The 144,179-nt window shown below is 46.3% G+C and overlaps 1 protein-coding gene across 1 annotated transcript; it reads right to left on the bottom strand.

Moving 5' to 3' along the window:
* Positions 1-78,407: 78,407 nt before the first annotated feature.
* On the bottom strand, positions 78,408-141,811 carry SUCLG1 (succinate-CoA ligase GDP/ADP-forming subunit alpha). Its single transcript, XM_073586713.1, has 9 exons — positions 141,636-141,811; positions 131,657-131,760; positions 124,028-124,144; positions 110,389-110,601; positions 109,285-109,342; positions 96,946-97,029; positions 90,295-90,446; positions 82,603-82,791; positions 78,408-78,668 (listed from the first exon to the last, which is right to left on the bottom strand). The coding sequence occupies exons 1-9, from the start codon at positions 141,667-141,669 to the stop codon at positions 78,642-78,644; spliced, it is 978 nt and encodes a 325-aa protein (XP_073442814.1). The 5' UTR covers positions 141,670-141,811; the 3' UTR covers positions 78,408-78,641.
* Positions 141,812-144,179: the final 2,368 nt, after the last annotated feature.

The following is a 144,179-nucleotide window of genomic DNA, read 5'->3' as shown; positions in this document are numbered from 1 at the left end:
TCACCGTCCGACGAAAAGGAATAGGACGGAGTAAATTTCCAACAAATAAAGGGTAACATTGTGAAACACAAGTCATAAAGCCAAAGAAGTAATGGAGACTCAAAAGATAATCCTTTAAATGGAGCGGTTGTAAATAATTTAGGTAGACTACAAATACGTTCATGACATGGACACTTGTACTCATTTGTGTACATAGGGTTTGGCGATTAGGTGCAATCATCATTTCTCGAATTAGATATGTCATATGATACTTCACATCTCATCAAAGGATTTTTTTTTTTACCATGGGAGGTATCCACCATCTGTGATTAAAGGCTATTGTGTCCCAAATTTGCCTGGCGCAGAGCCTATAGGTGACGCTCGACACATTGATGACTTTTTTGATTTTCTTTGACCTCTAAGGGTTGCCCATCTTAAATAAATTATTTTTTGACATGTTGCAAAAATGATTATTAAAAACTGTTCTACTGCTCTCATTTTCAAAGATGTCCCGATCTTCCGCAGCTCCACTTCAGGCCTTGTGTCCAGCACAAGAGAATTTTATTAAGAGGCATATCTGGCAATTCTGCCATTGTTTTTTTTTATAGCTTTCACCATGCGGTATTAATTGTACAGTTTTACACTTTATGTATGTATTTTTACTCAGGGGCTACACGATGTTATCATTTGATCATTGTGTTAATTCTCTGCTATATGCTATCAGCAGAAAAATGTCAGGCAATACATTAGCCTATATTTCTTTCATGAACTATAAGGTGTAATGCAAATGGAGACCTGGAGGACTTTGTTGAACCCCCAAATGCAATGACTGACTGATCAGTCCCCATAATCCTTGGCTGCAGGCTTGACTTCTGCGCCAGGCCCATGTGACATTATGATATTAAGACTTGGGCACTAGGCATCACAAGGGATCAAGGAAAATTATCTACACTTGCAGTGACGATTTTGACTCCATGAGTGTTTTCCAGAAACGAGCAGCAGTGGATGTTGCTATGTGAAAATTGCAAACTGCCTTTGTAGTGACCAGTACGTTATAGTGACCAGTACGTTGAAGTCATCAGTACGTTATAGTGCCCAGTACATTATGCCCAGTTCATTCTTCTGGAGACACATACCCATAAATTAGGCAGAAATGCCAAACATGTGGACACTAAAGGTGGTTTAGACATACTGTGGGGATCAGAAGGGAGGGGGGCATTTGGCTTTGGGAACAAAGAATTTGCTGGATTTTGGGGAGGTCAAGGAGCCCTAGTGCTTTGATCCCTTGTGCTACCAGTAATGTGGAAGCACCCTTTATTTTATTTCCTTTGACAGGTGATGGAACTGAGTGGGGACTTGCTTTTTTTGTAGATTGAGTTGAAGCTTTCATTGCGAAAATTTTACATAATTTTTGGGATCACATTTATTAGGCACTCTAGGATGTGCACTTACTATGGAGTTTTCATCTAAATCTCTGAGTGACATGATTCAGGTGAAACCGCCGAAGGATCCATTCACTATAATGAGGCAGCAGAGTTACTCTGAACTCCGTCTAGTCTCTGTTCGGCAATGTCCTTTTTTCAGAACTGTACAAAACTGGTGGACCGTGCTTGTATGAACTTCTAAAAAGATGGACACCGTCAAATCACAGGTCAGACGGAATCCACACTGTCTCCATCTATCTCATTTATAAGGACCCTTCTGCCGGGGGGTTCTGTCTGAATTGTGCTTTTCAGAGATTTACATAAAAACCTTGGTGTGAGCGCTCAGCGCAGAGCGCGTGATAAATGTAAGCAGAGGGTTACTGCGATGTTTGAAAGGTAGAATGAACAAATCAATAGCAGGTGAAGAATTTGTTTTATTTATTTTTTATGCCATTCCTTGTGTGATTAAGTGATTAGGTGACTTTATTCTTTGGGTCGGTGCAGTTACAGCGATATCAGATTTATATTGTGTTTTTCAGTTTGGCTGCTGTCACACACTAAAAACCGCTTTTTTGTGAGTTATAATTTTTCAATATTTCGATCGACAAAGTCCTGTGAGGACTTGACAACGATTTTATTGAATGCCATTTTCAGACATATGACATTTTTTAATAACTTTTGATTCTGATTTTTGGAAGGCAGAAAGACCAAAAACCAGCAATTCACAAATAGGTTTTTTAGGTTTTTTAATGTCATTGCCTTGAAGACATCAACTGGAGTGCTTCAATAAAATATTGCAAACAAAGTGTAGTTGTGGTACTCCTACCACTAATAAAAGCCAGACAAAATTTTAAATTTTTTTGAATGCTTTAATTGAGTGTTATATACAACCGAAATGTAACATAAAGCATGTAATACTCTATGGATAAAAAATGTATTCCCCCCAAAAAATGTGAACTCTTTTTTGGAGTGTTATATACCACGAAAATGTAACACAAAGCTTCTGATATGTTTAAGGATAACAAATTAAATCTAGGAAACATTTTTAACTTTTTTTGTGTGTGTAATATACACCATAATGTAACACAAAGCACGTTATACTCTATGGATGACTATGTAGTCAATTTTTTCAGCCCCACTAAAAGAATGTGGTTACATGCAGCAGCTTTATATTTTGTAACAGATTGCAAAGCCCTAAGCCCTGTCTAGAGGCTGTATTCTGTCACTCTCCCTGCTCCTGTCACAAGGCTACATGCAGAATGTATCTGATACAAACAGCAAAGCAGACTTTTGGTATTTTCAATGTTAGTCCAACAAAAATAAAGTAAAGTATGTTGTTCTGCCCTCTTAATAGGGAAAAGAATGTTTTATTATGTGCTGGGTTAATTGTAACACCATCTAGTGGTGGCTGAATTTATAGCAGTGTCTTCAATAGCATTATAAAGCCTGTGACTTTAACAGAAGCAATGCACTTGGGATTAAAGCAGTGCTTTGTGGGAAGGAAGCAATGTATTCTGGGATGAAGAATGGCCATTTTGCTTCTGTGGATCTCATAGGATGCACATGTTATTTTGTCCACCTTTGTTTTTCCTGCAACTTCTCTACTTGAGTCACTACCTGGCTAAAGCATATCTGGTAAGCTTAATCTTTCTTGCAATGCAGTGATTCAGAGAGGTGTTATTTACTGTCTTGCAGCCAAGAGATGTCATTAACCCTTTAGCTGCCAGTTCTCAGTAAATGTAATCATAAACTAATGTATTCCTATGTAATGTTTGCATCTCAATGTACACTTCTGTGATTGTGTTAGCTGTGATCATCTGCCCAATACTTATGCATGTTATTTGTATTCCTTGTAGTTTTACCGCGCATGTTCTATACTCTTCACAAATAAACAAGTTAGACTACAGAGAACAGTCTGCTTATTTTGGAAGACAGAGCTGTGGTTTATACTGTATTCTGGATTGCACATCGTGTCAGCATGCCTGAAGGCAGAATAGTAAAACAGATACCAGATGCCTGCAATAGTGAATTCAGGCTGTAAGGGACCGCTATCACCCAGACTGCTCCACATACAGGTACTACAGCAGCCGCCATACAGCCGCAGGAGACAAGACCAAGGCCTAGTAAAACAGATCGCCATACGCCTGCGACAGTGAATTCAAGCTGTAAGGGGCCGCTATCACCCAGACTGATCCGCATACGGGTACTACAGCAGCCGCAGGAGACAAGCCCAGGGCTCAGTAAAGGACCGCCGGTCGCACGTGGTGATTGCATAGACTGTACGGGACCGCTAAAACCCATTGCTCTGCATACGGGTATCACAGCAACCACCATACAGCCGCAGAACGCCACTGCAGCCCGCCAAGAAGACCTACATCTTTCCCGCCACGCGGAAGCCCGCCATACATAGACCGTTTCCCTCTAATATACTAAGCAGTACTCAGCTAAACGCAATATGTCTCGGAAAAATACATCCTCACTCAAAACAATATAATGGGCAAGCTCCAGCAGGTTGTCCTTAGCAGAGCTAGCTGCAGTCGCTCGCGCCGAGGCCGAAGCAACCAAAGCGAGATCCTCCTTTGCCGAAAGAGAGATGCATCTAAAGCTGAGACAAGCAGATCAAGATACAGAAACAGCACGCCTGCAAGCCGAAACCGCACGTCTGCAAGCAGAGAGAGAGGTGAAAGCTGCACGCCTGCAAGCCAAAACCGTATGTTTTGCAGGCAGAGAGAGAAGCGGAAACTGCACGTTTGCAAGCAGAGCTAGAAAGACTTGCGGCAGACAAAGAGTCAGCAGTTGCAATAGCTAAAGCAGAGTGCTTGGAAGCTATGAAGAATCCTGATTCTGATAGACACAGCAGCATTCTCAGACCAGATCTAGAGCAGCAAGATCCAGCGCAATGCGTCGCAGAGTACGTCCGTCAACATTCCGGCGTAGATGACTGCCCTGGCGCATCATATCGATCAGCCCATGTCGATTACCAGCGATCCAACCCTGAGCTTCACTACTACCATAGGCAAGGAGATATCCAGCACAGAGATGTTGACCACAGCTACCGTTCCACTGAAAAGAAGGTACAGCTCCCATCCTGCCTTAAAGAGACATCTTCACCAACAAGGTACCGCACAGACTATCTGGAGTCACAAGCGTCTTACAGGTATGGTGATGCACCACACACTACACATGAATATCACACACCGGCTCGTGCCAGTACTGATGGAGCCATCAAGGACCTTGCAAAGTTCCTTGCCTGCCAAGATCTGGTTACAAAGGGACTTGTAAAGTTGACTGACAAACCCGAGAACTATCGATCATGGCAAGCCTCGTTCCGGAACGCCATTCATGGTCTGGACCTTTCTTGTGGTGAGGAGTTAGATCTCCTTGTGAAGTGGCTCGGAAGTGAGTCAGTCGAGCATGCCAAAAGACTGAGAGACATTAATGTAAAGCATCCTCGCACAGCCCTACATAAGGTGGGAAAAGACTCAACGAATGCTATGGGGCAGTAGAAGTCATAGAGAATGCTTTATATAAAAGAATTGAGGATTTTCCTAAGATAGGACCTAAAGGTTATCTAAAGCTTAGAGAACTGAGAGATTTGTTGAATGAGTTGCAGGTTGCTCATCAGGAAGGAGACTTAACCGGATTGGCAGTCTTAGATACCGCTAGGGGTGTCAATATGATAGTATAGAAACTTCCTTACAACCTACAAGAAAAGTGGATTACATGTGGTTCAGAGTATAAACACAATCATAATGTATCATTTCCTCCTTTCACTGTATTTGTTGATTTTGTCACCAAACAATCTAGGATTAGAAATGACCCTAGTTTTGATTTTACTCTGTCGTGTTCCACTGCCACTGGTGTCAAATCTGGTAAGACACCCATGGCAGTCCACAAAACTAACATTGATTCCACAAGCCCTCCTCACAAGGTGAATAAACCCCCTCCAGACGAGAACAAACCTCATGATGTCAGTAAATATTGTCCTCTACACAAGAAACCACATCCTCTACTAAAATGCAGAGCCATCAGGGAGAAGTCTTTAGAGGATCGCAAAGGTTTCCTCAAGGAGAACAACATCTGCTTCAAATGTTGTGCCGCAACCTCTCACTTCACCAGGAACTGTGAAGCTAGCGTGAAATGTGCAGAATGCAGCAGCACGGATCACAATACTGCCTTGCACCCTGGATCACCTCCACGAGTGTTGTCACAAGCAGAGGAGCACGATGGGAAGCAGAAGACACTGACGAAGACACCCCTGAGGTCAGCTCTAAATGTACTGAGATCTGTAGAGAACTCACAGGAGGAAGGTCCTGTTCAAAAATCTGCCTTGTCCGAGTCTATCCTGCAGGCCGCAAGGACAAAGCATTCAAGATTTATGCAATCTTGGATGACCAAAGTAACAGGTCTCTAGCCAGGTCCATCTTCTTTGACAACTTCAGCATCGTAGGCCCTGGTTCTCCCTACACCCTGAGGACGTGTTCAGGTACCGTTGAGATGGCGGGGAGAAAAGCAACCGGATACAAAGTGGAGTCCATAGATGGCCAGACCTGCCTATCATTACCGACCATCCTGGAGTGCAACCAGATTCCTGACAACAGGTCAGAAATATCTTCACTGGAGGTGGCGACATATCACCCCCATCTAAAGCATATAGCCCACCTGATACCTGAACTAGATCCAGGAACCCCAATAGCTCTACTTCTGGGGAGAGATATTCTACAAGTCCACAAGGCTAGAGAATGTATAAACGGCTCCAGGAACGCTCCGTACGCACAGAGGCTCGACCTTGGATGGGTCATCATAGGAGACGTCTGCCTTGGGGAGCACATAAGCCAGCCTTAGTCGATAGCATGCTTACCAATGTGGCGCCCCTGAGGGTTCAGTCGCCACAGAGGTACTGCACCTCCTCCTGAGGTGTGGTACCCCACTATCCAGGTAAGTTGGAGACACCTGACCACACTCCAACACCTGCACCCCACACCACAAAGTAGTGTGGCAAAGCACCTTCGGCGGCTCCCTGCTTGGAGTGTAGCATAGCACCCCTTGGAGGCTCCCTGCTTTGAACACGAAACGTGCTGGGAGGTGGGTGGAGTTTAGTTCACATAAAAGAGCAGGAAGAGTTGAGTCAGTCAGTCAGTCTTACACTCAGTCAGTGAGTGAGGATGTAGAAGGACAGAGAGTGAGAAAGAGAAGATCCCCGGGAGAGGGATGGAAGAAGGAGGTGCTGCAGCAGGCCACAGTGATCTGGGTCTGCTGGCACAGGAAAGAGACAGACAAAGGAAGCTTGATTCTCCATTGGGAATAAGGATTAGCACAGAACATGAGGAGAATAAGAGAACAAGGACCAAGGTTAGAGGAGAACCCTTTTCAAGTTCAAAGCGCAAGACCAGGGCCCGATCCCCGAGGTTGTACGGATACTAATGGTCCTGCAGCAGACACCGGAGGAATAGAAGTAGTGACGACTTTATTCCCACATAAGACTTGGGGGCACAACTGCAACATATTAGTGAGCTGGGACTTAGTAGCAAGGAGTCCCCGAAGCAGGCTACAGCTGTCTGCCGTACAAGTAGAGTTCATAGGAACATCTGACGGGAGGAACTCCAGTGTAACTCAGTACTAGGAGTACTTCATTCAAAGGCGCTATAAGAGGAGACATTCAGAAAAGGCACATATGTTGGCAGAGTGTTGGAAAGGAGTACTTCATCTTGCCTGGAAGTTGGCTGAGCTCCTGGACCTGGAGGACACGGCACGGATGTGAGCACCTGTACCTGCAACCGACTGTGAGAAAAGCTTTGCAACTACATGCCCTGGTGTCCTCCACTTATTCCTGCGCCAACCTGCCCAGCACTGCTACATCCCTTGCGTCTGACACTACACCATCCACGTGTCACTTCACCTACACTGCCCTGGGACTACAGCCCTGCCTGTGCAGGGCTATAACATCATTGCTGCACCACACCATCAGTCCCAGAGTATCTGTCTGCAGCGTCGGCTTAACATCTTCATTGCCGAACACCACAGGTGGCGTCACGACTTATTCATTCACACTGAATATTTACAATAGGTGCCCAGGGCCACGGGCCAGGTCCCAGCTACCGTGACATCTCCCATTGAGGACCATCGGGCCCGGTACTGAGTACCCCACAGCCCTGGGTATGAGGGCATCCCACCAATACTCTTGAAAATTGACGTCCGGCTCTCTTTCAGCCATGTAAGAGTAGCTTCCTGGTAAAAGAGTTGTCACACAATGCTCCTCTACCTTGTCCATTAGCTGTTCCTTCCTGTGAAGACCACACATGTGACGGCGACTAAGATCACATAGGGTGCACAGTTTTCCACAGAACAAGAGAGGACAACAAGGTAGCAATGTTCATAGAAGACAGATTGTTTTTGGACATCATGGATCGAGAGATGGTAAGAGATGAGTCAAGAGTTGGATGGCCCCTCTACCATTTAAACCCCAGAGGCAACGCTTACCACCAGTCAGAAGTCATGTAAAGGTTGGCACCATTGCAAACACGCATTTACCGCTCCGAACCTGGAAAATGCCCAAAACACGATAATTGGCACCATACAACGCGAGTAAGTAAAAAAAGTGTAGCCAGCTTACCCGTCTGCAAAGCAATCCCCAAGCCTGCCAACGCCCAGCACGGACTGTGGTGAGCATCCACATGAATTAGGAGCAAGAGGAAGAAAAAAGATCAGATCATGACTAAGACTATTTTTTAGTTGAAACGCGTTGATCCTCCTCACTGGTGTGCTTGGTGTTTGCTATAAGAAATTTTTTAGAACCAACATATTTTTAAGTTGTCCAATAAAGCTTTGTTAATTGCAGCCGCCTCTGTCTCCGGCTGGATCAATTTTTTTCTTCCTCATACAACGCGAGTGTTACGCCAAAGAAATAGACAACCTCAACAAAGGTCAAGCCATTTCTAGAGACCGCGTCTTGAAAAAGCTTGATCCAATAATTGACTAAAACGAGCTGATACGAATTGGAGGTCGTCTTCAGGAAGCCAAGGTGGAATTCATGGAAAAACACCCTGTAATAATTCCTGGCCATCATCATGTGACTACTCTGCTCGTACAGCACCATCATGTTTTGGTGAAACATCAGGGCCGATTGTTTACCGAAGGGAAACTACGAACTGCTGGACTATGGATAGTCGGAGCAAAGAGATGTGTGAGTAAACTCATCTTCAACTGTGTGACTTGTCGCAAACTCCGCAACGCGACTCAAAGCCCAAAGTTGGCCAATCTCTGTATTCGGGCCGTGGTCTGTGGTTGCACGGCATACTAGAAGAGTCCAAACCAACGCAAAACGCTGGGCAGTTATGTTTACCTGAATGTCCATCAGAGAGGTCCACATCGAAGTGATTGAATCCATGGACACATCAAGTTTCATAAATGCACTCCGACGCTTCATTGCCATCAGGCACTGTGAAACACATTCGCTCTGACAGAGGCACAAATTTCGTAGGAGCAGTGAAAGAACTCCAAATTCCTTCCAACCTAGACATTACCAGTGTGGAAGACACCTGAGTGAACAGGGATGTACCTGGACCTTCAATTTACCACACTCTTCTCACATGGAAGGTGCTCGGGAGAGGATGATAGGAATAGCACGCAGAATCTTAGACTCTATCTTCTTGCAAGAAGGTAGCACAAGACTCACACACGAAGGTTTGACTACATTCTTAGCAGAAGTTTTGGCCATCATAAATGCCAGACCATTGACTGCACTCTCCAGTGATGCTGAAGATCCAACCACATTCACATTCACGCCACTTGGCAAGTGAAAAGGTTTTAAATACTAGAGTAGGGACTGTCCCACAAGGGTTGCTGTGACGTGGCGGGATGGTTTGTACATTATTTTGATCAAAATTATGTTTACTAAATACACTTATTATTATTATTACCTTTATGCATTATTTGCAGTTTATTTTTTACTTTTTAGTTCAGGATATTTTTGTTTTTTGCTTTTTGCTTTCTCTGGTTAATGGTCATGTGTTAATATGCACTTACATTGTGCATACACATTAACTTACTTTTTCAGTTCAGATTTGTTTTTTATTCATTTCATTGTGGTTTCAGTGCATATATGGGTGTGACCGCCCTTTTTCTGAGCTGGGAAAACCATCCTGTCTGGCCTAAGCTTTTACTAGTGGTTTAGCCGCTCGATCCTTCTTCACATTCACGACACTTGGCAAGTGAAAAGGTTTTAAATACTAGAGTAGGGACTGTCCCACAGATGGCTTGTACATTATTTTGATCAAAATTATGTTTACTAAATACCCTTATTATTATTATTATTATTATTATTATTATTAACTTTATGCATGATTTGCAGTTTATTTTTTACTTTTTAGTTCAGGATATTTGTGTTTTTTGCTTTTTGCATTCTTACTCCCGCAGAAAACCGACACTCCTAGCGCTCCACTGGGAGAATTCAGCAACAAGGACCTCTACAGACATCAAAGGAGACAAGTTCAAAGTCTCTTCAATACTTTCTGGGACAGATGGAGAAAGCAATACCTCTCCACCTTACAGACTAGGAAGAATTGGCAGATTGACAAGCCGAACATCAAACCCGGTGATATTGTGCTCATGAAGGACAGTCAGTCACATCGAAATGAGTGGCCTCTGGGCCTCATCTCCAAGGTGTTCCCAAGCAAAGATGAGAAGGTGCGCAAGGTCGAGGTCAAAGTCTGGAAGGCTGGGGAGAGTAAACTATTCCTCAGACCAGTTGCGGAGCTAATTCTATTGCTTTCGCCTAAAGACCCTGTAAGTGGCATTAGTTAATGCCAAGCGGGGAGTGTTCTGCCCTCTTAATAGAGCAAAGAATGTTTTATTATGTGCTGGGTTAATTATAACACCATCTAGTGGTGGTTGAAATTATAGCAGTGTCTTCAATAGCATTATAAAGCCTGTGACTGAAGAAGGGCCATTTTGCTTCTGTAGATCTCATAGGACGCACATGTTATTTTGTCCTCCTGTGTAACCTTTGTTTTTCCTGCAACTTCTCTACTTGAGTCAGTAGCCGGCTAAAGCATATTTGGTAAGTTAAGAGATTTCAAGAGATGTCATTAACCCTTTAGTTGCCAGTTCTCAGTAAATGTAATCATAAACTAATGTTTTCCTATGTAATGTTTGCATCTCAATGTACACTTCTGTGATTGTGTTAGCTGTATTCCGTGTAGTTTTACCGCGCATGTTCTGCTTATTTTGGAAGACAGAGCTGTGGTTTATACTGTATGCTGGATTGCACATCGTGTCAGCGTGCCTGAAGGCAGGATATATGTGCTGGACAGGTCGTGGGAAAGCCCAACTATCTATTTTATGATATTGAATGCAACCTTAGTGGCATAAATTTTGATAGAAATGTACTTCGGTCAGACTAAAATTTGCCAGTGTTGATCCAGCTGTCACGTTCACTTTAGGGCTGTGTGCTCACGTTGCACTTTTTAAGCATTTTTGCCACGATTTTCAGAGCTAAAACGCTTAAAAAACTCATACTGAATGCACCTCATGCATTCCTATGGCATTCCGCACATGCTGCGCTAATGCTGCGTTTTTTTCCGCAGCGGAATCGCATCACGGAAAAAAACGCATGCTCATTCTTTTTGCGGAATCGCCGCGATTCTGCAAAGAATTGCCGCGATTCCGCACCCTTAGGAATGCATGAGATCCGCTTACTTTCCGCATGTGGCTATGCCCACCATGCACAAAGTGAGTGTCTCATGTGCCGATAGTACCCATGGTGTGGAGGAGAGGAGACAGTCCTCCAGGCCCTGGGTACCATATCCCTGTAAAAAAAAGAATAAAAATTAAAAAATCGGGTTATATTCACCTTTCGGCGTCCCGCGCAGCCTTCCCAGGCCTCAGCGATGCTTCCGTTCCCAGTAATGCCTTGCGGTAGCGGCGAGGGTCTGTGATGATGTGTCATGCGATACCACTACAGTATTGCGAGACCTCATCATCAAAAGTCTCGCGATACTGTAGCAGTCTCGCGTGACTTCACGTCATCACAGACCCTTGCCGCTACCGCAAGGCATTACTGGGAACGAAAGCATCGCTGAGGCCCGGGAAGGCTGCGCGGGACGCCGGAAGGTGAATATAACCTGATTTTTAATTTTTTTTTTAATTATTTTTAACATTCTATCTTTTACTATTGATGCCGCATAGGCAGCCTCAATAGTAATAAGTTGGTCACACTTGTCAAATACTATGTTTGACGAGTGTGACCAACCTGTCACTGACTTTCCAAGCGATGCTTCAAATCACTTGGAAAGTACTTGAATTCCACACGCGAAAATAACCACGAAAAAATCGTGCAGAAATAAACGCGCGTTTTCTGGGAAGGAGTCCGGTTTTAGTGTCCGGTTTTAAACGTTACATGGGCACATAGCCTAACAGTAGCAATAATTCAATGTATTTGCAGCAGAGTTGAGCAAAAAATTTCCCAGGACTCTTTTTCAGCATTCCTAATACTAGTTCAAGACTACCAAATCTGAGCCTTGCAATCTTCCTCCTACTTTCAGTCATCCCCGTCATCTCTTCTAGTTAGTGCACCCGGTGCTTCATCATGAACAAATTGCACATACTAATCAGAAGGGGCGCTGGGGATGCCGGGAGGTAGGAGGAGGTTCTCAGAGCTCCAATGATCTGGCAGCCAGAGACTAATGACATGGTGGCTTCATCAGGGTCCTTGGAATATTTTTGCTCAAATCTAATTTACAGTGTTACTCAGTATAACAGTCATGTGTATTTATATATTGTAAATTAATGGTACGCATAAATTAGTAAGGCCATACTAAAAAAATCTAAAGTGTAAGTCCATGAAAATATGAAAAATAAAACTACAGTTTCCCTCAATATTTCCCTTTTTAGGTAAAAATATATTAAAAAATAATGTAATTGTCTTCATGTCTGAATACTATAAATGCCTAATGGTTTAACACTGACTAAGGGAGAACTGACCTGACAATTATAGGACATCTTACGAACCTTGTAATGAAATATACATTGAGTCTCCCTTTCAAGTTGACAGCGCATTTCATGATAGTCAGCTCTCAAATAAATTGGAGTAAAGTGCGGTCTGGCCTCTGCCTAATAAGTTATTAAAGTATTTTAACTTTATCCAAAACTTGATTGGCCAACTATGACGGTGTTGATAGTCAAGAATCTTGATTCAGAGATGACCTTAGACACCATCCAATATATGTTTTAGGAAAAAAAGTCTTCTTGGTTGTTCTATAGTTGAGATATGGGATAATTAAAGTTGAAATTCAGTTTATTAGCAAAGCTTATACATTTTCTGCCCTTTGCATTAAACCAATCAAATAATTAAATAACAATGTAAATTGCTGAACACAATTAATATAACAAGTGGTTTCTCCAAAGACCATTGCAGTCTGTGTGCCTTATAGGCAACGAGGCAGGGAGAAGCCCCTGGGGACCCCCCTGTCCAACTAGTCTACAGCGCAGCTCAGTCTTCATTGACTTTTAAAGTATGTTTTTCTTTGAAAAAACAGTCTGCATTTCAGAGTCAAACATACCTGGCTGAGATAATAAAGTCAGTGCCTGACATATGCTGCCCACAGATTGTATCAGCTAACACATTCACTTTTGGAGTCAGCCACTTTACAGTCAAAACAGAGTACAACCTTCTACAGAGGATTTCTACAAGGTTTTGGCAGTGCCTGTAGGGATTTTTTTCCCTTTCAGCCAGAATAGCATTTATGAGATCAGACACAGATGTTGGACAAGAGAGTGGAGTTCCCAATCTCTCCCTAAAGTGTTGGATAGGGTTAAGGTTAAGGCTCTGTGACTGTTCAAATTCTTCCACAACAAACCCCACAAACCACCTCTATATGGACCTTGTGCTCTGGGCATGGTCATGGCGAAAAGAAAAGGGTCCATCTTGGAACTGACAATCGCGTTCACCTCAAACTTGTCTGAAGCCGTACCAGAAGTCTTGGCAGAAGACTCAGAAAACTGGGACATGTGAACGGGTTTCAAGAGGGAGACGTGAAAGGTGTCAGTAATATTCAGGCGCGGCGGAAGGGACAGGCAATATACTACAGGATTTACCTGCTCAAGAAATTTAAAGGACCTAGATAGCGGGGAGCAAACTTAGTGGACTTTATGCGCAGCTTGATGTTATGAGTTGAGAGCCACACCAAGTCACTGAGTGTTAAGACAGGAGCGAGGCAGTTATGAGCATCAGCAGAGACCCTCATTCTTTCCATAGAGGCCTGAATGGCATCCTGTGTGCAGTCCAACATGTCACGAGCTTCCACAGCCCAGTCTATCACCCTAAAGTCAAAAGACAAAGCGGTCATGGGCACGGGAACACGTGAATGCTAACCATAATTAACGAGGTACGGTGTCTGCCCTGTAGAATCGGCAACGGCATTATTAAGGGCAAACTCAGCCCATGGTAGTAAGAGAGCCCAGTAATCATGCCTGGCAGAGAGAAAGTGCTGTAAATACGTGACCAGAGTCTGATTGGCCCTCTCCACCAATCCGTTCGTCTCGGGATGATATGCTGAAGAGAGATTAAGCTCAATACTGAGAGGCCGACAGAAGAGACAACGGATCGGGACAAGGCATCAGCCCATAAATTCTTCTCCCCTGAAAGAAAGTGCATGGTAAACTTAAATCGGAAGAAGAGTAGAAACCACCTGGCCTGGCGAGAATTTATCCGTTGGGCCGTTTGTAGATAGAGCAGATTTTTATGGTCCGTGAACACCTGGAAGGGATGCCGAGCTCCCTCCAGGAGATATCTCCATTCGGAGAAGGACAATTTCATGGCCAGTAGCTCCCTGTCCCCGATGGAATAATTCTTCTCCACTGGTGGGAAAGACTTAGAGAAGAAGAAGCAGGGCCGTTTCCGACCATTAGCATCCTTCTGGTATTACACAGCTCCCGCACTGATGGAAGAGGCATCCACCTTCAGAATAAAGGGCTTATCCACATCTGGCCGATGTAACATAGGAGTCCTAGCAAAATGGAACTTTAAGGAGACAAAGGCCTCGGAGACCTCCTTAGACCATAGCTTAGGGTTAGCTCCCTTCTTGCTGAGAGCTACCAAGGGAGCCGCCAGAGTAGAGAAGTGGGGAATGAACTGTAGTAGTTAATAAATCCCATAAAGTGCTGCGCCGCTTTAAGGGAATGTGGCTCCTGCCAGTTCAACACCGATTCCACCTTGGCAGGGCCTATAATCAAACCTTTGCCTGAGATGACACACTTCTCAAGTTTCGCATGGAGTTGGCACGCAAGAGTTCAAAGACTCTGGCAACATCTCTACGATGAGCATCCAGTTTGGTTGAGAAAATAAGCATGTCATCCAAATAGATGACTACCAAAGTGGATAACATCTCCCGAAATATGTCATTAGCGAAGTCCTGGAAGATGGCCGGGGCATTACTGAGACCGAATGGCATTACCAAGTATTCATAATGCCCGTCACGGGTGTTAAATGCCATCTTCCATTCGTCACCCTCACGAATGCGTATTAGATTATAGGTGCCTCGCAGATGTAACTTGGTAAATATCCTCACAACACGCAGTCTGTCAAACAGCTCGGAGATGAGTGGCAGAGGATATTTATTCTTGATGGTGATGGCATTCAGACCCCTATAATCTATGCAGTGTTAAAGTTCCCCATTCTTCTTTTGGACAAAGAACTCAGCTCCGGCAGGAGACACTGATTTCCTAATAAAACCCCTCGCCAGATTCTCCCTTAAGTACTCCGACATTGCCTCAGTCTCCGGGAGTGACAAAGAGTAAACACGCCCAAGAGGTGGCTCTGCCCCCGGCATGAGGTCTAGTGGGCAATCATAAAGAAGATGGGGAGGAAGAGTCTCCGTGGCCTTTTTAGAAAATACATATGCATACTGCCAGTATTGCTTGGGTAGCGAGGTAAAATCTGCGGGAACCTCGGATGACCCAACCTGAACTTGGACCTTGAGACATTGTCCCTGGCATGCCCTACTCCATCCCTGTATACTCCCTGTAGCCCAATCAATATGGGGTGAATGGTGGCGCAACCAAGGCATACCCAGCAACACCTCATCAATACCCTCGGGGATAACTAGCAAGGAGATTAACTCCTGATGGTTAGGAGAAAACTTGAGGGAAATGGGAATGGCTTGATGGGTGATCTGATAGGGTAATGCTGAACCATTAACCACTCGGATGGTAACGGGCTCGGAAAGCATAACAAGAGGTATTGTGTGCCGTAGGGCGAAGGGAGAGGACATAAAATTACCCTCTGCCCTGGAATGCACACAAGCTTCTGCAGAGAGAGAGACCAACCCATAGGACAGTGTCACCTTAAACGTAATTTTGGAGGACATGTCCGACGAGTCTAAAGCACCCCCTCCTATTGTCAGTAGAGACGCCTGTTCTCTCTGATGCCTGGCACGTCTGTTGGCGCCATAACCAGCCTGCTCATGGTCAGGACGAGTTGGTGAGGAATGAACAGGATGGGCCTTAGTCTCCGTCCAATGATTCACGAGAGGTTCACTCGATTCTTTAGTCCGAGTAGGAGACTCCATAGGATTGACAAAACTTTGTGACAGCCAAATCCTTTGCCTACACTGGGCTCATTCCAATCTTCGTTTGGCATACCGAAGGTCGATACAAGTGGAAATAGATATTAAATCCTCCAGTGCAGTGGGGATCTCCCTCGTGGCCAGTGCATCCTTAACATGGTCAGCAAGGCCCCTTCAAAACACCGGAACCAAGACCTTATCTGGCCACTCCAGTTCGGAAGCTACTGTCCGACACCGGATATCAAACTGGCTGGTCGGTAAAGAGCCCTGTGTCAGCGTCAGGAGTTGGAGTGCAGCGTCATGTGTAAACTTGGGTCCCAGAAAGACCTGTTTCAGGGCACTCAAATACCAAGAGACGCTCCGAACCACCAGGTACTTAGGTTTCCATAATGGCGTTGCCCACTCCAGCGCCCTGACCGTTAAAAGGGACACCACAAATCCCACTTTTTCCCCCTCAGACGAGATACGTGAACTCAGTAGCTCTACCTGGATTGAGCACTTGTTCACGAATTCCCTGCAAGCCTTGCTATCCCCAGAAAACTTATTGGGGAGTGGGAAGTGTGGCAAAAGTGGTACAGGAGCCACAGCTGAAACCCTGGTAGCGGATTCACTGGTTACCTGTGCCACTACTGTGGATGAATCCACAGCTGAGATTACTCGCTCTAAAGCGGACAAACTGCTCTCCAGCTGCTGGAAACTCCGCAGGAGGCTGCTACTCGTCCGTCATTGCTAGCCAGACCCTAGGATTTGCGGATCACACCAAATGTAAATTATGAGACGGCACGATTGCAACCCCAGTGATGGAAAAACCGCAGCTAGAAACAATAGTGGAGCGTAGCCGCCAGTAAGCACCGTAAACACACCAAGTTAAACGTCACTCGGTGTGAACAGAGCACAAAGCGCCTGACTCTGTTACTCCACAGAGTAGTACGACAACTGAGAGCACTCTAAGCTATGCCCTGTTAGACGTCACAGGAGCATAGTGGAAATAACGCTAGTGGGGTCCCTGTAGCTCACCCCCACTATGCTGGTGATTGAACCTGTTATGCTACATGGTGACTTTCGAGCCCGTGCCTGAGGACTCCCGGTGCAGATGCTAAGTTCAAGCGGGAGTTCCCACCCTACACTGCCAGTCTAGAAACGCACTCCTAGTGCTATTGGCACACATGCATACAGGGTGGTAACTGACCCACCAACACACACACAGCAAATATGAATGCTCTTAGCACACCGACTGGCACGCCAAAGATCCTTTTATAGACTGTGCCAATCAGACTGACCTTGCTTGCGTGTCAGTCCGGTCACCACCTCACAAGCATGCTCAGTAGAGCGAATACTGGATTTAGTCTCAGGAAACTGGAGAAGCAGTAGTAATCATGTGCACAGTCCGAGTCTGAACAAGACGCCGAGACTGACGCCTTTGCTGAGCAGCATTCACTGCGGTCGAGACTGAATGGGAGACTGCAGGAGAAGATAAGGTGAGATCCATCCTGTACAGAGGAAGAATCCTGGCGCCTAAGACTTGCTCTTCATATGACCCGAAGTGTGGTCCATCACTGCACAGAACAGGTTTCTGTTGCATTACATCACTCCATCTGGCTTGGTGAAGTAAGGTTTGCATGCCCCTGCTTAGCTAGGAAGCTCTCGGTGTACATTTTTTGTGCTGATATTAATCTGTCATAGAACCTGTGATGAGGTCACAGGAGGGGAGAAGTCAGGGGTCACATGATCAGGGGCAGCCGTGTCTGCAGGACTCTGCCGTGCTGGTTGTCTTGGTGCTGGATGAGGTAAAGTTTCTGTGTGGGGTAAGGAGGGGTTTACAGGGTGGATGTAGCAGAGCTGTATGTGTACAAGATGTACAGAGCGGAGCTGCGCGTTTTCGAGGTGTACGAAGCAGAGCCGAGTGTGTACGAGGTGTATGGCGCGGAGCTGTGTGTGTACGGGGTGTATGGAGCAGAGCTGTGTGTGTACGAGGTGTACAGAGAGGAGCCGTGTGTGTATGAGGTGTACGGAGCAAAGCCGCATGTGTACGAAGTGTACGGAGCGGAGATGTGTGTGTATTTTGACATGGGGGGGCCCCATTTGAAAGTTCGCATCGGGGCCCATAACTTTGTAGTTACGCCACTCTGTTTAGATAAAGAATTCTATATCGGTATAAGATAAGGGAAAATGAATTTAATTACGTTCTGGGAGGAGAAGTGACCATTAAATAATAAAATATAAGAATTACCATAGCTAGGAGTACATGGTCTCAGTTCTCTTCTGCTTCCTGTGGCCTATCCAACTTTTTTTAATTATGGAGATTTAATTAAGTGCCAAATTTATTGCAATCAATGAGGGAAACGTCAGGTAAAACATTTTTTTTTTTTCATTAAAACACTTTTGTTGATACCTATATGAAGTTTATAGCAATACCATGATATATAATTTATACCAAGAGGATTAAATGGGTTGTTTCATGAATCCAGTTTTTCTAAATATTATCTACAGACTGATCTTAAAAATGCACTGTTCTTAAGGGAATCTGTCACCAGGTTTTTTCTATGTAATCTGAGAGCAGCATGATGTAGGGGCCGAGAGCCAGTTTTCAGGGATGTTTTACTTACTGGGCTGTTTTGTTGTTTCAATACAATCAGTGTTTTAACAGCAGGAGATTATCCTTACAGGACTATGTGTCTCTTAGTCCAACCCCGCCCCCAGCACTGATTAGCAGCTTTGTGTTAATATACAGTGTACACAAAGATGACAATCAGTGTTCACGGCTCAGCAATCCGAGCTCTGCTAGATCTGCAGCAGAGAAAACTGTGATTGCATCACTACCGCTGCACCTAGTAAGGTGACATCTTGCTGGAATCAGGGTCTCTGTCTCTACATCATGCCGCTGTGAGATTACATAGGAAAAATCCAGTGACAGAATATTTTTAATACCTCAAGTAGTCGTTTCTGGGGAAAAACTGTATTACATGGCGGCCATTCAAATGAGCTATTTATTTGGCGTCTCCTTTAAATAGTAGAAATGGTTTTCAGGCATTACCCCCTTCAGCCTGTTATGATGTCTTTATGCCCTTTCATGTCATGGAAAATGACCCATGCTCTATATCATGAGGATATTGGGATCAAAGGGGAGGAATATTTGTACTGTAATATTGAGAGGGATTTGGCAGTTTCTCACTATTATTACTGTTCTCCTATTATTTTTCAGCTGCTGCGTAGACCGAGCTATACCACAAAGCACAGATGATCTTTCCTTCAGGAGCTCATCCAACAAGCTAAGGTGAAGATGACTATTAATACGAGTAAATAATTTCAAAAACTGCTGGCTGAGTGCGAGGAGCTGACTGAGCGCCAGATATTTTTTTATATTTCTTTTACTTTCTTACTTTGTAAAATATTTTTATAGGGCTGGATTTTAAGCTGCTGCCCTTTCCAAGAAGCATGGTCCAGACTCTGACTCGGAGAAGTAAGTGGCACACAGCATTGTCGAGGTGCCTCCCGGAGTGGTCTATATAAATACTTTTGCTTCATTCTTGCTTGCCCTTTCTCTATTAGCCATCCATGAAATTATTTTGCCAGGATAGAACAAGACAGAACAATGAGACTTCTGACATCTTGAACTGAAGCAGAAGGAAAAACAATTGTAGTGTCAGAAATATGAAGTTAGGTAAATGTGAAGGCTACTTTTCCCTTACTTGTAATGAAACATTACCTTTTAAAATACATGCTCAGTGTTTTAGAAAAAATATGTGCCCATTTTTCAGTGACCTTAAAGAGCCCTCTTAAAGGGATTCTGTCAGTAGGATCAACCTTCCTAAGCTGTCTACGTAGACATGTAGGTCATAGGAAACTGAATAAAATGATACCTTCTGAGCTGCAATCTGATATCTTTTTCCAAACAAATACACGTTTTTTTCTTAATAAGTAAAAAAGCTGTTAAGATCTATGGGCAGGACATAGATCTCCCGAGCTTCTGCCTCCAGAGCTTATTTTAAATTAATGGAGGCGTTAGTGTGAGACATGTTATGACTGATAATCTGCTCTCCTGATTTACAAGTCTCACACTGGTAACTGGTAACTTCTCCTTTCATCTGAAATAAGTTCAGGAAGCAGATTCTCATCTAGATCTATGTCCAGCCCAGAGATCTTAACAGCTCATTTAGGTATTCCGAAAAACATAGATTTCTCAAAAATAAGACATCAAATTGTAACTATCACGGTATGATTTTATTCAACTTTCTATGACCTGCATGCCCATATGAACATCTTAGGAATGTTGATCCCACTGACACATTCCCTTTATAAAATTACTTAAAAAGTTGGTATCCAGTGGCCTGGATGAGAAGCACTGTGCTAACAAGCTCTTTCCAATAAAGCTTGTAAGCGCTTTTCTGATGCATTCTTGGCCAGCTTGAGGATCCTTAGGAAAAGCTGCCTCTGCTTGCAGCACCGGAGAGTGTGTGAGCAGGCCGGGATGCAGTGACAAACAGAAGGCAGAGCAAAGGTTAACAATTTTTACCGCTTTAGTTGAACAGGGAGTTAACTCCTCACAGGGAGATGAAGGGTTAAATGAGAGAATAAACAGTCCAATTGCAAAGGCTATGCAGAGTTAAAGAACAAAGTAAGGCTAAGTTGATATTTGCGTACTGGGGCTTTGAGGAGGGCTGCGTGCTTTCTCCTGTTAAGCCCCGCCTACTTGCACATACTTCTGCATGCGTCCTGCGTACCTATCTTTAACATTGGTTATGCAGGACATGCGGATGTACACAGATGCATTCACATGTGTTGTTTTGACGTGTCCGCACAAAAATGCAACATGTTAAAACGACGCATACATCCGCATGTCCTGTGTTCCCAATGTTAAAAGATAGGTAAGCAGGACACATGTGTAGGGTTGAGCAGATTCTCAGGATGCAGTGACGAGACACGAGACAGGGTATGACTTGTGAAATCAACTTTTATAACTTGGAGCCGCTGGGGCTATGCTGAACAAGTAAAAGGGGTAACAACAATCTGTCCTCGCAGGGACTCAACAAAATAAACAATACTTTTCTTATATTCAATGTGACTAACCCGGCTAGTTCGGGCGTCAAAGGCCACGTATGACCCAAACTATGGGTCCTTATTTCCTATAGTTCACTTATCCTTCCAGACGTCGCTCGGGTTTGCAGATCGCTGATGCGGCTGCCTTGACACCTTGTTATTTCGGGATGATTTGGGCTTGACAGGACCTGAAGAAACTGTGCTGTTGGGCACAACATGCCCTGAAGGATCTGTGCTGGTGGGGCACAACAGGCCCTGAAGACACTGTGCTGGTGGGGCACAACAGGCCCTGAAGACACTGTGCTGGTGGGGCACAACAGGCCCTGAAGACACTGTGCTGGTGGGGCACAACAGGCCCTGAAGACACTGTGCTGGTGGGGCACAACAGGCCCTGAAGACACTGTGCTGGTGGGGCACAATAGGCCCTGAAGAATCTGTGCTGGTGGTGCACAACAGACCCTGAAGACTCTGTGCTGGTGGGGCACAACAGGCCCTGAAGAATCTGTGCTGATGGGGCACAACAGGCCCTGAAAAATCTGTGCTGGTGGGGACCAACAGGCCCTGAAGACACTGTGCTGGTGGGGCACAACAGGCCCTGAAGAATCTGTGCTGGTGGGGCACAACAGGCCCTGAAGAATCTGTGCTGGTGGGGCACAACAGGCTCTGAAGACTCTGTGCTGTTGGGGCACAACAGGCCCTGAAAAATCTGTGCTGTTGGGGCTTTCAGGATGTCTTTTACCGGCTCTCATCTCACAGCGCAGTGATGATGCAGTTTCCCAAATGACGATCAGCCGGCCTCTGCTCAGGGTCCCCTTTAAAGTAGTGAGGGACTGTTTGAATGCGATGAAGTGCTCGCTGGAGTGTTATCTTTTCCATCTCCGCTCAGCAACCCTGGAAGTCCACCTGAGTTCTTTGGATCTAGGTGTTTAAGATTTCTGCGAGGATGTGCAAGTTTGAGGAGAGGGGATTGTGGACCTGGAGAGGAGAGGGAAGAGAATGTACAGTTGTGGCCAAAAGTATTGACACCCCTGCAATTCTGTCAGATAATACTCAGTTTCTTCCTGAAAATGGTTGCAAACACAAATTCTTTGGTATTATTATCTTCATTTAATTTGTCTTAAATGAGAAAACACAAAAGAGAATGAAGCAAAAAGCAAAACATTGATCATTTCACACAAAACTCCAAAAATGGGCCAGACAAAAGTATTGGCACCCTCAGCCTAATACTTGGTTGCACAACCTTTAGCCAAAATAACTGCGACCAACCGCTTCCAGTAACCATCAATGAGTTTCTTACAATGCGCTGCTGGAATTTTAGACCATTCTTCTTTGGCAAACTGCTCCAGGTCCCTGATAGTTGAAGGGTGCCTTCTCCAAACTGCCATTTTTAGATCTCTCCACAGGTGTTCTATGGGATTTAGGTCTGGACTCATTGCTGGCCACCATAGAAGTCTCCAGTGCTTTCTCTCAAACCATTTTCTAGTGCTTTTTGAAGTGTGTTTTGGGTCATTGTCCCGCTGGAAGACCCATGACCTCTCAGGGAGACCCAGCTATCTCACACTGGGCCCTACATTATGCTGCAAAATTTGCTGGTAGTCTTCAGACTTCATAATGCCATGCACACAGTCAAGCAGTCCAGTGCCAGAGGCAGCAAAGCAACCCCAAAACATCAGGGAACCTCCGCCATGTTTGACTGTAGGGACCGTGTTTTTTTCTTTGAATATCTCTTTTTTTCTCCCGTAAACTCTATGTTGATGCATTTGCCCAAAAGGTCTACTTTTGTCTCATCTGACCAGAGAGCATTCTTCCAAAACGTTTTAGGCTTTTTCAAGAAAGTTTTGGCAAACTCCAGCCTGGCTTTTTTATGTCTCGGGGTAAGAAGTAGGGTCTTCCTGGGTCTCCTACCATACAGTCCCTTTTCATTCAGACGCCGACGGATAGTACGGGTTGACACTGTTGTATCCTCGGACTGCAGGGCAGCTTGAACTTGTTTTTATGTTAGTCGAGGTTCTTTATCCAACATCCGCACAATCTTGCGTTGAAATCTCTTGTCAATTTTTCTTCTCCGTCCACATCTAGGGAGGTTAGCCACAGTGCCATGGGCTTTAAACTTCTTGATGACACTGCGCACGGTAGACACAGGAACATTCAGGTCTTTGGAGATGGACTTGCAGCCTTGAGATTGCTCATGCTTCCTCACAATTTGGTTTCTCAAGTCCTCAGACAGTTCTAGGGTCTTCTTTCTTTTCTCCATGCTCAATGTGGTACACACAAGGACACAGGACAGAGGTTGAGTCAACTTTAATCCATGTCAACTGGCTGCAAGTGTGATTTAGTTATTGCCAACACCTGTTAGGTGCCACAGGTAAGTTACAGGTGCTGTTAATTACACAAATTAGAGAAGCATCACATGATTTTTCGAACAGTGCCAATACTTTTGTCCACCCTCTTTTTTATGTTTGGTGTGGAATTACATCCAATTTGGCTTTAGGACAATTCTTTTTGTGTTTTTTCATTTAAGACAAATTAAATGAAGATAATAATAACAAAGAATTTGTGTTTGCAATCATTTTCAGGAAGAAACTGAGTATTATCTGACAGAATTGCAGGGGTGTCAATACTTTTGGCCACAACTGTACATTCTCTTCCCTCTCCTCTCCAGGTCCACAATCCCCTCTCCTCAAACTTGCACATCCTCGCAGATGTGCAAGTAGGTTGTGGTCAGAAAGAGATAGAGGTGAGTTAGAGAGGTTAGATAGGGAACAGAGGCAGGTGAAGAGGAGGTCCAATGAAGAGGTAAGCTGTATATGAAGAGGTAAGCTATAGACTGGACCAAGGTGAGTCATTGGACATGGAATATATTGATTTTTTTCAAAGCATTTGATACCGTGCCACACAAGAGGTTGGTACACAAAATGAGAATGCTGGGTCTGGGGGAAAATGTGTGTAAATGGGTAAGTAACTGGCTTAGTGATAGAAAGCAGAGGGTGGTTATAAATGGTATATTCTCTAACTGGGTCGCTGTGACCAGTGGGCTACCGCAGGGGTCGGTGTTGGGACCTATTCTCTTAAACATATTTATTAATGATCTGGTAGAAGGTTTGCACAGCAAAATATGGATATTTGTAGATGACACAAAACTATGTAAAGCAGTCAATGCAAGAAAAGATAGTATTCTACTACAGATGGATCTGGATAAGTTGGAAACTTGGGCCGAAAGGTGGCAGATGCAGTTTAACAATGATAAATGTAAGGTTATACACATGGGAAGAAGGAATCAATATCACCATTACACACTGAACAGTAAACCACTGGGTAAATCTGACATGGACAAGACTTGGGTATCCTAGTTGATCATAAACTTACCTGGAGCAGCCAGTGCCAGGCAGCGACTGCCAAGGCAAACAGGACCATGGGGTGCATTAAAAGAGGTCTGGATACACATGATGAGAACATTATACTGCCTCTGTACAAATCACTGGTTAGACTGCACATAGAGTACTGTGTACAGTTTTGGGCACCGGTGCTCAGGAAGGATATAATGGAACTTGAGTGAGTACAAAGAAGGGCAACAAAAATAATAAAGGCAATGGGGGAACTACAATACCCAGAGAGATAAGTAAAATTAGGATTATTTAGTCTAGAAAAAAGATGACTGAGGGGCGATCTAATAACCATGTATAAGTATATAAGGGGACAATACAAATATCTCTCCGAGGATCTGTTTATATTATGGAAGGGGACATTCTCTGCGTCTGGAGGAGAGAAGGTTTTTCCACCAAAATAGAAGAGGATTCTTTACTGTTAGGGCGGTGAGAATCTGGAATTCCTTGCCTGAGGAGGTGGTGATGGTGAACTCAGTCGAAGGGTTCAAGAGAGGCTTGGATGTCTTCCTGGAGCGTCGCAATATTGTATCTTACAGTTATTAAGTTCTTTAGAAGGACGTAGATCTGGGGATTTATTCTGATGGAATATAGGCTGAACGGGATGGACTAATGTCTTTTTTGGGCCTCTTCAAACTAGGCACTATCCAGTCAAAAGACTGCACACCAGTCTTCATGAAAAAGAAACTCAAAAAACACAGTTTCCTATTAAAAATCTCTGTTTTTGAATGCTTCAAAAACAATTGCATGATCATAACCTCATTTTACTTTTAATGTGGAGGCCATTCATACTGTCAGAGTGTGTTCTTGCTGAGTTTCGGGAGCAAAAACTGAGAAAAAAAAAAACTTAAAAAAAACTTGGAGTTTTTGTTCAATTCCAGCTCCAAAAACTGAACAAAAATACTCAGTGTGAACACAATGAAAAAATGAGCCAACCACAAAAGCACTCTCTATCCCAATCATAGATACCCTATAATTGCTGGTTAATAAAAACCTCTACGTCCGCCAGAAATAGATGCTCTATTAATAGTATAGCTAACCACAGTTGCCCACCTGAATGCCAGCTGCAATGCCCTCATAAAACCCAAGCCGGCTCCCCTATTCTCAGTGATTACAGATTATGGGTCCGGTTTCAGATCTGATTATCTTGGAAAGTATGTACTTTTTTAGCACAATGTGTAGACTTTATGGCTCTATGTTTGTACTATTTGCGCCTATTGAGGCACCTTGTGGCTTTACGTGGATAAAATCAGTATAGTGCTCTGAGCTGTATGTAGTGCAACAACACTTCATGGCACTCTCTGGGCAATGTGTGCACTATTTATACTGCAAATGCTTCAGTTGCTATGAAAAGCCAAGTATAACATAGATCTTCTAGATCTCTATTGGAGCCATTTAAAGCTCTTTACAGCAAATTAAAGCATTACATAATGTCTAAGTAACCTCAACATATACAGTGTGGCTATTGTTAAACCGGTCACGGTGCAAACCAACAGCCTATTTAACAGTATACTACACTTACAAACTTTATAAAATGTAAAAATGGTCAAAAAAATTTACACTTTTTGGGGGCAGATACCCATCTTACTGGTGTTTATATGCAGGTGGTGCAAAAGAAAGAAGCGAAGGGTTTTTTCCAAGTGTAGTGTTTTAAAATTATCCTTATTTATGAAGCAGCAAACGGTTTTTACATCACTACATAAAAGCTACCTAAAAATTATCCCTTATTATAGGCGCAGCAACAGGTTTGCTGTTTTGAAAGCAAGAAAGCATTTAATAAAACATCCAAATATTAACCCCTATTTGGAGGACCTTCAGGTTCATTTATCCTGTTCTGGGTTTCCAGCAGCAATAAAGTACAGCTATGGAACATACTGAAAAGTGCAGAGTTTGACGGGACAGGCAATAAAATCTCTGGCTGTTTAAGGCCTGTACTGGCAATCTCAGAATCAGTAAAGCTAAAGAACACAATGGTCAGGCAGTGACAGTTGCAGTGGCATCGACATCACCTGCACAGTATAGAATATGAAAGGCAAGTGAATGTCTGGCTGTGTAGAGACTGCACCGACAACCCCAGCAGCATTTAGATATATAGTAACATGATGGAAATTCAAGAAAGCCAAGCTGGGTGGAAGGTATTGGCACCGATGGAAGCAGACACCGGTGGAGTAGTTGGCTGTAAATGCACTACTCCCATCAAAGACTTGGGACACAACAGCAACACGGAGAGAGAGCCGGGATCCAGGAGGTCCCTGATCAGGCTACAGCTGTCTGTCATACAAGTAGAGTTGTTAGGAACATCTGACAGGAGGAACTTCAGAGAACCACGGTACTGGAGCTCATCACACTAAAAGGCACAATAGAGGAGTCGTTCAGGAAAGGCACATGTTGGTGGCGTGTTGGAGAGGAGAATCCTGACTTGCCCGGAAGGTTGATTGAGTCTCTACCCCAGAGGACACGGCATGGAGGCAGGCACCAGTGTGTACCACGAACTGTGAGTAAAGCTTTGGAAAACCAGGGGAAGAGTCTTGAGGAGATCATTTGCATATTCCCAGTGCCTTCTGGGATAAGTGAAGAGTCTCCGCGAGCTCAACGATCACTGGGTTTTGGCAGTTGCAGCTGAGAAGAGGAAATCGGAAAAATTTTGGTTCATCTTTCATCGTTTTTAAGAAATCTCAAGATGGAAGAGGCCAGGAGCCATTTGGTGAGCTGCATTTCTTGCTACATGTTCACAGATTTACCAGTGGAAAAGCCAAACTTCACATGCCACAAATGCAAGCTTGTGTCCCTGTTGGAGGAAAAGATCATTAAGGAAGGTGAAGAGTTCTTGGACAGAGCAGAATTATCTCTTCATGTTACAGAAAGAGAAGAAATTCGAAGTGCACCTGAAGAAACAGAGGAATGGAGACATGTGACCCAGAGAAGCAGGAGGATCAGGAGGCAGTCAGCACCCATACTGCTCAGAAACCAGTACCAGGCTCTCACGCAGGAAAACGATGAAGAAATACATCAGGATAAGACTTTGCCAACAAACAGCAACCTTGTACGCCTTCAGAGTCCTCCTGGATGGAGAAAGAAAAATGTTGTGAAGAAGAAACGGAGAGTGGTGGTCATGGGGGATTCCCTGTTGAGAGAAACAGAGGCCGCTATCTGCAGACCGGATATAACTTCAAGAGAAATGTGCTGTCTTCCAGGTGCAAAAATTAAAGATGTGTCTGACAGGATATCAGGACTCTTCAGACCTACAGATGACTACCCATTCCTGCTACTACATGTGGGGACAAATGACACCGCAAGAAACGACCTGGAAACCATCTGCAGAGACTTTGAAGACTTAGGCAAGAAAGTGAAAGAACTGGGAGCACAGGTGGTCTTCTCTTCCATCCTCCCAGTGGATGGCCATGGAACAAGGAGGTGGAATAAGATTCTGCAGGTGAACAACTGGCTACGTCGATGGTGCCGTCAGCAACGATTTGGATTTCTGGATCACGGAGTGAACTACTTATACGATGGACTACTTGCTAGAGATGGGGTGCACCTTACGAAGACTGGAAAACATGTATTTGGAAGTCGCCTTGCTACACTTGTAAGGAGAGCTTTAAACTAGAACAACATGGGAAGGGAAGCAAAAGACCAGAAAAAGCCATACACCTGACAAATGCTATTGAGAACTCTGCTATTAGAAGTGGAAAGGAAGAACAAAGACAAAAGAATCTAAATAATAAAAATATTGGAGAAAGAGAAACCAATCACAAACTAAAGTGTTTCTATACTAATGCACAAAGCATGGGCAACAAACAAGGATAATTGGAACTAGAGTTGAGCGACTTTTGGTTTTTTAGGGTCGCGTTTCGTTTCATGAAACCAGACTTTTCCAAAAGTCGGGTCGAGCAAGATCGTCCGATTATAGGGAAAAGTCGGGGTCATACCGAAACACGAAACCCAATGTAAGTCAATGGGGAATAAAAGTCAGCAGTGAGAGGAGGACAGGAAACACACCAACAGTGCCCATTTGAATGCCAAAAGCATCAATTCTTCTTACTTAAGCTTGTCAACCTTAATTAACTTCATAATACAAGTTACGCACTGAAAAATGGGGGTTATTTGGCTACAGTTGTGGGGGGGGAGGGCTGGCTCCAGGTTTTCATGTGCCCTGGGCGAAAGAGCGCCCCTTTAACACATACCACAACTCATCATGCTCCGATACGGCAGAGAAATAGCAGTATAGTACAATGAAAAATACCTCACTTTTTACAGCTCATGACGAGGCCCATCTATTTCTCCATACAGAATCATTGGTCCCATATAATGTTTGAAACAGTATATGATGAGCTCCACATAATGCTACAGTATATGTTGGTCCCCATGGATGAAGCTCCACTGTCTTATGGGCCCAAATAATGCTCCAAACATAATGGGCCCCATTTCTAATGCTCTAGTGTATAATGGGCCCTGTAAATGCTGCTCCAGTGTCTGATGTCCACCTTTGGAATGTTCCAGTGTATGGTGGGCCCCATCTATCATTTTCCAGAGTATAGTGCTCCCCAAAAATTGCTGTCCCAACATTGAAAACAATCAAATAAGTCTCCTCGCTAGGGAATCCCTGTACTTGTCTGGACTCCTCGTCGTCCCCATCTTCCATCTCACTGCACAGTATTTCAACTTTGCAAGTGCTGTGATCCTGAGCAAGCAGGGGGGGCCCACTCGTTGGCGATGGCACTGGCACAGGGCCCCTGATAGTACGGTGGTGTGTCTGATGGCGGGTGGGCCAAACCTGCACTTTCATCTGCAGCTTCCTCTTTGTCACCGTGTAAGATGGAACTGTATATGGGAAGGGTAACCTGAGTTTCATCAGGGTCAGATTCAGGCCGTGTAGCGTGCGAGGGGAATGTAGTGGTCTGGGTCAATGTACCAGCAGATTCATCGAGCAGTGGCTGGGCATCAGTGCACTTGTGTCGCCCCCAGGAGTACGGTCGCCACAGTGGCATTACCTTCTTCCTAGGGAGTGTGATGTCATGCTTGGGAGCAACGAACGATCTCTCTAGCAGGTTAACTGATTGGGCGGCGTTATTCCCACGAGTCATGACCCTCCAAACAGCGTTCATGAAGGCAAAGTGTTTGCTTTACGTGGGCAGTATGGTTGCAAAGCTGAACCTTAAAGGAATGTCCAGAAGGGCACCACCAGGAGTGGAGCCTACGGTTAAATTCGACTCCACCTGGGAAACCTCAACCATGCCAGCTACAGAACAGATGCACACATTGCAAGCTTAATTCCGTTAACGAACGAGACTCCGTCATGCCCCGCGGTCCGAGTCCGGCTTACTAGAGGGACACGTGAGGCTCTGGCACATGATTGGCCAATAGCTGGTGTGTCATGCCATTACATGTGCGTGGCTGCATGTGCGCTACACTGAAAAGGCCAGCGTTTGTCGCTTACAGGTGCAGATAACCCGCTGAACAACGTTAGTGAAGGGGATCACTGATTACAATTATTACCCGAGAACAATGATTTCCCAGTAAATGCAGGTCAACCGCAGTTCCGGAATTAGGCCTAACCGTCATTCCTGAAAAAATGAAAAACTTACGTATGCAAACCACAGGTGCTGTAGCTTGCTTAACAGCTCGCCAGCCGTTCTCACGCCCAGTATGGATTACACATGATTGCACAAAGGTGAGAAAGGGTACCGTATCCCCAGATAACATGTATGGATAGCATACACATTCAAAATATATGTCTATACATCAGGAGGCAGGCTCAGACGGTGTTAGGCCCAGTATGGATTGCACGTGATTGCACAAAGGTTAGAAAGGGTACCGTATCCCCAGATAACTTGTATGGATAGCGTACACATTCAAAATATATGTCTATACATCAGGAGGCAGGCTCAGACGGTGTTAGGCCCAGTATGGATTGCACAAAGGTGAGAAAGGGTACCGTATCCCCAGATAACATGTATGGATAGTGTACACATTCAAAATATATGTCTATACATCAGGAGGCAGGCTCAGACGGTGTTAGGCCCAGTATGGATTGCACGTGATTGCACAAAGGTGAGAAAGGGTACCGTATCCCCAGATAACATGTATGGATAGCGTACACATTCAAAATATATGTCTATACATCAGGAGGCAGGCTCAAACGGTGTCAGGCACAGTATGGATTTGACGGCCCAGACTACACAGCGGAGGAGCAGGGAGAGGTAAAGATTGCAAATGCTGGGGCCCTGCCCAAGCAAGGGGGGCCCACTCGTGGGCGTCGGTACTGGCACTGGGCCCCTCATAGTACGGCGGTGTGTCTGACGGCGGGTGTGCACCACCACCGTCAGAGACACTTGATTGCACTATGAGGGACCCTGTACCAGTGCCCGCGCCCAAGAGTCAGCCTACCCACCTGTCCAGGGCAACGGCACTCGCACGGTGTCATGCGCTAGGTGGTGACCCCGGCCATGGGGGGGAGGCAGCACAGTTAGGGAGTTTTAGAAAGTGGCATATGTAGATGTTGGACATTCAGCTGATGCAAAAAGTGAAATAGGTCAAGTACCAGGAAGAGGTGGACCCAAGCAAGCCATTTTTCTGTCACCCTATGTGTCATCAGGGGAAGGTGGGACAAAATCCTTGGAAACCCATGCGTGGTTCATTTTAATGAAGGTTAGATCATCCACATTTTGGGTTGACAGACGGGTCCTTTTTTCTGTCAGGATTGATCCAGCTGCACTGAAGACTCTTTCCGATAGCACACTTGCAGCTGGGCAAGCGAGCTCCTGTAAGGCATATTGTGGCAATTCAGGCCAGGTGTCCAGTTTAGCGGCCCAATAGTCAAAGGGGAATGACCTGTGTGGGAGAACATCGATATGGGAGGAAAAGTAGTTTGTAACCATAGTTGACAACTGCTGTCTCCTGTCACTTTCCATCGATGCAGTATTACCAGTTGTGTGAGCAGTACTTGAAAAATCAGTCCACAACATTGTCATGAAACCCCTGTCTCCAACGCCACTTCTGCTTTGTGCACCACGAACACCTCTGCCAAGCTGACCCCGGCCCGTACGGCTCGTGTGAGAACCATCACCGCTGCTGTGTGCTGGGAATGCCTCAAGCAACCGATTTACCAGAGTTGCTTATTAGCCAATATTAGGTCAAGGTTCTCCTGTGGCATGATGTTTTGTAATTTGCCTTTATAGCATGGATCCAGGATGCTGGCCAACCAGTAGTCATCGTTCATCATTTTGGCAAAGCGGGGGTCCCTTTTTAGGATCTGCAAGGCATAATCTGACATGTGGGCCAATGTTCCCGGTGTCAATGATGCACTGCGAGTGCTGGTTGGAGGAGCACTTTCTGGCAAATCCACATCCCTCCAGTCATGCACAAACCCTGTACCAGACCTTGCCACGCCAACATTTTCACTTGCCCCACGAGATGCATCCTCCTCCCCTAAGTAATCATCCCCATCATCCTCCTCCTCCTCCTCCTCTTCTTCCTCCACCTCGTCCAGGAGAGGTCCCTGAGCAGACAATGGCTGAATGTCATCAAGGATTCCCTCCTCCTCTTCCTCCTCATCAACATTGGCTGCAGAAGCCTGCTCCTTAAGGTGCGTCAAAGTTTGCATGAGCAGACGCATAAGTGGGATGCTCATGCTTAGGATGGCGTCGTCTGCGCTTACCAGCCGTGTGCATTCCTCAAAACACTGAAGGACTTTACAGAGGTCTTTCAGCTTCGACCACTGCACACCTGTCAACTCCATGTCTGCTCTCAAAGTGCCTGGCCGTGTATCCTCCCACAAATGCATTATGGCCTGCCTCTGCTCGCACAGCCGCTCCACCATGTGCAGGGTGGAGTTCCACCTTGTTGCAATGTCGATAATGAGGCGGTGGTTGGGAAGGTGGAGCAATCGCTGCAGCTTCTGCATACGAACGGAGTGTACAGGAGACCGGCGGATGTGCGCGCACAGTCTTCGCACCTTCTGGAGCAGGGCTGTTAACTCCAGATAATTTTTGAGGAAGCACTGCACCACCAGGTTCAAGGTGTGAGCCAAGCAAGGTATGTGGCTGAGTTTTGAAAGGGCTATGGCTGCCACAAAATTACGGCCGTTATCACTAACTACCTTGCCTGCCTCAAGATGTACACTGCCCAGCCATGACTCAGTTTGTCGCTTCAAGTACTCGGCCAGCACCTCGGCGGTGTGTCTGTCGCCCAAACACATCATCTGCAACACAGCCTGCTGACGCTTTCCACTAGCTGCTCGATAGGGGGACACCTCGTGTGCAACAGTGGCAGCTGCAGATGGAGTGCTCGTACGACTGCGCTCTGTGGACGAGCTTTCGCTTCTGGAGGAGGAGGAGGAGGGTCGAACGCCTACAGCCAATTGTTTCCTATACCGTGGGCTAGGCAGCACTGTCCCACCACCGCTGTCCCCTGTGGACCCTGCATCCACCACATTAACCCAGTGCGCAGTGATGGACACGTAACGGCCCTGGCCATGCCGACTGGACCATGCATCAGTTGTGAGGTGCACCTTTCCGCTCACTGACTGCTTGAGTGCATGGACAATGCGGTCTTTCACATGATGGTGGAGGGCTGGGATGGCTTTGCGAGAGAAGAAGTGGCGACTGGGTAGGTCATAGCGTGGTACTGCATAGGCCATGAGTTCGCGGAAAGCTGCGCTTTCCACCAACCGAAAGGGCATCATCTCAAACGAGATTAGTTTGGCAATGTGGGCGTTCAAACCCAGTGTACGCGGATGAGAGACAGTACTTTCTTGACCTACTCATAGTGTCTGGGAGGGTGAGCTGGACTTGAGAGCTGCATATGGTGGAAGTAGCAGTGGACAGGGCGGACTGAGAGAGGGTTGATGATGGTGATGGAGTTGGTGTTCTTTCTGATGGCCTAGATTCAGTCTTTCGTTGATATAACAGTGGGATTCCCTGACTGCTGTGGCCTTGCAATGACACCTCAACATTTGCTGCTGTGCTAACCGGTGGGCTTACAGTGGGGGAAACAATGTAGCGTTGCTGACTACCTTCGTTGTGATCAGTTGCACATGTGGCACTTGAGGTTTGGTGTTGTGTCCACGCTTGCAAGTGCATGGTGTTTAAATGTCTAAGCATGCAACTGGTATTCAAATTTTTCAGATTTTTCCCTTGGCTAAAGGTCTTTGGGCACTTCTTACAGATAACCTTGGCCTGATCATGAGGATTTTGTTCAAAAAAGTGCCACACTGCACTCTTCCTACTTTGGCAGACATTTTGCGGCCTAGCACGCTGTGATCTTTTGACCCTCTGGACAAGCTGTCCAGCAACTCTTTTGATTTTTGGAACCTGTCTTTGGAGTGCTCCGGGCCTGCCAGATAACAGCTGTTGCGATGTCGATGTCTGCTGTGGATGCTCCTCATCTGAGCTATTGGAAGCAGCACCCTCTTCCCCCAATGGATGCCAATCTGGGTCAACAACTGGGTCATCCATCACCTCCTTTTCTATGTCATGGGCACCTTCCTCTGTGTCACCGTGTATGGTGGTATAGTGTGCGGGAAGGGGCACCTGAGTCTCATCAGGGTCAGAATCTGGCTCTGTACACTGCGAGGACAATGTAGTGCTCTGAGTGAATGTACCAGCAGAATCATCCATCAGCGGCTGTGCATCAGTGCACTCCATGTCAGATTCATCTTGGCCTGGGTAATTCACCATTTGACTTGATAATCCAGGCATGGTATGTGAAAACAGCTCCATGGAGTAATCAGTAGTATGGCCTGCATCATCCTTCAATCTTGGTTGGGGTGAAGGACACAAGGAAAGGTGTGGTTCATCAACATGAGCCTCCAATGACGACTCAGTGCTTTTACTTTTTACAACTGAAGAAGAGGAGGCGATAGAGCTGGAGGCTGAGTCAGCAATGTAAGACAAAACTTTTTCCTGATGCTCTGGCTTTAAAAGCGGCTTGCCAACTCCTAGAAAACTAAGCCTTCGAAGCCTTATGGAGCCAGACGATGATGCAGGCTCAACACCTCCTGCATTCGGTCCTATTTTGCTCTTGCCACTACCATCAGATCCACCACCAACACCATCATTACCAGCTGCCAACCCCCGCCCAATTCCACGGCCTCTTCCACCAGCCTTCCTCATTTTTGGTAGAAATGTAGACAAAATCCAACAAACTATATAGTAATGTAAAACAAGGTACAAGGTGTCTATAGGACAGGGGAGATTTTGAATTTCTGCTCACACTAGTGGACACTGGACACTTTTGGATTGTGTGAGGCCCACTGAATATCTGAGCGCTATGTCACAGGCTCGATGGCACAGCTGTGACCAAAGTGACTAGAGGATAAGTGAGATTTTGAATTTCTGCAGACACTTGTGGACACTGGACACTTTTGGATTGTGTGAGGCCCACTGAGTATCTGAGCGCTATGTCACAGGCTCGATGGCACAGCTGTGACCAAAGTGACTAGAGGATGAGTGAGATTTTGAATTTCTGCAGACACTTGTGGACACTGGACACTTTTGGATTGTGTGAGGCCCACTGAATATCTGAGCGCTATGTCACAGGCTCGATGGCACAGCTGTGACCAAAGTGACTAGAGGATAAGTGAGATTTTGAATTTCTGCAGACACTTGTGGACACTGGACACTTTTGGATTGTGTGAGGCCCACTGAATATCTGAGCGCTATGTCACAGGCTCGATGGCACAGCTGTGACCAAAGTGACTAGAGGATAAGTGAGATTTTGAATTTCTGCAGACACTTGTGGACACTGGACACTTTTGGATTGTGTGAGGCCCACTGAATATCTGAGCGCTATGTCACAGGCTCGATGGCACAGCTGTGACCAAAGTGACTAGAGGATAAGTGAGATTTTGAATTTCTGCAGACACTGGACACTTTTGGATTGTGTGAGGCCCACTGAATATCTGAGCGCTATGTCACAGGCTCGATGGCACAGCTGTGACCAAAGTGACTAGAGGATAAGTGAGATTTTGAATTTCTGCAGACACTTGTGGACACTGGACACTTTTGGATTGTGTGAGGCCCACTGAATATCTGAGCGCTATGTCACAGGCTCGATGGCACAGCTGTGCCCAAAGTGACTAGAGGATAAGGGAGATTTTGAATTTCTGCAGACACTTGTGGACACTGGACACTTTTGGATTGTGTGAGGCCCACTGAATATCACAGCGCTATGTCACAGGCAGAAATTGGCTAGTGTATCACAAACTACAAGGTGTATGTAGAATTGGGCAGAGTAGGAATCTCCCTAAAGTGCAGGTCTGTAAGAACGGAACATGTCCTCGACTTATTCTCACAGAGTGACACAGATAGCTTCACTGTGGCTGTGATAACAGCCGTTACAAGGTACTGTGTGAGGAGCGTACACCGCTGTATGGTGTGAAAAAACCCACGCTCAGTACCTCAGCAGGACAAAAAAAAAAAATTGGGATTGCTTTTAAATAAGCAGTTTGCAGCTCAGTACCTCAGCAGGACAAAAAAAAAAATTGGGATTGCTTTTAAAAAAGCAGTTTGCAGAGCAGTGGGTAAACAGCAATGCAGCTGTCAGGAAGCCTTAGAAGGCAGCCCAACAACCAACACCACTGATACAACACAATATAGCCTCCCCTTGCACTGCACACACAGTGACTGGTGTGTTGTACAGGCACAATCGCTAGCAGCAGAAGCAGTTTTTTTTTCTTCTTCCCTGCCTAACACTCTCCCTACAGAATCAGCAGCAACCTCTCCCTATGCTAAGATCGGCAGAAGTAAGATGGCGGTCGGCGTGCACGCCCTTTTATACCCCCTGTGACGCCCACCAAAGCAAGCCAATCACTTGCATGCCCTTCTGAAAGATGGTGGTGACCCGTGCCTATGTCATCACGTTGCCCACAGTGTCCGTGGATCCTGATTGGCTGAAAAAGAGCGCAAAACAAACTTTTGAAACGCGACTTTGGCGCGTAAGTCGCCGACCTCGTGGCCGACCTCATCCTAGGGTCGGGTTTCGTTTCATGAAACCCGACTTTGCCAAAAGTCGGCGACTTTTGAAATTTTTTGACCCGTTTCGCTCAACTCTAATTGGAACTACTAACACAGGAAAAGAAATATGATGTCATTGGAATCACTGAAACTTGGTGGGACAATACACATGATTGGAATACAAGACTAGAAGGATACAACTTATTTGCAAGAAACAGACTTGATAAACGAGGAGGGGGTGTCGCATTGTATATTAGAAACGCGTATATCTGCACAGAGATTGAAGCTTCAGAGACTGGGAGTTCTGTGGAAACTGTTTGGGTAAGAATACAAGGACAGAACAATGGAAAGGACACCATTGTAGGCATTTACTACAGGCCGCCTGTGCAAGCTGAAGATATGGATGAACTCTTTATGCATCAAATGGCCAAGTTCTCCAAAAAATATGACATAGTTGTCATGGGAGATTTCAACTATCCAGACATTTGTTGGGAATCTCTCTCAGGCAAAACTAACAGGTCAAGGAAATTCTTATCCTCTCTTGCTGACAACTTTATCTTCCAAAAGGTAAGGGAGAAAACAAGGGGAACTGCTACCTTGGATCTAATCCTTATAAACAGGGAGGAAATGGATGAGGAGGTAAAAGTGGCTGGGACCCTAGGAGGTAGCGACCATGCTATTTTAGAATTTTGGATAACTAGAGGCGGAAGACCTGTGAAGACTCAGACGTCAAGGTTAGATTTCATTAAGGCAGATTTTAAGGGATTCAGAAAGAGAATTGGAGGGATCCAATGGCTGGATATCCTTAAAGACAAAAATGTCCAGGAAGGATGGGAAATCTTGAAAAATGAAATTCTTAAAGCACAGTTGTTAACAATTCCGAAAAGAGGGAAGAATAGGAAGCATTTAAGGAAGCCAGGATGGATGAACACAGAATTTAAGCACATGCTAAAAAGCAAGAAAAAAATGTTTATAAAATGGAAAGAGGGAGGCATATCTAAAGAAGAATATAATGCTGTCTGCAGAACCTGCAGGGCACAAATCAGATTAGCTAAAGCTGAAAATGAATTGAGGCTTGCAAGAGATGTCAAAAGCAATAATAAAGGATTTTGGGGATATGTCAAAAGTAAAAGAAAAGTCAAAGATGCTATAGGATTTTTACAGGATGAAAATGATGAAATGGTAAGACAGGATGTTGAGAAGGCTGAACTTTTAAATTCCTATTTTGCATCTGTTTTCTCTCAGAAAGGAAATGTAACATCAACTGTTCTTCACTGTCCTATTAAGGGAATAGAAGAATCCAGGATATCTATAAACAGAAAGATAGTGAGGAAACACTTAGCTAACCTAAATGAATTCAAGTCTCCAGGTCCAGATGAATTACACCCCAGAGTACTGAAGGAGATAGCAGAAGAAATTTTTGAACCCCTCTCCATAATCTTTGAAAATTCTTGGAGAACAGGAGAAGTGCCAGAAGACTGGAGAAGAGCAAATGTTGTTCCTATCTTCAAAAAGGGGAAGAAGGTGGACCCAGGCAACTATAGGCCGGTGAGTCTGACTTCTATACCAGGAAAGATCTTTGAACAAATTATTAAACAACATGTATGTCAATACCTGGATAAGAATGAAGTGATTAAACAGAGTCAGCATGGGTTTGTAACTAATAAGTCATGTCAGACTAACGTAATTTCCTTCTATGATGGTATCACTGATTGGGTGGATCAAGGAAATGCTGTAGATATAGTATATCTTGACTTCAGCAAAGCATTTGACAAAGTCTCTCATACAATCCTTATTGAAAAAATTACTAAGTATGGAATGGACAAGGCAACTGTTAGGTGGATTCATAACTGGCTTAGTGATCGGACCCAAAGAGTGGTCGTAAATGGCTGCACATCCAGTTGGAAGAATGTCTCAAGTGGGGTACCACAGGGCTCTGTCCTGGGCCCTGTATTGTTCAACATCTTTATCAATGATTTAGATGAAGGAATTGAGGGTAAACTGATTAAATTTGCTGATGACACAAAGCTAGGAGGGATAGCTAATACTAGAGAAGAGAGAGAGGATTCAAAAAGATTTAAATAAACTGGAGAAGTGGGCAGCAACTAACAGAATGGTTTTTAACAGGGAGAAATGCAAAGTACTACATCTGGGCAATAAAAATGAAAAAAGCATATATAGAATGGGAGGAATAGGGCTAAGTGACAGCACATGTGAAAAAGACTTGGGTATACTAATAGATCACAGACTGAATATGAGTCAACAGTGTGATGCAGCAGCAAAAAAGGCAAATGCAATTCTAGGATGTATTAACAGAAGCATACAGTCTAGATCACGTGAAGTCATTATTTCCCTCTACTCCTCTTTGGTCAGACCTCATCTGGAATATTGTGTCCAGTTTTGGGCACCACATTTTAAAAAAGACATCAACAAACTGGAGCAAGTTCAGAAAAGAGCGACCAGAATGGTGACCGGTCTGCAAACCCTGTCTTATGAGGAAAGGTTGCAGGATTTGGGAATGTTTAGTTTGCAAAAGAGAAGACTGAGAGGAGACTTAATAGCTGTCTACAAATATCTAAAGGGCTGTCACATTGTAGAAGGATCAACTTTATTCTCATTTGCACAAGGAAAGACTAGAAGCAATGGGATGAAACTGAATGGGAGGAGACACAGATTAGATATTAGAAAAAACTTTTTGACAGTTAGAGTGATCAATGAGTGGAACAGGCAGCCACAAGAAGTGGTGAGTTCTCCTTCAATGGAAGTCTTCAAACAGAGGCTTGACAGACATCTGACTGGGATGATTTAGCGAATCCTGCTTTGAGCAGGGGGGTGGGACCAGATGGCCCAGGAGGTCCCTTCCAACTCTACGATTCTATGATTCTAACTACAGGCCCTGGTGTCCTCCATTCAATTGTGCGTCAACACCGCCAGCACGGCTACATCTGGGTGCCCACGTTCCTCACACCGCCTGCGCCTATACACTGCCGTGAGGTTACAGCTTCACCTGTGGGGAACAATACCATCTAAGCTGCAACACACCATCAGCCCCAGAGGATGTGCACGCAGCGTTGGCTAACACCTCACTTGCCAAACACCACAGGTGGCGTCACGAACTTTCCATATAAACTACATTACAAACACCATCCGCCATTGACTTGGGCGCCCAGGGCCACAGACCGGGTCACCGCTGCTGTGACACATCCCCCTGACACCGGCCCGGTACAGAGAACAGCCCTGGGAGGGCGACCCAACTTTGGCGCCACGAACAGGATGACGAGACCCGATGCCATCGGGTTCTGTGTGCCTGAAATTTGATGGACTTTGAACTTTTGAAAATGTGCAGAAGACCTGATTTAATAGACTGTAAAATGGACATTAGAAATGGCCGCTGGCGTGAAGAAGGGCGTGAAGAGATGGGAGGTCCTAGGAAAAGACCACGAAGAGTATCGGGCCTCCCCTGCCTGAATTACTATGTGACAGCAACATGGCCCACCCCCCGAGCGGTTCGTATACTGGCTTGGTATGGAGGCGCTGGAAGAAGACGCCGCCCCCGGAAGGAGGGGCAGAAGAAGCCAGTGGCGGGAAAGGGGCCGAGGCAGGAAGAATGCCAGAATGCCATTTTGGAGAGCGAGGGAAGGAGGCCTGCAGAGCGCTGGGAAACTAATCCCCCTGGCGCCAAGGCTGACTGCTCCAACCCGAGCTCCGGAATGAACCGCCAGCAACTAGAAGACGCAATTGCTGAACTGACAACCCATCTGCAGCTGCGGCAGGAGGCCTTGGAGCAGCTGAGACGGCAGCAGGCCCAGAAGGGGCCTATACCTGTGGTACCCACTCCACCGGTACCTGCTGCCACTGCACCGGACTGTCCTCTGGCAGAACTGATTTTCACCTCCACGCTGTCTGTGTGGCTGAGTGCACCGGAGGGCCCGAGAGCTGAGATCATGCTCCCGCCCGGACCTGACGCGGCTGCGCAGGTCTCATTGGAGACCCCCGCGGACCCGGGGCCATCACCCGCTGCCACCGACCCGCTTCCACCGGCATCGGAGCCGAGATTCCATCGCCCGGAGGCCTCATGTATGTCCGATACCCCGACACCTGGGAAGGCTCGGGGGTGTCCCGCGGTCGCAGCGGCTGGCCAGGTCTTGCTAGACCTGGTCTGGGACCAGGATGACTGTCCCCAGGGGGAAACATCAGAACCCTTGATGGTGGCGCCGCAGTGTAAGACAAGCGTAAAGCGGGAGGAAGAAGAGAACTGGACGGGATGTCGGGCCACTATCTGGCAGCTGGCAACTGAATACCGGGAGAGGGAGCAGCGCTGGCTGGCGATACGGGGCCCAGATCTGGACCGCAAGGCGACGACCCGTGCTGGTCATCATGGCCCCCGGGATGCAGCCGGATGGGGGCAAGTGCTGAATGTGAACAAGGAGAGGGGTTTTGGATTTATCGCGGACCCCAAAAGAATCAGTGACTTGTTCTTTAACCGGAGGGATGTCGAGTCACATCTGAGGAAGGGACATCCTGGCAGGGTCCTGCAGGCGGGGGAGTATGCGACATTCACCCGGCATGAGGGGCTCAGGGGGTGGTATGCCCTGAATGTACGCCGTATTCCAGCTGAGCTTATTGAAAGGTACAAGCCGAAGCGACCTGCTGCTACCCCTCCATCCACAGTTGCCACCCAGACTGCTCAGGTACCTGATCCTAGGAACCAGGCTGCTCTTGCATCGACTCCAGTCCGGCAGCCCAAACCAAAGATCCCTGGCTTAACACCTTGGGAAGAAGAATATTTAAAGGTTGTCAATGATTACTTCGAATCTGAAGACAGTTCCGGAACCCCAGGACGGGACCACAATTAGAAACTTTCAAATCTCGTTACCCAGGAGGGTTTGTTCGCACCAGTTGTGCCTTTTTCTATTTTTCTGGGGGTTTTTTTCCATCATGTTTTTGTTTGTCTGGTAGCACTTGGGTTGGAAGAGGAACCCTGCCTATAGGTTCTCAGCGCAAGGCCGGGGCCTGGTCCCCGAGGTTGTATGGACACTTATGGTTCTGCAGCAGACACCGGTGGAGTAGGTGGCTGTAAATGCACTACTCCCATCAAAGACTTGGGACACAACAGCAACACGGATAGAGAGCCGGGATCCAGGAGGTCCCTGATCAGGCTACAGCTGTCTGTCATACAAGTAGAGTTGTTAGGAACATCTGACAGGAGGAACTTCAGAGAACCACTGTACTGGAGCTCTTCACACTAAAAGGCGCAATAGAGGAGTTGTTCAGGAAAGGCACATGTTGACGGAGTGTTGGAGAGGGGAATCCTGACTTGCCCGAGAGGTTAATTGAGTCTCTACCCTGGAGGACACGGCACGGAGGCAGGCACCAGTGTGTACCACAAACTGAGTAAAGCTTTGTAACTACAGGCCCTGGTGTCCTCCATTCAATTGTGCGTCAACACCGCCAGCACGGGTACATCTGGGTGCCCACGTTCCTCACACAGCCTGCGCCTATACACTGCCCTGGGGTTACAGCTTCACCTGTGGGGAGCTACACTATCTAAGCTGCAACACACCATCAGTCCCAGAGGATCTGCACGCAGCGTTGGCTAACACCTCACTTGCCAAACACCATAGGTGGCGTCACGAAGTTTCCATATAAACTACATTACAAACACCATCCGTCATTGACTTGGGCGCCCAGGGCCACGGACCGGGTCACCGCTGCTGTGACACATCCCCCTGACACCGGCCCGGTACAGAGTACCCCACAGCCCTGGGAGGGCGATCCACTAGCACTGGCACAGACAAGGGAACATCTACTCTTCTATTCAGATGTTTTCTTGGCAGGTGTCTGCTCAGTGAAAGCACTCACCAAGCAGGGAACATGGCTTATCCTGGTAACATGCCAACTCTGACTCCCTTTCAAAAACAAGAGGAAATCCCCCCATTTTGTCTTTATGATAGTCTTAAAATGTGGCTATTCTACAGTCATCCCTTTGATTGAAGCCAATAATACAGTTGTCATCTCACAGGCAGCCAAGCATACGGCTTTCATGCTCCTCAGCACACCTAAGAGCTTTGTTTGTTCACCTTCCACACCCCTCTGTGACAGTTGATCATCATAGCCAGTGTTGACACTGACTACCTGCTTCATCCCCTGCATGTGCCTGGGATAACTAAATGTCCCCCATCACATCCACCTGCTGCTAATGCTCCTCTTCCTCCCCCGCATCCACGTACCGCTGTATAAAACATTGACCTTGAGGGACTACAGAAGCCACGCCAATGTAACTCTCTATTTCTTCCATACCTTGTTGTATCCTTTTGAGTGCTTTTTACAGTATAACTATGAGGGGCATGAGGTTTGTTAATGCCAAAGTTGCCCCTAATGCCAAGTTTAGTAGCCTCTTTAAAGGACCTCAGGAGACATGAGTCTCTTAATCAGCTGCAAATAGCAGATTTCAAAGTAGCCAAATCTCCAACTTTGGCCACGACATCTGTCATGGTGACGCTTGTACTGAGGGTATTGCAATAGCCACAGGCAAGTTACAAAAACGTAAAGCAATTGGACTTCTTGCTACTTGCTTTTCATGATCCCAATAACCTCGAAGGAGCATTGCAATCCAGGTGGGTAAAAAAAAAATAAAATGGTTTATGACATCCACACTTTGTGAGGTAAGCAGGCAAAATTAGAAGTCTGGATTTTGCCAAATATTTTTTTATATTAAAAAAGGTTTTCCCCTTTACAAAAGAAAATTAGACAAGAAATTATTACAGTTGCTCGTGGTAAGCACAATGTCTTTGTCACACACCAATTTCATTTTTTTTTTTCGTTTAAAAATATTGTGTTGAATTTCTGCTGATTTCTAGTGCATTTAAAATAAAAAGAGAAATGTGTACTTCAAATGCAGCAGCTCAGATTCCAGCTACACCCTATCACTGATGAACCACACCGAGACCGATACAGCTAATGTCACCTCTTCAATACCTAGCACCCCCTATCCATTCAATCTCTGTATTAGGCTACTTTCACACTTCAGGTTTTCGGCGTCAGGCGCGATCCGGCGTCGTGCCGGAACGCCGGATCCGGCAAATGTTTAGTAAAACCGGATGTGACGGATCCGGTTTTCTGCCGGATCCGTCTTTTTCTTGACAGACAAAACCGGATCCGTCTCATCCGGTTCATCCGTTTTTCTATCCGTTTTTCGACGGATTACGCCGGATCCGGTTTTTAAAATTGACCCTTGTGGCCTTCCGAACGGGATTGGCTACTGGAAAACTATATATAGCATGTTCCTACAGCCCTTCTTTGACAGGTTGTAGAGGAGAAAGTGCAGGTTGGAGAGAAGAGCAAGTTACTGGCGAAGATGGATGTTGTCATTGGAAATATTTTGAAGAATTTGGTGGATTTTATAGCGGAGGCGAATCGTTTGAGGGTGATTGTTCTGGAGAAGGAGAGAGCGAGACAGCAGCGCATCAGGCATCGTAGACGACGTTTGTGGATCCACCCCATCACAGCCAAGAGAATGACGCGTGGGGTCTATTCTACACTCTGCATGGACCTTCGACGAAACCCGGATAAATTTTTTGGATATGTTAGGATGAAAATGGAGAATTTTGATTACTTGGTGGAGCGCATTGCACACCTCATAAGAAAAGCGGACACCTATTGCCGCTTCTGTTTCACCCGCAGAGCGTCTGATGGTGACTTTAAGGTAAGCCACATTTATTGGATGTGATCGCATCAGAGCACACTTTCACTGCAATCTTGTTGGTGGTAGTTTGTATCTCCAAGTGTTATAGCTCAGTTTTGGTATGTAATGCTGTGATTTAAAACTAATTTATTGTTTTTTAATTCCCCACAGATTTCTTGCAACTGGAGAATCCCTTTCGTCACTGCATTTCCAGTACAGACTCGGGATTTCCACCATATCTGGAATAGTGAAGTACACATGCCGTGCACTGTGGGACTCCTTAGCTGAAGAGTTTTTACCAGAGCCCACAACAGAGAGGTGGATTGAAATTGCTGACAAGTTTCAACAGATATGTCAGTTTCCCAACTGCTTGGGCGCTGTGGACGGGAAACATATCCGCATTGTAAAGCCAGCAGGATCGGGATCGGAATATTTCAATTACAAGAAATATTCTTCAATTGTCCTCATGGCCATCGCTGACGCGGAATACAAATTTATTGCGGTTGATATTGGGGCCTATAGCCGCTCCAATGACTCAAGTTTTCAAACTGTCTGTCATGGGGCGTAAACTGTATGGAAACACCTTCCAGTTCCCACCACCTAGACCGCTGCCGCAAACATCTGGTCCACCTATGCCATTTGTCTGTGTAGGGGATGAAGCCTTCCAGCTGTCAGAACACCTTTTGAAACCGTACTCTAGCAGAGGATTGACAAGACCAAAACGCATTTTTAATTACCGCCTCACAAGAGCAAGAAGAATGGTTGAATGTACCTTTGGTATTCTGACAGCCAAATGGTGGGTCCTATTGACTGCGATCAACCTCAAGACAGAAACTGTGGACGAGGTGATCAAAGCGTGCGTGGTACTCCACAATTTTGTTATCTGCAAGGAACCCATTTCCATTGAGGACACCTCTGAAGAAACCACCTTGCAAGATTACCATGACATTACCACTAGAAGTTCTGTGACGGTTTCAGTAATGAGGGACAATTTTGCACTATACTTTATGTCACCTCAAGGCAGAGTACACTGGCAGGATGACAGAGTGTGAAAGATTTGTGCCCAACCAAACTTGTGTACCTTCTGTACCAACAGTATATACCTTTGCCAACCAAAGTTGGCTATCTTGTCATGGTCTCTATTTTTAGCTTTAGGCCACAGGTGTGTACCTGGTTGTGTTTTATGCAAAGTATTTCACCTTTTAACAAAAGTTGTGTACATTGTTATGAAATCACCAACAATAAACACAACTCTTTAGGTGAAATACTTTGCTTCAAACACAACCAGGAACACAACTGTGGCAAAAAGCTAAAATTTACCCACAGTTATATACCTAGTTTTGAATACCATTTCACCTTTTAAATACCCTGTATTTAACCTTTTTCGCCGCAGAAAGAAATGACAGACAACCAGTGTAAAATAATTTAACTTTTATTGAAAAATGTTTTTTTTAGTAAACTTTTTTAAAATTTTAATAAACTTGTTTAATAAAGCTTTGAAACCATAAAACTGGTCATTTTTATTTAAATACACACATTATAAATCTGTGTAGTGTGTGGTGGAAATACTGCTGGAGGGGCTGCGGGACACTTCGACACTGGGAGTGTGGAGAGAGGACTGGGATCGTGGTGGGGAAGGAACAGTTAGAGGTGAAGGTGTGGAAAAAACTACAGAATGGGTGGACATGTGGGAAGCAGAAGAGGTGGTGGGTGGTGGAGTGGAGGGTTGGGCAGGGACTGTAGGAGCAGATGATGTTGATGGCAAGTTGTATGGGGAAGGAGTTTGGTACGGGGCAGGTTGCTGGAAGTGGGGAGAAGTCTGGTACGGGGCAGGTTGCTGGAAGTGGGGAGAAGTCTGGTACGGGGCAGGTTGCTGGAAGTGGGGAGATGTCTGGTACGGGGCAGTTTGCTGGAAGTGGGGAGATGTCTGGTGCTGGGGAGGTTGCTGGTGCTGGGGAGGTTGCTGGTGCTGGGGAGGTTGCTGGTGCTGGGGAGGTTGCTGGTGCTGGGGAGGTTGCTGGTGCTGGGGAGGTTGCTGGTGCTGGGGAGGTGTATGGTATGTAATAGGAGGGGGAGGATGGAAAGTGGCTGGAGGGGGTGTAGATGTAATAGGAGGGGGAGGATGGAAAGTGGCTGGAGGGGGTGTAGATGTAATAGGAGGGGGAGGATGGAAAGTGGCTGGAGGGGGTGCAGGTGGAGGAACTACTGTGGTGGGAGGAGGAGGTTGGGAGGTAACTTGCTGGAGAGCAGCGTGGCATGAATGCATTACATGCATCTGCTGGGCAGGAGAGAGCGTTTCCATGCGCTCTACAACAGACCTGAAAAAGGTGTGGTTTGGCGAAGATCTTGCTTCTGAATGCATGGTTTGCAGAAGTGTCTTCACCTCCAGAATGCTGGAGTTGATCTGCTGATAGCCTGCGGAGATTTGCTCTGACAAGACTTTTAGACAGTTCTGGAAAGATGCATTCAGATGCAAGAACTCTGGCGCATAAGTCTTTTCCTGACCCCTCTGCCGCTGCCGCCCAGTACCCGCAGGTGTACTAGAGGTGGCAGGGGCAGAAGGGTGAGGTAAAGGGAAAGCGATCTCCTCACCAGCAGCTTCATGTAATGTAGGCGGCCACGATGCTCCTGTGCTGGTGGATGGGACAGATGGGTCGAATGTGTGGGAAGGCTGGGAAGGTGCAGATGTACCGGGGCGGTCGAAGTGTCCCTCGGTGCCGGTCTCCTCAGGGATCGCCTCAGAAGGGTCCAATCGTGCAGGCTCCCGAGTGCTGCTCACTGTGCTGTGGAATAAAGAGAAAAAAAAACAATTAAAATAGTGACATGGTATGGCCCTGGCTGAAAAAAAAAAGTTACATCTAAACATTTTTTTGTCACATGTGGTGTGTAATATTTACCTTCTGGTGAGCATTGTCTCCCAGAGGAACGACAGGGCTCGTGCGTACTTGTACTTGCTCCTGCGTCCTCCAGATCCACTCGGGGCCCGCATCTCTTTATTGAACTCCTTCTTGAAACGATCCCTCACAGACCGCCACCGCTTCACAATTCTCTCCCCTGAAACAAGAAAGGACAAAGTGGTTAGTATACAACATCAGTGTTTCCCAAACTCCAGTCCTCATGGTCCCCAGGGGTCATGTTTTCAGGATTTCCAAAGTAAATAGAAATCCTGAACACATGATCCTTGGGGACCACGAGGACTGGAGTTCGGGAAACACTGGTTTAAATCAAGCAACCGGTACTGTATATACTTACGCTCTTTAATCTGGGCCCGAGCTTCGAGGTCCTCCCAGCGGTCCACAAGGAGCGAACAGATTTCCTCCCAGAGTCGTCGGGTAACGATCAGGTCAGCGTGGCGTCGGTCAGCCATATTCCAGAGCGGCTCCCTTTCTCTGACGAGATCGATGAGGTGGTCCACATCAATCCCTCCATCCTCACCGTCAGAGTCGGGAGCACGCTGTGAAGGCTGTTAAAGAAAAAGACAAAAATAACATAATTAGCCTCCACAAAAGAAATGAAATAAAAAGTGCAAAAAAACAAAGCAAAAATATTTATACTTACACGCTGGTGACCGCCGCGTTGCTGTCGCCGACGACCCTGGGAGGCACTGCGAGGACCTCTTGGCCGAGCACCAGATTGGGAAGACTAGAGAAGAAAACAAAAAATGTTATGTCTTTGGATGTAGGCATTTGTTTGCTGTGTGTGGTCTGCAGAACATTGTTTTCTATGTGTTGTGTGTAGTGTGATGTTGTGTTTCTGCGTTTGATGCAAAAAACTTACCAATTGTGAGCCCACTCCAAGTGTCTGTCCACCCCTTCCTTCTTCTTCTGGGAGCTCCTTTTCATCTTGTGATTCCTGTTTTGAAATAAAAGGCAATGAATACACATATATTACAGAGATGATGGATTTTGGAAATAAAAACTTACCGTCAAACACTGACGATGCGAGGGAGGGCTCCCAGAAGATGTGCTGTCTTCCTCATGGCCAGACTCCATGGCTGTGGGTGGTGTTTCTGCTGCTGCCATTGCTGCTGCTGCTGCTGCATCTATTGGGTGGCTGTTGAATAAAGAGAAACAAAGGGCCAATGAATATCTTGATATTCCATAGCCCTAGTTTGGAGGAATGGGGGATTTGATAATTACCGTCTCTCATCTGCTGCTGGACTCCCCTCCCGTTGTTCAGCATGCTGCTCCATTTGGGGTGGTGCTGATGGTGCTGCTGCTGCAGATGTCTTCTGTCTTCTCCTGCTCCTGGTTCTTGGCTTGGGTGGCATGTTGGGTGTGGCTGAGGGTCCCATTGTCTTGCTTTTATATATGTCCTGTGGGCAGAGCTACTGAGCATGCTCAGACCAAAGAAACCGGATCCGGCCGCCGGATCCGGCGCATTGCGGCGCTCATAGGCTTTCATTGTATGAAAAAGCCGGACACGCCGGATCCGGCGTGTCCGGCTCTTTCGACGGATACAAAAAACGTTACAGTCTCCGTTTTTTCCAGATGCCGGATCGTGTCACATTGCCGGATCCGGCGAAAATCGGATGAAACGCATGGCCATCCGGCTCGATCCGGCTCTAATGCAAGTCAATGGGGGGGAAACCGGATCCGGCATTGCATTTCGACGGATCCGGTTTTAGTCAAAAGCGCCGGATCGCGCCTGAAGCCGAAAACCTGATGTGTGAAAGAGGCCTTAGGCCGGGATCACACATGCGAGAAACACGGCCAAGTCTCACATGTTAATACCTGGCACTGGCACCGACACTCGAGAATGGAGCGTGCGGCTTGATGTACTGCTATGCGGCCGCATGCTCCGATCCGAGTGTCGGCGGCAGTGCTAGGTATTAACATGCGAGACTCGGCTGTGTTTCTCGCATGTGCGATCCCGGCCTTAAGCTACGTTCACAAGATCAGCATTTGCTCAGTATTTTACATGAGTATTTGTAAGCCAAAACCAGGAATGTGTGAAAAATGTAGAAGTGGTGACGGGTTTCGATTTTTTTTTCTCTGATTGCTCCACTCCTGGTTTTGGCTTACAGGTACTGATGTAAAATACTGACCAATTACTGATAGTGTGAATGTTGCCTTATTTGCTGACTTCTACATTCATCATCTGCAGCTGTACAACATACTGTCTGGAGTATTTGTTCAATGATTTATGGCCTTCGGTTCCAATCTCCTCTATTTCTAGGCTGTGAACTCTGATATCCTCTCCGCATCTTAAATCAATCTAAAATGGCTGCTGCATTCCCTGCCTTGACTTTTATACATGATGCGATAAACCCTTATGAGTCGCAATGTTATAACATGTGATGGCTATACTGTATTGTGGGAAAGCTCGCTTAGCCACACCTAAGATCACGTGAGCCATCTTTGGCTGAGATAATCTACAACGTGTAAAAAGGTGGCGGACCTTTTTTGGGAATTTGCACTAATCAAACACCAATAGTTTCAATTTGCTATGGCTAGTTTCACACTAGCGTTCTCGGGCGCAGCGCAGGGCCCGCAGCTAAGCTCCGCCCCGGCCGCGCCGCCTCCGGTCAGCTCCTCCAAGGATCGCATGATGCTGCATGCGATCAGCGTACCCTATACTTAGCGCTGGGTACTCTGACCGTGCGCTGGTATGATTTTGCTGGCACACAAAAATGCAACACAGCTAAGTATAGGGTACGCTGATCGCACGCAGCGTCATGCGATCCTAGGAGGAGCTGACTGGAGGGGGCGTGGCCAGGGGTGGAGCTAAACAGCGGTCCTGCGCAGCACCTGAGAACGCTAGTGTGAAACTAGCCTAAGACGTGGGAATTTTCTGAAATTCGACACTAAATTGAATTGCATCAAATTGATTTCTCATTTCTACTACAAAACAATTCTATGCAAAAATTTTGTATAGTCTCTATACAGGGATGAACTTCACTCTCTCGGAAAGTTTGCATGCCAATAGAATTAACATAAGAAAAGCAAAGTAGCTGATGAAAATACAATATTTTTTTTGTTTTATAACTTTTCTACATTTTTTTGTTTTCCGGCAAGTTTTATATGACGAAATAGCATGATTTTTTTTTTTTAGAGAATGGCATTAAATTCTGAGAATAGGTGACTGCTGATATTCCGCAGATCGTTTCCATTCTTTTGAGCATTTTATAAACAAAAACGTGGCACGAATAATATTCCTATATGGAATTTCACCTCTATCAGAGCCCGCTTTTATAAGGATGGATGTTACTAAGCGGACATGACAACGGGATTAGCTGCAGTCACCTGGGTTTGTCTTCTGCATTGCCTCATATTTAAATTGTGTCTTCTGGGGTTTTGCGAATATCCATACGTCTGCCGTTTTATTGTCAAAAAACATTTAGAATCATTAAACCGGCTTAGCGATTAGACGCTTCTTGACATTTTATGTTTTTTTTTTCTTTTTTCCCCCTGTACGTTTTCTCATGTTAAGTAACTAGGTTCTAGCCACTTAATAAGAATATTACATGCAGCTGCAGCTTTGTAAGATCTGCTAATAAGTTCAAGATATTCCAAGTGGCAGACAGTCCCTACAGGCTTGGCAGCTGTAGATTGTGCTGACTGCGATGAGATACGTTGCTGCAAACACATTAGCATATCTACTTAGCTGACAGCGGGATCTGATCTGGTCCTATAACTCACACAGGTGATGTATGCCTCATATTATACATCAGTCTAATCTCTCATGATGGGGTGTTGTAAATCCATCTGCAAAGTGCTGGTTATGAAAAACAAAAAGTCTGGCAATTAAAATCCGTTGGTTTTTTTTGTACTTCTAGATGTCCTGCCGGAGTTCAGTCCCATAGAGACGGAGCAGACTTTATTACATCACGTTGATAGCATTTTTATGAAACTTGTATTAACATTCTTGGATGGTCTGTGCCAGTAAATCAGATTATAGTCTATAGATATACTTTTTCTAGCTCAAGGATGCTAAGAGTTTTGAAAGCATTAACCCCTTTATTATATTCGACGTACATGTATGTCATCGGCCGTGTCCCTGAGTTAGAGGTGGGCTCGCACGCTGAGCCCGCATATTTCCCAGCACATGATGACTGATAATAGTTGGATCAGAGAACTTCCGTCGGCTGTTAACCAGTTATATGCTGCTGTTAATTACTGACAGCAGCATTTAACACGTGTAGAAAGGAAGCGCATCTTTTATTCCGCCCATCATGTGATCGCGAAGCTGAGATGGGCATACCCGAACAGTAAAATTCGGCATCAATATCAAACGACTATTGTTCGGGCATAAACACCGAACATGGACTTCACTTTCTCACAGTGCTAGTGGTGACCTCGCCGCAGTTCAGGGTCCCATCTGGGAACATAGCCTCAGTGACCAGCAGTAACCTCGATGAGGTCACTGCTGTTCACTGATGCTGTACTCGTAGAAGCTCATACATCAGTGGTTCTCAGCCTGGACGGTCACATCTTGGCACCATCCAGGTTGAAAAATAGAATTGGACTTACCGGTAATTCGGTTTCTAGGAACCTTCCACAACAGCCACTTTGGAGGTTGTCTATCCGCCCTAATAGGGGACAGGAACACAAAGAGGTTAAATAACCCTCCCCTTCCTGCTACCTCAGTGTTTTTTCTGAACGTACTAGCATGAATAGTTACCGCCAGTAGAGCAGGAATCATTAGATAAATACATCATATAGGGAGGGAAATTAGTGCTGTCGTGGAAGGTTCCTAGAAACCGAATTACCGGTAAGTCTAATACTATTTTCTCTAGTCACCTTCCACGACAGCCACTTTGGAGTTATGCCAATGTTAATTTCTTAGGGAGGGACTACGGCTTGCATGACGTGTCTGCCGAACGTCAGATCCCTATTGAAATCCAGCCTATAGTGTCTGGTAAAGGTGTGCACAGAGGACCAGGTGGCAGCTCTGCATATCTGCTCCGAAGACATGTTTCCTCTTGCTGCCCAGGATGTAGCGACTGATCGGGTAGAGTGGGCTTTTAACGATTCGGGAGGAGAGCGATGTCTTGAAGAATATGCCAGGGAGCTGGACTGCTTGATCCAACCCGCTATCTTGTTCTTTGCCGCTTTCTTCCCTTTATTCCTTCCTGAATACTGAAGGAACAGGTTCTGATCGATTCTCCAATCCTTGGTTGATTCGAGGTAGGGGAGAACCACTCTGTGGACATCCAAGGTATGAAATTTTTCTTTCTTCAAATTAGTAGGATTTGGGCAAAATGAGGGCAACATGATCTCCTGACTTCTATGAAAGTCTGACACCACTTTGGGCATAAAGGAGGGGTCTAGGCGCAGTACTATACTGTCCGAGTTGAGTAGGAGGTACGGTTCCTGTACTGATAGGGCCCGTAGCTCCCCCACCCGTCTAGCCGATGTGATTGCCACAAGAAACACTGTTTTGAGTGTGAGAATTTTTAAAGGAATTTCTGACAGGGGCTCCAACGGGGCCTGTCTTAGGCTGTTGAGTACTAAATTAAGATCCCAGGGAGAACCCAATTAGGGAGCGAAGGGCGAATTCTGCCTGCCGCGGTCATGAACCACTTGACCCAGCGGTGTTTGGCTAGATCTTGGTCAAAAAAAGAACTAAGGGCAGATACCTGTACCTTTAACGTGCTTGGAGTGAGCCCTAGATCTAACCCTTTTTGTAGGAAATCTAGTACCTGGGCAATATTTGGATGGACAGGGTCAGGGGCCCCCGCAAGGCACCAGGAGCAAAATGTTTTCCATATTTTGCCGTAAATTGCATTTGTTACCAGCTTTCTACTTTGTTGAAGGGTCTGGATTACCTCATCCGATAGCCCTTTGGCTTTCAGAATGTTGGCCTCAATAACCAAGCTGCTAGACATAACTTGGTTGGGTTTGGGTGCAGTAAGGGACCCTGAAAAAGGAGGTCGGTCTTCTGAGGTAGAAGCAAGGGACCTTCCTGGGCCATGTCCAACAGAGCGCTGTACCAGCTTCGTCCTGGCCACATAGGAGCCACCAAGATTGTCATGACCCCGTCTGCTCTGATCTTTTGTAACATTCTTGCCAGCATCAGGATTGGGGGAAAAGGCGTAGGCCAGTCTGAAGACCCATGGATGGGCAAATGCATTCTTCCCCCGGGCTCAGTATGTGGGACTGAGGGAGAAATAGGTTGCCGCTTTTGTATTTTGCACACTCGCGAATAGGTCGACTTCTGGGTCTCCCCATCTCAAGGCTAGAGCCTGGAAGACCTCTTGGTTCAGACACCATTCACCTGGATGGACGTCCTTCCTGCTCAGGAAGTCTGCCTGGATGTTTTCCGACCCTTTTAGGTGTACCGCGGAAATGGATAACAGGTGCTTCTCTGCCCAGAGGAAGATCCTTGTTGCCACCTTCTTTAGACTGGCGTACCTCGTGCCCCCCTGGTGTCTGAGATATGCCACCATGGTCACGTTGTCAGAGTATATCCGAACATGATGATTCTTGATAAGGGCTGATGCGGCTTTCAGTGATTCGTCCACTGCCGTCAATTCCGTTAGGTTCTTATGTTCTGGGGCCACTGCCCCTGGAAGTATGAATCTTCGACTACAGCTCCCCAGCCTCTCAGACTGGCATCAGTACATAATATCTTTAAAGGAGGCTGATCCCAGCTTACTCCTCGTCTTAAGTTTCGGTAACTCAGCCACCACAAGAGGGACGATTTTACGTGTCCTGGACGTGGAACCCTTTTTGATAGGTTGTTTGGATACTTCCTCACGTTTATCAGGACGTATGACTGGAGGACTCGCATGTGAGCTTGTGCCCAGGATACTGCCTGAATGCACGCTGTCAGGGAACCCAGGATAGACATGGCGTACCTCAGCGTCGGTGCCCTTTGGTCTCTGAACCGGATTATTCTCTGCCGAAGGTCTGCTTGACGATCTTCGGTGAGAAAGGACGTCCTCTTCTCTGAATCCAAGAGGATCCCCAGGACTTTTTTCTTCGGGGAAGGATAGAGGGCCGACTTTTGAAGATTCGGTATCCACCCCAGGGTTTCGAGTATCTGTAGGGTTCTTGATACGTCTTGATTCAGCCGGGTTACCGATGGAGCGATGATCAGCAGATCGTCTAGATATGGCACAATGCATATCCCCTGAAGCCAAATGGAGATGATTGCTTCCTTCATGATCTTCGTGAACACCTTTGGTGCCGGGGATACCCCAAACGGCAGGGCATTGAACTGGAGGTGACTGATTCCTCGGTCGTGGGAGACCGCGAACCTCAGGAACCTCCGGTGACCTGGATGAACGGGAACATGGTAATACGCATCCCTTAGATCTATTGTAGCCATCTGCCAGCCCCATCCAACAAGAGGGATCGCTGATTTCACTGACTTCATCTTGAACCTTCGGTATTTGATGAAGTGGTTTAGGGGCTTCAGGTTTATGATGAGCCTGTGCTTTCCTGAGGGTTTCTTTATCAGGGACTGGCGAGCGTAATGTCCTCTGCCAACCTCTTGTGCAGGTACATACGAGACCACGCCTTCTCGTAACAGCTCTTCTATTTGAAGCAACAGGACCTTTTGCAGACTTGGGGACTGTACCGGGGTAATTCTTAGGGCATGTGGGGAGGTGCTCGAACTCCAGTTTCAGCCCAAATTGTATAGTGTGCAGGACCCACTGGTTCGAGGTCGTGGCCTGCCATTGGGTGAGAAACTGCGTGAGTCGACTCCCGACCTGGGAGTCACTTTTCCTCCGGGGGCTGTTGTTGCTGGGGCACAAGGATGTTTCTTCCTTTACCCCCTTTCGGGTAGCTCCATCGACCCATCTTGCCCTTCCCTCTCAATGCCTTCTGAGAGGTCTGTTCCTTTGAGGGACAAAAAAAACGCCTTTTGATGGATTTCTGTTCCGGCAGTGACTCATTCTTGTCGGAAGCCTTCTCAAGGATATCATCCAGGACAGGCCCGAATACATGGTGCCCCCGGAAGGGGATGGCACAGAGTTTTGTCTTGGAGGTGATGTCGCCACCCCATGACTTCAGCCACAAGGCTCTACTGGCCGAGTTTGAAAGGACTAGGGGCCTTGCTGCTACCCTTACCGTTTCTCCTGAAGCATCGGCCAAATAACCTGTTGCCTTTTGGAGGATTGACAGGGAGTCTAAGATTTTCTCTCTGGGGGTACCCCCTGATAGGTGGTCTTCCAACGTACGTAACCAGAAAACAAAGATCTGGCTACGCAGGTGGATGCAATATTTGCTTTGAGCAGGTTCGTAGAAGCTTTCCAGGACTTTTTGAGGTGGCTTTCTATTTTGCGATCCATCGGATCCTTCAATTGGGAGGCATCCTCAAAGGGCAGGGACGTTTTCTTAGTGACATTAGACACTTGGACGTCTATCTTAGGGATCTCCCAAATAGAACTGTCACCTTCTAGGGGAAACCGATTTTTTTAGCTCAGAGGGCACAGTGAGTGCCTTCTCGGGGGAGGACCACTCCTGAGTAGTGTTGAGCATTCCGATACCGCAAGTATCGGGTATCGGCCGATATTCGCTGTATCGGAATTCCGATACTTAGTTCCGATACTTTTTTCATATCGAATACCGGAATCGGAAGTTCCCATAATGCTAGGAGCCCGCTCGATTTGATTCAGCCAATGGGGATCCTCAGAAGTGTGGGCACATCCTGTTAGGCATGTAGGCATGTTAACTACTGGCATGGCTGTGATTGGCTGCTGAAATGATGTCATGATGCACTATAAAAACAGCTGCAGCCGCCATTTCTGGTCACTCTGCTGTGAATTCAGTTATGGACAGGCTGCTGTTGAAGACTGTGAGGGACAGTTAGAAATAGCGATCATCAAACATATCTATTGCTCTAACCAGGATACATAATCCACCACTGTAGCATTTTTGTAGCCCAGCAGCACTGTTTTAATAGCTGTCTGCAAGGTCTGTGTGAGTGCAGACCCACGCTGTGTAGTGTGTCCTGCAGGCACGTCTGCTTGTAGGCCACCCAGCGTGTGTCTCTGCCTCATACACATTTTTCTTTTATTGCTGCTTTTTTTTTCTCCTGTATAGTGTGCTTCCATACGTATCCATATACTTTGGTTGCAAACACTAAAGGAGTGGACAGCGGAGCCATTCAGCAGCCTTTCAGTGCTATAGCCCATTTCTCTGCACTGTTTTTGGCTGTCTGATAGGGCTCTCTGTGTGTGAGTGCAGCTCACGTTGCAGTGTGTTCTACAGCCACCGCTAGCTGTAGTCCGCTCAGCGTGCGTCACTGCCTCATACATAGTCCTTTTTTTGCAGCTAATTTATCCAGATTTTTGTTCCTATATTAGTGTGCTTCCATCCGCATCCATTGTCATTGGTTGGTTGCAAACACTATATAGGATTAGATAGAGGAGCCTTTTTGCTGGCTTGTGCCCTTCAGGGCCAGCCAGACTAGTATCACCCTATTTTTTGGAGCCTCATCAATTGCATTGTAGGTTAGCTTCCTGCATTGTAATCGCTCCAAAAAATTTGTGATACTATAGCTTTCAAACTTTGGTCACATCCTTTTCTTCCCCCCCCCACCAAAAAAAAAGGAAATAAAGTTCACCAAACACTCCACTTTACAGTTGTGTCGGCCACATTAGATCATATTAAAGTGTAGTACACACACTCTTAACCAAATTAGTGTTTCTTAAGAACACTAAGCCACCCCTTTTTTACTTTTCTGCCTATCTTTATCAGTCCACCAAGATGAAGAAGGCAGGGAGTAAGGCACGTGGTCGTGGCCGTGGAGTTTCAGCAGGGAGAGGACGGGGGGATTCAGCAGGAAGAGGACGTGGGGATTCGGTGTCTGCTGCAGCCACCAGTGACCTGGCATCCCCCACTTTTACCAGGCAACAGTCCTTCATGCGCAGCTTTGTAGGACCTCGCCGTACCCCACTGCTGCGTGACGAACAAATTGAAGCCGTTGTCGGATGGATGGCAGCTAACGCATCCACTTCAATGACTTCCACATCCTCCCAAGGCCAGAGCACTGAAGAGCAACCATCTGTCTCTTCACCACCTGCCAAATTGCCCAGGCAGTCTGAGAGCCCTGGACAGGAGCCATCTCAATCTTTACTTCTGTTCTCAGAATCTGTTGGCTTGGAAAGAGGTGGCCAGCCAAGCAGCATTCTAGAGCGTGAAGAAGAGGGAGTATGCAGTGATGCGCAACTGCTTTGTCCCTCTGAATCTGAAGAGGCGGGTGGACCAGTGCCTATTGTCAGCACACCTCAGTGCTCATCTGATGATGATGAGACTCAGTTGCCAATTTCTGGTGCGTACAGTGCTGGCGAAACAATCTAGGACCAGCCAGTGCTTGAAGAGGGGAGTGGAGATGATGAGGTCCTTGACCCATCATGGCGTCAGCCACAGGAAGGTGGTGGGAGCAGCTCTGAGGAAGAGATTCCCCGAACGGCCAAAAGAGGAGGGAGAGGGCGGGGGAAGACTTGGTTGCCTGTAGCCTCCACTTTGGCACCCGTGAGGAGCAATCCTCTTCCAAAACTCAAAACGGGCGCTCCCAGGACTTGCAGTGCGTGGTCTTTTTTTGACACAGTTGCAGATATTTGCTTTGTCAAATGCAAGCTGTCTCATCAGAAAGTTAAACGAGGGAAAAATGTGAGCAACCTCAATACCACAAATATGTGGAAACATGTGCGTACCAAGCACGAGGTGGAGTTACACAGACACACTGAAGATGTAGGCCAACCTTCAGGAGCACCTACCACCTCTTCAGCTCGTGTTGGGGCCTCTTCCTCCAGCTCACACACAGCTGGTTCGGCTTCCTCACTGGGACGCCATGGAAGAACCACTGCCACTGTTGTCCAGAGACCCAGTGAAATTCCACCCACTGAACCACGTTCTCAGTCATCAGCACACTCCCAGGCCACTCACCAGCAATCGGTAGCACAGGCATGGGAGAAAAAGCGGCCATACTCGGCAAACCATCCCCGAGCACTGGCTCTGAATGCCGGCATTGCCAAACTACTGGCCCTTGAGATGCTGTCATTCAGGCTGGTGGAGACTGACACCTTCCGGAACTTGATGTCATTGGCAGTTCCACAATACAATGTGCCCAGCCGCTTTTATTTCAGCAGGCAAGCCGTCCCTGCCCTGCAAAAGCATGTGGAGGGAAAAATTAAAAATGCTCTACTAAACACCGTCAGTAGCCAGGTCCACCTGACCACCGGTGCGTGGACCAGTAGCCATGGACAGAGACGATACCTTTCCCTCACTGCCCATTGGGTCAATGTTGTGGAGCCGGGTACAGATCTGGAGAGTGGCTCTGTACGTATTCTGCCAACTCCAAGGATTGCAGGAATGCAGTCTGTACATATTGAGTCCTCCTCCTACTCTAGTTCCTCGGAATCAGCACTGCATGAGCCTGTTAGGCCAGATATGAGCACAGGTGTGGCCAAACGTCAACAGGCCGTCCTTAAATTAATTTCTTTGGGGAATTGGAGCCACACAGCACAGGAGCTCTGGAATGCCATCAAGCAGGAGAGCGATGTGTGGTTTGTGCCAGCGAATCTCCAGCCAGGTTTGGTAGTGAGTGACAATGGCCGAAATCTAGTGGCAGCTCTGAGCCTAGGCAACCTCACTCACATACCATGGTCGTGCAGAGCTTTCTGAGGGACTATCCGAATCTTGATGCACTGCTGCACAAGGTTCGCCTAGAGTGTACTCACTTGCGGCGTTCCAGCATGGCAAGATAACGCATTGCATCTCCGATTCCGCCTGCCAGAACATCGCATCATATGTGACCTCCCCACCAGGTGGAATTCAACGTTACATATGTTGGAGCGGTTGTGTGAGCAGCAGGCAGCAGTAATGGAGTACCAGCTGCATCAGGCGCAAACAAGTCGCACTGTGCGCCAGTCACACTTCACCACCACTGAGTGGGCCACTATGAAGGACATCTGCCAAGTTTTGCGTGCCTTCGATGACTCCACGCGGATGGCCAGTGCAGATGATGCACTAATCAGCATGACTGTCCCTCTCATCTGTCTGCTTCAAAAAACCTTACAAGCACTAAGTGAGGAGGTTTTTGAAGAGGTCGAGGATGAGGAGTCAGAAATGCCATCTGCTTCTGGCAAGTCTGCGCAACGTGCTTCCACACAAAGGCCCAGGCAGGGGACACTTAGTGAGGAGGATGACGAGGAGTCAATGGAGGAGGAGGAACACATCTCTCCAGAGGAGGGAGGTACACAAGGCTCTAGTAGTCAGTGTGTACAGCGAGGGTGGGGTGATGCTGAGCAGGCTGAGATGCTGCCTCAAGCTGGGGACAGCGTTTCCAGTCCAGTTGGCAGTCTGCAGCACATGATTGAGTTCATGCTGCAGTGCTTGTTAAATGACCGCCGCATCGCCAACATTCTCCACACGGCTGATTATTGGGTGTACACCCTCCTAGATCCTCGCTACCGGGACAACTTACAAAGCCTCATACCACAGTTGAACCGGGAGCGAAAAATGGGGGAGTACCAAGAAACACTTGTGCAGGTCATCATGTTCTCCATTCCCCCCGCAAGTGTTGCTGGTAGTGCTTTTCAAAGCAGCCATGTGGGTAGAGGCAGTGGAGGAAGCTCTGCACAAAGAGGTAGCAGAGGCAGTACCGCAGGACAAGGCAAGGCCAGTATGGCCCAAATGTGGAAAAGTTTTGTGGGACCGCCACAAACAGCTACACCATCACAGACGGCTCCAGTCAGCAGGAGGCAACGTTTCCGTCAGATGGTGACAGACTACTTGTCTTGCCCTGTTAGTGTACTCCCAGACGGCTCTTCCCCGTTCAAGTATTGGGTCTCTAAGCTGGATACATGGCCAGAGCTTAGCCAGTATGCATTGGAGGTGCTGGCTTGCCCTGCTGCCAGTGTATTATCGGAACGTGTCTTTAGTGCTGCAGGTGGTGTGGTAACAGACCGTTGCACGCGACTATCCGCCGATAATGTTGACCGGCTTACTTTTCTGAAAATGAACAAGGCCTGGATCTCACCTGACTTTGCCAGTCCTCTTCCAGAATAAATAATTGGCTGGCAACAGGATCCAGGTCTCCTGTTGTGTTCATGTTTCTATGACCTGAACTTTATTTCCTGGGCTACAGCAACGCCCGTTGTTGCTCAGAAGTGCTGTCCACACAGACAAAACACTCGCTCATGTGTAAGTGGGGTTCGGTAACGTCAGCTGATCCCCTGCTGTGTGTATGGCAAAGTGTCCTGCTCCCTCCACAGTCAAACAACCTCAGATTTACACCTGGCTCCAAGTAGGCCTCGGCCTACTACCTGATTTTCCCTGGGCTCCGACACCGCCAGTTGGTGCTCAGAAGTGCTGTCCGCACAGACAAAACACTTGCTCATGTGTAAGTGGGGTTCGGTAACGTCAGCTGATCCCCTGCTGTGTGTACGGCAAACTCTTCTGCTGCCTACAACTTCTGACTACCTCTGATTTAATATGTTCTCTGATTTGCCCTCTGTCTCCACTCTGTTTTGAGTATTTCCTCCGGCCTACAACACCGCCTGTTTCTGCTCTCAAGTGCCGTCTGCACAATCCACACTTGTTCCTGTGTTACCTGGGTCCTGTAACATCTGCTCATCTCCAGAGGTGAGTCCGGCAATGTCTCCTGCTTTGTCTACATTCCCACTACTTGTAGTGGAAATGTGGACAGAGCAGGAGACATTGCCTGACTCACCTCTAGGGAGAAGCTGCTGTTACAGAACCCCAGTAACACAGGAACAAGTGTGGATTGTGCAGATGGCATTTCAGAGCAGCAACTGGCGTGGTTGGAAGCCAGAGGAAATACTCGAAACAGAGTGAAGACAGAGGCCTAATTGGAGTACGTTGACAGTTAGTAGTAGTCTAGAAACAATCGAAAACTGCCACCAAGTAGGCCTCGGCCTACTACCTGATTTTCCCTGGGCTCCGACACCGCCAGTTGGTGCTCAGAAGTGCTGTCCACACAGACAAAACACTCGCTCATGTGTAAGTGGGGTTCGGTAACGTCAGCTGATCCCCTGCTGTGTGTATGGCAAAGTGTCCTGCTCCCTCCACAGTCAAACAACCTCAGATTTACACCTGGCTCCAAGTAGGCCTCGGCCTACTACCTGATTTTCCCTGGGCTCCGACACCGCTAGTTGGTGCTCAGAAGTGCTGTCCGCACAGACAAAACACTTGCTCATGTCTAAGTGGGGTTCGGTAACGTCAGCTGATCCCCTGCTGTGTGGAGGGCAAACTGCTGCTGCCTCCAAATTGTAACTATTTCAGATTTAAACATTCTCTGATTTGACCTCTGTCTCCACTCTGTCTCTAGTATTTCCCCTGACCTCCAACACCGCCAGTTCCTGCTCACAGTTGCCGTCCACGCATTCCACACGTGTTCCTGTGTTCCTGGTGTTCTGTTACGTGAGCAGATCCCCCAATGTGTGTCCGGCACTGTCTCCTGCGCTGTCCACCTTCCCACTGCAAGCGGTGGGAATGTGGACAGAGCAGGAGACAGTGGCAGACACACATCAGGGGATCTTCTGACATTACAGAACCCCAGTAACACAAGAACATGTGTGGATTGGGCAGACGGCTGCTGTACGCATAAACTGGCGGTGTTGGTGGTCATGTGAAATCCTGGAAACAGAGTGGAGACAGATGCCTAATTAGAGCACGTTGACAGTCTGTTGTAGCCTACAAACAATCTAAAACTGCCACCAAGTAGGCCTCGGCCTGCACCATGATTGTCCCTGGGCTCCAACAATGCCAGTTGGTGCTCGGAAGTGCTGTCCACACAGAAAAACACACTCGTTCATGTGTAAGTGGGTTTCAGTAACGTCAGCTGATCCCCTGCTGTGTGGAGGGCAAAGTGTCCTGCTCCCTCCAAAGTCAAAATATCTCAGCTTTACACCTGGCTCCTAGTAGGCCTCGGCCTGCACCATGATTGTCCCTGGGCTCCAACAACGCCAGTTGGTGCTCGGAAGTGCTGTCCACACAGAAAAAAAACACTCGTTCATGTGAAAGTGGGGGTCGGTAACGACAGCTGATCCCCTGCTGTGTGGAGGGCAAACTGCTGCTGCCTCCAAATTGTAACTACTTCAGATTTAAACATTCTCTGATTTGGCCTCTGTCTCCACTCTGTCTCTAGTATTTCTCCTGACCTCCAACACCGCCAGTTCCTGCTCACAGTTGCCGTCCACGCATTCCACACGTGTTCCTGTGTTCTGTTACGTGAGCTGATCCCCCAATGTGTGTCCGCCACTGTCTCCTGCGCTGTCCACCTTCCCACTGCAAGTGGTGGGAATGTGGACAGAGCAGGAGACATTGGCAGACACATCAGGGGATCTGCTGACATTACAGAACCCCAGTAACACAGGAACACGTGTGGATTGGGCAGACGGCTACTGTACGCATAAACTGGCGGTGTTGGTGGTCACGTGAAATCCTGGAAACAGAGTGGAGACAGATGCCTAACTGGAGCACGTTGACAGTCTGCTGTAGCCTACAAACAATCTAAAACTGCCACCAAGTAGGCCTCGGCCTTCACAGAGCCTTTGGCCTAGGTGCCTCCATCTCGGTATCCGAGGTCCAGCACCGTCAGCTGGTCCTTGGTAGTGCTTTTTAGCACAGGTACCTTCTGCTTAGTAACCGTGGTTCAGCACCGTCAGTTGGTCCTCGGTAGTGCCATTGGCTCTTGTTCCTTCTGCTACCCATCTGGGTTCCAGCACTGTCTGCTGGTTCTCGCGAGAGCCTTTGGCCTAGGTGCCGCCATCTCGGTATCTGAGGTCCAGCAACGTCAGCTGGTCCTTGGTAGTGGTTTCTAGCACAGGTACCTCCTGCATAGTAACCAGGGTCCAGCATCGTCAGCTGTTCCTCAGTAGTGCCATTGGCTATTGTTCCTTTTGCTGCCACTACGGGTTCCAGTACTGTCAGCTGGTTCTCGCCAGTTTCTCAGCCTTCTTGTACCTTCTGCTACATTTCCAAGATCAAAAAAAGAAAAGAGAAGCCAGCGTTGCCAAGGTCAGAACGCATAGCATAAAGTGAATTTGCACATAACATCTAACTGTATTCAAAATGAGATATTTAGCAAAAAAATTGATCAATTCAATTGAGCCACCCCGTCGCGCCAAGGCAATCTTATGTGGGGGGTCCTACTCTACGTTTTTAATAAACACTGTGCCATTACAGCCTCCTAGATACATTAAAAGCAAGACCACTTTAAATGCAATCTGTACCTGAGCATTTCTGGATCGCTCCCATGATGCCAGAAAAGGCAAGTGCGGATGAAGGCCAACCAGGTCTGATTGCAGACGTGTCAGGTTTTAGCCTCCACACATTGCCTGACCAGCAAGCATAGATGAAGGGCAATGCAGGTTCAGATACAGGTGCACAATTAAATAAAGCTTGGGGCAGAGTGGGGCTGCTGTGTATGTGCACAGCAGCCTAGATCCATCACAGTGAACACAGAAAAAATGGCGAACACAACCCAGCGCGCACGGCAACAGTGGTGGTCAGCCACATACCAATGTACAAAAAAAGAAAAGAGAAGCCAGCGTTGCCAAGGTCAGAACGCATAACATAAAGTGCATTTGCACATAACATCTAACTGTATTCAAAATGAGATATTTAGCAAAAAAATTGATCAATTCAATTGAGCCACCCCGCCGCGCCAAGGCTCAATTGAATTGATCAATTTTTTTGCTAAATATCTCATTTTGAATACAGTTAGATGTTATGTGCAAATGCACTTTATGTTATGCATTCAGACCTTGGCAACGCTGGCTTCTCTTTTCTTTATTTCCAAGATCAAGCTTTTTGAAATTGTCTTTGGTAATCCTTATTGATCTCCATGACGACGACCCTGATGACGACGACCCTGAAGACCACACCAAAGAAGACCAGAAATATGACCCTAAATAATAAGACCAAGAGGACAAAGAACATGAAGACAACCACCAAGATACAGAACAAAAGACCGAAGAACAAGAAGCAGAAGAAGCAAAAGCAGAAGAACAGAAAGCAGAAGAACATTAAGCATAAGACTAAAAATCAGCATAGAAGAAATCAAAATTATAAGCAGAAGAAGACTAAGCAGTAAATGGGGGTGAGTCCGTTCCTCCTCGTTGTGCCCCTGGAAAATGCCTGCTGCTGCAGGCCCAACTGAACGCGGACAAATCCGGTTGTAAATCTTTAGTGACAGGCAGAACGTAAGGTGTAATCTTATAACTTTTATAGATAAGTACTACAGGAATGCCTGTCACCATAAGAAAATGAAGAAAAAGAAGAAGAATAGGAAGAAGATGAAGAAATAGCATATGAAAATTAATAATAGCTGAATAAGAAGAATATGAAGAATGGAAAAAAAAAAATGGGAAGAAGGTGAAAAAGAAGAAGATGAATAAGGTGAAGAAAAAGTTGATGAAAAAAATGCTACTGCTGCGGATCATGAAGGAGAAAGTGTGGGAGAAGTACAAAAGAAGGTGAAGAGCATGGAAGTTGTGAAAATATGACAAAATATAAAAAAGTTAACATAGTCAATATCTTTTTAACTCCGAACGTCTTGGAAAAAAAAATTTGGAATTAATGCTATGCCATGTGATTTGAATAAACCTCTATGCCTTTAATGTCTCCTCCACCTCCCACAATACATTCTACATGACTCTTATTTGTTTTCAATTACGTAGAATTAGCCAACAAGGAAATAAAGGGCTTTTTTAAATTCCGATACCGGAAGTCCCATTGACTTGAATGGGACTTCCGGTATCGGAATCGGCGATACCCGATATTTTTTTCGTATCGGGCGATACCATCCGATACGATATTTTTGGGTATCGAACGGTATCGCTCAACACTACTCCTGAGCTATTAGGTCCTATATAACCTCATGAACCGGGAAACCCTTCCTACCTGTGGGTTTCAACCCCCCCAAACATCTCATCCTGGACTGAGAGCTTGACCTCCTCCTCCTCCACTCCCATGGTATTTCTTACCATGGAGACCAACTCCTCCATATCCTCAGAGGAGAAATAGTATTTTTTTGCATCATGACTGGAGGTGGATGTGGAGCCCTCATTTTACCAAATATCCTCCAATCCTGAGGAACGAACTTCTCCCGAGTCTGAGTCGGCTTCCATAGGTGCCCTTTTCCTCTTTTTTGGGGTAGGGCCCTGGGCCACTGGGGTCTGGGCTGCCATGGAGGTCTGAACCTCCTGCCTAATGAGTTTTTATGCTGTCAAACAGGGAGGGTTGCTCAGTACGCAGGATATTTTGCGCACAAGGTTGGCATAACTTCTTTTTATAGTCAGAAGGAAGCCTGGCACCACATATACCACACTTGCGGGGGTTTCTAGGGGCAGAGGCCTTGTCTTCCTGTAAGGAGAGAGAGAAGGCGTAAGCAGACCTGTGCCACCAACTTTTTGACAGGCAAGGGACCGGCCCTGCTACTCACTGTAGGAGGGGGAACGCTGGGCTCTGCAGATGCTGCAGTCGAGGGCTTTTCACCATCCATGTCTGCACACACCACAGACACACTGCGCTTACCTGGAGCCGTGGCACCCTTTTAAGGGTGTTGCTGCGTTCATTGCTGGGTGCTCCTCCTTCCTCCTGTCCCTGGGGAGGAACATCGCTCGACCCCCGCTGCCCTCGGATCCATTTCCCGGGTCCCCCGGGTGCCGGCGCGCGTTTCCCCTCACAGGAACGCAGGGGAACGCAAACCGGAAGTGCGTCGTCACCGTCACTTCCGGTGGACTAGCCGCCCCCTCAGACGCACGCGCGCAGCTCCAATGCAGCGCTGGGAGGAAGGAGGAAGCCGAGGAGCTGCTACAGGACCCCGGCAGGCACCATACCGCCCTACTTTACCTCGGAGGGCGCGGGAGGGGTGGCCGACATCCCGAGTCACACCAGCGGTGGAGACGGGAGCAGCGTATGGAGGAGGAGAGGCGAAACCCCCCGACCTCGGCTGCCAGCTGTGAGTACAGAGGGGCTCTGCTCGCTGGCCACGGCAGCCCCTTGTGACCTCTTCATGCCCCGATAGGGACAGGAAAAACACTGAGGTAGCAGTAAGGGGAGGGTTATTTAACCTCTTTGTGTTCCTGTCCCCTATTAGGGCGGGGAGACAACCTCCAAAGTGGCTGTTGTGGAAGGTGACTAGAGAAAATGTTTATCACCCAGACATGGATTACGGCATGGGACAGAACAACCGAATGGTGAGGGATATTGTTTTTTATTTTTGTTTTATTACAGGAGACAAGGGATTCAGTGGAATTAGCTGTTAGGTGAGAATAACTGTGTTTGTTACTTTAATCCCTTAAAGACCGCCGATACGCCCTTTAATGGCAGTAATTAAGGGTATTTAAACCACAGCGCCATTAATTCACGGCGCTGTGGAGTAAGTAAATAGCGCCCCTCAGTGTTGGATTTTTTCCGGGGTCTCGGCTGCCAGGGGTAGCCGAGACCCCAGAGAACATGAATCGGGTCAGTTTTTACCGACCCCGCTTTTGCGATCGCCGTTATTAACCCTATAACAGCGATCGCAAAAAAAAGCAGCTATTTTGCATGTAATTTCTCTTTCCTCTGATGTGATCCCCCCCTGTACCTCCCAGTCGTCCTGGATTCCCTCCCGGTGGTCCTCTGTCTCGCCGGCGTCCTCCGGTGGGCGCCGCCATCTTGGTTCCGGAAGAAAATGGCGGGCACATGCGCGGTGCGCCCGCCGCAAATCTGCCGGCTGGCAGATTCCATTCATTCATTTTGATCACTATGATAAAATATCATAGTGATCAAACTAAAAAAAAATAGTAAATTGCCTAACTAAGGCTGGTTTCACATTTGCGTTTTTTAGCGCTGGAAAAAAATGCATATGTGCGCATGCGTTTTTTCCCCTATATTTAACATGGGTGCGCATACCTGCGCGCTTGTAAGCGCATGTATGCGATTTTCATGCGCTGCGTTTTTTTGGGGTGTGCGTTTGTATTTTCCAGACGCAGCATGTTGCATTTTTTGGCCCTGCAAAAAAGCGCATGCGCACATATGCGCACGTTTTGCGCTAAAAATGGCCATTATAGCCTATGGATGCGCATATGTGCGCACTGGCATGCTCATGTATGCGTTTTTTTGCATATGCGTTTTTTTTTTTTAACCATGGAATTTAGGGGTTTGGGTTAGAGTTAGGGTTAGTTAAGGGGGTTTAGGGTTAGGGTTAGGGTCAGGGTCAGGGTTAGGGTTGGGGTTTGGGTCAGGGTTAGGGTTAAGTATGGTTTGGTTAAGGGTTAGGGTCAGGATTAGGGTTAAGTATGGTTTGGGTTAGGGTTAGGGTCAGGGTTAGGGTTAGGGTCAGGGTTAGGGTTAGTTAGGGTTTAGGGTTTGGGTTAGGGTTAAGTATGATTTGGTTAAGGGTTAGGGTCAGGGTTAAGTATGGTTTGGTTAAGGGTTAGGGTCAGGGTTAGGGTTAGGGTTAGGGTCAGGGTTAGGGTTAAGTATGGTTTTGTTAAGGGTTAGGGTCAGGGTTAGGGTCAGGATTAGGGTTAAGTATGGTTTTGTTAAGGGTTAGGGTCAGGGTTAGGGTCAGGGTTAGGGTCAGGATTAGGGTTAAGTATGGTTTTGTTAAGGGTTAGGGTCAGGGTTAGGGTTAGGGTCAGGGTTAGGGTCAGGGTTAGGGTCAGGGTTAAGTATGGTTTTGTTAAGGGTTAGGGTCAGGGTTAGTTAGGGTTTAGGGTTTGGGTTAGGGTTAAGTATGATTTGGTTAAGGGTTAGGGTCAGGGTTAGGGTCAGGGTTAGGGTTAGTAAAGTCATGGTTTGGGTTAGTGTGAGGGGCCACCTAAAAATGTTGGAAAAAAACGCAAACGCGGTAAAAACGCACTAAAAACGCTTACAAACGCATAAAAACGCTGCATTTTTTTCATGCATGCTCATAAAAATGCTTGAAAAAAACGCAGCAGTTGTATGCTTTTGTATGCGTTTTTTCAATGCGTTTTTTTGCGGGAAAAACGCGCTGCAAAAAAAAGCAAGTGTGAAACTAGCCTAAGGTGGTGATAATCGAGGGGGCTAACAATGAAATAAAGAAAATAATTTTTTTTTCATTTTTCCATTAGGGTTAGGGTTACGGTTGGAATTAGGGTTAGGGCTAGGGTTAGAATTAGGGCTGGAATTAGGGTTAGGGCTAGGGCTACGGTTAGAATTAGGGTTAGAATTAGGGTTAGGGCAAATTAGGATTAAGGGCCCGTTACACATAGCGATATCACTAGCAATATCGCTGTAACGTCACTGATTTTGTGACGCAGCAGCGATATTGCTAGCGATATCGCTACATGTGATACTTACCTCTGACCAGCTCTCCCGCTGATTATCGCTGATCGCGCGAGAACATCCTGGACCATTTCTCATCGGGCGCTTCCTGCTGGGCTTCCGTGGCGCCGACGCGGGTGGGAGGACGTCAGGATCGCCGAGTCTGACAGGTAAGAAGCGACCCCCGACCGCTGCTATGTTGCTGGTGAGATCTGCCTGTTTGGCAGCTCACTAGCGACCACTTAGCGATGCACCAGCGATCCATATCGTTGTCGGGATCTCTGGTGCATCGCTAAGTGTAACGGGGTGTGTTGGGATTAGGGTTGGAGCAAGAATTGAGGGGTTTCCACTATTTACCAACTTTGGGGTCTAATTTCTCCTGTTACCCTTGGGAAAATAAAAAAATTGGCGGCTAAAAAAGAAAAATCACTTTTGTGGAAAACAAAAAGACTTATTTTCACGGCTCTGCGTTATAAACTTCTGTGAAGCACTTGGGGGTTCAAAGTGCTCACCACACATTAGATAAGTTCATTAAGGGGTCTAGTTTCCAAAATAGTGTTGCTTGTGGGTTTTTTTCCACTGTTTAGGCACACCAGGGGCTCTCCAAAAGCGACATGGCGTCCAATCTCAATTCCAGCCAATTCTGCATTGAAAAAGTCAAACGGTACTTCTTCCCTTCTGAGCTCTGCCGTGCGCCCAAACAGTGGGGTATCAGTGTACTCAGGACAAATCGCACAACAACTTTGGGGTATGATTTCTCCTGTTACCCTTGTAAAAATAAAAATTTGGGGGAAAAAAGTTCATTTTTGTGGAAAAAAAATGATTTTTTATTTTCTCGGCTCTACGTTATAAACTTCTGTGAATCACTTGAAGGGTCAAAGTGCTAACCACACATCTAGAAAAGTTCCTTAATGGGTCTAGTTTCCAAAATGGGGTCACTTGTTGGGGGTTTCCACTGTTTAGGAACATCAGGGGCTCTCCGAACGCAATATGGCATTCGATCTCAATTCCAGCCAATTCTGCGTTGAAAAAGTCAAACGGCACTCCCTCCCTTGCGAGCTCTGCTGTGCGCTGAAAAAGTGGTTTACCCCCACATTTTGCGTATCAGCGTATTCAGGAGAAATTGCATAACAAATTTTGTGGCTCATTTTCTCTTTTAACACTTGTGAAAATAAAAAAAAAATTGGTTCTGAAGTAAATTTTTTGCAAAAAAAGTTAGATGTTAATTTTTTCCTTCCACGTTGCTTTAGTTCCTGTGAAGCACGTAAAGGGTTAATAAACTTCTTGAATGTGGTTTTTTGAGCACCTTGAGGGGTCTAGTTTTTACAATGGTGTCACTTTTGGGTATTTTCTGTGATGTACACCCCTCAAAATGACATTACATATGATGTGGTCCCTAAAAAAAAATGGTTTTGTAAATTTTTGTGAAAATGAGAAATCACTAGTCAACTTTTAACCCTTATAACTTCCTAACAAAAAAAAAAAATGTTGTTTCCAAAATTGTGCTGATGTAAAGTAGACATGTGGGAAATGTTATTTATTAAGAAATTTGTGTGATACATCTCTCGGATTTAAGGGCATAAAAATTTAAAATTGCAAAATTTTCAAAATTTTCACCATATTTCCGTTTTTTTCATAAATAAACACAAGTCATATAGATGAAATTTTACCACTAACATGAAGTACAATATGTAAAAAAAAAAACAGTCTCAGAATCAGCGGGAGCCGTTAAAGCGTTCCAGAGTTATAACCTCATAAAGTGACAGTGGTCAGAATTGTAAAAATTGGCCTGGTCATTAAGCTGCAAACTGGCTCTGTCACTAAGGGGTTAAAATAAAAAATTAAAAGTGTGTTTCGTTTTATTTCAAATAAAATACTTTATTCTAGCTGTGTCTTTATTTACAATGCAACTATAGGATTAGTAATGGATAGGCTATGTGCACACGGTGCGGATTCTGCTGCGGATCTGCAGCGGATTTGGCCCTGCGGATCTGCAGCAGAACTGCAGGTGATGTACAGTACCATTCTAGCCTATGGAAAAATGAAACCGCTGTGCAGACGGTGCAGATTTTTTTGCGCGGTTTTGCCTGCGGTTTCAAATCCGCAGAAAGAATTGACATGTCATTCTTTTCTGCGGATTCCGCTGCTGTTTGCCATGTCCTCCATTGTGGAGGTGAGAAACCGCAGGGTAATCCGCAGGTCTTTTGACCTGCGGATTTACTTGCGGATTGTGCAAAATCCGCACAGAAAAATCCGCGGGTGAATCCGCACCGTGTGCACATAGCCATAGGTGTCTAATAGATATCTTCAGTATTGTGTCTTAATTTTTCTGAGATGTGACATTTCTTACTGTTCACATGAAAATCACAAAAAACATGAGAACATGCATTTTGAGGAGCCTTGTGTTTATTTTTTCTATATTTTTGTGTCATGTAATATAAATTTTCACATGATATTTATTTCGTTTCAGATAAGAGTCTGTTGATAAGATTATTTATGATCCGCTTTGTAAATACCAAGTGGATCAAATCTGTCTCATGAAGTTTTTTTCAAGCTATGAAGATGAAATTTTTTAAACTGCGATTGTGCCGATTACTATGAGTATTGTGCCTTGATTCTTCTGAGATGCGATTTATATCTTACTGCTTGTAAAAATAATATCTTTAGCTCCTTTTGTTTATAAAACGGCTGTCATTTAAAATTGCTAAAAAATATGAGAACATGTAATATGGGAAGTTTTGTGCTTGTAATATTCTTTTATAAATTGTTCTCTATCTTTTTGTCATGTTAAATTTCATTTCAACTGTTATTTGTGGATGTTAATTAATGTTTTTGAAATTTCACCCGTGTGCTTAACTGATCCGAGCATATAAGCACTGTGTTGGAGAATGTTTGTTATCATGACTAAGGGTGCTGTGACACCTGAAATGCGTTGATAACGCATGACCTGTTGCTAGCTGTGCTGATACTTTTATCCTCTATTTTGGAATATTCACGTGAATAAAGAAATCAGAATTTTTTCACTTAATCGTGGAGCTGGATTTTTCTTCCATTGTGCAATACTTCACGCCCCGACACAGCGGTTCCTTGCTCCGATCTCCATGATGTCTTAACTGGCAAGTTGGCATTTTTTTTTTTTTATATGTCTAATAGATACCTCTCCATTACTAAGCCATGGGATTGATGTCACGTGACAATGCAAAGGTGACATCAACCCCACAAATATGAACCCCACTTCCCACTTGCTCTGTAGCGGTGGCAACTGCCGGGCTAAGCGCCAGAATAGATAGATGCACCTTTTCTGGGTGGCTGCGAGTTGCTATTCTTAGGCTGGGGGGCCAATATGCATGGCCCTTTACCAGCCTAAGAATACCAGCCCCCCAAGCTGTCTATAATTTTTTTATTTTTTTACTTTTTTATTCCAGGATATTTGTTTTGTGTTTTGGTTTTGGTTTTCTCTGTGTAAAGGTCATGTGTTCATATGCAATTACATTTTGCATGCACATTAATTTACTTTTTCTGCTCAGACCCAGTTTCTCATGGCCCTTTACCAGCCTAAGAATACCAGCCCCCCAAGCTGTCTGCTTTAGCTTGGCTGGTTGTTGAAAATGGGGGGACCCACAGTTTTTTAAAATTATTTAAATAACTAAAAAAACGACGTGGGGATCCCTCTACTTTTGATTACCAGTCTTGCTAAAGCTTACAGCTGAGGGTTGCAGCTCCCAGCTGGGAGTTTTGCCTGGCTGGTTATCAAAAATACAGGGGAACACACTATGTTTTTTTTTCCCATTTATTTACAGCGCAGATGCGGACTGATGAATACTCCCATCAGCCGCTCCTGCTCTCACTGTTAATAGCGGCAGTAGTCCCATCAGCTGACACCAGTGACTGGAGTGAAACTTTATACCTCTGGGTATAAAGTATAAAGCGCGCTTAGCTGTCATTTGACAACACGGGAAACGCAGCTGTCTGACAGGCGGTATTGATTTTACCACCAATCAGAAGCGGTGTCTTGTAAACTGTACCAGGTCAAGCGGCTTTTAAAAATTTGAACCCACTGTAGTTTTACACAAAGCATGTTAAACTGTATGCATTAATCATTGAATCCATAAAAATTTTTGGAAGGTTTTTTCCCTAGTTTTAAATATACCAGCGAAATGCAACTTGAACCGTGTTATAGTGTATGTATGAATCATTGAAACCATAAACAATTTTTCAAGTTTTTTTTTTTTTTTTTACCTAACACCAAAATGGAACAGAAAGCGCGTAATACTTTATGGATGAGTAATTGAATCCAGACAAATTTTGCACTGTTTTTTTCTAGTCATATATACCACCGAAATCCACCCGAGAATATGCAATACTGGATGGATGAGCAATATAATACAGAAAAAAAAATTGGCCATCCACAGACCCCTGAAAGGCAAAAACTGGTGGACCTCATTCAAACACTTTTAACCCCTTCCAGATACTCTCCGTATACAAACTGCTTTGTGGTCAAATGCGAGTGTCAGCTCTATATGAGCACTGACAACATACAGCAATGCCCACGATGTGTGCAATAAAATTTTTGAAATTGTTGTTCATTTTTAATTTTGCCTGTGGAGATATTAGCAACCTTTCTTTTTTCTAAATGCAAGTGGGTGTAATCAGACCGTTTTCACTGGGGTGTGTACTTCTCCCTGTATGATGCTATCCAATTATAAGCAGGCAGCAGCAACATACTAGAAAAATAACACGCCCACCGTAGCTTAGACTGCAATGTACAAACTGGCTACGGATCTCTCAACCAGAGAATAACCGTTTCAGATATTTCTATGATGTTGTCAAGCTCAGATCAGCAGAGCCGTGGCCAGTTTGCCCATTGTGGTCCATGCTCACAGTCCGATTTTGACAGACATAAATGACAAGGCGGGAAAACTTTTTTTCTTTTTTATTTATATGTCCGAGGAAATCTGATGCTACTCTAATCAAACTTTGATTAGAACAATAGGACCCAGGGTACACAACTACTTCTGTCAGTCCTAAGGACAATGTGCATGCGTGACCACCGATCATACACTTATCAGTCTTGTCTATAAATAAAACATTGTTTTCATTGGTAAACAAAAAAAAAAAACTAAACATACTCCCCATCTTCTCATTATTTCATGGTGTGTACGGGCCGGGTATCTCCTCTCTGTAATGTGATCTCTCAGTGAGAATTTGCACATCCATGTCTCTCAATTCCCTTTCAGTGAGTGCAGACTATCAGAAGTTAACAGTAGTGAAAAAATTTTTTTTACATACAGGGGGGGTAGTTTTTTTCGAAATCATACATATTAAAAAGTTTGCATACACTAGTGAAATGTACAGAAAACAATAAATTTATGAGTTTGCTTTATGGCCGCTCCTTCATTTTTTTCTCTAACACGAGTGCCGATTCCTAATCCAACAGGAACTGAAGGTCATCCTGCACTTCTGACTCAAAGTGGCTGAAGCCATTTCTGCCATTAAACTTCCATTTGTAGAAGGTTTTTGAAGTGTTGCATTTAGTACTTTTGAGAATTTAGAAGAAAACATTTTAACCCTGTCATTCTCTAGGTTCTATCCAGTATTTTCCTTTGTATGATATATAAGACATGGAACAATTGCAGTAAAAAGAAAATGTTTAATAATCACCTGTAGATGAATATTAGTCCATTAGGATGGGTAAAATCTGGTGCAAAGTGTATAGCAAAAAATGTTGGAAAAATTAGCTATATTTAATATCAGTTTTATACATTCACAATTAATAAATAAAAGGTTTAAGGATATGTGCACATTTTTTTTGGGGGGGGGGGGATTTATGGGTTCAAAAGGGGGTGTCCGATAGATGCCTCTCCATTAATAACCCCTGAGCTTGATGACAGCTGATATTACAGCAGGCATCAAACCCAAAAAATATTAACCTGGATTGCTACTGCACAAAGGCAAATTGGGGAAGAGTCGGGTCAAGAGCCATAATTGGTGCATTTAATGTGATGCACCACTTCTGGGGTGGTTACAGGCTGGTATTTTTAGGCTGGAAAGAGCCAAATAACCATGGACACTCCCAGCCTGATAAAATCGCTTCCAGCTGTCTGTTATTCCTTGGCTGGTTATCAAAAATAAGGGGGACCCCCACATAGTTTTATTATTACATTAAACCTACGTTCTCGCTCATATAACAATTCTCCCTGAACACAGTGTGCCGAGCATCGCATCACCGGGCCTCCTATAAGACCCGATGTGGCTGGCCCTTCACAATAATGCCACTGGCCAACATGGCTACGGCATTACCGTGTATGACAGCCAATCCCTTCATGTTTATGGGCAAAAAAGTGGCAAAACATGCGGGTTGGACACTCGAGCATTATGCTCGACCACCCGTGATACTCAATTGAATAACGAGCAGCGCCAATCATGCTCATAACTGGTACACAGTGCTTATACAATATGATTGCAATATATTAAGAATATAAACACTTTGATGGGAGGAGGAGGAAGAGGAATGCTTCTTTAAAGAAATACTAAAAAAGAAAAATAAATCAGGGAAACAAAGGCACTTCCATTTGTGATATTACTACAACTGATATAGGTGGTATAAAAAAAAAAAAAAAAAAAAAGAAGCGCAAACCTGGTAAAATGAAAGAATTTTCGGTCCAGTACCGGAACCTTCCTCAGGTTTAATAGTTGTTGCGCTGCCTGGCTTAAACATAATGGTTTTGGCGCTCATTACAGGTAGATCAGCCACTTGGTAAGACCTGGAAATGGCATTAGGACATAACATAACAGGCATAACTAAATACATATAATAAATAAATAAATGAATACAATACAGTGAACCTATGATTTGTGATGAGCGCCAACCTTTCCTGTGATGAATTATTAAACCAGAGAAAGTTCCTGGTACGGGTCCAAAAAAATGCATTTAACCTATTATTGTTATTTTAATTTTGTAACTTACCACAGATTTATCCCGTGTTTAACGCAGTAACAATTAAAGTGGTTTTAATCAGACAGCACCATTAGGCATCTTAACGAGAAGCCGTCATCAAATTTTTCATGTCCAGTTTGTACTAGTGGCTGCAGAGTGGAGTGCAACATTTTTGGGGGTTTTTGGCCTCTTTGTTGCGGAAATATTAGCAATCAAAGGAGATAAAAAAAAATTAAATCTAAGTAGGTGTTTTTGGGTATTACTCCCTGTATAAGTTGCCCAAAAATAACCAAGCAGCAATCACACATTTGCTGTGCACAGGTGCAACTTGTATCGCTCTGCAGGGATATCAGAGCAGGCTGCAATTACATTTCACACAGGAGTAGTCCAGAACAGACAGGTTACTCCTGTGTGAGATGTACTGACAGCCTGACCTCACTGCAGAGCAATAAGTTGCTTGAGCACAGCAGATATCAGGGTAATTACAGACACATCTCTGTACAGGCAGACGGTGGCTGGTAAGTATATTACTAGGGACAGGGAACATTTATTAGTGATACCATTATGGGGATGAAATTTAACAAAAAAAAATGCTTTAAAAAGGAAACCTGTCAACTGATACATGCTGCCCAAACCACGGGAAAACAAGAATCAGCCACTGGCTCTAGCTTAGGCTGGTTTCACATTCGCGTTAAAACAACGCTGCGCACTGCGTCGTTAAGCCCCGCCCCGATCCGGCTCCCTGCCCGCCCCATCCGGGATCACCGCCTACTTTCGCATTTGCACGCATGCGATCAGCGCACCCTATCTTTAGAATAGGGTGCGCAGATCATGCGCTGCCAGTGTGAAAGTAGCGTGCTGCGCACTTTTGACGGTGCGCCGTGAGCGCCGAAATGCAACATGCATTGCAAAGGAGGCGAACATGAACTGTAGACCTGGTGTCTGGTGCAGAAGTCCAAAATACAGACTTCTGGAAGACAGATTGGAGCTGGAAAATCTCTCCATATTTGGGTCTCCATTGATTTCTATGGGGATCAGGTTAAAGTTCAAGGACAGTTCTGGTACCTGAACCGAACTTTGGAGCTTCGGTAGAACTCGTACATCCATGTGTCCACTCATCCCTAGTCTCATTGCGTAAATGCAAACGCAGGCAGAGGCTTGCCAGTAACTGTCAGCGGGTGGAGAGAAGTTGCTGGGCACTCCCCATGTACAACTAGTCAATAGCGTGGCTTGGTCCCCGGCCGCTATTAAAAGTATGTTATTCTCTGAAGCACAGCAGTTGACAAGTTCTTGTATTTAATCATCAACTGTCCCACTTTCCAGTGCCGCTCCGCTAGTCTTTCACGAGAATTCTTTTAAGTCTCTCCGGTTCACACTGGGGTCAACGAGTGAGCCGGAAGTTGATCCACATTGTAAAAGGAACTACCAATTCACACATATACCCCAGCATGAGCCGGTGGGATAAAATTTTGATCATGAGTGCCAAGATGTTGGACTACAGCACTGAGTCTGCTCTTTGAGCCACCATGCTGTCCTGACCCTGGATGTTTGAGGTCATTGTACTGTTGCAAAATAAATTTGGAGCCAATCAGATGCCTCTTTGATATGGTCTTATATTTCTCAGCATTGAGGACACAATTAATCCTGACCAAATCCACAAAACAAATACATACTGTCATGATCCAGGCCAGGGTTTCTTTCTTGTTATTCTCTACCCGGTCTGTTCATTCAGGGGTTTAACCTTCTCTGCCTTTGGGTTCTGTGTGGCTATCTCAGTCTGCTGAGGCCTGCAGACCAATGTCAGTGATAGTTCATGCTCCCAGACTAGAGCAGCTGACCCCTTGCTCTGTTCCCGTGACTTACCTTTCCTGCCACTCCGCCTGTCTTCGTGTTCGCTCCCTGTGCTTGGACCTCTTGGTATGTGACCCGACTTGTCTTCTGACCTGTTTGACTGTCTCACGTCTTGGTTATCTCTGCTCCCGTCAGGCTCTGAATTCTGGCTTGTATTTGACCACGTGTATTGCTGTGACCTCTGGTACTTCTGTTCCCGTTTCTGACTCGGCTCGTCTGCTGTGTGTGCAACCTCTCTTCCCTCACCAGCATCCCCTGGTGGAGGTTGTGCTATACTGCACTGCAGCAGCATTACACATACAACCCCAATCTCAAAAAATGTGGGATGCTGTGTAAAGAGTAAAGAAAAGTAAAGAAAGAACTGCAATTATTTAGAGCGTGTTGTCAAAAAGTTTTACTAATGAAAAAACAGGAGGGTCAATTTTCAAGTAAGTCACATGACTGCGCATAAAATAAAAAAAAGGAGCATGTTAGAGATGCATAGTCTCCCAGGAGCAAAGATGGTCAGAAGTCACCAATCTGTGAAAAACTGCGTCTAAAAATTGTGGAAATATTTAGAAAAACATTCCTCGACAAAAATGTATATCTAGAGATTTTGCAGAAAATCATGTGCCCAAGGGACAAAGCAGAAGGTCAATATTGGATGCTTGTGATCTACAGCCCCTCAGGCAGCACTGCATTAAATACAGGCAGGATTCAGGTGCGCAAACAATGAATGCCCTCAGGAAAACTTTCAGAGTTTATTGTCTGCAAACACTCTCCAAATGGAAGTTAAAAGGAGAACCTGTCACCAGTAACGTAGGGCCAGCACCTGTACACCCTCATATACAGCATGCTATGACGTCTGTTTGCAATGCTTACAGTGTGGTCCGATGACAGTCGCTGGCGTTGATCTGGGCGCCTCCTCTCCTCTTGTGATGGTTGTCCTCCTGTTCTCGCTTTGCGCTGATGATGTGTCCTATGTCATTCACAATGTCCTCCATTGTGCTCATGCGCAGACACACTGCTCTCTGCCATGCTGAGGGCAGAACACAGTATTGCACTGCGCAAGGGCGGGGAAATGGCAAAGATCGCCGACACAAGAGTATTTCCTCTGCTGAGTTGCCCTCTATAGCCCCTTTGCGGATTATAAGGCGACATCATAGTTGTAAATTATGGGTTGGAGGCTCACTTAGTGTTTCATCCTCTCCTATGCTGAAACCCTAGTTGAGCTTTTGAAGTGTTAAGTTTGAGTCCCCACGGCTGCATGTCTCACGGCTGTTCACGAGGAGCATCATGGGAACTTGCACTTCGGTCTCAATTCTTGTCCGAGGTGAGCTACATCATTCTAGAAGCAACATTTGTTTTACAAATCATGAAAATTCGCCACCGGTTTAAGAAAAAAAAACAAACACGAATTTAGGATCCAAAATAAATGGAAATATTTATTTTAGGAAGGCTGTACAGTCTTGTGAGCAGATCTGCAGAGAGATCCCTCTATCCTCTTCATGTTGGGAGGAGACAGGCAAAAATAACAGTTATGGCTTCAAATGTGGCTGTGCAAAAGACACCGGTGTGGAGAGCGAAGATCTGGACGAAAGGAAACGACGCGGACGCGATAATGTGCTGCTGCTGTGTCTCTCACTCCTTCCTTACAGCATTTTCCTCTTCTCAAATTCCTGCAGGGAGATAAATAATGTATGTTAGTGACATGGAACAAGCTGCAGGCAAACGCCACCTTCAGATTAACACCTGGTAATTTTTCTTTTTCATTGTAGTGCGGGCGTAGGGACCAAATAGACGGGATGGCAGCTTTCTAGGCCTCTCCTAATATATGGGAAGGTGAAGGACGCATGGAACGTAGGAGAAGCACTTGGGTATTTGCTGATCTCTCCCACCTATAACCTCGGTAAATCACACCTTGCTCAAATTAGCACTGAAGACATCCACAGAGCTCCATAACAAAAACCTTACATCTGCCTGTCAACGTCTGGAGGAAGAGCGATCCTCTGCTGCCATCATGTGCAGGGAAAAGACCCTACAGCTCACAAATCACTCAGTGCTGCATGAACATACCCTGCATAGAGCACACACGCAGCCTTCCCGCCATCGCACGCAAGCATGCAGCCTCCCCGCCGTCGCTCGCACGCACGCACGCAGCCTCCCCGCCGTCGCATGCAGCCTCCCCGCCGTCGCACACACGCATGCAGCCTCCCCGCCGTCGCACACACGCATGCGGCCTCCCCGCCGTCGCACACACGCATGCGGCCTCCCCGCCGTCGCACACACGCATGCGGCCTCCCCGCCGTCGCACACACGCATGCAGCCTCCCCGCCGTCGCACACACGCATGCAGCCTCCCCGCCGTCGCACACACGCATGCAGCCTCCCCGCCGTCGCACACACGCATGCAGCCTCCCCGCCGTCGCATGCAGGCTCTCTTTCCAACACACAATTAAGCAGTGTTCACACGTAGCGCAAGTAGAGCATTTTTTCTGTTGCTTTTTACCCATGTCTTTTCTGCAGGTGTCGATACCAAAATAAGCATCAACATCAACAAACTGGAGCAAGTTCAGAAAAGAGCGACCAGAATGGTGACCGGTCTGCAAACCCTGTCTTATGAGGAAAGGTTGCAGGATTTGGGAATGTTTAGTTTGCAAAAGAGAAGACTGAGAGGAGACTTAATAGCTGTCTACAAATATCTAAAGGGCTGTCACATTGTAGAAGGATCAACTTTATTCTCATTTGCTCAAGGAAAGACTAGAAGCAATGGGATGAAGCTGAATGGGAGGAGACACAGATTAGATATTAGAAAAAACTTTTTGACAGTTAGAGTGATCAATGAGTGGAACAGGCTGCCACGAGAAGTGGTGAGTTCTCCTTCAATGGAAGTCTTCAAACAGAGGCTGGACAGACATCTAACTGGGATGATTTAGCGAATCCTGCTTTGAGCAGGGGGTTGGACCAGATGGCCCAGGAGGTCCCTTCCAACTCTACGATTCTATGATTCTATGATTCTAAGCAATATAACAAACTTCTATGACTTTTTTTATACACTTTCCCATTTATTAATGCATTTTAAAGGGAAAAATAATGGTATTAACTAGCAGATATGGGGATAATTAATAGTGTTCTTTAGGCCTGTTTCACACGTCCGTTTTTTGACGCAAGTCAAAATCCGCCAATTTTAGAAAAAAATGGATCCGCCAAAAAAGGGGCGAATCCGATTTCCCCCCCATAGACTTACATTAGTGGCGGATCTTGACTGACGGTCGTCCGTCCCACCCGTTTTTGACAGTTCCGCCAAGATTTTAGCAGCTCCCGGGCGGATGAGACGGACCCTGCAACATTTTTTTCCTTGACGGTCCGCTATTTTTAAGTGCGCATGCCCGGAAGCTTTACTTCGGGAAGCATTTTAACTATGAAATGCCGTTCCGGGAGCGGCGAAAAAACTCTCTCTTTTCATCTTCGGCGGATCCGACCAAATTAGCGTCCGCCGACATCCGTATGTCCCATCCCGATGGTCGGATCCGTAATTTTCATTTTTGGCGGATGTCAGCTGTCCGCCAACAACGGAAGTGTGAAACAGGCCTAACCTGCACAGCGCCAGCACTTAGAGCCCCTCTGCCAAGAGGAAATGAACTTTACTCCTCCCGGCAGCGTTCACTCTTGAGTGTGGGCCAGTTAGGGTTCAGTCACCAGTCTGTGTATAGAGTGGCGGAGGATATAACCGTGCCCCCGGCACTGACTGCCGGCCCTAATGCTGAACGGCTGTCAGTCAGTGCCGGTGATCTATAGAGACAGAGAAGTGACTGAACCCACGCTGGCACTACACCCACGACTGAACGCTACCGGAAGGGATAACGTTAATTTCTTCCTAGCAGCGGGGATCTAAGTGATGGCGCCGAGCAAGTTCAGAATGCTTAAGTTTTTATGCACGAGAAAAGCACAGAACTTACACTTTGTGCGAACACGGCCCAATAATACAGGTAACGTTATGGGCCAGGCACTTTATGGCGCTGTTCGCACTCAAGTCAAGCTTCTTTTAATGGATTGAGACAGACACTTAACCAGTAGAAGAGCTTGTCCCACAAAGACAACTTGGGTCCTAGTGTTCAGGGCTGTTCTTACCCTTCATTCCCACCCCATGTCTATTTCCCCTTGAGAGATCTGTGAGAGCTTATTTTTTTTCATGACAAGCTGATATTTTTATAGTTAGCATTTTTTTTTTTTTACACATAAGACATCACTTTATACATACGAGACACTTTTTATTGCATTTTTTTTTTAATGGAGGTATAGTGACTGCTAAATAAATTAATTGTATTTCTAGCGATTTTTCTTTTTATCGTGTTTAATGTATTGGTCAATTATTTTTCACCGACGCTTCCAAATAGGTGTTTTTATTACTTTAATTTTTAAAATGGCTAAAAAGGAGGAATGCTGGCTTTATATTTTATTTTTTAATTTTTTTTTTTCCACTTTTAAACATATTATAACTCTTTTGGGGGAATTGATCCTCACAGAAGGACTGAGATGGAAGCCATGGGGACCCTCAGCAGGCCCCTGACTGCCATGACAAATCATTGGCGTCCCGAGAATTACGACATGGAGAGAAGGGGTGATGGAAGCAGGGTGCGCACTCCATTTATATGCTGCTATCAGACATAGAAAGCAGCATTTTAGTGGATGATTAGCAGTGAGCGGAGCTTGCTCCGGTAGCTGCTGTTAAAGGTAGATGCCGGCTGTGTGGACAAATAAAGAAAAACACAACCTCACCTATCGGACCCCCATTAGTGCCCCACTTGGCATCCATCGTCCTCTTCTGGCTTCAGGTGATCAATGCAGCCAAGGTCAGGCCGAGCTTCGAACTCTTCCATGATGATGCCCCAGCCAAAAGGGGTGGCCAGGAAACACCACAGTATAAAAAAAGAATTGGGGTCCAGATGGCATTTTTTTTTTATTTTTTTTTATTTAATACTGTAAAAGTAGCAGACGAACCCTTGCCCTTCAGTGGTGGATAAAGCCCCTTTAGAAAACCCCTGCCATTGCCTATACGAGTTTACACGATTTTGCTTCTAATGTAATTAGTAAATTTGCTATTTTTTTTTTTTTTTAAATTTCATGAAGCCGTGGGATAAGGCGGCAGACGATCACCTGGAGAACACGCTCTCCGGATTAATATGACAATTACACGTTATTACAAAGCGAAACCAAAGCGGTTTTCAGTTTTGCACCACCTCCAACATCGCAGGATGAATGTTTCCCCGAATAGCGCGACTTGGGCACAGTTTCCTGACAGCTGTGCTGTAAAGATTTTTTTTCTTTTCTTTCCTCCTTTTTGCCATTTTCTTGCTCCTCTGCCAAATGCAATTTTAATTCTTAAGAGTTACGTTTGGCGCTCGCTTTTCTGCAGATAAAGACTCGCGCGCGGAGCATGACCGGGTGCTCAAAAACAGAGCCTGCAGGCGTAGAGGAGGGGAAGGTAAAAAAGTAAAAACCAAGTCCTGTACGGAAGCCAAAACTGCAGAGAACAAGGCAGACACCGACCTGATGGTCAACTCCGAACCACTCAGCGAGTCACTGCCGAGAGTGGAGGAATTGGGAGCTTTACCTTGTGCATGGTGCTTCCAAGTTGGGCAGGAGACATGCTGACCACCACGCCGGCTCTCTGCAAGGCTGCAATCTTCTCTTTCGCTCCTCCTTTCCCGCCGGCAATGATGGCACCAGCGTGTCCCATCCTCCTGCCCGGAGGGGCGGTCAGGCCAGCAATAAAAGACACCACAGGCTTAGCGTTAGAGCCCTGTTGGATACAAATGGAAATAATTAGAAATAGCTGTGACATCCAGCTGGTAATAGATTGTAATGCAGATCTTATTTACTTCAATAGGAGCAGAGTGTATGCAAACAAGGACACTCATATCACCAACTAAATCAATAAAATCACAGTAAATCTGCAAGGAACAGATATTTTTCTTTAAGTTAAAAGGAGTATTTCCCATTTCCAAGATCCGATCCAAATAGGTAGTAGGTGTAAAAATAATATTAGAAAATACATCCAATAAGAAATGTAATATAGTTCTTCTGATTCGCTATGTCACTTACCACATGTGCAGAGCATTGCAGTAGCTTTGGTATCCATGGTTAGAACCACTAGCATCTAACTGTCACTGTATGAGTGGTTGTAACCATGGATACCTAAGCTACTGCAATCATAGAATCATAGAATCGTAGAGTTGGAAGGGACCTCCTGGGCCATCTGGTCCAACCCCCTGCTCAAAGCAGGATTCGCTAAATCATCCCAGTCAGATGTCTGTCCAGCCTCTGTTTGAAGACTTCCATTGAAGGAGAACTCACCACTTCTCGTGGCAGCCTGTTCCACTCATTGATCACTCTAACTGTCAAAAAGTTTTTTCTAATATCTAATCTGTGTCTCCTCCCATTCAGTTTCATCCCATTGCTTCTAGTCTTTCCTTGTGCAAATGAGAATAAAGTTGATCCTTCTACAATGTGACAGCCCTTTAGATATTTGTAGACAGCTATTAAGTCTCCTCTCAGTCTTCTCTTTTGCAAACTAAACATTCCCAAATCCTGCAACCTTTCCTCATAAGACAGGGTTTGCAGACCGGTCACCATTCTGGTCGCTCTTTTCTGAACTTGCTCCAGTTTGTTGATGTCTTTTTTAAAATGTGGTGCCCAAAACTGGACACAATATTCCAGATGAGGTCTGACCAAAGAGGAGTAGAGGGAAATAATGACTTCACGTGATCTAGACTGTATGCTTCTGTTAATACATCCTAGAATTGCATTTGCCTTTTTTGCTGCTGCATCACACTGTTGACTCATATTCAGTCTGTGATCTATTAGTATACCCAAGTCTTTTTCACATGTGCTGTCACTTAGCCCTATTCCTCCCATTCTATATGTGCTTTTTTCATTTTTATTGCCCAGATGTAGTACTTTGCATTTCTCCCTGTTAAAAACCATTCTGTTAGTTGCTGCCCACTTCTCCAGTTTATTTAAATCTTTTTGAATCCTCTCTCTCTCTTGCACATGGGGTAAAATGATATAGGGAATCAGAAGAACTATGCTACATTTAAAAAAATAAAAAAAAAATGCAAAAAAAGTTCCAACTTGATTGGAATAAAGGAAAAAAAACCCAGCAATTCCAACTTTATTTTTTGGTGGGTTTTGTTTTTATGGCGTTCATTTTACGGTAAAATTGAGCTGGCAATAAATAATTTTTATAGCTTCAACAGGATTTTATTTTTTTTCAAGGTTGCACTTTAGTTTTTATTGATGCCATTTTGAGATTCATGTGATTTTCTGGTCCCTTAATCCCATTTTCCCTTACAGTCACACAACATATAGGCATATTCTCTGCCTTGTGAGCAGATAGGACAGGCGGAAAATTTAAGTTAAGCCCCCGTTACACACTGCGATATCGCTAGCAATATCGCTGTAAAGTCACCGATTTTGTGACGTTCCAGCGATATTGCTAGCGATATCGCTGCATGTGATACTTACCTCCGACCGGCTCCCCCGCTGGTTATCGCTGATCGCGCGAGAAGCTCCTGGACCATTCCTCGTTGGTCACTTCCTGCTGGGCTTCCTGTGGCGCTGACGAGCAACGCGTGGAGCCAGGCGGGAGGACGCAGGATCGCCCGTCTGACAGGTAAGTAGCGACCCCCGTCCCCAGCGATGTCGCTGGTGAGATCTGCCTGTGTGGCAGCTCACTAGCGACCACTTAGCGATGTACCAGCGATCCTGACCGCGTCATATCGCTGGTCGGGATCGCTGGTGCATCGCTAGGTGTAACGGTACCCTTACACTTTAAAAGGTGACCCGAATTCTGCCCCCTAAGTGTTTGTTCTGTCTCATTCAGCTCAAAAATCTTGGTGGTAAGAGCAGACATTTCTATTAAAAAAAAAAAAATAAAAAAATAATCAATTAGCCTCTAGTTTAAAAGAAAGCCAAAGCAGACTTCCATTTTACCAAAACAGTAAGATTCTAGCTGCCTCTTGGCTCACTCTTAAAGGGAATCTGTCCCCTATTTTTTTGTCTACTAGCTGCCGGCACAGACATCAGGGGCTTATCTACAGCATTCTGTAATTCTGATTCTGTAAAGCTGTAGATAAGCCTCCGATGTACCCTGAAAGATAAGAAAAAAAAAGTGTTAGACTATACTCACCTAGGGGCGTTCCGGGTCCGGAGGGTGTAGCGGTCCGGTCTGGCGCCTCCCATCTTGCAGTGATGACGTCCTCTTCATTCCTGCCCGTTGCAGCTCCGACGCAGGCGCACTACTCTGCCCTCAATAGGGCTGAACCTCTTCCGGCACCTGCGCACTGCAGGACTCTGCTCTGCCCTCAACAGGGCAGAGCAGTGCGCCTGCGCTGGAGCCACAACAGGAAGGGAAGAAAAGGACGTCATCGTTAGATGATGGGAGGCGCCGGACCAGATCGCGACTCCTTCCGGACCCGACCCGGAATGCCCCTGGGTGAGTATAATCTAACTCTTTTTTCTTATCTTTCAGGTCACATCGGGGGCTTATCTACAGCATTACAGAATACTGTAGATAAGCCCCTGATGGCGGTGGCCGCAGCTGATAGTCAAAAAAATTGATGACAGATTCCCTTTAAGTACTGCCTTATGCTCCTTGTCTCAGTGGAGCAAATACATAATGGGTCCTCTCGACCAGTCCCAGTAATTCCAGAAAACAATTCATGGGATGTCCGCGAGTCTGTCTCCAGACCTGAACTCAACAGCCATTTAGGTCTTCAGGCTCAAACTAGGAGACCTCGCGGAAAGTCACTGCATTACGTCCAAGTTTCACAGACATATGTATGAGCCACAAGACTAACGTTCCACAAAAAATCTGGCTTTCTGCAGTCACTTTTGAGATCTGTACAGAAGGTCCCTCCTTAAAAAGTGTCTTTTTTTTCCAGGTCTTATTATTCCTGGTGCTTCCCCAAATATTTCAGTTTTTTTTCCTCTTTCAAAAATCCACCATACGGTAATTGTGCTACTTTATAGAATTTTTTAAAAAGGGGCGCTGCTCATTGGGTAATTATGCAGTGCAGCCTAAAGGCACGCCCCAGAGGATCCTCGGAGCCCCACCCCCTCGGGGTAAAGCCCATAAACATTAGTTTTAAATAGTCAGTGGAGCAACGGGAAAAAAATAAGCGCAAAAACTGAACACAACCTGGTGACAGGTCCTCTTTACTTACTACATCCCCATCTATTGTGCTGCTACTGTAGGGATAATGATGACTAAAGACAATTCTGTTTTCCCTTAGTCCCTTCCTTATACTATTCTTAGTCAGCATGCTAATAAATATTAAATTACGGTACACAAAAAAAAGGTGGCAGCACCAATCAAGGAAGATGCTGTATCTTTAATAATTCCCCGAAAAGCTTTAGGGCCGAGACCCACCGCCTCTCATCTACCTTGTGGTACGTTGGGAGCTGGAGTGTATCAGTTTTGAGCAAGTTCTAAATTTAATTCTATAAAAAAAATTAATAAAAATAAAAAAGTTACCAAGAATAATTTTTTACATTTCCAGCCTTTAAAGAAAAATAAATTATCTGCAAATAGAGGTGAAAACAGCGATAAAAATCAATAGACAGGAGCAGAAACATTTATCTATTCACAGACGGGAAATAAGAAAAAATAAATAAATTAGGAAACATTGGAATTATTCATTAGTGGTAACACGAGAGCGGATGGAGGGCCTCACAGGTCACTAACGCAGAGTGATCAATGAGCCAGGACGTGCGTATCTTCCAGGATGGGGGATGGGGGAGGGGGGGGGGACACAGGGAGGTCACCCGAGAAATTGTCCAAAAAGGTAAGGCTCTCTTCAGAATAGTTTTTCTGCAATCTATTTTCAGCTTCTATAAAAGCACAAAAAAACACCATAAACATTTAAGTATTTTTTTTTTTTTTTTGGGGGGGGGGATTGTTAATATATAGATTTTATATATTTTTTTTAAATAAGAAAACCAATGGTGAAAAAGTGCAGGTTTTTTTTTTTTATGTAAACTTCAGTCTGCGGTACTTTTTCAAATGCAGCATGGGCCTTTTATATCAGAGCCTTCAGTATAGGAGAGAAAAAGAAGAAAAAAAAAAAAAAAGAATGAAAACAAAAATTTCTACATAAAATAAGTTCTCAAAAAAGGAAAAAAAATTAAAAAATAGTCTGTGTGCCTTATTTCCCATTGCAGTCACAATATTGGGGGAGGGCTCATGCAGCAGCCATCTCTTATCTGAGAGACTTGTACGGAATTGATCCATGTTTTTTGAAAAAAAGAAAAAGCACTGGCGCATTTCCCACCTCTCTTCTTGCTCCTTCCTTGACCGCTTACAATCTGGCTTCTGGCCCCATCAATCCACTGAAACTTCCCTAACTAAGGTCACCAATGACCTATTAACTGCCAAGGCCAAGCGACCCTACTCTGTCCTCCTCCTCCTGGACCTGTCCTCTGCCTTTGACACAGTGGACCATTCCCTATTACTACAGACCCTCTCATCTCTTGGTATCAAAGACTTGTCCCTATCTTGAATCGCATCATACCCAACAGACCGGACATTCAGGGTCTCCCACTCGCACACCACCTCCTCACCGCGCCCCCTATCCATCGGAGTCCCACTAGGTTCAGCCTTAGGGCCCCTGCTCTTCTCCATTTACATCTTCGGCCTCGGACAGCTCATAGAATCTCACGGATTTCAGTATCACCTCTATGCTGATGACACACAGATCTACATCTTTGGACCAGATATCACCTCCCTACTAAACCAAATCCCTCAATGTCTGTCTGCTATTTCATCCTTCTTCTCCACCAGATTTCTAAAACTTAACAAAACAGAATTAATCATCTTCCCCCCCCCCCCCCCATCTCACGCGACACCACCCTAACGGACCTATCCATAAAGTAAACGGCTGCCCACTCTCTCCATTCCCACAAGCTCGCTGCCTTGGGGTTATCCTTGACTGATCTCGCTTTCAAACCACATATCCAAGCCCTTTCAACTTCCTGCCGACTTCAACTCAAAAACATTTCACGGATCCGTACATTCCTCATCCAAGAATCTGCAAAAACCCTAGTCCATGCCCTCATCATCTCCCGCCTTGACTACTGCAACCTCCTGCTCTGTGGCCTCCCCTCTAAAACTCTCGCACCCGTCCAATCTATTCTAAACTCTGCTGCCCGACTAATCCATCTGTCCCCCCGCTACTCCCCGGCCTCTCCCCTCTGTCAATCCCTGCACTGGCTCCCGATTACCCAAAGATTCCAGCTCAAAACCCTAACCATGACATACAAAGCCATCCACAACCTGAGTCCTCCATACATCTGTGACCTAGTCTCCCGGTACTTACCTGCACGAAACCTTCGATCCTCACAAGATCTCATTCTGTACTCCCCTCATCTCCTCTTCCCACAATCGCATACAAGATTTCTCCCGCACATTCACCCTACTCTGGAACTCTCTACCACACATATCAGACTCTCGCCTACCATGGAAACCTTCAAAAAGAACCTGAAGACCTACCTCTTCCAACAAGCCTACAACCTGCTGTAACCACCAATCCGCTGCACGACCAGCTCTACCCTCTCCTACTGTATCCTCACCCATCCCTTGTACATTGTGAGCCCTCGCGGGCAGGGTCCTCTCTCCCCCCTGTACCAGTCGTGACTTGTATTGTTTAAGATGACTGTACTTGTATTTATTATGTACTGTATATACTCATGTATAAGCCGACCCGTGTATAAGCCGACCCCCCTAATTTTGTCACAAAAACTGGGAAAACTTATTGACTTGTGTATAAGCCGAGGGTGCACAGTGAGCGGCCCCAGATAATGCTGCTAGTGAGCGGCCCCAGATAATGCTGCACAGTGAGTGGCCCCAGTTATGCTGCACAGTGAGTGGCCCCATAATATTGCTGCTGCCTCCGTTACCAGAAAAAAAAAAAAAAAAAAACTGTATACTCCCCTCCATCGCTGCCCCCTGCTCATCAGCATTGCTGGCTCTGCAGTGACTGTGCAGGCAGAGGGCACGATCGCGCCCTCTGACCTGAATGTCACTGTAGACGACGCAAGACAGCAGAGCGCAGGGACAGGTGAATATGCCTCCCCCTGTTCATACTCACCCGGTCCTGGCGCTTGTCTCTGCAGCGCAGCCCATGCTTGTTCCATGTTATCGGCGCTGCTCTTCCTTCTTCAGCGGTCACGTGGTACAGCTCATTAAATATGCGCATATTTAATGAGCGGCTACACTCGACAGCTGAAGCAGGAAGGAAGAGCAGCGCCGACAACATGGAACAAGCGGGGGGCTGCAGAGGGTGAGTATGATCTCTGACACCCCCGCTCCCCCTCCCCCGCCGATCCCCCCCGGTATATGACTCGTGTATAAGCTGAGAGGGGGACTTCCAGCCCAAAAACATGGGCCGAAAATCTCGGCTTATACACGAGTATATACGGTATACCCCTCCTCACATGTAAAACGCCATGGAATAAATGGCGCAATAGTAATAATAATTTCCTACATTCATGGTTCCTTTATAGTGCTTTTCCTCAAACCAGACGTTGATTGTATGCCTGAACTATACACTAATATACTGACCATACACCTAAAATACTGCAATTGTCAGCCAAAAGACTTGGCCCTTTCCTCACCCACACACAAAGTGCAGCATTACTGAGCGCTCATGCTTTTTCTATGGGGAGAGGTAAGTATCCCACTGTCAGGCCACAATGGCATCAGCTGATATCCCCCTTACATCAAATAGATCGGGCCTGAAACTGCCCACCACTGACAGTTTGTCAAGAGTCTGGAGGCCCCTATACACATCAGATGGTTGGCTAGTTGTGCGGAAACCAGATTTTAAAGACTGCCATGAACATTATTAGAATAAAGTTGGCCAAATCCTCTGCTTAGTGGGACCCTAACTGATCACTATAACTAAGGGGGTAAAGAGTTAGAAATCCAGTTAGCACCCTAGTAGTGATGTTACAAAAATAAAAACAAAATTAAATGAATTTAGAATTGACAATAGGCTAAGGAGTAAAACTGACTACGATCTGACTACGTAGTTTGTTTGTAGTCTGTTGCCATGGAGATTTAGACAAAACAAAAAAGAAGACGACTATTGGCTATGGTTGTCTTTTTTCTTATTGCAGATATTTCATTATTGCCTTATTAACAAATTATACTTTTCAATATAAAAAGAGGGTGAGGTTGGGGGGAAGGAGGGAGGGAGAAATCCCAGGAGACAGGCTTTATTCAGAAACTAACTACAACACTTACTGTATTATGTTCCTTCAAAAATTCAGCAGCATTTTCCTCGGCACTTCCACCAATTTCACCGATCAGAATGATCCCCTCTGTCTTGGGATCATTTAAGAATACCTCAAGGCAGTCAATGAAGTTTGTCCCGTTAAAAGGGTCTCCCCCGATACCTTCAAAAGCAAGATCAACCAAAGTTACAATGCTGCAGATGCCCAGGAACGAGGACGAGCTGGTGCACAACCACAAAGGGCAGTAATGGTTCACAAACGGCATGACTGTTTTGGATAAAAAATTGAACTTCTGAGCAGGGCTGTGGAGTCGGAGTCGTGGAGTCGGAGTTAGTTTTGGTTGGAGTCGGAGTCTGAGTCGGTAGAAATGTACCGACTCCAACTCCAGCTTTAAAAAAAATTTATTAATATTTCATAATTGAACTTTCATATGAATTTTATAAATGTTACTCAAATATATATGTTCTATCAAACTATGAACAACAGTGATAAGCAGTTCTGCTGGAGATAGAGACATTTCTTACTTCTTGTGTGCCACTGTTCTCCACTGCCCTTATCTAATCTTATACTTGGTTAACCTCATGCTGCCCCAACCCCCCTACTTACAATGTATGAAATAGAAAGTGAAAATGTGTTGCAAATTCTTAGTAGTAAAGCTCCTCCTCTAGACTAGATCATACTAGGTGTGCGTCTTCCAAGCATCTCACAGCTGCCTGCTACTCAGAAGAGGAAGACTGTAAGAAGTATTATCCTTTCAACAAACTTTGCATCAGTTAACTGTGAGTACATGAGGAATAATAACAGTATTACTGACCACTATATCAGTTGTACAACCTGGCAATAATTTTGTACAATTGTTTTTAGGAAAAACAATTGTCATTTGGATTGTGAATGCAGAATTAAAAACCTGAGAATGTCAAAGAAGCATCACATTAAATCAGCTGTATTTGAACATTTCACCATCACTCAAGATAGAAAACATTATGTCTGTCAGTGTATGACAAATGATCCAGACGAAAACAAATGCTGTGAAGCCAAGATGAGTGCATATTCAGGCAAAGATAAAAATGCTCCTACCAGAGCTTCTAATCTAAAGAGACATTTACAGCGCTTTCATCCAGAAGTACTGAAAGCAGTGGATGAGAAAGACTGCATCCAAACCAATGAACCAGTGCCCAGCTCTTCCAGCCAAACAAAGGAGCAGAGAACTTTGCAGCCAGCAGTTGCAAGATATTTTGTCAGTGACAAAGTTACTGTGACAATGACAGTAGATACATTTAAAAAACAGATCATAGAGCTTGTTGTAAAGGATAGTGTGCCTATTTCATTATTTTCACGACCAGCTTTTATGTGTCTGAATGGGGAAATGGCCCGCATGCTTGGTGTTTCTCTGGAGAGACAGAGTATTAGAAAATTAGTAATCGAAGAAGCTTTTAAACAAAAGGAAGAACTTAAAAAACTCTCAAGGGACGCTTTCTGTTTCTTAAAATGGATGCCTGCACACGTCACAGAGTGAACTATTTTGCCATCAATGTCCGATTTGTTTGTGACAAAAATGAAATAGTTACCAAGACATTGGCAGTAAAAGACACCAAAGCTCATCACACCAGTGAGTTTCTCCAGGTCTTGGTGGAAAAGGTTCTGCAAGACTATGAACTTAAAAAAGAGCAAGTTCTTTCTGTCGTAACTGACAATGCTTCAAATATGATAAGTACTATTAAGCTAATGAATGAGAGTAATGATGGTGACCAGCAGCTAGAAGAACATTCTGGGTCCACAGACACAGAAATGTTTGAAATAGAGGAACACAGTATTGTAACTGAGGAGCAAACTGAAGTTGCTTCAGATGAACAGCAACATATAGTTTAGATGATCTTGTTGAAACTGTGTCAATATGTTCTTTCATTCATCACATGCGCTGTGTTGTGCATACGCTACAGCTGGCTATAAGAGACAGTCTGCAAGAAGGACATGCTGCTGCACTGATTGGCAAGGTGAGAAAATTGGCTACTGTTGCCAGAACCCCTAAAGTTGACTCAATTTTGAAGAGACGTGCTGGAAAAGGGGCAATCATTGATCAAGCCACACGATGGGGCAGTACTTACTTAATGATTCAGCGCTTGGTTGAACTGAAAACCTTTCTTGTAGACATGGCTAACCCTCAACTGACGCTAAATGAAAGTCAGTGGAATCAGGTGACTGAGCTGGAAAAATTGCTAGAGCACCCATTTACAGTGACTAAAAAATTACAAGCAGAGGACTTAACTCCAGGTATTTTCTTAAAGGAGTGGAAGAACCTGATGTTTCGCCTGTCTCAAAGAGGAGGGTTAATTGCAAGTGGCATTGCTACATCAATGAAACGGAGAGAGGAGCTACTATTACAAAATAACATTCTTTTGGCAGCTGTTTATGTAGACCCAATGCATCGGATTCTTCTAGATGATCAACAGCTAAGTAAAGGAAAAGAAGCTCTGTTTGAAATAGCAGTAAGGATGAAAGGGTTGCAGAACAGTCAGGAGGAACAAGAAGAATTTGGTCGTCCTGCCACATCTTCACCCTCATCATCAACTGATGAAGAATTTAATTTCGAAAAATATTTGGATCACAAGGACCGTGCAAAGCGTTCCCGCATAGAAGAAGAGTCATCCCCATCAAGGAACACAGCCAGTACATTTCAGCAGAATTTTTCATGTGCACTAAAAGAAATTGAGAAATTTGACCATTCATCAAAAATAACAGTGCAACAAGCGATTCCTCTGTATCCTGACATTGTCAGAGATGTTGCCCGAGTGGTTACTGCTTTGCCACCAACACAAGTTAGTGTAGAGAGGTTGTTCTCTGCTCTCAAAATATTTAGATCAGATTTGAGGGCATCCATGAAGGAGGATCTGACAGAGGCAATACTTTTTCTGAGGACAAATTTATAGATTTCTTCTTATTAACTGCATAAAAGTGTTTATTGCATATTTACTTACAGTTTAGAAAAGTTTATAAAAGTTATTTGCTATATTCTAATTGTATTCTAATAAATGTAGTTTTTGCTCTAAGTGGTCTGATTACTTATATGATGGTGAGAAACTGAATAAGCACGATGTTTAATATTTTACAACAGTAAATTTGTTGTTATGAATTGGCCATTTATGAAGGAGTCGGAGCCGGAGTCGGAGCCGGAGCCTGATAAAATCCAGGAGTCGGAGTCGCAACTGTGGCTTACCGACTCCACAGCCCTGCTTCTGAGGAAACTATACATACTTTTTTTTAATTTTTTTTCCCACTATAGGTCTAAAAACTAACACCGGCAACTACCTGCCTGTTCTACAGAGTCCCAGCTAAGGGCAGTCACCAACCGCTCCTGCCAGCGATTCAAGTCCTCGACATCTACAGAGCAGCTCTATGTTGATGAGGTGTGACTGTCAACGTCATGCTGATTGAACGCCGCCTTCCTGCAGTTGGGCAGCGGGGAGAGCTGGCTGTCAATCAGCATGATGTCACACTCCATCAATAGAGCCGAGTAGGTGAGAAGTCGCTGCTCTGTTGACGGGATGTCGTCGGAAGCCGCTGAATTGCGGGCAATAATGGCATATGATCACACTGTGCTGGCAGAGATCGGAGCTGGACACAACAGGTATATATACAGTATACAGAAATAATTCAGAAAAAAAGTATGCGGTACTCAACATGGCAGCTGCACCAGTGTTAAAACATGTAATCCTTTGTACCAGACTATAGAGCCTTTATCAGCATATATGTCCAAATTGGAGGTGCTCAGCATATATCAACATGTAGATATAAATAATTCAGAAAAAAGTATGCGGAACTCACCATGGCAGCTTAAATGAAAAGTCCTTTACTTCATGACTTTCATCTTAGATGGTAAGGTGAGAGGAGAGAGGAAAACGGCCGTTTTGCGTAGCCACGCTTCAACGGGTCCAGGATTCACCTGGACCAGTTAAAGCGTGGTAACGCGAAACGGCAATCACAGTTTTGAAATGCATGAAACAGTAGGGACCAGCAAGTTCAATTTTGGAGTGGAGGAAGGCAAGTTTCAGGTAAATGCTAAATTTTTATGCAGCCATAAATATACCTAGAATTCGGCTTCCACATAAAAAAAAAAAAAAAAAGAAGAGGTTCTGCAGCAGCTGAGGTATGGACTGTAAGGAAGAAACTATAAACATCTCAATGTGGCAAAAACAAGATCTTAGGGATTTCTTGCACTTTTTCATAAATCGCTGTCGGAGGGGTAAATGAGTTCATATTAGAAACATTTTAAAACAATTCATTACCGCGATGGTACCGAGGCCGGTGAGGAGCTGCAGCTCGTGCACAAAATAATAACATCCAATTATCTAAGTTTTGAAAGGTAAAATCAATAGTTTCCTCTGAACATCACTAGTGATGTGAACTGCGCCGCACACATGTCGGGGACATGGAGATGGCTTATTAACTGCGCCGTACTTTTCCTTTTAATTAGGAACGGAGGAGAGGGAAAATTGGCGAAAGAACTGTAAATATGATGAAACGTGGAATCAAAGCTGCTGTCATAAGTCAAAACACAAGAGAAAGCACAATTTCAGGGAATTAAAAGGGATATTAACACATTTCAAGAAGCTAACGAACTAAGGAAAAGTGGCAGCTGATGGGCCTAACTTCTCAGAAATAAAAGCTTTAGATACAGTGAGCACAAGTAAAGCAGGAGAGAAGAGGTGGCATCATAAAGACAACACGCAGAGGCTGCTGTGATCACAGGGCGTAATTCTCCAGCAGTTTCTCTCGACAGACATTCAAACGGTTTGTCATTGCCCATTTGGATAAGATATGTTATTTTATTACTCTCGCTTTTTAATCAGCTCATAACTTCAGGGTGGAAGTAAAGGGCTGCAGTGATTTAAGGCTACTACTCAGAGCCTATATTAAGAGGCTGCTGTAATCACAGGACTTTACTAGCTAGAAGGTTCCCCTCTTGATGTTGGTACTATAAATTTGGGCACTATATTAAAGCTATTTTAGCTCCTTTATCTCTTTACATGTACTCCTACAGCAGAAGGAAATGAAGATTTATCCACCTGCTCGGACACAATGAAAAAGGGAGAATAAAATCAACCTAAGAAATGTCACAAATCAATTTTTAATTTTGGATCTACGCAAAGAGGCGCATGAGATAAGCAGCTCTATGTGGCGGTATACTCTAAGAAATGTAAGCTGAACCATCCACCTCAGCTTCTGGCAATACTGCATATGAGGGGCCAAGATTTAGACAAGTGGGTGGGTTACAAAAAAAACCATAAGAGCCTTCGATGTTTAATTAAAGGAATTACCTTCCTCTGCGTGTCATTACACAATTTAACTTCACTAACAAAAGAATTCTGATTCGGAAACATTGACTTTAAGTTTGCGTTAAGAGTCAAAACTCGTGGCTTGTTTTGTCGAATACAAACCTTGCCCTCTGCTGAGTGGGCCTTGCTCTATACCACCGGAGCACATTACACTCTATATTTTCAGAGTACGAGAAGGTTCCACATCACCAAGGGGGAAGCAATAATAATGCAATTGTGTGCAAAAGTGAGTAGATTCCATACTGTTTACTCATTTTTTAGGGTATGTGCACACGCTGCGGATTCGTGTGCGGATTTTTCCGCGCAGAATCTGCAGAATCCGCAGGTAAAAGCACCTGCGTTTTACACCTGAAGATTCCTATAATGGAATAGGTGTAAAAACGCTGCGGAATCCGCAAAAAGAATTGACATGCTGCAGAAAATAAACCGCTGCGTTTCTGCGCGGAATTTTCTGCAGCATGTGCACAGCGGTTTTTGTTTTCCATAGGTTTACATGGTACTGTACACCGCATGGAAAACTGCTGCGGATCCACAGGGCCAAATCTGCAACGTGTGCACATACCCTTACTGTTCATTCTTATTCAACGGTTTTGTGCAAAACTTAGGTGGAGTTGAAACCCCGGCACCTCTGCCGATCAGCTGCTATCCAGAGGAGCCAAAAATATGAATTGCTGAGGATCGAGTCATCATGAATTCTCCAATTGCTTGGAAAAGAAATGCATAACACTCTGAAGTCTCCTAGGACTGCATTGAGCAGTTTACATGCAAACACCTTAGTAATGTCACAGCGACCTCAAAATATATGGCTATAAGTAAACGGAGGGCAGATCTATTACACTGACAGGGTGTGACAACACATCTGTAGTGTTTATTCATTACTTCATATATTTCTTCTCTATTGTGTAGCTCTGTGATGCCCTCTCACTTTCCAGATTAATTACCTAGCAGCAGCTGCATTTCTGCCTCAGCTTTTATACAGGCTGGGATAATTCTTCTTGATTGGCTGTGCTATAACATGTGATGTGAAGTCATTAAAGAGAAGCACTGTGAAACTGGTTCAGTGAATTTCGACAATTTTTTTCCACCATAAGTCAATTTGCTTATCTCTGGGGGGGGGGGGGGGGGGTGACAAACCCGATAGTTCTGTTACGGATGACCTATATTCAGGATGTCATCAATATATTAGATCTGGACAGTATCTTTTAAAGGTATTATCTGATAAATTGCCCCATGTTTGTTTGCTCTTCAAATTTAATGTATTAGCGCCTCATTGCTCTACATGGAGGCGTCAGACCGCCGCGGCATGCAATGAGGTCTCGTGAGCTTACCGATGCAGAGAGACTGTCCCAATCCAACCTGCGTCGTCTGATGCACGGCTTCATATGTCAGGGTTCCTGATCTTGACACGATACCTGCGGGTGAAGGAAAGCACAGGCCCTTTGTGAACATTATGTAAGAGGGATTTCATGTTTATTTCAGTGCACCGGCAATAAAAAGCTGTGAACCACGCGCTGACACATTAATCTTTCAAGGAGAGTTCTTCAATGGGTACAGATATTGATGTGATCTTACTGCAGGCGCCTGGCCGAGACTAGAAGCCATCTACACTGCCTGTCGACTCAGTATGTGGATGCAGAACCCCCATCGCATAACTAGAGATATTATTTGCAGTACAAAGTATTAACGGTCTGCGAAAACATTACAGCTAATTAAAGAAGTGAAGGGAGACAAAAAAATAAAAATCTACAGTTCAATAACAGATTCTCACTTAGCTACAGTTCAGTTCTATTTCCAGAAATATACTTATGGTCGTTCAGTAGTTCTGTATAGTAAAAAAAAATAAATAAAAATATTGTAATTAGTTTTTTTACATATTTATACAATATGTAAATGGAGGATCTGAAGCACCACCTAACGGCGCTACAAAGGAAGTGCAAAAGCATCGGTCACACATCAGACTGTTTTTGGGGAACATGTAATTTAAAAAAATAAATAAATTAGAACACAAGAATTTTATACTTTTAGAGATATATATATATATATATATAGTAATTTACATATCTAAAAGTATGAACATTTTTTTTTAGCTTCCGCATACGTTTAGAACGTTTTTTACAGAACTATATATTTATTATATTGTATACACAAAGAATAATATATATTTTTCATGTGATGTGCCCTTTTGCTCTAACATCTCCAAAAAAAGCTGCAGGGGCCACGGGATCCATGTATAATGCATAAAGCAGAAAATCCCCAAATTGCTTTCAGGTGGTATCGTAAAGACAACCGAGGCTAGTGTCGTCACAGGACCTTATAAGCACGTATTTCCCCTCTACAGACGTCCAAACGGCTTGGCATTAGCAGTTTGGGCAAAACACTCAAGGTTTCCTTTTGTAGCCTCTCTCCACTGCAGCAGACGATGATCTGCAGGGCAGAAGCAAAGTGTTGCATTAACTGTAGGTTTTTCCTACTCTGCCCCAAAATAGTTGAGTCCTTTATCAGGTTTTCTTCGCAAATATGTTGTGATTGCCTGTTTGGGCGAAATGTTCGAGTTATTTTAGCTCTGTATCTTGTATCTTTGTATCTGCTCTCGAAGTACATATAAGCAGGGAGGAAGTAAAGGACTTTAGTTTTTCCTAGTCTCCACCTCCTACTTGGGCACATAGAGACCTGTAGCGTGCAGCCAGCAAGTAAATGAAGCCGATACATATATTATATATATATATATATATATATATATATATATATATATATATATATATATATATATATTCATTTAATTCTAGATTCAAAATTTGCATCTACACTGGTAGATTTGTATCCCAATAGATAATTGTATATGAATGATCGCAGGTTTGCTCCAAGAAAAAAAAAAAAAAAAAAACTACAGTCCGTCCCAATTACACTAGTAATCTGCAGATCAGTGGACATGAATGGGACTAAGAGGTACATGAACCGAACAAATAACCAAAGCGTCCTACAATAACCCAAATTCTGATCACGAGAACCACATCTTCCCGACATTGTACGGTTTAGTCCCAGGACCCTGCCTGCACGATCACCAGAAAAATACAGAAAGGCCTCCTCTATTGTTGTACTAGACACCCCTGTCGTATATCTCCTCCAATCTGAATCCAATAGTCCCCCAAAAACCCCTCCAATGGAGTTGCTGGCTGCAGACTAAAAGGATCCTCCGAAAGTACAGAGATCACCTGCAATCATCTGCACAACCCCTACAGCACCTCCACAGGAGAGATTGAGCATTACATCGGTTTTGTAATAAGGTGTTTGAAAATGGTTTTAACTAGTTTTACAATGCAATTATCAAATTCGAAAATAAATCTATGCAACTGGTTAGTTTTTCTCTAACAAGAAGTTCCTTTGGTTGGGGTCCATTATCGTTTCCAATTTGACAGCAGTAATCCAATCTGGCCCTGCTTATTTCTCCACCGTAGCCGCGGGCAGCCCCTTGCTACTTGTCAGCCCTAGACACGTTCTTCCTGCATATTTTTTACAATACCCTTTTTTATTCGGCTCCAAAATTGAGGGAAGCGGTGTGACTCTGCCATTAAACTAGCTCTTTATGAGCGCACAAAAAAATATATATCTACAAAATGTAATTGCATTCCTATTTGATTTTTCAATTTTCAGTTTATTGGTAGTATCCTGGGCGCAGGGATGTGCAGAATACTAAAATTCATCTTCTCCGCATGTCTATGCCTAACGCTTATATGGTATAAAACCAGCGGGAGGGCAAAAAAAAAAAAAAAAAAAAAATAGAATATTAAAAAACTAAATAAAAAAAAAAAAAAAGTTAAACCAAAATCTAATTACCAGCTTCAAGAACAAAACTGATTTTGTCAAGGGCTCTTCCCGGCCATTCGTTTTATTCTTTGATACCGGTGATTGCAGCGAAACAACACACAAGAGACAGGCGGCGGTTTATTAACACGGTAACATCCGTCTACTCGCACGTGTGTAGCAGCCATTTATTTGAGGAGCGTTTCTCTGCATTTTAATGGAGTAGTATTTTAATATCACATGAAAAATCGGTCTCACTCGTTTGGTTGCTGAATACGATGAATTATTTCGCTGGGATTTGGGAAATGCCCTTGGCTCCGAGCTGGTTCAGAAGAAAGGTCAACAGGGAAAAATCATCCAAACTCTGCTCCTTGCATTATATTCATACAATGATAGTGAAGCTACAGGCAGCAGCTGCTACAGAGAAGCCATCTTTCTACTGACTATAGAGGAAGGCTTAATGGGAAATCTAGGAGTGAAAGATGGCTGGCAGAAGGATGGCCCCGCACTTCCAACTGGGGAGGTGAAACATACAAATGTCGTCATGCCTCCCAACATTTGCAGGAACATGTTTGGAAGGTATCCCCCATCCAATGTGTGGGGGATAACTTTCTGATCATGTGCACTGCCATCATATTCATTCCCATGAGCGTGCCGAAGACCAGCTCAGCTATTTCCAGTGGTCCCCATAAGAATGACTGGAGCGGCAGAGTGCACGATCGACCATCTCTCAATTCACTCTTCAGGGCACAGATTCTCAGGGCACAGGTAGGGGCCCCAGCATTCGAAGCATTACCACCCATCACATGGATAAAGAATAGTGATGAACGAGTATACTCGTTGCTCAGATGTCCTCCGAGTATTTTGGTGTGCTCGAAGATTTAGTTTTCGTCGCATGATTTGCGACTGCTAGACAGCTTCAATGCATGTGGGGGTTGCCTGTTTGTTAGGGAATTCCCAAATGTATTCAGCCTGTCTACAAGTCGCAAATCATGCAGCTGAGAAGACGAAAACCAAATCTCCGAGCATGCCAAAATACTCGGAGGACACCAGATAATGCTCGGGAAAACCCGAGCAACGAGTATACTCGCTCATCACTAATAGAGAATAACTTCCAAACTTGAGAAAATCCTGTGGCTTGGCTTCAGTTGTGACTTTTACGACCAGTCTATGCCAGACAGGAAAATTCTAGTCAAGAAGTGAGCAGCTCCTCCAGAATCAGGAGAGCTGCTCACGTGACCAAGTGTGATATCTAGGAAACGATGCAAAATGCGGATAGGGAGTATATTACAGACCGTCAGCATTCTGCAATCTAGATAACCACACAAAATTACACAGAAAGCCCAGACAACCCCTTTAAGTTCCATCCCTGGACCGCCTAAAAAATGACTAACATTTGCATCACGCCGTCTACATGTGCGCAGTTTCGTAGGGTAATCGGGAGGTATGCTGTGACGTTCATGCACAGAGATGTCTTTAGAAGATGAACTCTTACTGTCCCATGGAAACGGTTGACAACCGGAGACCACAAACTCAGCGATTGCCATAGCGGATGTCCATGTAATAGATGCACAAGCCAAGTCACGACTTAACGGGCATCTTGTACATGACCGTCCAGAGAACTTGTTGTATTTCCAACGTTGCCATATGTAACGTCTTCTGTCGTCATGAGACAATGAGAGCCCCTTCCGTTTGCCAACATCTCATATGTGCAGTGTTTTGTTCTTTTACTTTACTGCAAAAGAGAAGTTATTTATCAGTCTTGGTTTTTTGGTAAAAGGAACTAGTCAGGTTTCTTTAAGACCCCCCCAAAGCTGCCACCATTTGGTTACATATCCCTCTTCCCGCATTTTAATAAACACTTTGTCCCAAACGAATGTTGACTTCTGCACTAAAATAACTTTTAAACGACCGACATATGCTACTTAGGAGGACTAGTCTGTGGAGCCTCGCTTCACCCTGGTGGTCTGCCTCAGATACTGTATTCAGTGGATGTGAGTGACGTCCTCCCCAATAGCCGCGTTGGATTTTGGATCGTTACCACTGTGACTTCCTGGACAAGTGCAGTGACGCCGGGTAATGCCGTTTCCAAGATGAAATCACTCTCAATATCTGAAGTGGACAAGTCTGGGGTGAAACAACAGCCCATGGACTTGTCCTTCCTAATGTATATCATATGCCCACCAGGCTATTTAAGTACAGAAGTGTTTGGGGACAAGATGGATCTTATTAAAAAGCAGAATTAGGCCTATGTTACTCAACGGTGGTGCTTTTGAAAGGGGTTGTTAACTTGGGATACTAACTTCTTAGAAGAGTTGATTCACAAAAAGCTGCACATAATCGGTCTCCCTGCTGGGATAGATGAGAAAACATGGCAGCAAGCGTTCAAATCTCCCTGCAGCACCTCCGCAGGAAAAAACAGGATTTTTGGTTGCTTACCGTAAAATCTGTTTCTCGGAGCCTTCATTGGGGGATACAGTAACCATGGGTGTATGCTGCTGCCACTAGGAGGCTGACACTATGCAAATAAGAAAGATAGCTCCTCCTCCACAGTATACACCCCACCGACTGGCGCTCAATTACTCAGTTTAGCTTAGTGTCACTAGGAGGTGGACACCGGTCTTTCATTAGACCCTTATCTACCTCAGTGTGCGTCGTTTCTTTGCAGGTTCCGGAAGGATACAAAGTGAATAGTCACATCTGTATTCCCACAAAGAGACTATGAGTACGGCGTGTACTGCCACCCCGTATCCTCATATGTCTACCGGCCAGGAACACGTATGTGTGTTCGCCTTCTGTCTCTCACCCACTCTCCTACCAGAGCCTGTCGGTGAGAAAGTGAGAAAGCAGTAGGAGAAGCAATAGAATATAGAGTAAACCAACAATTCAACTAGAACTATATTACATAGAACAAAGTACAGAAGTTGAAAACATGGGAGGGTGCTGTGTCCCCCAATGAAGGCTCCGAGAAACAGATTTTACGGTAAGCAACCAAAAATCCTGTTTTCTCTATTGCTTCATTGGGGGACACAGGAACCATGGGACGTCCCAAAGCAGTCCCTGGGGTGGGAAACAAAACTTCCATCAGGTCAGCGGACTCACCACCGCCGCCTGCAAGATCCTTCTTCCTAGGCTGGCATCCACCGAAGCGTAGATGTTGACCTTGTAAAATTTTACAAAAGTGTGAACAGAGGACCAGGTTGCAGCTTTACAGAGCTGCATCGCAGAAGCCCTGTGGTGCACCGCCCAGGATGCGCCCACTGCCCGAGTGGAGTGAGCCTTAATCCCAGAAGGGGGCACTCTGTTCTTTATCCGGTTAGCCTCTAAGATAGCCGATCTGATCCAGCGCGCAATAGTCGCCTTGGAGGTCGACAAGCCTTTTCGAGCCCCATCTGCGATGACGAAAAGCGAGTCTGTCTTCCGGAACGCATCGGTTCTAGCCAAGTAGACCTTCGTCGCCCTGACCAGGTCTAGTCTGTTCAAGGAGCGTTCCCGGGGATGAACTGGAGCCGGGCAGAAAGAAGGTAGAACGATGTCTTCATTCAAGTGGAAAGCAGATACCACCTTGGGAAGAAAGGACGGTGGAGGCCGTAGGACAACTTTATCTTGGTGAATCACTAAAAACGGAGCCCCATCGGGGACAGTGATGATAATGTGTGCAAACTGCACACATTATCATCACTGTCCCCGATGGAAACCCACGCAAACACGGGGAGAACATACAAACTCCTTGCAGATGTTGTCCTTGGTGGGATTCGAACCCAGGACCCCAGCGCTGCAAGGCTGCAGCGCTAACCACTGAGCCTCCGTGCCGCCCTATATAAAAATAAAGATTATTATTATAATGGAGGTTGACAAGAAAGAGCTGCCAACTCCGAGACACGTCGGATGGAAGTAATGGCCACTAGAAAGGCCACTTTCCAAGAGAGAAGAGATAAAGAAACCTCATTGAGAGGCTCAAAGGGGGAACCTTGTAGAGCCTCTAGGACTAAATTGAGATCCCAAGGATCCACTGGAGCCCGATACGGAGGAACTGCATGGGCCGCCCCTTGTAAAAAGGTCTTTACCTGCGGCCGAGAGGATAGCGTTTTCTGGAAAAGAATTGAAAGCGCCGGAACTTGCCCTTTTAGAGAACTAAGAGCCAGACCCCCATCCAGGCCTACCTGGAGGAATGCTAGAATAGAAGGAAGCGAGAAAGACATTGGCGAAACGCGATTGGACTCACACCAACGAAAATATGCCTTCCATGTTCTATAGTATATTTTGGAAGACGAAGGCATCCTAGCCCGGATCATACTGTGAATTACCCGATCAGACAACCCTGACTTTTTCAGTACCGTGGTCTCAATAGCCACGCCCTCAAATTGAGCGACCGAGAATTGGGGTGGTAAATTGGACCCTGAGACAGCAGATCTGGTCTGTCTGGAAGTGTCCAAGGAGCATCCGCGAGAAGGTTGACGATGTCCGCGAACCAAGACCTTCTGGGCCAATCCGGCACGATGAGGAAGACTGGTACCCCTTCTGCCTTGATCTTCAACAGCTTGGGAAGAAGAGGAAGAGGAGGGAACAGATAGGGGAGCGCGAATTGTGACCAAGGAATGGTCAGAGCATCAGCACCCACCGCGAGGGAATCGCGGGCCCTGGATACGAACCGTGGAACTTTCTTGTTCAGGTGGGACGCCATCAGATCCACGTCCGGAGTACCCCAACGAAGGCAAATCTGATGGAAGACTTCCTGATGCAAGGACCATTCCCCTCCCGCGAGGCATTTGCGGCTGAGAAAATCGGCGGACTTGCTTTCCACACCCGTAATGTGTACGGCAGATATCGCTGGAACTGACATTTCTGCCCAATGAAGTATCTTGGATACCTCGGCCAGCGCCGAAGAACTCCGAGTCCCTCCCTGGTGGTTGATATATGCCACCGCTGTGGCATTGTCCGTCTGAATCCGGATTGGCAGACCTCTGAGCAGCTTGTCCCAATGAATCAGGGACAGGAAAATTGCCGTATCTCTAGGACGTTGATCGGAAGAGACGCTTCCTGCCTCAACCAACGGCCCTGTACTGTGAGATGGCAAAACACTGCGCCCCAGCCCAGGAGACTGGCGTCTGTCGTCACCACTTGCCAATGTACCAGAAGGAACGATCGGCCCTGGGCGATAAGAGGAGATGTTAGCCACCAATTGAGGGACAGCTTGACCAGAAATGAGAGTCGGATTGGATGATCCAGTGAGGAGACAGACTTGTTCCACTGCGACAGAATGGCCCGCTGAAGCGGTCATGAGTGGAATTGGGCGAAGGGAATCGCCTCCTAAGTTGCAACCATCCTCACTAGAACTCTCATGGCTGATCGGAGGGAAATGATTCGGGGGCCCTAAAGCAAAACGAACATCCCGAAGAGTTACTCTCTTGTCGTCAGGAAGGAAGACCTTTGCCTGACGAGTGTCGAAAAGTATGCCTAGAAACACAAGGCGTTGTGTTGGAACTAGGCAGGACTTTTTTGTGTTGATGATCCACCCGAATCGAGCAAGAGTGTCGCAGACAATGGTCAGACTTTCGAGAGCCTGGGGCAAGGATGAAGCTTTGATGAGGATGTCGTAGAGGTATGGGAAGAGCACAAGATCTCTGATCCTCAAAATGGCCATCAACGCTGACGTGATCTTTGTAAAAACCCTGGGAGCGGTGGCGAGCCCAAACGGCAGGGCGACAAACTGAAAGTGATCCTGATGTATTGCGAAACGCAGGAACTTTTGATGACCCAGGAAGATTGGGACATGTAGATAGGCGTCTTGAATGTCTAAGGAGCACAGGAATTCTTGTGCCTCCATGGAAGCGATTACTGAACGAAGGGACTCCATCCTGAAATGTCGCAGACGGACCCCTTTTGTTCAGTAGTTTTAAGTCCAGAATGGGCCGAACCGTGCCTCCTTTTTTTCGGCACTACAAACAGGTTCGAATAGAAACCTGTGAATCGCTCTTTTTCTGGTACTGGAACAATCACTCTCGACTTGAGAAGAGAGACGATGACTGAAAAGAAACCCGGCACCAAGGCGGGGTCTTTCGGGAGTCGGGATTTGAAGAATCGATCCCGAGGACGAGAAACAAATTCTATTTTGCATCCTGAAGATACAACTTCCCTGACCCAAGCGTCTTCCACCGAGGCAAGCCAGACGTCCCTGAAGGCAAGAAAACGGCCGCCCACCCGGGAGTATGCTCCGGTGTTCTGTTTCCAGTCATGCGGAGGAAGATCTTCCAGGTCTAGCTCTGGTAGATCTACCCTGGGAAGAATGAGATCGCCAGGAAGGAGTGGGCCTAAAGGAGACTCTTTCTATCTTGGCGCGGTTGAGGCCTCTGCTGGTGGGAAGACGTATCTGATGTCATGAAGCGACGAAAAGGCCGAAAGGGTCGATACTGACGTTTCGGAGGAGGCTGACGAGATTTTGACTGGGGAAGAAGGGAGCTTGTGCCCCCAGTGGCATCCTTAATGATCTGGTCCAGCCTATCACAGAAAAGACGCGATCCCTGAAACTGTAAACTGGTGAGGGACTTTGACGATAAGTCCGCTTGCCAAGCCTTAAGCCAAGCTGTGCGTCTAATAGCCTCCAAGTTCCTTGATGCCTGAGCTGTGCAGGATGCGGCATCCAGGGAGGCCGAGACCAAATATTCGCCTGCATGCGAAATTTGGTCGGCGAGATCTGCTCTGGCTGGTCTCCGGACAAAATGCCTTGGTGGAGGTCCTGAGCCCATTTCGCTATGGCCTTAGAAGCCCACGTAGAAGCGAAGGCCGGGCTTAGAACAGAAGACGCCGCTTCGAAGGCTGACTTAGCAAAAGATTCTATGACTCTGTCATTAGTGTCTCCTAGAGATGCTCCCCCAGAAATCGGAAGGACCGTGCTGTTAGATAGTCTTGAAACCGGAGGGTCCACGGCCGGTGAAGCTGACCAGTCTGCAATGAGTTCCGGCGAAAAAGGATATAACACCCCAAGGCGTTTTCCTCTTTGAAAACGCCTGGTCGGATTTTCTCTCTCTCTAGAAAGATTTTTCTGGAACTCCGAATGATGAGCGAAGGAAGACCTTGGAAGGTGGTTTCGACCGTCTGAAAGAAACCTCATGGTCCACGGGTTACGCAGGAGAATCTTTGATATTGAAGGACTGGTTAAATCGCTGCAATGAGGTTCTGAACCATATCCCTCATATCAGCGATTTGGTCCGAGTCCAGTTAGGGGACGGAGAGCTGAGGAGGGTGGCAGTCTGCAGCGCAGAGCTACTCACGGAACCTGTGTACACAGCACACTGAAGCGAAGACGAGCAGCTGACAGGCTGAGTAAAAGCTGTGAGGTAAAAGGTGCGCTCCTGAAAGCTGTGGGCAGGAATCAGCTCACATGAGAGGGGGGCGGAGATAACCGCTCTGTCAGGGGCATAAGAAGACTCCACTCACTCCTATAGGACTGGGAGGAGTGGGCGGGCCCCTGCGACGCCTCTATCTAGCCCTCAGTGAAGCGGTGGGCGGCGCCAGGCAGGCGGGCCTGTTCCACAGAAGAGAAAAAGCCCGCCTGAAAATGGGGGCATGGCCTCGCCTCAGAACTAGGCCCGAACTGAAGCCAGGGCCTAAATTAGAAACGGCGGCCGCCGGAGGGCGCAGGGCGGCGCAGAGGCCTAAAGAGAACCGCAGTTCCGCGGTGCTGGCGCTGAGAACGCTAAACACAGGTAATGCTGCCTAAGGAAGCTTGCCTGTTCCCCACTGCCCAGGGGGAATACTATCATGGGAAGGAGAGAGGGGTTCAGCCTGCTGATACTTACCTCCTGCAGTCCTTACTTACCCCATTTCCAGTTGCAGACCGTGTCTCCATCCACCGACAGGCTCTGGTAGGAGAGTGGGTGAGAGACAGAAGGCGAACACACATACGTGTTCCTGGCTGGTAGACATATGAGGATACGGGGTGGCAGTACACGCCGTACTCATAGTCTCTTTGTGGGAATACAGATGTGACTATTCACTTTGTATCCCTCCGGAACCTGCAAAGAAACGACGCACACGGAGGTAGATAACTGTCTAATGAAAGACCGGTGTCCACCTCCTAGTGACACTAAGCTAAACTGAGTAATTGAGCGCCAGTCGGTGGAGTGTATACTGCGGAGGAGGAGCTAACTTTCTTATTTGCATAGTGTCAGCCTCCTAGTGGCAGCAGCATACACCCATGGTTCCTGTGTCCCCCAATGAAGTGATAGAGAAAATGAGGTATTACACAGTGACCACTCAAATGATTGACAGTTCCTCCATAGCAAGAGATGGACCCACCCTCTATTAACTCCCTATTATTCAAAATTGGGAAGATCTCTTTATACACAATCAGACTATGGAATCCTCACCGATTGGGGATGATGGGAGTCTATTGATCCCTGTTACCAACAAGGTAACTGCATGTCGCAGCACATAGAGGAGAGCTCCTTCCATTGCGCTGATGGTGATAATTTTTTTTCGGATAGCTCATAAATGTCTGAATTTTGGACTCCCCCCCCCCCCCCCCCCTTTAAAAGATTAAGCTTCGGTATCCAGCTCTTCATTGTACATGCACCCAGTCGCTCCGAGTGAGCGGGTCCCTCAGTCTGAGCATCCAGATAATGTATATGTGCTGTATTATTGCCGCCAGAGGCTCAGGAGTCCTGTCTAATTCAATCTTTTTACTGCCTGGACTTGCACTGAATATATATGAAGATCATAATGGATGTCTGAAAAGAAAAGGCATGGCAAAGAGCGGGCAGCTGTGCGGTAAATAATGTCCTCCATAAATGGCCGCCATCCCTCTTGTTTATCCCCATTGTACAGTGAAATTAAAAAAACGGAGGGAGAGATGACTGCTGAGAGAGAACAGAATAGTCCCATAAAAAGGACCATACCTCCAGATGAAGAACCTCCGCACATTAAGAAGCCTTCCCTGCAGGCCATAAATATACCGGGGCTCGTCTCCGCACATTTCTCTCCAGCCGAGCCGACTCTTACACCGCGGTGGAATATAAAGGGGAACCCCACTATCCTGGCCGGTCTACACTATTCCTCCCATGTCCACATATAAGGTGTAATATTTTTGCAGATATTTTGCTCTACCTATCTGGTATTGACTTAAACACTTTGGCGCCACATATTCCAACCCACATATAGTGCGGGAGCCATAAATGCCGGTATGTCATCGGGGGGGGACATAGAATCTGCAGCTACACGCAGAAATAGAACAAGCTACAGGCTTCAGCTGACGTAACACATTGAGGCACAGACAGGAGGTAGAGCTCATGTACATGGTGGTATCGGAGGAAAGAAGGAGTGTAAGCCACTGACAACACATGCACGCTCAGCCGGAGCTAGCATGGACGTCTATGAGAAGTCAGATAGTGCTTGGCTGGTCGGATTTTAGGCCGAAAACTCTCTCTCCTAAATTGGAAACATGGACGGCCATCCTAACCAGTTCCAGACCTGACCATCTTCCATCATTGATAAATGGGTTATAAACGATTCGTTGTTTGAGATATATAGGATTCTTTTCTTTGTATACAGAGGTAATAAACCATCTCTGTCTGCTCTATGGGATGTCTGGTCACATACAGCAACCCGGCTGCGACTCTGCCTTCATAGTCCATTGATTTTCAGAGGCATGAAAAGCGACTGTTCCATAGTAAAATGATGGGTGGTCCACAAATGATTAAAATCGGTATTTCATTGGGGGTTTTTTTTGTGTTGCCTCAACATAGTGGACTCATAGCTCCTGCATATGCCGTAGCACGGTACAGACTGAAGTTCACATCTGTCCCTGCCACAATTACTCACGCAAGATTCAGACTGTACAACACAACTCTTGCCTGTTATTTACTCACCGATTCTCCCTTTCTTATGGATATGTCCTGGCATGATACCAATCTTACATTCTCCAGGCTAGAAAACAAAATAAAGAATAAAAACCATGAATAAAAAAATACTGTTACACAAGAAAGAAAAAAAGAAGTACCGTATATACTCGAATATAAGCCGAGATTTTCAGCCCATTTTTCGGGGCTGAAAGTCCCCCTCTCGGCTTATATTCGAGTCATATACACCGGGGGGGGGGCGGGGGTGTCAGGTCATACTTACCTGTCCTGATGCTGTCTCTTGAGCCCCCAGCTTCTCCGCGCTCTCTTTCTGCCTTCAGCGGTCACGTGGTACCGCTCATTAAAACTCATGAATATGCGCATATTCATGAGTTTTAATGAGCGGTATCACATGACCGCTGAAGGCAGGAAGAGAGCGCGGAGAAGCTGGGGGCTCAAGCGACAGCGTCAGGATGGGTAAGTATAGCGATACTCACCTGTCCTGCGTCCATGGCTGCTTGCTGCTGTCTGTCATCGGTCAGTGACTTCAGACAGCAGAGGGCGCAGTGACGTGATTAGTGCGCGCCGCGCCTCCTGCAGTCTGAACGTCACTGAGTGATGACGTGGCAGATAGCGGTGAGCAGCCATGGACGCAGGACACGTGAGTATCTCAGGTGCCAGCAGTGACACCGGCACCTGACACCCAGCGACGGAGAGGCGAGTATGTCTTTTTTATTTTTACATGCACCAGCAGCACATGGGGGAATAATCTATGGAGCTTCTTCTGGGGACACCATATGGGGGAATAATCTATGGAGCATTTCCCACCCTAGGCTTATACTCGAGTCAATAAGTTTTCCCAGTTTTTTGTGGCAAAATTAGGAGGGTCAGCTTATACTCGGGTCGGCTTATACTCGAGTATATACGGTAGTTACAGGAAACAAGAGAGAAAATATGTGCAACACTGCAGATCTTTTGGTCATCATGCATCAAGGGCTGACCGGTGATTCACGGAGATGCCTGGTGCGACATCCACAGCCCAGAGACACAATCAATAGAGTTTATGGTTGTGGATGAAGATCCCCAGCAATCATACACTAGCGATCTATTCTACAAGGTTTCCCAATAACTCACATTGATGACGCCAGGACAGTTGGGTCCAATAAGTCGGGTGGTGGGCTGGCGGAGAAGTCTGTGTTTGACTCGTACCATGTCTTGCTGGGGGATACCTTCAGTGATACAAACTACCAGCGGCATCTCCGCATCGATAGCTTCATGGATGGCGGCAGCAGCAAAGGGCGGAGGCACATAAATAACAGAGGCGCTGGCACCGGTGGCTGCTTTTGCCTGAATCACAAATAAAATTATACCATCATTAAATGGATTTGCAAGATACCCATAAAAATCAGAAGTTATATTTGTCAAACTAATTACGACTTCATTGGTGAATTTAGTATTGGAGGGGATTATTTAATAATTCCTTCACCGTTTTGTCTATAAAAAAAAAAAAAAACATTTTGAACAAAAAACATGGATTTTTGTGATAACTCACCGTAAAATCCTTTTCTCCGAGATGCTCATTGGGGGACACAGGTACTGTGTGTGTATGCTACTGCTGCCTGGAGGCTGACACTAAGTGATAAAAAGAGGTTAGCTCCTCCTCCGCCGTATACACCCTCGCCCCAACTGCGGACGGAAACCAGTTTGGTACAAAAGCAGTAGGAGATCAAACAAAAATTAAACAACATCAACCTCAATGCAGGTAACAACCTGTCTAGAAAATAACCACCCTAATCTCATACAGAGAGCATATTACTTAAATAAACAGAAGGCAATTTGGCTATCAGGGTGGGTGCTGTGTCCCCCAACGAGCGTCTCGGAGAAAATGATTTTACGGTGAGTTATCACAAAAATCCATGTTTCTCCCTCGCCTCATTGGGGGACACAGGTACTGTGGGACGTCCTAAAGCAGTCCCTGGGTGGGAAATTGACGCACCGATCCAAGCTACTGTACATGCACCTCCTGTCTAAAAGGTGCGCCACCGCTGCTTGGAGAATCCTTCTAGCCAGGCTCGCATCCGCTGAAGCCTGAGTATGGATATTGCAATGTTTAGTAAACGCGTGCAGGCTGGACCAGGTTGCTGCCTTGCAAACCTGTTCCGCCGAAGCACCCAAGAGGCGCCAACTGCCCGAGTAGAGTGTGCTCTGATCCCTGCTGGAATCGGCACGCTTCTTCTGTGGTAGGATTCCTGAATAGCAAAACGAATCCATCTGGCTATGGTCGATTTTGAGGCAGCGAGTCCCTTTCTGCGACCTTCAGGGAGCATGAACAGCGTGTCTGACTGACGAAAGGGTGCTGTCCGCGACACGTACCTCCTGAGTGCTCTCATCAGGTCTAACGTATGCAGGGCCTTTTCCACACGGTGTACCGGTACTGTACAAAAAGAGGGCAAGACAAGATTCTCATTAATGTAAAAAGAGGAAACGACTTTTGGCAAAAAAAGGAGGAGATGGTCTAAGAACCACCTTGTCCATGCGAAAGGTCAGAAACGGGGCTCGACAAGCTAGTGCTGCCAGCTCAGAGACCCGCCTGATTGATGTTATAGCTCCCAGGAACACCACCTTCCAGGAAAGGTATGACAAAGACATTCTGAAGCGGCTCAAATGGAGTTTGCTGCAGAACACTTAGGACCGGGTTAAGGTCCTAGGCGTCTATAGGTGCCCTATAGGGAGGTACCAAGTGGGAGACCCCCCGGATGAAAGGCTTTACCTGCAGGTTGGTAGCAATCCTGCACTGAAAAAGGACGGATAAAGCCGATAACTGTCTCTTGAGAGAACTGGGGGCCAAGCCTGAGTTTGGGCCAGACTGGCGCAAAAACTAAGATGTTAGGGACAGAGAATCTCAGTGGAGAATAACCACGGCGTCGGCACCATGCAAAGAAAAACCTTCCAGGTGTGGTGGTAACTTCATGCCGAGGCAGGCTTCCGGGCGCTAACCATTGTAGCGACCACTTTGTGCTCAAACCCCGCCTGAGTCTGAATCTAAGATTCAACAGCCACATCAAACCCAGGGCCCCTAAGTTCGGGCAGATAGCCCCTGAGAAAGTAGATCTGGGCGCTCTGGCAGTCACCATGGCACGTCGACGAGCAGCTGCACTAGATCTGCGTACCAAGCCCAACAAGGCTAGTCTGGGAGCAGCAGAATCACTGGCACCCCTTCTGCCTTAATCTTGATAACCCTCGGAAGTAGTGGCAGCGGGGGAAGTAGGTATGGGAGGTGAAACTGATTCCATAGTAGAACCACCGCATCCACGGCGATTGCCTGCGGGTCCCAGGCCCGAGCGACAAATACAGACACCTTGGCATTCACCCTGGAGGCCATCAGATCCACAGCCGGGGTTCCACACTGTTGGCAAATCTGCTGAAAACCCTCCGGGTGTAGCGACCATTCCCCGGATGAAAGCCCCTGCCAGCTGAGGAAGTCTGCCACCCGTTCTCTACTCCCGGGATGAGGACTGTCGATATCACCGAGCAGTTCCTCTCGGCCCAGCGAAGCACGTGCCGTACCTCGCGCATGGATACCCTGCTGCGGGTGCCCCCTTGGTGATTTATGTAAGCCACCGCCGTGGCGTCATCCGAGTGAATCTGGACAGGGCGGCCTGCAAGAATGGTGATGAAACCGTTGCAGAGTCAGCCGGATCGCCCTTATCTCCAATGAGTTGATCGGGAGACGTGCCTTCTGCGGTGACCACTGCCCCTGGGTCGTGTGGTGGCGAAAAACGCTCCCCCAGCCGAGGAGGCTGGCGTCTGTTGTGACCACCAGCCACTGATCTGGGGGAAAGGGAGGAACTGATCATCCACCACTCTAGTGACTGTCTAACCTAAGAGGACAACCGGCACTGATGATCGAGTGTGAACGGGTTCTTGTCCCAGGATGACAGGAGGGCATGCTGCAGGGGGCGATGATGGAACTGGGCGAACGGGATCGCTTTCATCACCGCCACCATTTTTCCTAGAATTCTTATGCAGAAACGGATAATGTGAGGGACTGGTTGGCGCAGTACCCGCACTCCCTGCCGGAGGGCTAGGGCCTTGTCTCGAGGGAGAATTACCAACCCTCGGCAAGTGTCGAAGGGCATCCCTAAAAAGGACATTCTCTGCGCTGGAACAAGGGATGACTTCTTTACATTGATCAACCACCCTAAGCGGGTGGGAATATCTAGCGTGATGCTGACGCTTTTCTTGCATGCCCGCCTTAAAGGGTCCCTGACTAAGAGGTCGTCTAAGTAGGGGAATACGACTATGCCCCAGGAGTGCAGGATGGCCATGGGGACTGCCATGAGCCTTGTGAACACTCTGGGGGCACTGGCTAGCCCGAAGGGCATCGCTGCAAACTGAAAATGTAGACCGTTGATTGGGAAGCGTAGAAACTTTTGAGGAGGGAAAATGGGGCTGTGTAGATAGGCGTCCTGAATATCGATAAAGTTCAAGTACTCTCCCTGCCCCATTGCCGATATGACTGAATGGAGTGACTCCATCCGGAAATGTCTGATCCTGACAAATTTGTTCAGGAGCTTTAGATCCAATACGGGCCTGACAGTCCCGTCCTTTTTGGGACTGCAAACAGATTGGAAGCCCTGAGTCTTCTCGTTTTCCGGTACCAGAATGATGACTCCGTTGTGGCTGAGCGAATCGATAGCTCCTAGTAGAGCTTTTGTCCAGGTATCCACTTTGGGAAGATGGGGAAGAAAGAATTTGTCAGGTATCCCCCAAGACGATTTTATCTTGTACCCTGTGGACACCAGCCTTCTCATCCATGTGTCGTGTGCGACATTGAGCCAGGCGTGGTGAAACCGGAGTAGGCAGCCGCCTACCTTGCTGGTGCCGCCTGTCAAATGCCCCGATTTATTTGGCTGAAGATCTTTGGGACCTGGATCCCCTCGATCTGAACTGGTTAGTTCGCATCCTCCCCAACGGGTTGGCTCTATATGAGACCTGTCGGTCCTATCCTGGTTGGAGCACCCTGATGCAGCGAAATTAGCCGCCATAGTCCCCCCGAGGTTGCAAAAGGCCCGAAAACGTGCCTGGGACGAACGGTGGTTTGACCTTTTGTTTGAGGAAGAAAACCGCTCTTGCCCCCTGTGGAGTCGGAGATGAGCTGATTTAACTTATCTCCGAATAGGTGGCCACAGTGGTATGGTAGCGCTGTCAAGGACTTCTTTGAGGCTGAATCGGCCCGTGATGTACTTAACCATAGCTCTCTAATGGAGATTGCATTTACGGCCGCAAGAGCCGCGCAGATGACCGCATCTAAAGATGCATTGATCACGTCGTCCCCCGCCATGGCTATCTGATTTGTGATTTCTGATTCTTCAGCTGGTAGGTCTATGTCTTGCAAGGCTCTCTTCCATGATTCTGACCAAAAACCCCATGGCCTTGGCTACCCACGTTGCTACTAACGAGGGAGAGAGTGCTGATCCTGATGCCTCAAACACTGAGCGAGCCAAGTTCTCTATGGGACGATCAGTGGACGGATACTAGAGTTTTTGTAGCCAAGCGTGACACAGGTGGACCCACCGTTGGGGATTCCGTCCACTCTTTACGGAGATTCGTGGCAAAAGGATACTTCGCCTCGAGTGCCTTCTGGCCCGAGAACCGCCTGTCCGGCCGTTATTTGTGTCATTGCACTATGTCCTCAAATTCAGAGTGAGTGCAAAATAGTCTATGGGGACACTTGACTCACTTAAATGACCCTTATGGCTCAAAGCCAGACTGAAATCATCCTCAATCCCCAGAGTGTGGTTGACAGCTTCTATGAGACTATGAGACAGTCAACCATTCCCTGACCACCCGGCATATCTGGGTCAAGGGGCCCGTCCGAGTCGTAGTCCGAGCCTTGCTCGCTATCGACTGCCGGTGACGGGAAGCGAGAAGCAGAGCTCACGGATGCCGAGGCACCGGATGGACCGGGAGACACTGTATGGGTTCGTTTCCCCCCAGGTCTGCCTGGTGTGAGAGCGGCCCCTGCATGCCGGAGGCGAGGCTCCTGTGAGGTAGAGAACCCCTCTAAGACAGGCGAGCCACTGTCCCTGCCCCTATCTGGGGCCCGAAGGGACTCAAAACCTCACGTAAGTGACGCCATAGGTTGCGACAGTGATAACGCCCATTCCGGGGCTCGGTCGCAGGAGAGGGCTCCTGAGGGCGTTCGGACTTGCAGACTTCGCTCTGCGCCCGCGGAAAAAGCGGACCGACAGGAGATGCATGCAGCGTATAACAACGTATGCGTCTTAGTTTTTTCCTGATATGCTGTACCTGTCAGGCATCCACCGAGGGAAGGCGCTCTTTGCTTCGATTAGCGTAGCCTCTCTGTGGGGCTAGGGGGCAGCACTTACCCCAGTCCTGTCCTGTGTCTTCAGCGCGCGAGGCGTCGCTTTATCTGCGCGCCAGCACTGTGGGCAGGCCCCCGGATGGTACTTCCCTTTTGCGGCCTAGCTTCGGCCTGAAGCCGGGGCCTAAATTTTTTCGGCGTCCGCCCAGGATATGGGGGGGCGGGGCCGCCGTGACGCGACGCCGGGGGTGGGGGACTTCCGGCCGCGGCCTAGCGATTTTTACTATCTGCCCGGTCAGTCAGTGATACGTCATGCATCATTTATTACCTGGTAGCCTGATGGTCAATGGATTCCAAGTTATTTTTTGCAGAGAGCCGTGCATTGTTCCATTAAGTTGGCTGCCATTTTGACACATGTATTTATGTTAAAACTTCGGTGTTAACCTCCGGGTTGTGTGGCGATGGCTTTAAGCAAATAATGATGGATTGGTAAAACTTTTACATTTAACTACAATCACACAGGGGTGCCACGTCAGATATCTGAAGGCGTGATGGAGCTTTACTTAGGGCCCCGTTACATTTAGCGATGCACCAGCGATCCCGACCACGATATGACCCAGTCAGGATTCGCTGGTGCATCGCTAAATGGTCGCTATTGAGCTGCCAAACAGGCAGATCTCAGCAGTGACGCAGCAGCGGTCGTTACTTACCTGTCAGACGCGGCGATGACGTCCTCCGCCCGCGTCCACGCATCGCTCGTCGGCGCCAGCAGGAAGCCGCCGGCGAGAAACGGCCCAGGACGTTCTCGCGCGATCAGCGATAGCCAGCGGGGGAGCCGGTCGGAGGTAAGTATCACATGTAGCGATATCCAGAATCAAGGCTGGGACCGGACCCGCCGCTGCCCGGGAGAGGCCAAGGTCTCCAGCCCTGTGCCGCTGCAGGAGCCCTCCCTGGCCATCCACCTCCGTCCATCTCAGGTAGAGGGGAGGGGGGCCATATGAAACAAGGACGATGCAGGCACCCTAGCTCCATCTAACCCCTTCAAGAGGTGAGGAGAGGGACCGTCCGCCGCCTTGCCCCACCGCAGGCTTAGCATCGGTGGGGTGGTGGGGCCGCATGAACTACGCTTGTGCCTCTCTGCAGCCTGGACTTTCAATACCCTCGGGTAGACAGGGCTAAGTCCGGCATCATGTCCCATGGTGCGGGAGCGGATATGTGGAGGGACACTCACACGTGCTCACCCGTTGTTGGTTTGGGGAGATCGGACCCTCTCAATAGGTCCGTCGCCCGTATCTCACCTCCGTGGTCTGACAATATCCCACGTTGGGGGAGAAGATACGTGGAGGGACACTCGCACGTGCTCGCCCGTTGTTGGTTTGGGGAGATCGGACCCTTTCAATAGGATCCGTCACCCCTATCTCATCTTCATGTGAAAAAAAGGGAACATCCGGAAAAAAAAATCCCCGTTGCGGGAGAGGATACGTGGAGGTACACTCGCACGTGCTCGCCCGTTGTTGATTTGGGGAGATCGGACCCTTTTAATAAGGTCCATCACCCCTGTCTTATCTTCCTGGGGAAAAAAAAAAAAAGGTTAGTCTTGAGACAGACCGACGTGTGCCTCCAACAGACACTAAGCAAAAACTGGTTTCTGCCCGCAGTCGGGGTGAGGGTGCATACAGCGGAGGAGGAGCTAACCTCTTTTTTTCACTTAGTGTCAGCCCCCAGGCGGCAGTAGCATACACCCACAGTACCCGTGTTCCCCAATGAGGCGAAGGAGAAAAAAATATATATAAATTCTCTTCTCATCCTCCCTGGGTCCACTGCCGAGTCTTCGCTGCTCCTCCTGGTGTCTATAGTGTTGTAGCTAACAAGAGTGTCCAGCGGCTCAGGTCGTAAACTTGGGCAAAGTCGTCAAGCTGACCGATTGAAGCCATGTCAGCAGAGCTGTGGACACCAGTAGCAGTGACGGAGACTTGGCGATTGAGCCATGGAGTTTGAATAAAGCAAGGCTCTCAGGAAGTGGAAAGCCCCTGCAAGGTTTTATTCCCTGGTGGTCTATGGAGGGGGTGTCAGATTTCTTTCCCCATGCAGAGACTGTGTAATGAAGATCACTGCCACATGCCTCTAGGCGCCACGACGGTTTCTGTAAACCAGGCATGGGCAAACTACAGCCCACGGGCTACTCCAGGCAGCTAGGAGACCAAGACAGCCAGAGGGCTAAAACATTGACCCACAGGCTGCACCATGCTGTCTCCTGCCCAACGGCCGGCTGCTGCCTTACAGCTATCTACATCCAGACGTGTGGCATCCTGAGGAGAGTCAGTGTACCGGAGACAGGAGCTGACGCAGAGCTCCAAGGGAAAGGGAGATAGGCAAGTATGTGGTGTTTTTTTTTTTCATGTGTATGGGATGTTTAGATCTATATACAAAGGCTACGTGGGGTCTTCAAGCTGTATATACACACACGGGAGGCTACGTGGGGTCTTCAAGCTGTATATACACACACGGGAGGCTACGTGGGGTCTTCAAGCTGTATATACACACACGGAAGCTACGTGGGGTCTTCAAGCTGTATATACACACACGGGAGGCTATGTGGGTGCTTCAAGCTGTATATGTGGGGGGCTTCAAACTGTATATATACACATGGGAGGCTACGTGGGGGATTCAAGCGGTATATACACACACGGGAGGCTATGTGGGTGCTTCAACCTGTATATGTGGGGGCTTCAAACTGTATATATACACACAAGGGAGGCCACGTGGGGGATTCAAGCTGTATATATACACGGGAGGCTACGTGGGGGCTTCAAGCTGTATATATACACGGGAGGCTACGTGGGGGCTTCAAGCTGTATATATACACGGGAGGCTACGTGAGGGCTTCAAGCTGTATATACACACACGGGAGGCTACGTGGGGGCTTCAAGCTGTATATACACACACGGGAGGCTACGTGGGGGATTCAAGCTGTATATACACACGGGAGGCTACGTGGGGGGCTTCAAGCTGTATATATACACGGGAGGCTACGTGGGGGCTTCAAGCTGTATATATACACGGGAGGCTACATGGGGGCTTCAAGCTGTATATACACACACGGGAGGCTACGTGGGGGCTTCAAGCTGTATATACACACACGGGAGGCTACGTGGGGGATTCAAGCTGTATACACACACAGGAGGCTACGTGGGGTATTCAAGCTGTATATATATATATACACGGGAGGCCTCCGTGGGGGCTTCAAGCTGTATATATACACTGGAGGCTACGTGGGGGATTCAAGCTGTATATACACACACGGGAGGCTACGTGGGGGATTCAAGCTGTATATACACACACGGGAGGCTACGTGGGGGATTCAAGCTGTATATACACACACGGGAGGCTACGTGGGGGATTCAAGCTGTATATACACACACGGGAGGCTACGTGGGGGATTCAAGCTGTATATACACACACGGGAGGCTACGTGGGGGATTCAAGCTGTATATACACACACGGGAGGCTACGTATATATACACAGGAGGCTACGTGGGGGCTTCAAGCTGTATATATATATATATACACGGGAGGCTACGTGGGTGCTTCAAGCTGTATATACACATACGGGAGGCTGCGTGGGGGCTTCAAGCTGTATATACATGGGCTCACATGGTACATGGAGGGCTGTGTGGGGGCTCATATGGTATATAGGGGGATGTCAGCATACTTACTTCTGCTCAATATTAACATAGTAACATAGTAATTAAGGTTGAAGGGAGACTTTAAGTCCATCTAGTTCAACCCATATCCTATCCTAACTTGCCCTAACATGTTGATCCAGAGGAAGGCAAAAAAAACCCATGTGGCAACAGTAAGCTTCACATTGGGGAAAAAAATTCCTTCCCGACTCCACATACGGCAATCAGACTAGCTCCCTGGATCAACGCAATATTAAGGAGACTAGTGTATATACCCTGTAATATTATACTTTTCAAGAAAGGCATCCAGTCCCTTCTTAAATTTTAGTAGTGAATCACTCATTACAACATCATATGGCAGAGAGTTCCATAGTCTCACTGCTCTTACAGTAAAGAATCCGCGTCTGTGAGTATGCTTAAACCTTCTTTCCTCCAGACGTAGAGGATGCCCCCTTGTCCCCGTCACAGGTCTAAGGGTAAAAAGATCATTAGAAAGGTCTTGGTATTGTCCCCGCATATATTTATGCATTGTAATAAGATCACCCCTAAGCCTTCGATTCTCCAAACTAAATAACCCCAAGTGTAATAACCTGTCTTGGTATTGCAGACCCCCTAGTTCCCTATTAACCTTGGTCGCTCTTCTCTGCACCCGCTCCAGTTCAGCTATGTCTTTCTTATACACCGGAGACCAGAACTGTACACAGTATTCTAAGTGTGGTCGCACTAGTGACTTATATAGAGGTAAAATTATGTTCTCCTCATGAGCATCTATGCCTCTTTTAATGCATCCCATTATTTTATTTGCCTTTGCAGCAGCTGCTTGACTCTGGCCACTAAATGTGAGTTTGTCGTCCACCCATACACCCAGGTCTTTTTCAGTGACTGTTTTGCCCAGTGTTTTACAATTAAGCACATAATTATACAACTTGTTCGTTCTACCCAAGTGCATGACCTTACATTTATCCCCATTAAAGCTCATTTGCCATTTATCAGCCCAAGCTTCTAGTTTACATAAATCCTCCTGTAATATAAAATTGTCCTCCTCTGTATTAATTACCCTGCAGAGTTTAGTGTCATCTGCAAATATTGAAATTCTACTCTCTATGCCCCCTACAAGGTCATTAATAAATATGTTAAAAAGAAGCGGGCCCAAAACTGACCCCTGTGGTACCCCACTGCTAACCGTGACCCATTCCGAGTGTGCTCCATTAATAACCACCCTTTGTTTCCTATCCCTGAGCCAGCTCTTAACCCACATACACATATTTTCCCCTATCCCCATTGTTCTCATTTTATGTATCAACCTTTTGTGTGGCACCGTATCAAAAGCTTTTGAAAAGTCCATGTACACCACGTCCACTGCATTCCCTTGGTCCAGTCCGGAACTTACCTCTTCATAAAAGCTTATCAGATTAGTCTGACAGGAACGGTCTCTTGTAAACCCATGTTGATATTGGGTCATAAGGTTATTCTTCTCCAGATACTCCAGTATAGTATCTCTTAGAAAACCCTCCAGGATTTTACCCACAGTTGAGGTTAAACTTACAGGCCTATAATTTCCAAGTTCAGTTTTTGTCCCCTTTTTGAATATTGGCACCACATTTGCTATACGCCAGTCCTGTGGCACAGACCCTGTTATTATGGAATCTTTAAAGATTAAAAATAGTGGTCTATCAATGACTGTGCTTAATTCCTGCAGTACTCGGGGGTGTATCCCATCCGGGCCCGGGGATTTGTCAATTTTAGTGATTTGTAGACGCCGCCGTACTTCCTGCTGGGTTAAGCAGGTGACATTTAATGGAGAATTTTTATCCCTGATCATGTTATCCATCATGGGATTTTCTTGTGTAAATACTGTTGAAAAAAAGTCATTTAGCATATTGGCTTTTTCCTCATCCTCATCCACCATTTCACCCAGACTATTTTTAAGGGGACCAACACTATCATTTTTTAGCTTCTTACTATTTTTGTAGTTAAAGAATATTTTGGGATTATTTTTACTTTCTCTGGCAATGAGTCTCTCTGTCTCAATCTTTGCTGTCTTGATTTGCTTTTTACAGAATTTATTTAATCTTCTGTATTTATTTAATGCCTCATCACTACCTACTTGCTTTAATTCTCTAAATGCTTTATTTTTATCTCTTATTGCGCCCCTTACAGCTCTATTTAGCCATAGTGGTTTCCTCCTATTTCTCGCATGTTTATTCCCATACGGTATATATTGTGCACAGATCCTATTCAGGATGCTAATAAACGTCTCCCATTTTCTTTGTGTATTTTTATGTCTCAGGATATCGTCCCAGTTAATTGCACCAAGATCATCTCTCATCCGTTGGAAATTTGCCTTCCTGAAGTTTAGTGTCCTTGTAACCCCTCTACTACACATCTTATTAAAGGATACATGAAAACTTATTAATTTGTGATCACTATTACCCAAGTGACCCCCAACCCTTACATTTGATATGCGGTCTGGCCTGTTGGATAATATTAGGTCTAGCAGTGCCCCCCCTCTTGTTGGGTCCTGAACCAGTTGTGAAAGGTAATGGTCTCTCATAGTAGTCAAAAACCTATTACCTTTGCTGGAACTGCAGGTTTCGGTTCCCCAATGTATTTCAGGGTAGTTGAAGTCCCCCATAATAATGACTTCTCCTTGAGTCGCTGCTTCATCTATTTGCTTTATGAGGATATTCTCTGTAGCTTCCATTATTTTTGGAGATTTATAACAAACCCCTATCAGTAATTTATTATTTTTCCCCCCTCCCCTTATCTCTACCCACAGGGACTCTACATTTTCATTATATTATCACGAAGGATGGGTTTTAAGGATGATTTTACATATAAACACACGCCTCCCCCTCGCTTATTTGTACGGTCATTTCTGAACAGACTATAGCCCTGTAAATTAACCGCCCAGTCGTGGCTCTCGTCCAGCCATGTCTCAGATATCCCCACCATGTCAGAATTATGTTCCAACAACATTAACTCCAATTCCTCCATTTTGTTGGCGAGACTTCTGGCATTAGTATACATGCACTTTATGTATCTCTCTGTACCTCTATTCTTTCTTAAATTATTAACTGTTCTAACCCCACCCCCCATGCCACCCCCACCCCCAATGTCATTATTTGTGCCCAGGTCTCTATCTGCACTGTCTTCCCCTCCTATAAAAGGAATACCCTCCCCCCCCCCGTCCCTAGTTTAAACACTCCTCCAACCTTCTAGCCATTTTCTCCCCCAGCACAGCGGCACCCTCCCCATTGAGGTGCAGCCCGTCCCTAGCGTAGAACCTGTAGCCAACCGAGAAGTCGGCCCAGTTCTGCAGGAACCCAAACCCCTCCTTCCTACACCAATTCCTGAGCCACTTATTAACCTCCCTAATCTCCCGTTGCCTCTCTGGCGTGGCACGTGGTACAGGAAGTATTTCCGAAAATACCACCTTGGAGGTCCTTGCTTTAAGCTTACAGCCTAATTCCCTGAAATCATCTTTAAGGACCTTCCACCTACCTCTAACTTTGTCATTTGTGCCAATGTGCACCATGACCGCTGGATCCTCTCCAGCCCCTCCCAGTAATCTGTCAACCCGATCAGCGTTGTGTCGGACTCGAGCGCCAGGTAGGCAGCACACCGTTCGACGATCCCTGTCTTTGTGACAGATTGCCCTATCTGTTCCCCTAATAATTGAGTCTCCCACTACCAGAACCTGTCTGGCCTGCCCTGCTCTCCTATTTCCCCCCTTACTGGAGCAGACACTCCTCCGGCTTTCAGAGGACATGCCTTGCTGCAGCAGTGCTACTCCTGCACTAACACTCCCCTCATCTGCCAACTTTGCAAACTTATTGGGGTGTGCCAGATCAGGACTAGCCTCCCTGGTGCTCTTCCCTCTACCCCGCCTTCTAACTGTCACCCAGCTAGCTGCTTCATTGTCCTGCAGCTCCAACCTAGCATCCCCCCCCTCATCTATCCCATTGAGCGTCTGCTCAGTGAGCAGAAGACTCCTTTCCATATTGTCTATGGATCTCAGTGTTGCCAGCTGCACATTTAGATCCAGTATCTGGGCTTCCAAATGCACAACGTGCTCACATCTTGCACAGCAGTATGCACCCTCGACCGGCTGTTCAAGGATTTCATACATGCTGCAAGACGTGCACTGGATGGCATTGGCAATAGTGGAGCACATCCTAATGGGGATTGCACCAGACAATAAGATAAGCAAAAATAAATAAAAAAAAAAAAGTATTACTATAACAGCAATTCAGTAAGACCTCCCTTGGAAACTCTCTGAATCTAAAGTCACTGAATTTCAAGTCACACACTTACCACAGTTCGCACTTACGCTCAGGTCACATATTAAGTGATATAATTATTTTATATTAATAATTGTAATATCTTAATATTAAGCAGAAATAATTTCAGCCTATTGGTTTGGCCTCCACAACAGTCAAGGTCTCTCATGCGGCTCCTCGTGAAAATTAATTGCCCACCCGTGCTGTAGACAGATTAGTCACTGACAGATGAGACATAAAATTTGTGCGAGATGAATTTACAAGAAACTAAACCACTAAGCACCCTGCTGTGCGATGGGGATAGAAAGCCATCACTCGTGACTATGAAACCCCTGTGCAACTACTGAGGGCACTTTAGTACCAACACAGATATACAGTAAGGTCAGGATAGGAGGTGGGATGACATCTGGTGACCCCACTGACCCTTATGACTTACCGCCTGTTGACCCTACTCAAATGCAGTCACTTAGGACACTTACCTCTGCCACAGAGTTGAACACTGGTAGACCGAGGTGGGAACTGCCGCCTTTGCCAGGTGAAACGCCTCCAACTAATCTAGTTCCATATTCCAAAGCCTGCTGGCTATGAAACGTGCCCTGGATGATACGAAGACAGAAGTATTCAGAAGAGATTAATGTGTTGTGTTCACACAATGCTGCAGATGCGGATGTCGGGTGGAAAAAAAAATCTGATCTGGTTTTATTTTAACCCCTTCATGACGTGGCAAAGTTTTGTTTTTGTGCTTTAAATTTTGTTTTCTCTTTTCCTCCCAGGCTATAACTTTTTCTTTTGTTGGCATTGTTGTTTTGTATTACACCATTCAGATTCCCTTGTACTAAAGACAGGAGAAAAAAAAAAAATCCATGCTATACGACTGCCATTGTTTTTTGGGGGGTTTTGTTGTAAGTCATTCCTTGCTTTTTAAACAAATGAAAAAAAAAATATAAAATTTGAAAAAAAAAAAAAAAAAAAAAATTGGAATGAAATCCACGATAGATTGGAAGAGTGGAATATGGGGTATACCGATGATCCTATTCTCCTTTATAAGGGTATGGGCTGTGATCGAAAAATTGCAAAGAAGCAGCATCTGCGAATCAGTCGCCTGCTTTGGTGCAAATGAAGGTGACAACAGGAGCACCTGAGAGGAAGCACAGGACGACCCCCAAAAAGGAAATGGTTTAGCTGATGGCGGACACAGATGATTCTTTATCATTCTGATTCTCCTCCAGTTTGGGGTTTTCCTGATGTCCTAATGAGAGGGTACCTGCAGCCCATTCAGGATCGACTCGCTCCTCCAGGATGACACAGTTATATGTGGTTTCACAAGAAGGAATCCAGTGTCTACCACCACAGTCTCCAGAGCATGGAGCAGACACCAGGACACGGCCATTAAGAGAGACAGACATCAGCCCAGCATGGGTCTAGGATCTGCTCCTTAGAGCAAACAGTAGGACGTGTAACTCTGGTGAAGATTGCATTGCAATCCTTGGACTGACCATCGGCTCTCCTGACCTGAGCTTGACAGCTGCATAAAAATACACTACGCTGTCACGCTCAGGTAAGGAGAGCCGCCAGTGACGAGCCAATGCGATGTGATCATAGCACGAGTTACATGGCCACCTATCTGCACCCTTAGGGTGAGGAGAAGCAGCAGGAAGACTACCCGAATCCTACAAAATGACCTCCAGGTCTGCAAGTCTCTGACCAAACTGTGGTGCGGAGGCAGGAATGACCGAGGTCCTCTTGTGGGTATTGCGCTCACAGTTTATTACTGTGTAGCTCACTTGGCATCCGTCAGAGAACCCCAGAATTGGTAGGTACACCACCTTTGGCGCCCGTTGTGTTCACAGATGGAAGCAGTCAACATGGAGTACATGTGACAGACGTCGGTCAGGAGAAGCCATGGTGAATTTTATGCTGCCTGCAGGATTAGGTCGGTGTTGGGTCCGTGATGGTCTGGGGAGGGTTGGACAAGTCTCCATGTGATAGGTACTGGGACACAATCCTCAGGCCATACACTGGTGCAGTGGCCCTGGGTTCCTCCTGGTGCAGGACAATGCCCGGCATGTCATGGGCAGAGTATGTAGGAAGCACCTAGATGACGAAGCCATTGATACCATTGACCCAGTCCTTGTGCGCCCCAAACCTGAATCCAAATGGGAACCTCTGGGACACTTTGTAACAGTGCATTTAATGGTTCTAAATAACAGCACAGACTGTGCAGGAGCCAATACTGCCCTGATCCCGGTCTAGGAGGACACTATACGCCATTTCATCAGGAGCCCAGACATCGTGTGGAGAGCGCTCTGACACATGAGGGCCAAACATATTACTGAGACACATGAGGATATGCAAGTATATCAAACTACAATGTCTGTTTTTTTTTTACTTTGCTTCTTGGGGTAATTTGGAATCCAGCCCTCAGCTGGTTATGGGTTTTGGTTCACATTGATCGGCGATATGTCTTTTTATTGTAATTGGATTACACTTCCAATTTTAAGATTTTGTTTATTGCTGTTTATGTTGTTGATTAATATGCTGTTTATTGAAATTTAATACGAAATTTAAAGGGGTTATGCCATGACTGGATATTACCTCCCTTTAACCCCTTCGTGACGAGACAATTTTGTTCTTAACGACCAAGCCAATTTTTACATTTCTGACCACTGTCCCTTTATGAGGTAATAACTCTGAAACGCTTCAATGGATCCCGCTGATTCTGAGACTGTCTTGTCGTGACATATTGCACGTCACGTTAGTGGTAAAAAATTTATTTGATATGACTTGCGTTTATTTATGAAAAAAAAAAAAAAAAATGAAAATGTGAAAAAATGTTGAAAATTTAGCAATGGTCAAAATTTTAATTTTTGTGCTCTTAAATCAGAGAGTGGTGTCACACAGAATAAAAAAAAATAAATAAATACTTTTTTTAGTTAGGAAGTCATAAGGGTTAAAAGTTGTCCAGCGATTTCTCATTTTTCAAACAAAATTTGTTAGGCACCACCTCACATTTGAAGTGAGTTTGGAGGGGTCAATATGAAAGAAAAGACCCAAAAGTGGAGACCATTCTAAAAACTGCACCCCTCAAAGTACTCAAAACCACACTCAAGAAGTTTATTAACCCTTCAGGTGCTTCACGAGAATTAAAGCAATGTGGAAGGAAAAAAAAATGAACAATTTACTTTTTTCACAAAAAAAAATTAACTTAAGAGCTAAACTTTTTTTTATTTTCACAAGGGTATCAGGAGAAAATGGACCACAACATTTTTTGTTCAATTTCTCCAGACTACACTGATACCCCGTATGTGGGGGAAGGAAAAATCTCCTACTGTTGTCGGGTACCGGCCGGCTGATCTCGACGGGTTGTTAAGGGGTTAAGTTCCCAGTCTACAAAGGACCCACTGCCGGGACCCCGACTGACCCAGTAAAGAGTGCTCCCATTAACAATGAATGGAGTGGACTTCAAATCTATTCACCCTGGGCTTTCAGAGTCACATCCTCTGGATTGATGGGGGTCACGGCAGTTGGACCCATAGAGATTGGGAAGTTATCCGCTATGCATACGAAAAGGAATAGCTTCCAGTCTTGGCACATCTCCTCTAAGTGTTCCCTTTATTTATATTCAACAGTTACATACACACAACTCAATGTTTCCCTAAAAAAAAGGAATATTAGCCAGAAATGTGTTTTAGGTCAAGAAAAATTAGGAAAAGGAATGATCTCGGGTAACATGACAGGGACGGGTCCAGGGATGGCTCACAGCAAAAAAAAAAAAAAAACCAGGGGAAGAGTCTTGAGGAGATCATTTGCATATTCCCAGTGCCTTCTGGGATAAGTGAAGAGTCTCCGCGAGCTCAACGATCACTGGGTTTAGGCCGTTGCAGCTGAAAAGAGGAAATCGGAAAACCAGGGGAAGAGTCTTGAGGAGATCATTTGCATATTCCCAGTGCCTTCTGGGATAAGTGAAGAGTCTCCGCGAGCTCAACGATCACTGGGTTTTGGCCGTTGCAGCTGAAAAGAGGAAATCGGAAAAACCGCGCGCCGATCGGCGCGCGAATTGTGGCTCGTCTTTCATCGTTTTTAAGAAATCTCAAGATGGAAGAGGCCAGGAGCCATTTGGTGAGCTGCATTTCTTGCTACATGTTCACAGACTAACTAGTGGAAAAGCCAAACTTCACATGCCACAAATGCAAGCTTGTGTCCCTGTTGGAGGAAAAGTTGCAAAATCTCGAAGACAGGTTAGCTACGTTGAAGATCATTAAGGAAGGTGAAGAGTTCTTGGACAGAGCAGAATTATCTCTTCATGTTACAGAAAGAGAAGAAATTCGAAGTGCACCTGAAGAAACAGAGGAATGGAGACATGCGACCCAGAGAAGCAGGAGGATCAGGAGGCAGTCAGCACCCATACTGCTCAGGAACCAGTACCAGGCTCTCACGCAGGAAAACGATGAAGAAATACATCAGGATAAGACTTTGCCAACAAACAGCAACCTTGTACGCCTTCAGAGTCCTCCTGGATGGAGAAAGAAAAATGTTGTGAAGAAGAAACGGAGAGTGGTGGTCATGGGGGATTCCCTGTTGAGAGGAACAGAGGCCGCTATCTGCAGACCGGATATAACTACAAGAGAAATGTGCTGTCTTCCAGGTGCAAAAATTAAAGATGTGTCTGACAGGATATCAGGACTCTTCAGACCTACAGATGACTACCCATTCCTGCTACTACATGTGGGGACAAATGACACCGCAAGAAACGACCTGGAAACCATCTGCAGAGACTTTGAAGACTTAGGCAAGAAAGTGAAAGAACTGGGAGCGCAGGTGGTCTTCTCTTCCATCCTCCCAGTGGATGGCCATGGAACAAGGAGGGGGAATAAGATTCTGCAGGTGAACAACTGGCTACGTCGATGGTGCCGTCAGCAACGATTTGGATTTCTGGATCACAGAGTGAACTACTTATACGATGGACTACTTGCTAGAGATGGGGTGCACCTTACGAAGACTGGAAAGCATGTATTTGGAAGTCGCCTTGCTACACTTGTAAGGAGAGCTTTAAACTAGAACAACATGGGAAGGGAAGCAAAAGACCAGAAAAAGCCATACACCTGACAAATGCTATTGAGAACTCTGCTATTAGAAGTGGAAAGGAAGAACAAAGGCAAAAGAGTCTAATTAATAAAAATATTGGAGAAAGAGAAACCAATCACAAACTAAAATGTTTCTATACTAATGCACAAAGCATGGGCAACAAACAAGGAGAATTGGAACTACTAACACAGGAAAAGAAATATGATGTCATTGGAATCACTGAAACTTGGTGGGACAATACACATGATTGGAATACAAGACTAGAAGGATACAACTTATTTGCAAGAAACAGACTTGATAAACGAGGAGGGGGTGTCGCATTGTATGTTAGAAACGCGTATATCTGCACAGAGATTGAAGCTTCAGAGACTGGGAGTTCTGTGGAAACTGTTTGGGTAAGAATACAAGGACAGAACAATGGAAAGGACACCATTGTAGGCATTTACTACAGGCCGCCTGTGCAAGCTGAAGATATGGATGAACTGTTTATGCATCAAATGGCCAAGTTCTCCAAAAAATATGACAGTTGTCAAGGGAGATTTCAACTATCCAGACATTTGTTGGGAATCTCTCTCAGGCAAAACAAACAGGTCAAGGAAATTCTTATCCTCTCTTGCTGACAACTTTATCTTCCAAAAGGTAGGGGAGAAAACAAGGGGAACTGCTACCTTGGATCTAATCCTCATAAACAGGGAGGAAATGGTTGAGGAGGTAAAAGTGGCTGGGACCCTAGGAGGTAGCGACCATGCTATTTTAGAATTTTGGATAACTAGAGGCGGAAGACCTGTGAAGACTCAGACGTCAAGGTTAGATTTCAGAAAGGCAGATTTTAAGGGATTCAGAAAGAGAATTGGAGGGATCCAATGGCTGGATATCCTTAAAGACAAAAATGTCCAGGAAGGATGGGAAATCTTGAAAAATGAAATTCTCAAAGCACAGTTGTTAACAATTCCGAAAAGGGAAGAATAGGAAGCATTTAAGGAAACCAGGATGGATGAACACAGAACTTAAGCACATGCTAAAAAGGAAGAAAAAAAATGTTTATAAAATGGAAAGAGGGAGGCATATCTAAAGAAGAATATAATGCTGTCTGCAGAACCTGCAGGGCACAAATCAGATTAGCTAAAGCTGAAAATGAATTGAGGCTTGCAAGAGATGTCAAAAGCAATAATAAAGGATTTTGGGGATATGTCAAAAGTAAAAGGAAAGTCAAAGATGCTATAGGATTTTTACAGGATGAAATGGTAAGACAGGATGTTGAGAAGGCTGAACTTTTAAATTCCTATTTTGCATCTGTTTTCTCTCAGAAAGGAAATGTAACATCAACTGTTATTCACTGTCCTATTAAGGGAATAGAAGAATCCAGGATATCTATAAACAGAAAGATAGTGAGGAAACACTTAGCTAACCTAAATGAATTCAAGTCTCCAGGTCCAGATGAATTACACCCCAGAGTACTGAAGGAGATAGCAGAAGAAATTTTTGAACCCCTCTCCATAATCTTTGAAAATTCTTGGAGAACAGGAGAAGTGCCAGAAGACTGGAGAAGAGCAAATGTTGTTCCTATCTTCAAAAAGGGGAAGAAGGTGGACCCAGGCAACTATAGGCCGGTGAGTCTGACTTCTATACCAGGAAAGATCTTTGAACAAATTATTAAAAAACATGTATGTCAATACCTGGATAAGAATGAAGTGATTAAACAGAGTCAGCATGGGTTTGTAACTAATAAGTCATGTCAGACTAACTTAATTTCCTTCTATGACGGTATCACTGATTGGGTGGATCAAGGAAATGCTGTAGATATAGTATATCTTGACTTCAGCAAAGCATTTGACAAAGTCTCTCATACAATCCTTATTGAAAAAATTACTAAGTATGGAATGGACAAGGCAACTGTTAGGTGGATTCATAACTGGCTTAGCGATCGGACCCAAAGAGTGGTCGTAAATGGCTGCACATCCAGTTGGAAGAATGTCTCAAGTGGGGTACCACAGGGCTCCTGGGCCCTGTATTGTTCAACATCTTTATCAACGATTTAGATGAAGGAATTGAGGGTAAACTGATTAAATTTGCTGATGACACAAAGCTAGGAGGGATAGCTAATACTAGAGAAGAGAGAGAGAGGATTCAAAAAGATTTAAATAAACTGGAGAAGTGGGCAGCAACTAACAGAATGGTTTTTAACAGGGAGAAATGCAAAGTACTACATCTGGGCAATAAAAATGAAAAAAGCATATATAGAATGGGAGGAATAGGGCTAAGTGACAGCACATGTGAAAGACTTGGGTATACTAATAGATCACAGACTGAATATGAGTCAACAGTGTGATGCAGCAGCAAAAAAGGCAAATGCAATTCTAGGATGTATTAACAGAAGCATACAGTCTAGATCACGTGAAGTCATTATTTCCCTCTACTCCTCTTTGGTCAGACCTCATCTGGAATATTGTGTCCAGTTTTGGGCACCACATTTTAAAAAAAAGACATCAACAAACTGGAGCAAGTTCAGAAAAGAGCGACCAGAATGGTGACCGGTCTGCAAACCCTGTCTTATGAGGAAAGGTTGCAGGATTTGGGAATGTTTAGTTTGCAAAAGAGAAGACTGAGAGGAGACTTAATAGCTGTCTACAAATATCTAAAGGGCTGTCACATTGTAGAAGGATCAACTTTATTCTCATTTGCACAAGAAAAGACTAGAAGCAATGGGATGAAACTGAATGGGAGGAGACACAGATTAGATATTAGAAAAAACTTTTTGACAGTTAGAGTGATCAATGAGTGGAACAGGCTGCCACGAGAAGTGGTGAGTTCTCCTTCAATGGAAGTCTTCAAACAGAGGCTGGACAAACATCTGACTGGGATGATTTAGCGAATCCTGCTTTGAGCAGGGGGTTGGACCAGATGGCCCAGGAGGTCCCTTCCAACTCTACGATTCTATGATCTAAGAATCGTGACGCTGCCTGTCTAGGAAAGGTAGTCCGGTATGTGCAGCATAATCTCAGTTATCTGGTGAGGCGGTGTACCTGTTTCCCGGTGAATCCTTGGCATATTATTTTAGTGTCCTTATTAATGTACAGGTTTTTGCGGGAGGCTGTGTAGGAGCTGTGTCTCACTCCATTCTGTTGCACTGAAAAACAGAAAAAGCACAAAATTATTAATGATCTGTCATGTAATACTGCACATTGACCACTAGATGGCACTAGCGGTTGTTACAAGTTGCAGCAGTGATTGACAGAATCCAGTTATTTCAGAGTAACTCAGACAGCTAATAAAAGTTATGATATATTTACTCACATACTGCGATTTACAGACATTATCGGCACTGTCCCCGATGTGGCTCACAATCTAATTTCCCTATCAGCATGTCTTTGGAGTGTGGGAGGAAACCGGAGAACCCGGAGGAAAATATATAATATATATATTTTATACACATACACAGCAGACTCCCATCTCCCTCCTTCGCCCTGCACTGCCCCCTCAGACCTCCCTAATCTCTGTTGAGGAGATTGGTCTCTTATTCTTCAGGGGTGTGGCAAACAAGGAAAGTCTTTATTGTTCCACCACTACAACCCCTTTGTATACCGGACCAATGCCCAAACCCCATAACCTCCCTCCCCAACTTTACTGAAGGAGAGATCACTCATCTCTTCTCCAAATCACACCTCACCACCTGTGCACTTAACCCCATTCAATTCCACCTCCTCACCACCACAGTATCTCATCTCTTCAACCTATCACTAACATCTGGCACCTTCCCTTCTGCTTTCAAACATGCCACAATCGCACCTATCCTCAAAAAGCCAACCCTCGACCCGACCGCTATGTCCAGCTATCGACCCGACCGCTGTTTCCAAACTCCTTGAGCAGCGTGCTCACTCTGAACTTTCCTACCACTTCTCATCTAACTCGCTCTTTGACCTACAATCTGGCTTCTACCTCTACCATTGCACTGAGACAGCCCTGACCACAACTATCAACTACTTCCAGCCAAAGCTAACAGACGAGTCTCTATACTCCTCCTTCTAGACCTGTCTTCTGCCTTTTCACACAGTTGACCACTGCCTCCTACTACACATCCTCTCTTCCATTGGAGTCACACCTTGCCCTCCCCTGGATCTCCTCATACCTTACCAACCACACATTCAGAATCTCCCACGCTACCTCATCATCCCACCCTCTCTCTCTGTTCGAGTCCCCCAAGGCTCCGTCCTAGGACTCCTACTCTTCTCTATCTATACCCTTGGCCTGGGACAACTCAAAGGCCCATGGCTTGTAGTACCACGTATACGCTGATGACCCTAGATCTACCTCTCTGGCCCAGACGTCACCTCTTTGCTGTCCAAAATTCCAGAGTGTCCGTCAGCCATATCCTTCTATCGCTTCCTCAAGCTCAATGTGGACAAACCTGAGCTCCATATTTTTCCTCCATCTCACATAACTTCCCAGCCTGATCTCTTACAATAAATGACATCACACTTTCCCCTGTATCGGAAATCAGATGCCTCGGCGTAACCCTCGAATCTGCCCTGTCCTTCAAACCGCACATGCAAGCTCTTTCCACCTCCTGTCGTCTTCAGCTCATAAATATTTCCAATGTCAGTCCTTTCCTTAACCCTCAATCTACTAACATGCTTATGTTCCTCCTCTGTGGCTACCTGCAAACACTCTCGCACCTCTCCCGACTAGTTCATCCCTCTCCTCGTTACTCCTCAGCTAATCTCTTCACTGACTCCCAATTCCCTAGTGTATCCAGTTCAATCTAATAACACTGACCTACAAAACCTTTCTCCTCCGTACATCTCCAAGCTAATCTCCCGATATCTTCCCTCATGTAATCTCCGATCCTCCCAAGGCCTCCCTTCTCTCCTCCACACTTATTTCTTCCTCAACAAATCACCTCCAAGACTTCTCCCGAATATCCTCCATCCTCTTGAATACTGTGCCCCAACACAGCCACCACATTCGGATCCTTCAGACGGAACCCAAAAACACAGCTCTTCAAGAAAGCTACATCCTGCAAAGACCACGCTGCCACCTTAACAGAACCGGGGCTACTACAACCCCCAATCTACTGTCTCCTTCCCCATCAGGATCCTATTTCCTCTGTACCAGTCTGTCATTGTTAGTTTACTATCTGGATTTTGCATGTACGTGGAATCAATGGTGCTATATAAAATGTATACATGTACACACTGTCATAATATATCTGTATCTATCGATCTCATGTTCCTCCCTCTATACCCAATTTTGCAATTACCTTCAGTGGTACAAGCATAACACCCCAGCAGCAATCTTCCTGTCTCGGGGTCATATCTGACACAAAACTTTCCGTTATTCCCTATATCCAATCACTCACTTGCTTAGGTCACCTGAATCTTAAAAACCATCTCCACCTTTTACTCTGGGTCTTAGTACATTTCATCCAGACTACTGCAACTCTCTAAAAATCGTTCTCCCTCTTACTAAGCCCTCTCTTCTAAAATCCGTCCTGAATGCAACAGCCAGGATCATATTCCTGTCCAGCCGATACACTGATGCCTCCTCCCTGTGCCAGTCATTGCACTTGTTACCCATCCGCTACACAGTACAATATAAAAGTCTCTCTCACCCACAAATGTCTCCAGTTCTTCACCCACCTACATCTCCTCATCTCTGACTATCACCCTACCTGTCCTCTCCACTCCGCAACTAATCCAAGGCTAACATCTCGTATAATCCAAACCTCACACCTCCATCACCAAAATGTCTCTTGTGCTGCATCAGTTTTCTGGAAGGCACTACCCAGGACGAGACGTTTAACATGTAACCTCATGTTTTTAAACCACATTTTTAGACAGGCCTATCACCTCACCTCATTTATGTAACTCTTCCCTGTTCCCTCAGACTCCGCCCCCTCCTTTTCATCTGTCTGCACATCCTCCATGTGCCTAGTAGCACTTGGTAATTGCACTTAGAAACATACTGGCTGAGGATTGGATCATTCAGCTTTATATCATGACCCCTATATATTATAATGTCCAGAACTAGAAGGCGAGCACCATCACAATAGTCCACACATCCGAACCATCATACGTGTATGAAAGAGACACAGCCAGTAATACAACTGTTTTACCCTTAGGTGCACATTCATGGAAAATAAGCTAATCCACATAGCAAAAAATAGTAGAAAAGAGAACGGCACTCACCGGGTAGTGTAGTCAAGGCTTTATTATAAAAGCATATCAGCGGGAGAACGGGTGCAAAAAGGAGATAGCAACGACGATCATTTCGCGCTACAAAGGCGTTTCCACAGGTTACATCAGGTAACCTGTGGAAGCGCCTTTGCAGCGCAAAACGATCGTCGTTGCTATCTCCTTTTTGCACCCGTTCTCCCGCTGATATGCTTTTATAATAAAGCCTTGACTACACTACCCGGTGAGTGCCGTTCTTTTCTACTATTTTTTGCTATTTATTATAATGATGGCTGGATCACACATGGCAGCACGTTCTACCCAACTAATCCTTAGGGAAGCTTGGGATGTGCAGACTTTGCACTCGTCACTAGTGTCTACAATCACATATCTGAACAAAATCACCCAGACTGGAGAGACAAATCTTCACAATCCAGACGCCGCTCAGTGAGTCACATCATATGGTGCGGGTTAGACCTAGGTGGTAATCAGAGGGTGCATATTCTCTGCGACTGGCGATCACAGGGTATAACGCCTGTATTCTCCTTGAAGTTACTGGAGGTCGAATAGCGTTGGCAATATGACAGTAACACCACTTGGATGAATAACATGGCCGATGGAATGGGAGTCGATTCGCATCATTCTAGATATTGCAACGTCTTTAGAAGAAAATACGAGCAGCGCATCTGTTCTATGGGCACGGCACATGGCTGCTGCCCGCTAACACAGGTTCAATAAGAAAAACACAGGACACATGGAAGATTTACTTATTAAGAAATCCACCTCCAAGACTGAAGTCACCGCTCACGCGTTTCACGCCTGTGTGCCGAGCGCACGCTATGAATAAGAAACGTGTCGGCCTTAAACACGTAAGCTGGTGACTTATCCGTTAACTACTTACCAAGTAAATCTTTTATTACACCACGACATCAGCTATAACATAGGTGTAGAACATACAAGTCGATATCACGGCGCAGCCAGAGCTGCGGCACAAAATAGTTATGCTGCTTTCTCATAGACCATGACCGGTTCACCATATGTGGGGTTTACACAAGGCACATTTCTTTAGCTCGTGACTTTTTTTGGTGCAAATCCTTCAAAAATCGGTGCAGCGGTTCATGAATTTTCAGCAAAATCAAAAATGCTTTTTATTTTTGAGATTTTTTTTTTTCAAGCAATAAAAAAAAAAAAAAGTTGCTTGCTCCGCTAAGATGTCACAAAAATTAGGGTAAAGCGGAAGATTCTTTAAAAGGAAATCAGAGCCCCCGTCTACCTATGTAAAATATGACTGTGATACTAGAAACTTTAGCCATCTTACAACTACAGGGTTAAAGTCTTAACATAAGAAAGACCTGCTGCATTGTGTGACAGGTGAGCGGGGATCCAGCTCGGCGGGGACCAGCATTAGAGCAAAGCTGGGAATTGTATGTGGATTACAGCCTTGGACTTTGCCCGCACAACCGGTTTGGGATTACTACTCCAGATTAACAAGGTAAAAAGTAACAGCGATCAGGAGGAGGAGTAATAAGCGCTAAGACTGCGGATCCAGGCAGACGACCCGGACTTGGGAACAAAAAGTCTTGGACGTCTTTGTAAAAAAAAAAAAAACAACCCCAAAAACCTGCTACATGTGAATACATCCTCCTGTTATGAAGACAACCACTGTCCATAAGCTGCATCGGCGAGGGGGGCTACTGCTCAGGACCCCCTACTGCGATCAATAATTGAGAGTATGGATGGCGGTATATCGGAAAGGTCCACAATATAGTGATCCAGGAGGGGAATTATACAGACTGAAGGCGTCACACAACATATATATAGGACATCAGCAACCGGAGCAATGGCTGAATGGACACAAAAACACGCAGGCCGTGCGTAACGCCCCTTTAAGGCTAGAAAATATACGTGGCTCATATAAAGTGATCCCAATATTAGGCAAGCCGTCCTGGCATCGCCAAAACGAGGAAAATAAACTGGAGTGCAGCCTATAGTACGAGCACAGGACCGGGACCCCTGCAAAGACACAGCCACCGGCTGAAGACCCAACCTCTTTGGCAGCACTCATATGTAACCACTATCAAAAATGGATCTCGAGAACGGTTCATCCTGAGCAGTCTGATTCACAGGCAAAATTTACCAAGTCTCAGATAGAAAAATGAAGCAGCAGATCCATAGTGAGCCACACATCTAGGGTTGTCAAATCCCTACTGAGAAAAAGTCTCCTTGCAAAGCTAGAAGCATGTGTTCATCCTGTGCCTCCTGGTTTACAAGACTAAGGTTGCGTCCACATGAGTGTTAGAATTAGATTTAACAAAACAAAAAAAAAACAATTTATTCATCTATAGGTCAGCTCTTAACATCCAAATAAATGCTTTTTTTTTTTTATCAACCTAACAAAATGACCAAAACGTTTCCTGTGTTAATAATTGCAATGTACAGAGCCATGAAGACATATTCATACCGCGTGAACTTTTCCACATCACACCAAAGAAAAAAAAATAATTGTATTTTAAGTGATGCCAACACAAAGTAGCAAGTACTTGTTAAGTGTAAAGGAAAGGATACAATGTTATCTAATTACGGTATACTAAATATTTATCTATATTTGAATATTGTGACGGACATTTGTGTTCAGTCCCCCTGAGTCAATACTTTGTAGGATGACCTTTCGCTGCAGTCTTTTGGGGGCTGTCTCTCTCCCAGCTTTGTACATCTAGAGGTGACATTTTTGCCCCTTCTTTCAACATTCCCTTTCGCTCACTGAGATTGGAAGGAGACATCAGTGATCAGCAATTTTAAAGCCTTTCTACATATTTTCAATGGGATGTCAGGACTGTGACTGGGGCCGTTCACACACATGAATATGCTTTGATCTAAATCATACATTGCAGCACTGGCAGGATGTTTAGGGTTGTTGTCCTTCCGGATGAGGAACCTACGCCCCAGTCTACAGTCTTTTGCAGCCTCCAACAGGTTTTCCTCAAGTATTGCCCTCTATTTAGCTCCATCCATCTTCCCATCAGCTCTGACCAGCTTCCCTGCCCTTGCTGAAGAAAAGCCTCACCACAGCATGATGCTGCCTCCACCATGTGTGACATTGGGGATGATGTTTTCAGGGTGATGTCCAGTGTTAACTTTGTGACCGACATTGATCTGCATTTAGCCCCAAAAATTCTACTTTGGTCGTATCTGAGCAGACACCTTCTTCAACATTCTCACTTTGTCCCTACAAAGAGTCGGTTACAACAGGGTTCCCCAACTCCCGTCCTCAAGGCCGACCAACAGATCATGTTTTCAGGATTTCCTTAGTATTGCTCAGGTGATAATTGCATCACCTGTGCAATACAAAGGAAATCCTGAAAACATGATCTGTTGGTGGGCCTTGAGGACTGGAGTTGGGGAACCCTGGGTTACAATACTGAAACATTGCTATTCTCAGTTGCCTCCGTCCAATCACAGTGACCCGGAATGTGCAATGAATAATGGGCAAAAATGTCACCTCTAGATGTGCAAAGCTGGTAGAGACAGACCCCAAAAGACTGCAGCAAAAATTGCAGCGAATGGTGGTCCTACACATTATTGAATCAGGGGGGCTGAACACAAAGGCATGCAGATTAATATTTGTAAAATAATTACAAAACCATGCATCGGTTCCTTTACACTAAATTTGTGGGTGTAACGTGAAAAAAGTGGGTGAAGGTTCACGGGGTGTGAATACTTTTTCAAGGCACTGGATCTGTAAAAATCAAACGCAATGAGGATCATCCGTATGAAGTCAGATGACTTTTGTGCGCTCAGACTTGACAAGTCTCATCTGAAATATGGAAGGGCTCACGCATGCCGCCATTTTTTATTCTTTTTACACAGACGATTGTCTCTGAACAGCCCAAAAGAATAATAATCCCGTCCATGAACCAGGTTTTATATCTCACCACGGACAGACTATGGCCGTGTGAATGTAGTCTTACGCCGACTCCACACAACAGTGATGCTGTAGGAGATGAGGCAGAGCGGCACCAGACCTCACACAATAAGGGGAACGCTGTGCGAACCTTCATACTGACGCTTCCTGTAAATCTCATCTGCATTTCCTCGGCTTCCTGCATTACACAATCACATCTGCACCCCAAAAAAATCTCATTTCTCAAGATTAAAGTGCGTCTGTCACTTTAAATAAAAAAGTATTAACATTGTTGATTATCAAAATGGGGCTGAGGCCATGCTGAGAGTGGGGTTGTGTAACAGCTGTACACCCTAATCTACATTAAAGTCCTGGTTTTGCTCTCTATGGCGTCCACTGGAATTTATCGGGGGAGTGCAATGCAGTACCACAATCATCCTGTAGTGGCCACTGCAGAAGTAGTGATTGTCAGGGGTTCAGTTGTTTGACAGCTCGTCCTCAGTGTGCCCCCTGCCCACAACCTCAGAAATCGGACATTTAATATTCACATTTCTGCCTTATTTCAGCCTGAAAAAAAAAAATCTGAACACCGACAACCTGTCACCGCGGAGGGTTTGCTACAATGTATCTGGATTGACCTAAACTATCAAGATAGACGAATAGTCTTGCACTTTGTAACATTCAGACCCCGCACTCTCCACAGCCGGGAGGTCACCACTGAGCGGCGCTCATAAAGGATGGACTACACCAGTATTCTGCGTCTCTACAGCTGCTGCAGAACTACAACTCTCAGCATGCCCCCTGAGAGCGCACAGTGTGAGCTGCAGCTTTGTACCAGACTATTCCTCTATGAGCCCAGCACCACGGTGACCCCGAGCTGCCGGGAGTCTATTCACTGACAGCAAGCCGAGATCCTGAACAAAGTGCGGAAGGAAACGAGACGCAGAGGAAAAGGTGGAAGTTTTCCTTGCAGCATGAATGAGCTTTTGTCTTTTCTCAATCCTGGGCCTTACATGGTGCAAGACTCGGCCTCACATTCACTGCGGAGGCTGCAGCCTCCCTATGTACGGGCACAGCGGCATCACTGCAGGGGCGTCGGACAGAGACATAGCCTTATAATTGCCTGGTGTATAGGTTGTGTGCACACGCTGCAGATTGCTCTGCCGAATTTTCCGCACGGATTTGAGAAAAAAACGCAGGTAAATCTGCAGGTCAAAACACCTGCGGTTTATGTGCAGATTAGCCTGCGGTTGGGGGGGAGGCAGAGAGACAGCGTGATTGGGGGGGGTTGTGGGGGCTTCAGAGGGACAGCGTGCCGGATGGGGGGGGGGGCAGAGGGACAGCGTGCCGGATGGGGGGGGGGGCAGAGGGACAGCGTGCCGGATGGGGGGGGGGGCAGAGGGACAGCGTGCCGGATGGGGGGGGGGCAGAGGGACAGCGTGCCGGATGGGGGGGGGGCAGAGGGACAGCGTGCCGGATGGGGGGGGGGCAGAGGGACAGCGTGCCGGATGGGGGGGGGGCAGAGGGACAGCGTGCCGGATGGGGGGGGGGCAGAGGGACAGCGTGCCGGATGGGGGGGGGGGCACAGGGACAGCGTGCCGGATGGGGGGGGGGGCCACAGGGACAGCGTGCCGGATGGGGGGGGGGGCCACAGGGACAGCGTGCCGGATGGGGGGGGGGGCCACAGGGACAGCGTGCCGGATGGGGGGGGGGGCCACAGGGACAGCGTGCCGGATGGGGGGGGGGGCCACAGGGACAGCGTGCCGGATGGGGGGGGGGGCCACAGGGACAGCGTGCCGGATGGGGGGGGGGGGCCACAGGGACAGCGTGCCGGATGGGGGGGGGGGGCCACAGGGACAGCGTGCCGGATGGGGGGGGGGGGCACAGGGACAGCGTGCCGGATGGGGGGGGGGGGCCACAGGGACAGCGTGCCGGATGGGGGGGGGGGCCACAGGGACAGCGTGCCGGATGGGGGGGGGGGGCCACAGGGACAGCGTGCCGGATGGGGGGGGGGGGCCACAGGGACAGCGTGCCGGATGGGGGGGGGGGGGGCCACAGGGACAGCGTGCCGGATGGGGGGGGGGGGGGCCACAGGGACAGCGTGCCGGATGGGGGGGGGGGGCCACAGGGACAGCGTGCCGGATGGGGGGGGGGGGCCCACAGGGACAGCGTGCCGGATGGGGGGGGGGGGGGCCACAGGGACAGCGTGCCGGATGGGGGGGGGGGGCCACAGGGACAGCGTGCCGGATGGGGGGGGGGGGCCACAGGGACAGCGTGCCGGATGGGGGGGGGGGGGCCACAGGGACAGCGTGCCGGATTGGGGGGGGGGCCACAGGGACAGCGTGCCGGATGGGGGGGAGGGGCACAGGGACAGCGTGCCGGATGGGGGGGGGGGGGGCCACAGGGACAGCGTGCCGGATGGGGGGGGGGGGCCACAGGGACAGCGTGCCGGATGGGGGGGGGGGGGCCACAGGGACAGCGTGCCGGATGGGGGGGGGGGGGGCCACAGGGACAGCGTGCCGGATGGGGGGGGGGGGGGCCACAGGGACAGCGTGCCGGATGGGGGGGGGGGGGGGCCACAGGGACAGCGTGCCGGATGGGGGGGGCAGAGAGGGGACAGGGGCAGAGGGACAGCGTGCCCGGGGGGGCAGAGAGGGGACAGGGGCAGAGGGACAGTGTGCCCGGGGGGGCAGAGAGGGGACAGGGGCAGAGGGACAGTGTGCCCGGGGGGGGGGGGGGGGGGGCAGAGGAACAGCATGCCAGGTGCAGTGCAGACTGACACCGCGGCCATAGAGAATGCACTGAGAAAGCAACAGGCGCTAGTAGACAGCAGTTACCATGACAACCATTGATTTATCCCCCGCACAAGACATGGAGCCCCCCACAACAACGCGCCCCCCTGCTCCCAACGAGCGCACCCCGAGGACTCACACAGAAAGCGGCCGAGGAGCCTTCCCTGGAACATGGTGCGGGTCCTTCACCAATGACAGCCAGGGGCCCAGCAGGTCGCAGCCACAGGCAGGAAGAGGAGGAGCCTAGAGGTCAGGACGTCTTGCCCGGGGCTGCCCGTGTTACTGCCGGAAAGCAGCAGGGTCCTGACTGTCCGCACTCACCAGGTCTCGCCCGGATACTGATTCATGGCAGGCGGCAGGAGACCCGTCCACAGCGCAGCCAGATTACCGCCGAGCTCCCGGGGCTGGCTTCATCACTGCCGGAGAGGGCCTCACTTGTCAGGACAATCAGGACCCCAGAGCTGTCGTTGTATGTGCCTGATAGAAACATAAATCACGTCTAGTATAGAGAGACTGGTCTGTAGTGGTTTGCACTGGGAGTGTGACAGCGGCCGCGCACTTACATGAGCAGTTATCTGTTCCGGCACTACCCTGTAATGCTCTGTCTGATCCCTGCACAGTGGGGCTGGAGAGGGTCTTCTCGTGCTCATAAATGTGGATTTATCAGATTGGAATTATTAATACACGTCGCTTTGCAATTTACCGCGTGTTAAAATTTGCATCCGTTCTTGAGAGATATGACACTGTTTTTTTTGTTTGCAGCTCGTTGCCTTGGAGACCGACCACCGCTGCTAGGCAGCAGAACACGCAGCAGTGTTTACAAGCTCTTTTCTATTGAGCTTGTAGGTACTGATATGAAGCAGGACGGGATCGCTGCAGCGTGATGATGCTTCCTAATGTGGCCCAGGTTTGGCACAAGCGAGACAGCAGTGGTGGTCGGTCTCCGAGGCAACGTAATAATAATGTAAGAGCGGCTGCAGATTTTCATAAACTGTAAATTGCAAAATTGCTTCTTGTGTTTACTCGTAACAGCCAATAATATCCATCCGTGAAGGAGGGAATAACACGAGAACGCTGCGATCAGTCCTTCTGCCACCAGTGAAGGATTTATCAATCGTTTAAGAAGCTGTTACATTTTCTAATTAGACTAAAAAAATAACACCAAAATTAATGGAAAAAGGTGACAGTGTGGCCCAAATTACTAGGCACGTTATCCCATCTCATGGTTGAAGAACTAAACATCCAGGGCGTTAGGCGGCTCATTTACACTTAAAGGGATCGTCCATTACTTTTATATTATGTCCTACCCTTACGATTGGTCATCATTACCAAAATGGTAGGGGGCTACACCTGACGCTCCCGGCGATCAGCTGATGTGACCATTTGTGGAGCTCCATCAGCTGTATAGTGAGATGAATGATGAGGGGCAGTAGATCTGCAATACCCCACTGCAGCCACCGTACAGTGGACGGCGCTGTGCTATGCAGTTTTGCAGCTGATCACATCCGGTTGCCACTGGGATCGGCAAGGGCTAGGTGTTGCAACCCCCAGCAATATGGAATTGATAGCCTAACATTGGAATAAGTTATCAATATAAAAGTACTGGAGAACCCCTTTAATTCTTTCCATGCCGTAATCAAACTTGGTCACAGCATTGTAAGGTATCTCCAGTAGTGATGAGCTCAGATAAAGCTTTATTCGAACATGCTCGTGTGCTAACCGAGTGTCTCCGGCTCTCTGTTTGGTAAGTCATACCTGCATGTGTTGCTGCTGTCGAACAGCCACGAGACATGCAGCCGTGGGGACTCGGAACGTATTACTCGAGCACGCCGAAGTCACTCAGCACCCAAGCATGCTCAGATAACACCTTATCCCAGCACCTTCGCTCATCGCTAATCTCCACTTCTAATTTTATCAGGGAACCTGGCATATTTATTAATAATAATCTTTATTTATGTAGCACCAACCCTAGGTATTGGAATACACATAGTGAGACCTTGGTCTGGGTGCTGGCCATTTCTTTTACAGGTAGATGACAGACCCATCACAACCAATGCGCCTTTTCACGTGTCCGTGGTTTGGCAGACTCGCCAATACACGTCTGCGGTCCCATGAAAAACAAAAGTCGATAGCACATACTGACCCATTACTCCACCCATCAGAATATGGCCTTTTTAATCGCAGCAGGATCCTAGCTACCCTTAGTTGCAGGCTAGCAGCCCAGGAGAGGTACATGTTGGGTTATATTCCCAGCAAAAGAGGTTTGCGCGTGGTTTCTTATGAAGGAGACGGGGATCATACGGATGAGGTAACATGGAAGTAGGTTCAGTGATGGGGCAAATCTTGTAACCCACGTTAAGAAGCTAGAGTTGTTGAATATGTATTTTGTATCTGACGTGCGCTGCTTCAAATAATGAAGGGAACTCGTATTGTAAATCCCACTTTGGATCTCGATGATCATAAGATCAGCATCGGACTGGCCCACCAGAGTACCTGAGGATCCTCCTGTGGGCCCTTATGGCTGGCTAACTGCTCACTGTTCTTCTCCGCACAATGATGCAGTTATAAAACCTAAACCTCTGCCGTTCACTCCAGAGCGAGCAGATCGCGGCCTGCCCTGGTCACCTGATTGCGATCACCGCTCTTTGCTTGCGCCGTTATTCTGCCTCAGACTGATTGTCTG

This window comes from Dendrobates tinctorius, unplaced genomic scaffold, assembly GCF_039654945.1.
Source record: "Dendrobates tinctorius isolate UK_male_01 unplaced genomic scaffold, ASM3965494v1 ptg000095l, whole genome shotgun sequence".
NCBI lineage: Eukaryota > Metazoa > Chordata > Amphibia > Anura > Dendrobatidae > Dendrobates > Dendrobates tinctorius.
This window is presented reverse-complemented; position numbering and strand designations above follow the sequence as displayed.

Bases quoted from the DNA above. Each gene is read 5' to 3' on its own strand.
- SUCLG1 (XM_073586713.1), bottom strand. From the start codon at position 141,669: ATGTTCCAGGGAAGGCTCCTCGGCCGCTTTCTGT. The intron at 82,792-90,294 runs GTAAGTGTTGTA...TGTATCCAACAG, and splicing joins TTTTGAAGGAACATAATACA to GGCTCTAACGCTAAGCCTGT. The intron at 78,669-82,602 runs GTAAAGCTCCCA...ATCTCCCTGCAG, and splicing joins TTGGAAGCACCATGCACAAG to GAATTTGAGAAGAGGAAAAT.